The sequence below is a fragment of the Molossus molossus genome, unplaced genomic scaffold (assembly GCF_014108415.1).
Source record: "Molossus molossus isolate mMolMol1 unplaced genomic scaffold, mMolMol1.p scaffold_m16_p_16, whole genome shotgun sequence".
Taxonomy (NCBI): Eukaryota; Metazoa; Chordata; class Mammalia; order Chiroptera; family Molossidae; genus Molossus; species Molossus molossus.
The window spans coordinates 51,597,316-51,719,211 of NW_023425351.1; the positions used below are offsets into that span (position 1 = coordinate 51,597,316).

Below are 121,896 nucleotides of genomic sequence, written 5' to 3' on the forward strand. Positions count from 1 at the left end.
CTCCGGCCAAAAGTATGTCCCTCACTACAGTCGCTGTGAAGCAAACCTAGCTTTAGCTCCCATGGGCTCTGGTTACATGATTTCTTCTCATTTCTCCTTTAGGGCTCGGGGAGGCCTGAAGCTTTCAGTGGTTGCCAGTCTTTGGGTGCCTTAATATCTTTTGTGGGTTCTCCTAACCTACTACTCCTCTAGAGAACATGCCCTGGCCAGAATGGCCCAGTTAGTTGGAACATCATCCATCGTCCCATGCACTGAAAGGGTGCTGGTTTGATTCCTTGTCAGGGCACATACATAGGTTGCGAGTTCAGTTCCAGGTCAGGGAAGGCAACAGATCTCTCTCTCTCTCTCTCTCTCTCAGCATGTCCTCATGTAAGGAATTTTTAAAAAGAAGAAGAAAAGAAAATTCCTTTGTTAAAAGTTCTTAAACCTTCTGAGTAGAGATCATTGGGCTATGACCCTAATTCACATAGTCTCCTTGACTCCACTCTTTTTCCCCTTCAATCCATCCTCCACACAGCAATAGCCCAGGGAATAGTTCTTAAAATGTAAAGGTCATCACATCACTCTCCCACTTAAAGGCCTCCAGTGATTTCCCAGAACACTTAGAATAACTCCTAACCATAGCCTATAAAGTCATATAACCCTGCCCTCCCTACTGCTTCTTGTTTTTATGACCCTATTACTCTATCTTTGGACCCTCAAACATGCTGATCCCCCTCCTCATCTTGAGGCCCTTGAGGCCTACTTTCTCATCATGGAATGTTCTTCCTCATAATCTTCACATGGCTGGTTCCTTCTTATCTTTCAGATCATCTCATCTTAAATGTCATCTCTACACCAAGGTCTTTCCAGAACACCTGATATAAAACAACCCCTCAATAAACTTGTTTCAATATTCTATATATGTTTATCATATTTTGATATTTCTTTTGCTTTTTGTTTTGTTTTGTTTTGCTGACACTGCCCTACCACCCATTAGAATATAAGCTGTATCAGGCAGTCTAAAATAACAAAACATGGATTTATTGAATCCAATTTGAAAGCTATATAGTGGCTCAGAGAATTGATAGAATGCTGGAGGAACAGGTTGGGAAATTAGGCTGAAACCAAGGAAGCTCTGAGAGCTAAGCATCAGGAAGAATAATCCTCACCAACAGACACAGCTACCCACCAGTCGTGCCCTTGGATCCCATCACAGCACCTGAACTTCACGGCCACGGTATGCATCCACTGCTACTGGATGGACATGGCCACAGGACACCTCAGCTGCTCCACCACAGCTCATTTGGGTCTCTGGTTCTTGAGCTGAGAGAACAAAGACATCTTCAGAGAGAGGCAATTTTGTATGATATGGTGGGTAAAACAATGGTTTTACATTCTGTTACTTACTTCTGGCTGAGGATAAAATCTGGACAGGTCAGGTTCATTGGGGGCAGAAGAGTGTGGATTTGGAAGAACAAATAGATGATACCCATCAAAGTGCACTGCTTTTGCTCTTCATCTACCCATCCTTCATCCAGTTTAAAAGTTTGTTGACTAAACTCCCATCATAAGCTGATAATTCGGTTATGCTATCACTTGAAAGCTAAAACATTAGATATCACCAGTTATTCCATATTAGGTAATAGAATGAAATAGAGAGATTATAAAGTTATTAATTTAAAACTTAGCTGATTCAGTCCCCACACCTGTAGCTGGTTCAAGAGGCCTAAGTTGCCTTCTTTCACTACCCAGTTCAAGTTTTCTTTACAGTCTGCGAGCACTTCAATCACAAGGAATTTTTGAGTAAAGGGTCACCTGTAGGATCCAACTATTTGGTGGTCTTAATCATTTTGGAGTAGCTGCTATTTTTCATTGAGCAGAACTATTAGACAAGGGAGTGCTGACAGGCATCCAAGAGCACCACCTGGGTTCTAAACAAAGTCCTTCTGAAAGATAAGAAGTCATGTGAAGATTATGAGAAGAACATTCCAGAAAGAGGAAGAAGCCCTTCAAAAAGGCATATACATATCTTTCCTTATCTTTAGTTTTCCGGTTGTGTCACCAAGTACCTGATCACCTGGCCAGTCTATTAGCCCCTGCCCATAAATCTGATTAGACCTACAGCTAGCTTAGGCTCTCTCTTCCCATACAATTGAGCACACAATCTCCTTTAAAGTTCTGCCTCTTGGCATGATATGTACACTTTCACCACTGTCTTTTAGAACCTCCCTTAAGTGAGGCTGTTGTTAGTACAACAGCATCCACTCCTGCCTGGTGCAAGTATACTGCGGATACATCAGTCCAGGCCCACATATTTTTCCCCTCTTCCATGAATTAGTCACAGGAATTCTCTGAAAGAACAAAAGCATGAATTGAGAGAGAGGCAGCAAACCAGGAGAAGCAGATGTGTCTGAACCACGTGCTTATGCAATTTTCTTGTGCCTCTGGATCATCTGAGACCCAGTATAGATTAGCCATTCCCATTTTATAATAGACTATTGTCGTTCCTTTCTAATTTTATGCTTCATCAACCAAGATAGCATGCTGATCATTAATAATGTGCTTATGGGTTACATAGTCACCTTGTCAGTCTCCATAGTTCCACGGTCAGGATTCAGCCTCTATCAGAACCCAGCAACAAGCCTATTGTCATCACCATTGCAGAGCCAAAGAGATTTGCACAAAGTTACATGGGTAATTTAAGTGGGAGAGCTACAATGCAAATCCAGAGCCCAGGTTCTTAATCAGCACAGAGTATTATCTATTAATATTTGATTTGGACTTTGAAAGATAAGTGAAGTTTGGGTAATGGTATCAGCTTAACATTTCACATTATCACTAAGTCCCAAAAAGTGTACAAAATGCTTTTCATTTATTTTACTTAAACCATACAAAAACCCAGTGAAGTAGATACTATTATCAGTACTGTTTTGCGTGTGAGGAAATTACGGTTCAGACAGGTTAAGTAATGTTCTCACATCACACAGCTAGTTAATGGTAAAACAAAGATTTTAACCCATGCAGTCTGACTGCAGATCAACATGACGAACCTTGACCAAGTAGAGTAGGGAAGCATTTAGACAGAAAATCTAGCTAATAGTAGAAAAGATTTCATAACACGAGTCCAGGTGATTTTTTTTTTTTTTTAAATCCTCACTTGAGGATATTTTTCCATTTATCATCAGATAGAGTGGGAAGGAGGGAGGGAGAGGGAAATATATATATATATATATATATATATAGAGAGAGAGAGAGAGAGAGAGAGAGAGAGAGAAAGAGAGAGAGATAGATAAACATTGACATGAGAGAGACACATCAACTGGTTGCCTTCCCCCATGACCCAACCAGGGCCGGGGACAAACCACAACCAAGGTATGTGCCCTTGACCAGAATTGAACCCGTGACTCTTTGGTCCACGGGCCAACACTCTAACTGCTGAGCCAAAGTAGCCAGGGCCAGGTGATGTTGAGAGTATGTTTATTAAAGCTGAGGGCAGTGATACCAAGGAAGGGCTTAAGGTAGAAGAAGCAACAGGAGAGAGCCTAGATGAGGCTCTTTGGCTCTCTGAAAAATTAAAGTCACAGTGACAGAAGTGAGCTCACTGGGAGTTCAAAGCAAAAGGAGGCCCTGGAGATAGGTTTGGGGGTAATCCTGGAACAAGCTGCCACTGCCTGCTGCTCCCTTGTCTCATGTCTCTCTTAGACAAAGAGCCGAGGTACAAGGTGTGCGCGTGCTCTGGTGAGAACATGCCAGCACACCATGGATCCTTTGTCATATGGCTTTTCATCTTTCTTTGGCCATGGGAATTCTAGGGGAGTTCTCAGGGGAGGGTCTCAACAGAATATTCATTAGCTTTTCAGGTGTGTCCTTCAATATGTTGATTAATCAAAATGTGTGCCTAAAGGGACCAGGGTTATTTTCTGGTTAGTTCTATTTTTAAAGAATGTTATTGAAGAGGGACTGAGACCGAGGTTGGTCTGCCCCGGGACAGTGTGGAACGTGTAAACCAGAGTCCCATGTGTCTTCAATTAGGAAAGATAAAACCTTGTGATTTATTAGCTGACTATAAATTGCTCAAATTGTTTGACCTTGTATATTTATTGTATCTCAGTTTCCCATATTCCATTTGTCAAGGAATTTCCCTAGCTTCTTACTATCCTGTCACACTATAGGGGGATCTCTAGATAAAACTAGAAGAGTTAATCTGTTTAAAAACAAATTCATATTCAATTGTCTCTGGTAATGGTTTTCAACAGTAGGTCCAAGGTAATCCAGCAGCAGTGGGAGAAGTAAACAAGGCTGACACAAACACCTCCTGTTGTGGGATTACAGCTCTGTGTGCATGGAAGGCATGCTCTAGGTAAGAAGACAATGCTCTTTAGCAAATAGTTCCAGCCTTGAAGGAGCTAGCTATCTATCTGCGATACAATTCTTCCCTGTCACTTGTACTATTTTTGATATCAAGATTCAAAATTCTCCTTTCCTAGAATTTAATTGTGCCTGAATAGTTGTTCCTTTCTGCCTCAGCAGAATCTTTTGAGCTTCAAATTCTTTTCTGCTTAGCCTAAAAATGACAAAGATCTTCCTACTCGGTCCGTGTCACTTTGAACTTGACCTCTCACTGAGTATCCTATAACATTTATCAGCCAAACCCTTTCTGGTTGTAGTTTTTCCTGGATGGTCTCAAATTGCCTATATTCCCACTGATTATTTTAGGATAATTATGGTGAAGTAATAGAACAGACTGAAGAAGGAAAACACACAATGCATGGAGGTCAGATGGAAAATTATTGTGTTGTTCACATTGGAGATAAAAGCTTCAACTAGAATGAAGTCAGCATAAACAGGAAGCTGCTAAAGACTTTTCAAAGAAACAATAGGGCCAACTGGCTAATGGATAGAGGTGAGAAGGAAAATGAAGAATTCAGGGGTGTATTTCAGCTTCAAGTCAAGGTAAGCTGGAGAATGTTACCATTGAAATGTGTATTTGGAAGGATGGAAATGTAACTGTAGACATGCTTGACTTTAATGTGGCCATTGACTATGGAAATGCAAATGTCCATTGGTCAGTTGAGAATGGAGGACCTGAGCCCAGGAGAGAGATGAGAGCTAGGGATTGATTAGGCATTGTTTGCATAGTGAAGGTCAGAAAGGCAAGGCAAATGAAAAGGCTCTCCAATGGGAAAAAATGTGTTTTATTTTGTAGATTCATTTTGTATGTCAAGTAGATAAAATGTCAGAGCACAGTAGGCCTCATTATCCTCTTTATTTCAATTGGGTTTCTTTCACTTTTGAGGCTCAGATGAATGTGTGAGATAAAAGACTAAGTTGATAGATAATGAGTATAACAAAAAGAATGGTGTTTCCCCTAAAAATATTTTCTCCAAAAATCCTCAATTATAAATCTTATTGAAGCACCTTTTTACTTTGTTATAATAATGATAGTATGAAAAATATCTCATTTTTAGCCCTCTTATTTTCATAATAAACTGGCTTATATATTATGTTAACAGATTAGAATGATCTAGTTCAACTATTCATTCCAAAGAGAGAAAATTTGTACTAGATACATGGATTAATAACTTTTAAAGAATTATAAAATCTCAAACTCGTATAAGAAAACATAAGGCATACTTTAAATTTCCTTTTGATAATTCAAAAGGCACATTGGGATTTTGAATTCCTCCGGGTAATTACTGAGGCCATAAATTTTCATTAGTCTCAGAATGTGTCAAAGCATAGGATTCATTGTGGTTACTGATATAAACCATTCTGGCCATCGTTAATTATCTGAGCAAAGGAGACCAACAAGTTTGGCCACAAGAATTTCCTGAGCAGGTATAATAGTAAATTGTCTAGATATAAAATGCATTTAAATGGTTAACTTTTCTATATCAGGATATATTTAATATGATCATTAGAATCTATTACTTTGATTTCATCTTCTGGTAACCAATTAAACACAAAAACTCAGTAAAAGTCTCTTGTTGATTTGATTGATTGATGATGCATTATCTTTTAAAATATCTCTTAGGTATGACTGATTATAATCTATGTCATTTAAAATTTTATCTCAGGTATAAAAATGGAGATTTTTAAATTAGTTATAGCATCTGGTTTTCTCTGAGAAGAAAATGCCAAGCCTAAAGAGCAAATGAGACTCTCTACTACTAGTTGGGCAATTTTCTGCCATGTTCACCCTAGGAAAAAAGAGGCATTTCTTAAAACTTGGAGAAATTCACTGTTGTTTTGGGTTTGTTATAGTTGTTGTTTTTTGGGAATGGAATCCTTTTTTCTAGGGCTTCCCAGTCAGTACAAAATATAATAAACCAATATATGGGAACAAGATATTTTAAAACTGCACAGAAGCCTCAGGTCATAAATAATAAATACATAACTGAAATAATGCAGGCATTGTCTCTACACACTCACCACATAGGGACTACAGGAAGGTTGGTGTTTGCCTAAGAAATCAAAACCTTTAAAGCACTACAGACATCCCAGCTCAGTTACCAGAAGAATGTACAAAGTGAGTATACAATTCTGATATGCACATGTTTGAGTGACACAGAGCTGTGCAAATCAAAAACTGCCTGTATTTCAGAGAGAGGCTGGGATCTGAACTCAGGGCTAGAGGAGGCTGATATTTTTATGTAATCAGTGGATGAATTTGTTTCCATCTTATTTATTTCTCCTTTGTTCCTGGCAACAGAGAGGGGAGGGGAGGGGAGGAGAGGGGAGGAGCCAGATGTTAAGAGGCCAGATGTCCCACAGGATGCCAGGGCTTTTAAAAATTCCTGAGAAAAAACTTTGGAAATGAAAAGATCTAATAATTAAATATAACTCATCCAACACTTTAGACTTACCTTGTCCAATATAGCAGCCACTAGCTACAGGTGGCCATTAAGTACTTGAAATATGACCAGAAAGAATTGAGAGGTGCTCTAAGTGTAAAATATACACTGGATTTTATAAACTTTATATAACTAAGAAGTAAATATATACAATTAATACTTCTTTTGTTTATCACAATTAATATATTGGTATTTTGGATACACTGATTAGATGAAATACAGATTTAAATTAAGTTTATCTTTTAAAAAATATGACCACTATAAAATCAAAGTTATATATCTAGTTCACATTATATTTCTATTGAACAGTACTGCTCCAGTAAAGCCTGCCACATCTCAAAGACCTTGTGTGAGTGGATTTTGGTGAAAAACAAGAAAAGGGCATTAAACCAGGCACACATGAGATGGCGTCACAAACAGTGATAACATGCACCAAGTGCAGCTTTAAGAGTTCTACATACATTGATGCTTTTAGTCTTCATTGCAATCCTATGAGGACCTCTTTTTTGAAACAAGTATGAGGCACAGAGAAATGAAGTAATTTGCCCAAGGACACACAGTTAGTGGTAGATGAAGATTAGAACCTAGGTAGCCTGACTCCAGAGTCCATGCTCTCTTATGACTGCTTTATTGAATTGAACTGCTTCTTTAGTAGCAGCAAGAACTTAAAATCAAAGAGCATGATGAGAATGTAAGTGTCCTGAGAAACTGCAGAAATGTACATGGAGTGGTGAAAATTTCCACAGGTCCTGTGATGGGCATTTACTCTAATCTGTCTAGACCTGAATGGTATTCTCTAAGACATGAAAGACATAGAGGTTAGGTTTGCTAAAGACCTTGCATAATTCAATTAGCCTGAACACAAATTCATTCATGTACTTTCTGTGTCACTTCCTTCCATTGAGAAGGCCCCATCTTTGGACCCCACCCTTTGTGTAATCATACGTTCTTATTGGTTCTCTCTACTTTCAACCCCACACTGAGCTCTTTCTCAGCAAGGTAGGTCTTCAGAAAATTAGAGCTCTATCTTTTCTAAGCTCCAGATCTAGTATTTCCATTTAGCTATACCATCGCCTTATAGTCAAATGACCCACTACTTAATCCTGTGTCCTAGCCTCCAGCTCCTGAAATTCCCTGAATAGCCTTTCATCACATTTACATTCACTGTGCCTCAGTCTCATCTGTTCAGCTTCATTTTCTCTGACATATAGCTCCCAATTCTATATCCACAGATCTTCTCAAAGCTCTTCATTTCTTAGAACACTGACTGCCTCAAAGCATTTCGGTCGCGGTGTATAACTCTCATTCCCAAAGCAAAACATAAATAACCTCCAGGTAAAGGCAGGAATTCAGAGAACCATGTCTACAGGAAATAGGAATCCGAGGACCAGGAATGGACCAATGCTTATCAAATTTATTGGACATTTAAGCTTAGAGAAATTTCAAATATCCCCAGAATTCATATTAATCAGGCACAACAGGGAGTTCATGGTGAACAGAGAAGGGGTTCAGATATTGTTAAATAGGATCTGTTATAATAGGCCTTTGTCCTTAAAAATCTGGAAGAAACTTCTTGGGTGGAATTTACTGCATAGACTTGGGCTGCTTTCCAATGAATAAGTATTTGTGAATGAGGTAACTAAATTTCCTTAGAGTTATTTGTAGTATGAATAGAGGATGGCTTCATACTCCATATACTAAAGTAGGCAACTACTTTTTCATCTTTGTGTTCTATTGTTAGCATAGCCCTGTAACATTCTATAAACAGAATATATCCTAAGAGAACACTTGATCTGTCCACAAATCTCACTCCTCCCTGAGTTTTCCCCCATTTCAGTGAATAATGCCACCATTCACCATTATTAAGATCAAAACCTAGCAATCAGCTTTGAATCATGCTAATGCATGAGCAAGTCATGTCAGTTCTTCCTTCAAATATTTCCTAAATCTAACGTTTCTCATCACCTCCATCGCTCCCCTACTTAGTAGTATAAGCCAACATCCCCTCATCTCATTCAAGTCTCTATTCAAATGCGACCTCCTTAGAGATTAATTTCCTAATCATTCTATAAAAAAGAGCTGTTCTTTTACTGCCCTCCATTGCTCTCTAACTCCTTAATTTGCTTAATATTTTTTTCATATTTGGCATCTCTTGAAAATACATTATTTGTGTATGTTTATCTATCTTCTCATTCACCGTGTACATCCTCAGGAGATTATAAGCTATCTGCTTTGTTCATCACTATATCTCTACTAACTAGAAAAATCAATACTCAATAAATGCTGCTGAATGAGGGAAAAAATAAGTTTCCTTATCTAATAAAGCCAATTGGTGACAAACTGTAGTTGATTTTTTTCTTAAAACTTTTATTTTTACTTTTATGCCAATCGATACCTAGAATTTGTTTTATTTTTTTAAAAATTCTTCAAATAAATTTATGGTGGATATAGGGAAGTTCCAATGGGTCCTCAGTGCCCTCCCCCACCCCCCACCCCCCAAAAAATCAGGTAAAGTGAGACTTGTTCTGAAAACTCTTCATTTTTTATGGACTGGTGTTATATGTCATAAGATTTCAAACCATTACACATAAATTAAGGTGATATATATCTCCAAGGTTGAAATAAAGATGAAATTCATACTTCTCATCTCTTTTAACAATGAATCCTTTTTGGTATATAGCTTCTATGGTAACTGAAATAGTCAGTAGTTGAATGTTACAGTGGGATAAAGGTTTTATACCCTTAGTCATGCCGATGCCCTCTATCCAAAGACCACCAGGAATATACTGTAGCTGAGCAAAGTGGAGTTTATTGATTTTCTCTAAGAGGGTGATTATACACCATGGAGAAATACAGTGCAGCTCAGTAAGAAGACCCTACAAAGGATCTATAGAATTTGATCTTGTGTTAGATGTGTTCAAGCAAGTATTGGAAGCATATCTTGGGAATGTCCAAGTATGCATGGCTTTGCTCTAGATTAGATGCTATCTAAATGCAAAAGTAGCCCTGGCCGGTTTGGCTCAGCGGTTAAAGCATCGGCCTGCGGTCCTGAGAGACCCGGGTTCGGTTCCCGCTAGGGGCATGTACCTCGGTTGCAGTTTGTCCCCGGCTCTGGTCAGTCGTGCGGGTGGCAGCCACTCAATGTGTTCCTTTCACATCGATGTCTCTCTCTCTCTCTCTCTCTCTCTCTCCCTCCCATTCTACCTGAACAAAAGATGGAAAAATGTCCTCGGGTGAGGATTAAAAAATAAAAATAAAAAAATAAATGCAAAAGTAATTCTATGGTTGAATATCTGAATAAATCTTATCTGTAAGTGGGAAGGAGTGAAGCAAATCTAAATATATGCTTAGTAAAGTAATAGTAATTTGTATTAGCTAGGTGAAGGGAATGTTTAATCATTTTGCTTCAACAATGTTCATGTTTTGTCTATGTTTAGATATAGTGACAGAGTGGTCTTATTTTTATCTTGATCCATCCTGGTCACAAAGCAGTCTTGACTGATGTATCACCTGCTACTCCTAAGCGATGCATGTACCCAAGTCCAGTTACCCTCCCCCACCATCTAGTGAAAGCTTCAGCTCAGTGGTAACAAACTGAACGTCTATGGGACAAATCTGCTCTGAAATATATGTTTTGTCTGGGATATCTAGTATATTTGCAAAATTAAAATAGTTGCCAACATTTAAAATTGGGAAAATGTACATAAAGATCCAAATGTCTGGCTTGTCTGGAAAGAAAGATATACCCTGGCGATGCTGAGTCCACATTCCTGATGTGCAGCATTCAGCTGGAACTGAGGAACAGTTGGCTTTCATGTGGCGCTGCACTTCTGATGTGGGCTTGACAGACGTCTCAGTCTGAGCTTCTGATTCACTCTCTTCCCTTCGATCCCTACCCCACCGACACTTTCAGTGGTTTTAACGACCTCTGGGTGACCCATCTAACACTTTGGGTCCAAATTTCCTGACCTTCTCACAAAGCAGTCTTTGATGCCATCTTATCTCAGTTTCACACTTCTACATCGCCCCTGGCACGTTATGACAGTAAATGTATCACATTCAAAACCATCCAGTAGCCCCTTTAGACTACAATCTCCAATCCTCTGTCTGCCTCACTCTATAACTTCTATTAAAATGCTTCATTTACCTCACCTAGATTCTGAGTTTTAAAATGTCATCATTTTCCCCAGACCAATACTCTCTTCTTATTGTCACTGCTGCCTATCCAGCTTAGACTCCATGACCTATCATATAATTACTCCTGTGCAAGTCATCGATCGGCTCAAAACCCAACCAACCACTGCCTTGTCGGTGCCTGCACCAGATAGCTGAATGCCGCTAGAGCAATCACACAAGTGGACCAAATTAACTACACTTTAAATTCATTTAAAACTCACCTATATTCTCAACATAGCATCAGAATTCTATTTCCCTAAAAGTACCAATTTTTCCCAATTTTTACTCTCTCAATCCTTCCCCATCTCCTCCACTAGTCATCTGTCTCAGTTAATAGCCTCACCTCAGACTCCCTAGAATGAGACTTCAGGAGAACCTGGATTTTGTATGGTTTGGCGCTATTGTTTAGGCTACGTGTGCTCAATATGCCTGGCACAGAATAAGAACTTAATAGATGTTGGCTGAAAGATTATTTCAAAGTGAATATTTTCCCACCATCACATCCTGCTTATATATGTACCATTTTCTCTGCATTCTCTACTGTTTAGTGGAAGAAGTACCCCTGCTCACATTTGTGTGTTCTGCAATTTAGGCCCTCCACATTATTTTGAAATACTAATATAGGTTTGATTTAATTTGAAAATCCACCCATGTTATCCAAGAATATCCGAGAATATCCATGTTATTCCAAGAAAATTCAAGATAACCCAACATTACACTTGTCATAGAATGCTAATAGACTAGCCTTATATAGAACATCTTGTACTGATTATAACCATAACTAACAATTATTGAGATCCCACATTTGTTAAGCATTGTTCCAATGGTTTTTCATGTACCAACCCATTTAAGCTTCACAACAACACGAGATATTTTTTTCATCCCCATTTCACTGAAGTACAGAAGGGCCAAATAACCTGCCCACGTTCTCATAGCCTAAAACAGCAGAGCATCTTTCTGGTCCACTCTGCTCTACTGCCTCTTTTGTAAAAAATTAAGTTAAAAAGGTGAAAAATTGGCACAAACTGCCGTGGTGAGGTAAAGAATATTGCTGATGTGGACAAGAGAAAGTAGGAAATAAGGAAGCAAAGGGGATTTTGATGCTTCTTCCTCTAAAATGATCTCAGCTGTTCCCTTCTTTTCCTCTGTATTGCCATTGCTCTAATCCAAGCCACCACCGTTGTCCAACTGGGATATTGCAACAGCCCCCTAACTGTTTTCAGTGATCCTTTCTTCTCCTTGGAGCAGCCACAGTCATCTGTTAAAAATAAGCCAGATCATCATTTCCATTGCATTTAGCATAAAATCCAAACTCCTTGCTATGGTCCATTAAACGCTGCATACCCTGGCCCCAGCCTAACTTTTCAGCCAAATTCCCCACTGTCGTGCCAAGAAAGAGGAGTTTTCCTTCTTTCATTCCTGGAACACATTACATTCTTTCCTGACTCGGGGCCTTCGCCTGGAACGCCCTTCCTCCTGGCTCCCTATCCAGCTGGCTCTTTTGCACGTGATTCTTTATTGCCTCCAGAATATTTTGAATTATACGTCCTCAATATACTTTGTTTATTCACTTATTTTATTGTATGTCTTCGTAACTTGAATGTAAGCTTCCTGTTTTTCTGTCTCTATAGCCTAGGCATTCTGGACAGTGTCTAGAGTGTGGTTGGTACTCAATAAATATCCACTGAATAGAAAATGAAATTGCATATATACCTCTCAACACCGTTCCAATGTCCCTATGTGTACAACACGGGACAAAAATTAGCCAGTTATTAACTTCCTAAATTAAGTCCAGCTAATTTCTCAATATACTTTTTACCTAAAATAGTTCTAATTAAGCTGAAGTGTTGGAACCTCATTGCTCTTAATGTTTCGGTGGTTTATGAAAGGAAGCTGCCCAGTTTCCTTGTCTTCCCTAGCAGCACGTTGTTTTATATCATTGTTCTTGTTTTTCATTTACTAAAGTCCATTTTAGGAGATTAACTTTTCACATGAGCATCTCTGTAAATATCTATAAATGATGGCGAGAAATAAGGTCTCTTAGTTGGTCACTTTTAACCCAAGTACGTGCCCTTGACCTGGAATTGAAGCCATGACCCTTCGGTCCCTGGGCTGACCAGCCCACTGAGCAACACCAGCCAGGGCCATTTCTTTTTCTTTTTTTTTTTTTTAAATTATTTCCATAGCTCCCTTTTAGGCAACTGAGTGGTAGAGAGCTAGACAATACCAGAATCATGATGTCCATCCTTTCTATCCAATGACGATGTCTCTGATGGTATCATCAGGCAAAACCAAGACTCCAGGTTCAGTTATTTCCTCTATAGACAATTGCTGGCTTTTCGGCAATAGTCAATATTGGGAACACGCTATCACCCACTACCATGCTGAGTCAAAAGGTAAGTAAACTCTTTTTTTCTAAAATAAATGAATGAGACAGATAGAAAATGGAAATTTTTGTTTTGACTTTGACAGGCTGAATGCATCACTCTGCAAATAATAATAAAAACAATTGTCCGATGACATTGCAGCTTCTCTAAAACCAGAAAACTGATGGCACAAAAGAATTCTCTGAGTTGGAAACAATGTCTGGAAGATCTGGACTTCTGCTGCTACAATTCTATTTTTTGATAATCAGAATATTCTAGGCAAAACAACTTCCTCCTAGAAGGGTCAGGAAACAAATTGAACCCACATTATAAACAACACTGAGAGCAGCAGTAAAAAGAAACCAAGAAAACAAGCATAATGTGCAGTTGCTATTATTAATAGGTGGTAGGAGCAAAGAAGCTTCTGCTTAGTGGGAGGTCTATTTAGTGTTCTAAGCATGTGATGACCACCAGGGACATGGCAGGAGGTAAGGGCAGCAGTACTCTTTCAGTTAATGAGCTCAGACAGGGAAGCAATTTGTACCCATGTCCTGCAGTGTGTACAAGAGGAGATTCGGGGGGTTGCTTTTAATTTACAAAGACTTAGCTACCTCTGGGTCCTCTTGCAGGGCAACAGCGGTCAACATTAATGGAGGATTTCTGTTTGCCAGCAGCAGTTCTAGGGATTTGGGCTTCTCAAAGATCTACTTGTGGCTTTATATTACTTGGACTTTAGTTGCAAAATAGTTGCAGTCTAGTCTCATGTTGCAAGATGACACTATAGTCCCATGAGATAAAACAAATACAAATGATTACTTGAAAAAGTATTTTTGACAAAGTCTATGAATCATAGGCTTTTCTTCCATGCCCTTCTTCATACTCCTCATTCATTCATTCCTTTCTAAGCCAACATTCAAGAAACCCCACTGATGAACTCCATTTCCTTACTTCCTTTTTATTCCATAATCCATTGAGCATCTTCTGCTTTTACCAACACACTGAAACCGGCCTTATGTTACCAGTGACCAATACGCTTTTCAGTTCTTGTCATATGGGGCTATTCCACTGCTTCTGCTCATGTGAATTTCTCCTTTTCTTGAAACTGCTTCCTAGACTTCTGTCACATTCTGGATTTCCTCCTATGTCATCAGCTATTTCTTCATAGCGTTTATTAGTCCCCTATTTCTTTCTACTTCCTAAAATACTTCTGCTCTCATTCTTGTTTCTTTAACCAGCCATTCTAAACTATTTTTATTGCTATAAACACCACTTCTGAAATAACAATTTACAAGTTGTATTTCTGAGTCTTTCACTTTCCTCAAAGCTCAGACTTGACTACCCAAGTGCTTGCTGAGTATCTCTATGTGGTTGTCCCAGAGGCCTCTCAACCTCTGATAATAAAAAAAACAAATTCATCATCTTCTATTGTCTTTTACATCCAATCTCAATAAATACTACCAAAAGTCATCCAAGTCAGAGGCCTTGGATATTTGTTCAGGCTTCTTAGTACCTTCTTCCTCATCCTCTCCATCCTCACTCCATACACAACTCTAATGAAATGCAAACAAAACTACCTAGACTTGCTGATTCTACCTCCAATATAGTTCTACACTCTACTACATCCCTTAGGAAAAAGGTGATCAATAGATTCCCATGCAGAGATAATGCAGATGTTGGCAAGCAGCTATTATAAAAATGCTCCAATAAGCAATCCATACTAAGTTTTTTTTTTTATCTATCTATTGCTGAGAGATATGTTAAAATGTGCAATGATTGCGATTTGCCAAGACAAATAATTTCCAAGTGGATAAAAGACTTCAATATAAAGCACTGTAAAACTAAAATCTATGACAGCTTTCATTTCAGTCTTTCATTGTTATTAAGAACTTAGCACTTTTGAGGAATACTCATCAGTTGTTTTGTACAATATTCCTGAAATTTTCTGATGTTTTCTCATGATTAGATTGAGATGGTACATTTTTGGCAATGTCACAGAAATGGTATACCATTATTTTTCTCTTTGTAATTAATATCTGGGGGGGTTGTACTTTGAGACTGTGGAAATATCCTGTATTTCCTCAAACAAATATACCACAAATTTTAGCCCTAATTAATGGTCCTGTCTACAATAATTATTACTATGATTTCTCATGGTGATTTTCTATTCTTCTCAGTCCTTCAACATTTATTAATTAGAATTCTTCTGTAATAAAGAGCTGTTCCTTCTCCCTCATTTATTTCTTTGAGTAACATATTTTAGCACTATGAACACATGTATTTTTATTTATTAGTTAAATTGCAATATAATACTATTATTATTTTGTTTTTGCTCAAATTGTTCCAGCTTTGGCCATTAGGAGCTCTTTCAGCCTGGCTCCAGTGTTTTTCAATATGATTCTCCCTACTCTCTTTTTTAAGTATATCTTTCTGGCACCGTAAAATACTTCAGGCTATCTTGTATTCTCAATGTCCCAGTCCAGGAATCAAACACCTCTTCTAGGAGCCCAGGTCTTATGTTGGAGAGCGACATATAGAAACCAAGATCTGGTTGTAGCTATTATTACTGGGGTGTCATTTATTCTAGGTCTTCTCAGCAGACACAGCTTCTTTACACACACACACACACACACACACACACACACACACACAGAGCACATTAATTTCTGTATTTACCTATCTGAATACATATATTAAAAATAATAAATTCATACTAATGCCTCAGATGTCAAAATGTTTATTCAAGTCTTCCCCCTTTCTTTGTTAACTTCTCCAACAATGAGAAATCTGGTTTTCACTAGCTAAAACATATTTACTTACTTACTGAACCTTACTATATACATAAAGTGTTGGAATTGCCTATTTATAGCCCATAATAAACATTGACTAAGTGAAATATTGGATTTATATGCATTATTTTTGTTTTTATCCAGTCAAATACTGTTTTGCAAAGTAGTTTAGGTTAGTTTTTTTTTTTTACCTTCCACCTCTCTTAGTATGGTTACACTGATTTGCAATTCAGTTCGGTGTATTTGTTTCAGTTCACCTTTACTTTGCAGTTACTCTCACATTCTGGTGGGGTATTTTTTTCTGTTTGAAGTTTGTTTGTTTGTTTGTTTGTTTGTTTGTGTACAGTAGTTTACATTCAGTAAAGTTCGCTTTTTATACAGTTTTTGGATTTTGACAGTGCACAAACTTTTGAGTTCACCACCACAGTAATGGTATAATACATTTTATCCCTCCCTCCCAAAATTCCCTCATAAGGAAGCATTTAAAATTTTTTTTTCTTTGTTGATTTTAGAGAGAGAGATAGAAACATTGATGAGCAAGAACATCAGTTGGCCACCTCCTGAATGCCCCTCACTGGGGATCGGGCCCACAACCTGGGGCAGTGCCCTGACCGGGAATAGAACCAGCAACCTCTTGGTGCAGGGGTCGACGTTCAACCATTGAGCCACACCAACTATCTTATTTATTTGGTGCTGTTTCTTAACAGCACCAAATAAATAAGATAATTGAAAATTTTACCTCCAAAAACAGTTTTCAAGTTGTTGAATCTTTTTGTTAGGTTATTGCATCTTAATATTTTGTTCCTCAAATTATCATATTTGGTTTTATAGTTTCATAAGCCATTACTGGAATATGTTTTAAATTTTTATTGAGGCACAATTTATAAAAAATAAGCTGTACCTATTTAAAATATAACTTCTATAAGGAAAGGGCAGAAGAGATGAGGCCAAAGGAAGGTCAGAAAGATCTGAAGGGTGAGGATTCAGCCAGCCGCTGGCCCTGAAGATGGAGAGAGAGGGCTACAAGCCAAGGAATGTAGGGGCCTTTAGAAACTGAGAACAACCCCTGGTCAGAGCCAGCAAGGAAACAAGTCAACAGCTAACAGATAAAAAGGAAGGAAGGAAGGAAGGAAGGAAGGAAGGAAGGAAGGAAGGAAGGAAGGAAGGGAGGAAGGGGGGGAAGAAAGAAGAAAGAAAGAAAGAAAGAAAGAAAGAAAGAAAGAAAGAAAGAAAGAAAGAAAGAAAGAAAGAAAGAAAGAAAGAGGCTGGAGAGTGAGGGAGGGGACCTCAGTCTTACAGTTGCATTACTCATTACTTACCACTGAATTTGGTAAGAATGTAAATGAATTTGGGATTGAATTTATTCCCAGAACCTGAAAGGCACACCCCTTGCTAACACCTGGATTTGGCCTTGTGACAGAGAAACTAACTGAGCCCACCAGACTTCTGAGCAGTTTGTTTGGCCAATATTAGCTGCAATATACAGTATCAATTTTGAAAATTGACAACTGGTATAGCCACCATGGGAAACAGTGTGAAGGTTAAAAAAAAAAAAAAAAAAGAACTATCACCCTGGTTCTTTAGAGCATTGCATTGGCCCTCAGTCTGAAGAGTCATGGGTTCAATTCCCAGTCAAGGGCACAGGGTTGATCCCTCACCCTAGTCGGTGTCATGTGGGAGGCAACCAATAGATGTTTCTCTCTCTCTCTCTCTCTCCCTCCCTTCTACTCTATCTCTAAAAAAAAATCAATGAAAAAATATCCTCAGGCAAGGATTAACTAACTGAATAAATAAACAAACAAACAGAACTAACATAAGATCTAGCAATTTCACTTCGGGTATGTAACTGAAAAAAATGAAATCAGTATCTCAAAGGGATATCTGCACCTCATGTTCGTTATAGCATTATTCACAATAGCCAGATATGGAAACAACCTTCATGTTCAAGGATAGATGAATGAATAAAGAAGATGTGCTACATGCATACAATGGGATATTATTCAGCATGAGGAAGGACATCCTGCTTTTTGTGACAGCATGGATGGACCCTGAGGGCATTATGCTTCATGAAATAAGCCAGACAGATAAAACAAAATCTGCATGGTATTACTTACAGTGGAATCTTTTTTAAAAAGAAAAGTCATACTGATCGAAACAGAGCACACAAGTGGTTGCCAGGGTCTAGTCTAGAGGGAGAGCAGATTAGGGAGAGGTTGGTACAGTGGTACAAGGTTTCAGCTATCAGGCATCTAATGTAATGTATCTAATGTAATACATGGTGACTATAATTAATAGCACTGTATCGTATAACTGAAATCGGGGGAAAGAGCAGAACTTAAATGTTCTTACCAATAAATAAATAATGTGAGTAATGGATGTGTTAACTAGATGGAAAGAATTATTTCATGTTGTATACATATATCAAATCAACACTTTGCACACTTTAAATATCTTGCAGATCTATTTGTCAGTTATATTTCAACAAAGCTAAAACCTTTTAAAGTAAAGAGAAAGAAGTCACTTAAAAATGTCATGGTAAATAGAGGGCTGAACAAGAACTACTGCATTGGGAATTAGGATATAATTGGCTACTTAGTAAGGGGCTTTTCAGGGGATTGGAAAGAGTAGCTGCAGCCTAGTACATGAAGAGGAAAATGAAAAACAAGAAAGTAGAAATAGCAATAATGTTTTATTTCTTTTGGAACTTTTATTTGGTAAGAAAAGAAAGACACAGGAAGTTAGATTAGAAGGGGCCTAACATTTTATTGAAAAACTAGTTTTCTGGTCCAGCTTTAAAAATATTTCTTAAATTGTTTTACATATAATTTTTCAACCAATGAAATGATGAAAAAGACAACTATTATAATGGAGATAATTAAGATCTTTGAAAGGGAATATGTAATTTTTTTTTGGTATCACGTTACCCCTTACCTATCATTACTTAAAATCAGTCCAACGTGTATAATTGTTTCCCTATAATTAATGGGCTTTAAGCATAGTTCTACTTTATACTTGGCTCCCTACTGACATTGTTCTATTGCTTCATACTATCTTAGTTTTTCGATAATAGAAATATTTACTCAAAAATAGAGAATTAAGTAATGTACCACAGTGGTAATGTTAGGAGAAAGATATCAGTGCAGGAGGAATAGGGAAACTAAGGCAGGAAATTAAACAAAGCCAAACAGCTTTGCAGACAGCTTGCAGCAGGGCCTTATCCTGAGAACACAGTTAAAACCTCTCCTTCTCACAACACAGTGCAGGAGAGGAGGGAGAATAGAAGGGGAGAGGAGTAGGAGGAATCAGAGGCCACTTACTGCAAATCATCCTGAAGTTGTTAGGACCGGAGGGAGGAGGAGAAAAGAAGAAATGTATGAACAAAAAAGGGCTAGGAGTTGGGGTTTAATTGCCAGGTACCTCCCATAAATTGTGGGAAAGCCATAACATAAAAAGGGGGAGACTGTAAGAGTTAATCTGTACCAGGATATCTAGCAAAGGAACTTTAAAAAAAAAAACCTTATAGACAGTAGGGTATATAAACAAACTTATAGACAGAAGGGTATATAAAACAAGTGAACCTATACATCTGGTTTAGGAAGCACAGACAGGCTCTCAGCTAATCCCTTCAGATTCACTTGTTTTGTTTCATTAATAAATGTGCATGCATTAATGTTTTCATAAATTCACTGAATGCAACACAAGTGTTATCTAGAGAAGACCAGGATGGAGGTTGGGAACAGCCTGCTCCCTCTGATTCAGGGGGCTAGCCAGTAACACCTCTCTGGTGTCTGTGAGAGGTGCATGTTACGTTTTTGTCACAGTAATACATGTTTTCTTTCCCATTTACTGTCTTTTGAAAATGCCTACACATTGCTACTGGTTTATAATAAAAGGAAATAAGTAATGGCAAAAGAAATGGGCAATATGCCCGACCGGTGTGGCTTAGTGGATGAGCATTGATCCATGAACCAAGAAGTCACCAGTTTCATTCCCAGTCAGGGCACATGCCCAGGTTGTGGGCCCAGTCCCCATTGGGGGGCATGCAGGAGGTGGCCAATCAATGTTCTCTCTCATCAATGTTACGATCTCTCTCCCTCTCCCTTCCATATCCTCTAAAATCAATAAAGAAAAAGAGAACCGAAAAATGGCGGCGGAGTGAGCGGAGCTACACAGACCGTCTCCCAGAACCAAACTGGAATTACAACTATAACACAGACAAATCGACGGGAAAAAACAACAGAAAAGCAGCTTGGAGGACCATACAACGAGGGACACTGACTCCATCCCGGTAGGCTTGCGAAGGCGCGAGACGGGGCTGGGAGCCCACGGTCGGCAGCTCGGCAGCGGCCTCAGCTGGGAGCAGCGCCCTCGGGTCACACTCCCAGGCGGCCCCACAGCGCAGCCGGGACAGAGGCTGAAACAGCCACAGCCACTCACCTTGGGCTCCAGCAGAGGGGGGGCAGACTGGACTGGAACTGTGTCGGGACACTCGGGGTTTGGAGGGCGCTCAGAGCTTTGGCTGAGTGCAGCCACGCAGGACGGTGGCCCTATTGCTCCTTCCCAGGGCTCTGAGGAGAGGCAGCAGCCCCTCCCTCGGAGATCCAACCCCACCCTGTGGGCCATTGAAGTGCTAATTGAGGCTCAATAACAACCATCATCTGCCCCACCCTCGTGAAAGCCCCTTGGCTGAGCACCAGAGGGAGTTTTTCAATCAACTGACAACACAAAACTCATCAATTAACCTAGACTGCTAGCCTCCAGGCAAAAAGCTAGAGGATAACAGTACATTTCCTGGGCTGGCAACTTTAACCAGGAAAGTAAGACTTGACAGTGGTGTTCAACGTGGGTCCTCCTTCGCTCATCTAAACACAGGAGAGGGAGCCACAAACAGCAGAACACCAACACCCACAGGGAGAACTTGACAGGCTCCAAAGCCCACAGTGATAGCCAAAATGGTGAAACACAGAAACAGAAGCCAAATGAAAGAGCAAGACACCTCCACCGAAGATGAGATCAATGTGGAGCAATTAGGCATGTTACCAGAGCTAGAATTCAGAGCCATGATCTTGAGGAAGCTGAACAGCATGAGTAAGGACATAGAGACACTGAAAATAAACCAATTGGAAATTAAAAACCAACAAGAAGAGATAAAAAATGACATATCAGAAATGAAAAACACACTGGAAGGGTTAAAAAGCAGAGTAGGGGAAGCTGAGGACCGGATCAGTGAATTAGAAGACAGGGTAGAAAAAATCAACCAATCAGAAAAACAAAAGGAAAAAACTATTAAAAAACAGGAAGACAGCTTAAGAGACCTATGGGACACCTGGAAACGTAATAATATTCGCATCATAGGAGTCCCTGAAGAAGAAGAAAATGAGCAAGGGATAGAGAATATATTCAAAAAAATAGTGACAGAAAACTTCCCTAATTTGGTGAAGGAAGAAGGCATTCAAGTTCAAGAAGCACAGAGAGTCCCAAGTAAGAAGAACCCAAACAGGCCCACACCAAGACACATAGTAATTAAAATGCCACAAATTAAAGACAAAGAGAGAATCCTAAAAGCAGCAAGAGATAAGCAACAGGTTACCTACAAAGGGAACCCCATAAGGCTCTCAGCTGACTTCTCACAAGAAACACTACAGGCCAGAAGAGAATGGCACGAAGTAATCAAAGTCATGAAAAACAAGAATCTGAATCCAAGACTACTCTACCCAGCAAGGCTATCATTCAAAATAGAAGATCAAATAAAGAGCTTCCCAGACAAAAAAAGGCTAAGGGAATACATTACCACCAAACCAGCACTGCAAGAAATGTTAAAAGGACTGCTGTAATTAGCAGTAGAAATGGGAAGAAAAATAGAACCACACTAAACAAAAATGGCAATAAATAAGTACATATCAATAATCACCTTAAACGTAAATGGATTGAATGCTCCCATAAAGAGACACAGAGTAGCTGATTGGATAAGAAAGCATGACTCATCTATATGTTGTTTACAAGAGACCCACCTCTCAACAAAAGACTCACATAGGTTGAAAGTGAAGGGATGGAAAAAAATTTTCCAAGCAAATGGAAAGCAAAAAAAAGCTGGGGTAGCAATTCTCATATCTGATAAAATAGATTTCAAAATGAAGACCATAACTAGAGACAAAGACGGCCACTACATAATATTGAAAGGGTTTATCCAACAGGAAGATATAACCTTGATAAACATATATGCACCCAATATAGGAGCACCAAAATATATTAAAAATCTTCTGGAGGACTTCTAAGGAGAAATCGACAACAATACAATCATAGCAGGGGACTTCAACACCCTGTTAACAGCACTGGATAGATCCTCTAGGCAAAAAATTAGCAAGGAAACAGAGACTCTAAATGAAGCACTAGACCAAATGGATTTAATAGATATCTACAGAGAATTACACCCCAAAACTACAGAATACACATTCTTCTCAAGTGCACATGGGACATTCTCAAAGATAGACCACATGATAGGACACAAACTAAATCTCTACAAGTTCAAGAAGATTGAAATCACATCAAGCATCTTCTCAGATCACAATGGCATGAAACTAGAAATCAATTGCAACAAGAACATGCAAAGACATTTCAACACATGGAGGCTAAATAGCATGTTATTAAACAATGAATGGGTCACCAACGAGATCAAGGAAGAAATTAAAAACTTCCTGGAAACCAATGAAAATGAACACACAACAACACAAAATCTATGGGATGCAGCGAAAGCAGTTCTGAGAGGGAAGTTCATAGCACTACAGGCCTACCTCAAAAAACAAGAAAAATTTCTAATTGACTGTCTAACCTCACAACTTACAGAATTAGAAAGCAAACAAAAAGAAAACCCCAGAGCAAGTAGAAGGAAGGAAATAGTAAAGATCAGAGCAGAAATAAATGACATAGAGACCAAAAAAACAATTCAAAGGATCAATGAAACAAAGAGCTGGTTTTTCGAAAAGATAAACAAGATTGATGGACCCTTAGCTAGACTCACCAAGAAACAAAGAGAGAGAACCCAAATACACAAAATCAGAAATGAAAGAGGAGAAGTAACAACCAACACCACGGAAATACAAAAGATCGTTAACAACTACTATGAACAACTATATGGCAACAAATTCGACAATCTAAGCGAAATGGACAAATTTCTAGAAACACACAGTCTCCCAAAACTATTCCCGGAAGAGATAGCAAACTTGAACACACCAATAACAACTAAGGAAATTGAAGAGGTAATCAAGACTCTCCCAGCAAACAAAAGCCCAGGCCCAGATGGTTTCACAGGGGAGTTTTACCGAACATTCAAAAAGAACTAACACCCATTCTCCTCAAACTATTTCAAAAAATTTAAGAAGAAGGAAGACTTCCAAACACGTTCTATGAGGCCAGCATAATTCTAATTCCAAAACGAGAAAAAGACACTACGAAGAAAGAAAACTACAGGCCAATATCCCTGATGAACATAGACGCCAAAATCCTGAACAAAATATTAGCAAATCGGATCCAGAAATACATCAAAAAAATTATTCACCATGACCAAGTGGGATTCATTTCCAGGGATGCAAGGCTGGTACAATATTCGCAAATCAATAAACGTGATACACCACATAAACAAAATGAAGAATAAAAACCACATGATCATATCAATAGATGCTGAAAAAGCATTCGACAAAATCCAGCATCCATTTCTGATAAAAACGCTCAGCAATGTAGGAATAGAGGGATCATATCTCGACATAATAAAGGCCATATATGAAAGACCTACAGCCAATATCATACTCAATGGACAGAAACTAAAAACATTTCCATTAAGAACAGGAACAAGACAGGGATGTCCACTTTCGCCACTCTTATTTAACATTGTACTGGAAGTCTTAGCCACAGCAATCAGACATGAAGAAAAAATAAAAGGGATCCAAATTGGAAAGGAGGAAGTGAAACTGTCATTATTTGCAGATGACATGATATTGTACATAGAAAACCCTAAAGACTCCATCAAAAATCTATTAGACTTAATAAATGAATTTGGCAAAGTAGCAGGATACAAAATTAACGTCAAGAAATCGACGGCATTCTTGTACATCAATGATGAACTCACAGAAAGAGAAACTGAAAAAACAATCCCATTTACCATCGCGCCAAAAAAATTACGATACCTAGGAATAAACTTAACCAAAGAAGTAAAGGACCTATTTGCAGAAAACTACAGGTCATTGAAAAAAGAAATAGAGGAAGATATAAAAAAGTGGAAGCACATACCCTGTTCATGGATTGGAAGAATTAACATCATTAAAATGTCCATACTACCCAAAGCAATCTATAGATTCAATGCAATCCCCATCAAAATACCAACGACATATTTCATAGAACTAGAACAAATACTTCAAAAGTTCATATGGAACCAAAAAAGACCCCGAATAGCCACAGCAACCTTGAAAAAGAAGAACAAAGTAGGTGGGATCACAATACCAGAGATCAGGTTATACTACAAAGCGACTGTAACCAAAACAGCCTGGTACTGGCACAAGAACAGGCATATAGACCAGTGGAACAGAACTGAAAACCCAGAAATGGACCGTAGGCAATACGCTCAATTAATATTTGACAAAGGTGGCAAGAGCATACAGTGGAGTAAAGACAGCCTCTTTAATAAATGGTGTTGGGAAAATTGGACAGCTACATGCAAAAAAATGAAACTAGACCATCAACTTACACCATATACAAAAATAAACTCAAAATGGATAAAAGACTTAAATGTGACCCTTGAATCCATAAAAATTCTAGAAGAAAATGTAGGCAACAAAATTTCGGACATCATACGGAGCAGAATTTTCACTGATACATCACCTAAGGCAACAGAAATAAAGGAGAAAATGAACACATGGGACTACATCAAACTAAAAAGCTTCTGCACAGCAAAAGAAACAATCATCAAAATGGAAAGGCAACCCACTGTATGGGAGAACATCATTGCCAATGATGTATCAGATAAGAGGTTAATTTCCAATATGTATAGAGTGCTCATACAACTCCACAAAAGGAAGACAAAGAACCCAATTAAAAAATGGGCAGAGGAGCTGAATAGACACCTCTCCAAACAGGACATACAAATGGCTAAGAGACATATGAAGAAATGCTCAACATCACTAATCATCAGAGAGATGCAAATTAAAACAACAATGAGGTATCACCTCACACCTGTCAGAATGGCCGCCATCAACAAATCATCAAACAACAAGTGTTGGCGAGGGTGTGGAGAAAAGGGGACTCTAATACACTGCTGGTGGGAATGCAGACTGGTGCAGCCGCTATGGAAAACAATATGGTGCTACCTCAAAAAATTAAAAATTGAACTTCCATTTGACCCAGCTGATCCCACTGCTGGGAATATACCCTAAGAAGCCTGAAACACCAATCAGGAAGAATATATGTACCCCCATGTTCATAGCAGCACTATTTACAATAGCTAAGATCTGGAAACAGCCCAAGTGTCCACCAGTAGACGAATGGATCAAAAAGCTGTGGTACATATACACAATGGAATACTATGCAGCGGTAAGAAAGAAAGATCTCTTATCCTTTGAGACGACATGGAGGGACCTGGAAAGTATTATCCTAAGTGAAAGAAGCCAAGCAGAAAAAGACAAATACCACATGATCTCACTTATATATGGAATATAATGAACATAACAGTCTGAGGAATACAGTAGACCTAGACACATGGAAGTAGGGCACAGACTGACATCCCTCAGAAGAGGGGGTAGGGGGGTGGGAAGAGATAAACCACAGAACTTATATGCATGTATGCATGACCAATGGACATGGACAACTAAGCCGGGGACGGGGCGGAGGTGGGGTGGGGTGGGGGGTGCCAATGGGGTAAAAAGGCAAAATATCTGTAACAAAAAAATAAATAAAAATTCATAAAAAAAAAAAGAAAAGAAAAAAAGAAATGGGCACTATGACTTAAGTCAGTACCTACTTAAATTCTCTAAGTTTGGTTTTTTATATTTTCAGTAGAAAGTTCATTAAATTTGTTTTGTGTTTATATATATTTTTTATATTTACATTTCTTTATGGAGAATTTTTAAAAACTCAGAAATACTAACTAGAACCAAATATATGTGTGTGTATATGTATGTATGTATGTGTGTGGGGTGGGGGGGTGGGGGGGTGGGGGGTGGGGGGGTGTGTATATATATCTTAGTTTTAACCAAGACACAGAAATAAAACAGATGATAATTTCCAGAGCTAGATCACACATGCATTTCCTATCAGTCTGAATGCTCAGACAGATCAATTATATAAATGGTTATCAGAGTGCATACAAGAAGGTGTGTCTCCAGAAGATCTATTATAATGCTGGGAGTTTACCTTTACTCCTGGGGGATAGGTGGATTGCAGGGGTGTCCTGTCCTTCACCTTAAGCCTAGTGAGAAATTAGCTTTTAATGTGAACAGGCACAGACTCATCCAAGTGCCCTTTGTTCTGGCTTTTTCCCTCTGGGAATTTGATCTGGAGTTTAGAGTAGAGAAGACATTTTCATCTTAATTCATTTAATGGCACACACAACCTTAAGTACTAAAATTCTGCGGCACACGAAATAATATATTTTCTGACACTCTGACAAAAATTAAAAAAAAAAAAAAAGTTTGATTCATTCACACCAGGTGGCTATTGTGTTAGCTGTGGTCATTTTTTCATTTGACAATCTCAGGGAAAAGAGCTCAGTGTTTCTGACTAAATAGTTAGGTAAAATTTCTTGTGGCGCACGGGTTGAAAATCACTGGTAGAGGAATTTTTCTGTTTGACTTATTTCACTTAGCATAATGCCCTCAAGGTCCATCCATGTTGTTGTGAATAAAGGATTTCCTTTTTTTTATGACTGTATAATGTCCCATTATATGTCTATCCACCACAACCTCTTTAGCCATGATCCCTCAGTGGACCCTTACATGGTTTCCACGTCTTGGCTGGTGTAAATAATGTTGCTATGAACATGGAAGGGCAGACATCTCTTCTATATGGTGTTTTCATTTCCTTCATATAATTTCCCAGAAATGAAATTGCTGAATTAAATGGCACTTCTGTTTCTTATTTTTTCAGGAACCTTCATACTGTTTTTGGTAGTGGCTGCAGAGCAGAAGGGTTCCCAGTAGCCTGCATCCTCCTCACATGTTTTTAAGAATTTTCCCATGTCTTCCAGGTTGTTCAGTTTGATCGCATGTAGTTGTTCATAGAAGCCTCTTATGATTCTTTTTATTTCTGTGGTAGCAGTTGTAATGTCTCCATTTCCATGTATAATTTTGTGATTTGGGTCCTCTGTCTTTTTCTTGGGTAGTCTTGCTAAAGGTTTGTCAATTTTTTTAAATCTTTTCAACCAACTCTTAGTTTTGTTCACCTTTTCTATTGTTTTTCTGTTCCCTATTTGGTTTATTTCTGCTCTAGTCTTTATCATTTCCTTCTTTATGCTAACTTTGGGCTCATTTTTTTTTTTCTAACTCCTTGATATTTTTCTTGCTTTTTAATACAAGCATTTATCACTATTGTTGTAACCCAGGAGATCGACCAAACTCAGACGCCGAGATGGGGTTTAACAAAAGGAGTTTATTGAGCTAAGTCCGCAGGCCTGCAGTGTGTCCCACACAGGAGTAACTGCGGCGGCGGAGAGCTAAAATGGCTCCTTTTTATAGGATTTTGTGAGGGGGGTTGCTACGTGTAAGCAAGCATGTTACAGAAGCGGAATTTAGCAGTTAGTTAATTACCTGTTACTCAGTTTCCCAGACATCTCAAAGGTCAAGATGTTTTCAATAGATCATCCCTGGCGCCGACCCCAGGATTCCTCAAGGGTTAGTGTTTACTTAGGGATTAGCTAGTGAAGAATGTTCTTCAGTAAATGAGTAAACCGACAACCCCTTTGGTTGTCATGAAGGCCTCTGGGAGTTTGGGTCAATGGCACTGAGTTATAACACTATGACTTCCCTTTATAACTGCTTTTGCTGCATCCCACATGTTTTAGCGTGTTGCATTTTTATTTTGTTTGCTACAAGATACTTTTCTATGTTCCCTTCCAGGCTTTCTGCTCAGGCAGGAGAGGAGCTACACTCAAAGGTGGTGTGGCTGTGAATGAGCTTCCCTGCTTGGGTAAAGCAGGAGGTGCACACCAGGTGTTCCCAATCAGCCTTTCTGGTCAGGTGGGGCAAAAGCTGTAGTCAGAAGGGGGTACGGCTATAAATTAGCTATGAAATTAGCTTCCCTGCCTGGGTGGAGTCGGGGAAATTGATATGAAGCTGGGAAAGGCTCTTTGTGGTCTTGACTCAAGCTAACCTATTCCTTAAGGTCCCTGGCTGAAAGGTGCCACAGACTTTGCTCTGGGGATAACCAGCTCTGCCTGCTCAACTCTCTACTTGAGGCTTGCTAGGCTACACAGCTTCCAGGTGTTTCTACTAGGCTTTCTGGTCAGGCGTCCAGAGAGCTACACTCAGCTCTGGGCCAGACAGAGACCATGCAGTTGACTGTGCAGCTACATTCAGCAGTGGGACTAAGTCTAGAACTCTGCTCCCTGCTGAGGCAGGAGCATACCACGCTCCAGGCTCGTCAAGGCTCTTCATTTGAGGACCCAAATCAGGCAGATCTGCACCTGCCAAGTTCCCTGCACCACTATCTTGGCTCTGTAGATGAAGCTGCTGGTTGGGACTACTACCTGGACTCTGCAGGTAGGAGCTGAATCTACCAATATCCAAGTGCTGGTTGTTGCAAACTCCTCCCTTTCTCCATCACAATTAGATTCCCAGTGGTCAAGTACCACACATGCCCCCGCAATCCCTTTGTGGTGAAACTAGAGCGGCAGTTCCCAAGAAGTGACACACAATGCTTGGGGAGCTGGACGTCCCCCCTGGAATCCCTTTTCTCAGTGGAGAAAACGTGGACTACTCAAGGGGAGCTTCTTGTGTGGTGCTGTGTCGGCCTGGGGGGAGGAGCCATGTGCTTGGTGTGTGGTCGCTCCTCTCATTCTTCTGATACCCTCTGTCTGGGTCTCTGTAGTGCAGAGGCTACAGCCTCACCTTATGTTCTTCAACTTTCTCAGTGGTGCTTTATTTATGAATAATTGTTTTTCTTGTGAGGGGGAACAAAGTCAGGGACAACCTATGTCACCACAGGTAACGTCACTCTCCTAGACTGGACACTTCTTTGTTATGGGGGCTCCCACTGCTGTGAAGAGCAGGAGAACCCCACATTACAGAATGTTTAGCAGGATCCCTGGTCTCTGCCTCTAGATGCCAGTAGCATCCCCCAACCGCAGTGGAACAATCAAAAATGTCTCCAGGCATTGCGGTGTCTCTTGAGGAGCAAAATCACCCCCGGTTGGGAGACACGGCTGTAGGTAGACTGGAAAAAGGCACAGATCGAGAAGTACATCTGTACTTCGTTCCCCTTCCTTCGGCCTTGCTTCAGTAGTAGCAGTTATTCCCTTCCAGCTCCTTCTGGCCCAACCAGAATCAACCTCCTCATGGTCCCTCAGAGACATTAGTGGCTGCTACACCGGGTGGTGTCCCTCTTCAAAGCTCTGGTCATCAGCTTCTCACAGCTTCCGCTCTGAGCTGCAAGGTAACCCCAGCTGTGCCCCGTGCTCCCCAGATCTGGGGAGCCATGGTGGTGTGACTTCTTCCTGTTGCTTGCACCTGCCATCACTCCTGTAATGGCACAGACGTGTAGTCCCCGGCATTAAAGCCCCTGTGTTTGAACTGCCTAATATAGGTTCTGTTTTCTGAACTGGCCTCTGATTAATAAAGCCATAGTGACTGTAACGTTGACATAGGCCAAGAAGTAGAACTGGCAGGAGCCGAGGATATTTGTCTTCATTCAACATACATTTATTCAACACCTATGAGTGGACAGGCACTGCGCTGGGCTTTGAGAATTAAAGCCGAGCAATATGCAGCCCTGTTATCTGGGCAATAAAAAGCCAACTGCAGATGGATTAAATAGTGGCAAAATCGTTTTTTAATCCAGTGCCTCATTTGGCAACCCACAGATCAGTGTCAAGAGGTACATTGTATTATCTTTCTCTTGGCTGGTTTAATTAGTTTGGGCACATGTCCTATTTCTTTAGTTTGGTTTGAAATCGAAAATATACTTATCCCGACACACTTTTATCCTTCCCCAAAGTGCAAGCGATTAAAATATTTTACAGTTGCCATACAAAAGTGAAAGGAGGTTAGAAAATGTGTGTCCTATGTTCAAACATCTATCTCTGTTACAACTTTGGGAAACAGGCCAGGTTTATCTAGAGAAATAGATGGAGAGCAAGGGGGAAATAGAAGCTGGGTACCAGTCCCTGAGAAATGTTTACAATTTCACAAAATCCTTCCAAGATTAATTGGGGACTTCATAGGTTGAGTAGTGGAGAATTTGAAAACTTTTTTTAAGTCTCCTGGTTCTATAAAAATAGGAGTATTTAAAGTATAATTCTAAATCTCCTCCTCTGCCGGATCACTCCTGTGAGATAAGGAAAGGACCTTATTTAGTCACTGTCTTACATTCTGATCTTGTTTCTTTTGAGGTAAGTACCACATGGCCTGTCCTGGTGTATTCTTCTGTGACGGAGTGGCCCTAGTGCCTTAGGTCAGACACTTGCTAGCAAGTGCCTCAAGCTTAACAAAAGCAAAAAGGAGAATGCATTATAGGGAAGTTGGGGGATCTCACCAACACACTGCATTTCAGGAATATTAGAACCAGGGCCTTCAATTTCATTAGGACCCAATATTTTCTCTCCTTCCTGCACCTCTGTCATTTTTCTCCTCTCCCTTTAGATCAGCTTAGCTAACAAAATCCTCCACGTTTTACAGGGTCCAGCCTTAGCCACCAGAGAGAAACTGGTAAGATGTGTTTGGTTCCCAAGTCCAAAATTATGAGGGATGAATCTCAACTTTTAACCCAGCTTGTGACCCAAATGGAGATAGTCATTTAAGGATAATTACAGAGCTCAGTTAGTAGAGACAGTAATGCCTAGGGCATAATAAAGGGCTATTGCAATAGTCTCCAGCTTCTAGTCTAAGATAGTGATTCTTAACTGGGGGCAATTTTGTCCCTCAAGAGGACACTTGGTAATATCCTGGAAATGTCTGATTGCTGTACTTGGGGAGTGCTAACGGCACCAGTGGGTAGAGGTCAGGGCTGCTGCTAACCATCCTAGAATGCATAGGACGGCCCCCAACAAGGAGTTAGCCAGGCTCCGGCGTTAGCAGGGCTGAAGTTGAGAAACAATGGGCTGAGATCATGGCTGTGGGGTCTGGGGCTTTTGTGGAGATGCTTTGAAAGTGGGTTAGATGTAGGATTCAGAGAATGAGAAGGGTGCACAGTGACTCTGAGGTAGGTGTCTCAGGAGGTTGTGTGGTCAACGATGCCATCAGCTGAGGACAAGAGAAGTAGGGTTCGGGGCGATGATCAGGAAGCGGCAGGTTCCTGCCCCACTGCTGCGAAATTCCTGGCAGCAGAGCGAGGCGGAGGGTCAGCCAAAGGGGAGGCGGGGTGTGGTTTGATATACAAGGGTGAGCAAAAGGTTCACAGTTGTGAGTACACGAAACAGAGTTTATTTTTGTTAATTATTAATTTATTAATTATTATATTTTGGTAAGAATAACTGTAAACCTACTTCAGCCCACCCCTGTATATCTTTTGCTACAGTGATATAAGAAAACAGAAACCCTGTTAGCCCTATAGGTTCTACATCTCCATACGAGTAGCGAATGAACCCACCGAATATTGGCCACTACATGGCTAACTGAAATACTCTTCAGTGTTCCATTCAGGGAGGTGATATTTAATATCACTAATATATATTACAATTAATAGTGTTTATGCTATTTCTACTCATCTGGTTATTATTCCTTGGTCCCAAGACCCTTTAAATAAAGGTATACAAAGCAGGAATTGATATTAGTTTATTAACGTGTTACCATATCCTTTACAAGAATAGTCATATATATTCTTGTTTCTATTGATTAGTGAAATATACTTAGATATTGACAAACACTCTTGACTAAGCCTTAGGCTTTTCTAAGCCTCAAGGCTTTGACTTTGGCACCTGTCTTTGTCTGACCTGCATCACCAGTTATAGCAATAATCTTTTTTCTGCCAAAGGTCATTTGGATATTTATAACTTCATTTGTGGGCCATACAAAATTATCAACTTAAAAATTAGCCTGCTGTCTTGGGTCAGGCTTATTTGGTGAGGCGTGTGATGTTAGCTGGTATTGATTTCGTGGCTTTATGTGGCCTGCAATCCCCACCCCTCTAACACGCTCGGCATCTGATTAAATTCCTCATCGCCCACCCTTGATATCTGATCACCCTGGCCTGCCTTCAGCGAGAATCCTGCTAGGTCTGTTCAGTCAAGACCCCTTCACCCCTGATGCTTCCTTGTGATAACTTCCATCCTCTGAGCCCCGCTCTGTTCCTTGGCTGTGAATCCCCACTTGTGCAGGGTGTACAGTGATACCTCGGTTCTCGAACGCCTCGGATTTCGACCAAATCGGTATTCGACCAGGAGATTCGAGAAACTTTTGTCTTGGAATCCGAACAAATATTTGGAATTCGAACTTCCGAGATGAGCCGAGTTGAGCCGAATGGCGTTCATTCGGCCCAGCCGCCTTGCTTGCGCCATCAGTGTGAGTGCAGAGAGAGAGTCACGCTTTGTGGAAAGAGTCATGCTTTACACTGAATTTAACCCTTAGACATACTGTACACTTTTATTTCTTGTTGAGACTTATGTTTTTCTACATATTATATACAAATTAGGCCAGTAAATAGGCATTTTCTGGGGCTTGGAACGAATTAATCCAGTTTCCATTATTTCCTATTGGGTTTCATTGCTTCGGTTCTCGAACAATTTGGTTCTCGACCGTCCTCCTGGAACGAATTATGTTCGAGAACCGAGGTATCACTGTATTTGGAACTGAGCCCAGTTCTAGAATGGGGTCTCTTACCCTCTCTTGCAATAGCTCCCGAATGTGACCTGTCCGGTGTTTATCCTGGAGTATGGGTTTTAGCAATCTTGGCAAATCCAGACAAGTACCTACCAGGTACCATTACTATGCTAAGTGGTTAGGTCCTTCGGGACTAACCAGAAAACAGAGCCACTTAAACTGCTAAAACAGATTTAATTCGATGCAGGGGATTGGTCACACAGGTGATGGAAGAGCAGAGAAGCCAAACAGGGTGCACGGAGGCAAGGCAGAGATGCAGGAAGCTCATCATGAAGCCCCAGGGGCCAGCGTGGCAGAAGCTGACACACAGCACCACTGACCAGCAGGACAGGAGGACCACGAGGAGACACACCGCTGCCAGATACGTCACCCAAGACAGATGACAGAGGGAAAATACCTCGGCTCCTCCTGCTCCAAACACCTCTGATCCCAACCACAGGAAGTCATTTGGCTGACGCCAGGTGGGAGCCGGGAACCGGGGAATGCAGTCCTCAGGGGTGCACCATGTGTGACCCAGAGCAGGGAGAAGAGGTGTTAACCTGGAATCAAAGGGCCAAAGTGAGCGGCAACAAGTGTTTATTTGACACCCAAAGGAACAGCTATTCGGAGAGCACCTATTCGGGCGGGAACCCCGATAGTGTTCCAATTATGGGGTGACGGCAAGGCTCTTCATGAAGAGGGAAAGGAACTGATTACATGAATAGAAGGAAGGAATTTTTATTGGTGCTAATAAGCTAAGGAAGGAATTTCTATAGGTGCAAATAAGCCGAGTTATTTTTCAGCCATACATGGTGGTGCCAATTCTGAAGAATGTCTTTGATTTTCAGCCCTGTAGTCAGGATGTCTGCTCTTTTCTTAGCTTTAAAAAATACAGTTGTTTAATACAATGTTCGTTTGGCCCATTCCAAAGTTATTTTGCTCAGTTCCAACACGCCAGAGATTCAAGGATGAAGGTGTGCGAGACGGTTCCTCTGGCATGGCTGTCTTGGCTCTATTTTAAAATGGCTTCACTTAAGTCAGCTTTTTACAGGCCCAAAGAGGATCTGAGGCTGTCAAGTCCGCAGCCTGGCAGAGTAGTTCATTCAGTATTTATTTAATTTGTGCAATGCTCAATAAGGCATTATTACCTGCTTTTACAGCTTAGGATGCTTAAGCTCATTAAATGACTTGTCCAACGTCACAAGGCCCATAAGGGGCAGATCAGGAAGGATTACCAAGGTCTGTCCCCATCTGCAGCTCCTGCTGCTTTCTCCGCAGAGGCTTGAGTATCACAGCTGGCTTGCCAGGCTGTAAATCCGAAAGAACAATTTCCTGGAGGACCGATATCCTCCTGGGAAACAAAATGCGTGGAGATTGTCAAAGTCACGGGGAGACACTCTTGTAATGGACGGCAGGAGCTAAGAACCCAGCTGCAGACCTGAACCTTTTGATCGAACAGAACAAAGATCCTGGCCTAACTTCTTACATAAATCATTATTGTTCTGCTTAATGGGGCTGCCATAAACCTAATGACCTGAAGGATTTGCAAGCATTTTAATGAAAAAATACACTGGCATTTTAGAGGAAAGTAACTGGGCCCAGGGGGACACAGTTTGGATACAAGGGAGATTTATTCTGATAGCCAACAATAAGCTCTGTTACCCGGGCGATGTAACACATTAGCACAGATGAGTTTATGTGATAAGCTGCTGCCAGCAGCGGGCAGAACCGGAAGACAAGTAGAAGGGCACAGGAGAAGTGGCCTGTCTGGAGGATGACAGGAGGTGCCAGGCAGGAGGGAAGACGAGCAGTTTTGTGGAGCGAAGAAGGCAACCTCGAGAATCCTGGGATTACTAGGAAATTTATTGAGTTTGTCATATTTCTTCATTCGTTTGGAAGATTTCCTGTGTACTTATTAAATGCGTGTTGTGTGGTCCTCTGGTGGTCAGTCTGTATTAGAAAGCTGCCTTTCTAAGCTTAGGTAATGCTGCTGCCAGTCACATCACAGCGGACGGAGAGACCCAAAGAGCAGCAGACAAGAATGCAGCTCATTAGAAGGGGAGGAACCAAGAGGTCCTGTGTGTCATTGGTGTTTAAGTTCTAGTTAACTATCAGGTCCCACACAGCCTGGTTCACGCAGCTCAGACCCTCCAACAAGATCCTCCATCACTTGCAACCGAAGCAAGCCCTTGTTCAGATAGTGCGTGGTGTACACTGTGGTAAACAGGAATAATGCAGGTGATTCCAACATGGGTGCAATTCCCCAAACTCCCCCCGTGAACCCATCACCTGTGGAAATCAAAGCTGCACATCACCCCTCCAAAGACCTTCTCTAATCCCTGGGACGTTGATGTTGTTCCCTCCGCGCCAGGGGTGGGGACCCTGCATCACTGTGTATTACCTGGTAAAGTAAATACCGTGAACAAAGCACATGATATGACAGCCTCTCCTATGAACATCTTCACACAAACCACACAGGTGAGTTTAGGAAACTGTACTGAGGTTTGGGGGGCCATGTCCTGAGGCACAGCTGTCTGAGACCTCATGGCCTCTTGGCAGCTCCTCATTCTCTCTCTCTCCTGCCTCTTTCTCTCTCTTTGCCTATTCTCAGAAGCAATACAAAAAAAAAAAAAAAAAAAAAAAAGGTGAGCGGGGGGATTAATTTATTTTTTCCTGTATAGTTATTTACTGATCGTCATCTGCTACCTCTACATCTCAATATTTTAATCCCACTCTAAAAATCTTAGGATAATTTCCTAATAAAGGTCTCTTTCAAAGTCTGATGTCAGCTAGAATTTCACCCTATTACAGCAGGACCACAAATAACAGTGCTTTGCACAAGGCCATTTTGTCTTTCATTGATGGGGAGTGAGGGGGAGAATCAGTGTCCATCTAGGGCCAGTCTGTGTGGAGTTGGTCTGGTCTCCCCATGTTTGCGTGGGTTTTCTCCACGGATTCCGGTTTCTCCACATCCCAAAGATGTGCCCGAGGTGAACTGGTATGTCTAATTTGTCCCAGTCTGAGTGTGTGTGTGTGAGAGTGTGTGAGTGTGTGTGTGAGTGTGTGTGTGTGAGTGAGTGTATGTGTGTGTGTATGTGTGTGTGTGTATGTGTGTGAGTGTGTGTGTGAGTGTATGTGTGTGTGAGTGTATGTGTGTGTGTGAGTGTGTGTATGTGTGAGTGTATGTGTATGTGTGTGTGTGTGTATGTGTGTGTGTGTATGTGTGTGTGTATGTGAGTGTGTGTGAGTGTATGTGTGTGTGTGTGTATGTGTGTGTGTGAGTGTATGTGTGTGTGTGAGTGTGTGTGTGTGAGTGTGTGTGTGAGTGTATGTGTATGTGTGTGTGTGAGTGTGTGTGTGTGAGTGTATGTGTGTGTGTGTGTGTGTGTGTGTGAGTGCACCCTGCAGCAAAGGGTGTCCTGTCCAGGGTGGGTGCCCTGAGCTGCTGGGATAGGCTCCGGCCGCCTGTGACCCTGACCTGGAATAAACAAGTTGAAAAATGATTATCTTGTTTTTATTCATCTTCCTTAAATGTATGGATGGCTCACATTTATTTCAATGTTTAATATTAGAAATGTTTTTGGTTTGGTGATGTTTTTTCTGACCAGAAATATGCCATAGGAACTTGATTCATTTATATGAATTAGCCTATGGTAAAATTGGTTTCATTATATGTCACTTAGCTTGAAGTCGCCATTTCCAAGAACCGGTTGATGACATCAAATGAGGACTTGTACATAACATTTTTTGCTTATTGCATTTGTCTTTTTAAAAAGTAGATATATTTTTAAATATTTGAGATAGTAAATTGTATCTAATTTCATATTCTGCCTCTTCACCTCACTTTAAACCATAAATATTTTCTCATGTGAATAAAACTCTTCAAAACCATATTTCATGTCTTCATAGTATCTTATTGTATGCATATATGATAATTTACTTATAATTCCTCTAACTTTGAATATTTAGATTGTTTTTGCTATTGCAAATGACAATGCAGTGAACATCTTTATGGATAAATGTTTGTACTTTTGATTTATCTTCTGACATTGTTTCCAAGAAGTAAAATTGCAGGGTTAGAAGGTATGAAAAATACTAAGGCTTTTAATCAAATCACTAAATTGCTTTTTCAGGAAGAATGTTTAAGTTGAAACTCTCTGGTGATGTACGAAAAAGCACTTGTTTCATTTCACCTTTATACAAAGAGTGCTTGGTTCACTTCACCCCTTTTACCTGTACACTTGGTTACCAATTTTTAAAAAATTTTCTAAATGCAAAATGACTCATCATTATGTATCTTTAATTTCTGGGGAGGCTGAGAAATTTTTATACGCTTTTTCTTGTTTTGTAAATGGTCTATTCATGTCTTTTGCCACTTATGTAACAGGAAACATTCTCCCATACCACCTCTCCTTCCATCAGAGAAAAACTCTTTTAATGTTCCTCCTTGAATTTGTTCTAGTGGTTTTCACTATAACTGAGGAGTAATATGCTCCAACAACCATTTCTTATTTGATCAAATTTAGGCAATATGCATTAGCTCCTGGGTACAAAAATTTAAAAAAGGATTTGACTCACATTTTATAGCTTAGTTTGGTTGCCACTAAAAACAGAGCCTGAGACAAGGTTTATAACAAGTAGTTTATTGGGGAAGACAATTTGGGGAAGGACGTGAAGGCTTGAGTAATCGTAACACAGAATGAAGAACAGCCAATGAACGAGGGATTAATGGGTGAGTTGTCTCTGCAGGCAACTGGTTTAGTATCTCTGGGGACACTTAAAAGTGGAACAACCGGAAGTTGTCTCCCTGAGAGCAAACTCTCCTCCTCATTGGTTGAGGGTTATTCCTGGGCCGTCTTCCCAGCACTCCTGGTCTGCCCACACTGCAGGTCAAGCCCGTGATTGCAGAGAGTGAGAACGAGAAGGAACTGGCTGTGGTGGCCTCCGGGACGGGCTGGGGGATAAGGGTAGGGTGCCCACCAGATCTGTTAACACTGTTCTCCCCAAGTATAGTATCCATGTGTCTGTTATTTTTTAATTGTTTCTTGGTGACCTTGATAAATTAAAATAGTATACTCCAGCCTGGCTGGTGTGGCTCAGTGGACTGAGCATTGTCCCATGGACTGAGAGGTCCTGTTTGGATTCCTGACTAAGGCACATGCCCGGGTTGCGGACTTGATCGCCAGCAGGGGGCATGTAGGACGCAGCTGATCGATGTTTCTCTCACATCAATATTTTTCTATCTCTCCCTTTTGCTCTGTCTAAAAAAAAAATCAATAAAAACATATTTAAAAAAATAAAATAGTATACTCTAGATACTTTTGACATTCTCATATTGAGTCCTCACTTTGTGAGATAAGATTAGCACCCATGCTTTCTCGGCTTTTCCTCTCCTCTTTTTTTTAATCCTCACCTGAGGACATTTTTCCATTTTTGCTCAGATAGAATGGGAAGGGGAGAGAGAGAGAGAAAAACATCGACATGAAAGGGACACATCGAGTGGCTGCCTTCCGCATGACACCAACCAGGGCCAGGGACAAATTGCAACTGAGGTCCATGCCCTTGACCGGAATCAAACCTGCAACTCACTGGTCCGCGGGCTGACGCTCTAACCACCGAGCAAACCGGCCAGGGCTCCTCCTCTCTTCTATATCCCACCCTCTTTCAGTTACACCTTAACAAGGCGGTTAATATTTACATTATTTCTGGCAACCATAGTCAAGCCTTCTTTGTTTTTGTCTTTAGGTTGACTCTAAAAATTGAGATCCAATGAACATTTTAATATTGTTTTTTAATTTTTTTTCTTTATTGATTTTAGAGAGAGGAAAGGAGAGGGAGAGATTAAAAACATCGATGACAGAGAACATCAATTGGCCACCTCCTGCATGCCCCCCACTGGTGATCGGGCCCACAACCTGGGCATGTGCCCTGACCGGGAATCAAACCAGTGACCTCTTGGTGCATGAGTCAAAGTTCAATCACTGAGCCACACCAGCCAGGCCATTTTAATATTTTGACACTACAAACGTTGTTCATTAAAAACCTAAGCAATTTGTTTGGCTTGCATTTCCTCATCTGTGAGTACAATAGCTTGACCCAATGCCCTTGGAAGAGAAAACTGGGGTTAACATGCTTAACTTTGTGCGGTGTCACTTACCATCACATTTGAACCATGGCTTTCCTCTCTAATTTTTTATTTTGCTCAGGAATTCTATTTGCATTTTTCTCTCTTGCATTATTTGTATTCAGCAAACTGTGAGTTTTTTCTAAGCCCATGGACTTTAGTCAATGGAACTCTCTTCTCAGGCCCTCTGTCCTATCCTCCCAGCCGGACTGGGAGCTAACTCACTGCCAAGTCCACCACACAGCTGCCTCGTGAGCCCCTTACCACCTTATTTGTTGGGGTCACTGCTTTTAGTGTGTCATCTGCTTCCCTCCCTTGATTTATTCTCTCATTTTGTTGGGCTGTGTCCTAAGGAAATACTTAACTTCCTAAGAAATTACATGCAGGAAAATATATATATTCTGCCCTCACACAAAATTGATAATTTGTTGGATATAAATTTCTAGGTTGAAAATAACTTTATGACCAAGTTTTGAATTTATTGTATTATTTTATACTCTCTAGTACAATTAGAAACACACAAAAAATCTGATGTCACTATGACTTGTAATTCCTTGTGATGTGTGTGTGTGTGTGTGTGTGTGTCTTTGAGGTTTCTAGGATCATCATTCGATCTTGGCTTTGTGAAAGTTCCCGACACTATCTAGGTGTGGGTCTTTCCATACTTATTTTCCTGGACGCTACTTGGATCCTTTTAGCCTGAAATTCTTTCTTCTTCAGTTCTGGGAAATTCTCTCTATAACTGTTCAGTGAGTCCCTACAACTTCTGCCATCACAAGTTAGCCGTTTTTGTTTAAAACACAGGGACAGGTTGACACTGTGACTATTGTATAATACTCGGTATCTTGGTCTCTTTTTTGACTAGGTCTCCCTCTAGCATAAAAATTTTGACTGAGAACTCCAGTGAGGAAATTTGGGGCATATCAACTAGTATGATTTACCTCATTGTGAGCCAACAGAAGCCAGTTGTGACGCTACCAATCTACCTAGATTCTAGAATGAGAAATACTTTTTTCTGAAAGCTCCCAAAATCACCAGAAGACTTAGTCTCCAGACAATTAGTTCTGGCTTGGTTTTTATCTTTCCCCTAAAAAGAGGCAACAGATGTTTGCCTTGGAAAGTGCCATCTGCTTCTGCTCCATGAGCGGGGTAGAGGAGAATAAGGAAGCCCACAGGTACAGCTGGCCCACATGGAGATATTTAATTAATCCCTCTGATTTCAGCCTCATTCACTTTCCCAGTGAGCGGATCTGAGCCCAGAGCCTCCTTGGGGTTCTATTTTGGTAAACTGACTCCTCTGTGTTCAGTAGCCTCTTCACTGTTTTCTCTCCAATTTAAAAATGTGATTAATCTTCATTTTTCCTATTTGAGGGTTGTCTTTAGGTTTTTATTATCCATTTATATGGATTTCAATATGTTACTTTTTAAAATCACAATTGTAGCAAATATTTCTACCAGTATTATATTTTTTATTTTTTGTTTTTGTTTTTAGACATGTTATTTTGAGCAGAATAACAAAAATAAATAATAAAAAATAATTTGAAAGCTTCAACCTATACTATTGATATAAGAATTTAAATACTGCAGATGGCAGGCTGTGGACAGCTGTAATAGGTAGGATAATGTCCACCCCCCTCCAAGATGTCCACATCCTAATCCCAAGAACCTGTGAAATTGTTACATTATAAAGCAAAGAAACATTATGGTTGCAGGTGGAGATAGGGTTACTATATCACTGACTTTACAATAGGGAGATTATCTTGGATTATCTGGGTGGACCTAGTGTAATCAGAAGGGTCCCTAAGAGTGGCCAAGGGTGGCAGAAGGATCCGTGTCACAGTAACGCAGCACAAGGAAAACCGGGCCACCAGAGCTGGCTGTGAAGAGGGACAAGGGCGTGAGCCAACGGATGCAGGCAGCCTCTAGAAGCCGGAAAAGTCAAGGAAACAAATCCTTTCCTACACCCTGATTTTAGCCCAGTGAGACTCATTTGGGAATTCTGACCTCCAGAACTGTTAAGCTTGTGTTGTACTAGGAAACTAATACAACACTGACTCTATCAAGTTAAAGAATATCTCTAGGATTCCTATTGCAATTGAGATTCTGTAGTCCAGAATGGGCAAAACCAGCTTGGCAGTGCCATCTAGAGAATGCTATCACTTAGCACATCACTTCTGTCCGGGGGAAAGCAGAATAATGGTGTCACTGTAACAGTTTTACAAGCGGTTTTAAATACAACTGTTGGAGAAAATTAGGGAGTACACTGGCAAGAGCTTCTCTTTAAACAACTTTAAATGCTTATGGCAATGTTGAGTTCTCTTATTTATTAAACAGCAACGTTTCTGACTCAACATCTTGTGCATGATGATCAAAAACTGACAGTAGTTTTTTTGAATTACACATTTGTTTAAAAAATTGCCATTCTGGCCTTCAGAATTCTGTCAGACTTGGGATCCATATTTGTTACCACCAACGTGAGAGCATTTGCTAAGGGACAGATCGCTAGCACCACCATTTTCTTGAACTCTCTACAATGAGTCAGTTCTATGGATCATCATTCTAGAGTCCTACCAGGAACGTGTGGAAACCACTAGTGAAATCCCTACCAGAGAAGTTCGCTCATCTCAGAAATCTGTCATTACAACTGGCTCCACAGTGGGCAGGCTTGGCGAAGAGGTCAACACTCTTTCCTGCTTTGGTAATGACTCGTGGACACGGGGTGGATCAGGGAGCTTAACCAGCTGCTGTCTTTGTAAAACAAGGTCTTTGGGTAAGTAAACATGTACTTTCAACCCAGGACTCAACACAGGTTGAAATGATACCTTGAGAACTCAAACACATCAAGGGAGGTTAAAAAGGGGGTGAGGGGCAAGACTTGGAGAAAAGGGAGTCGGAAAGTTATGAAGGAAGCATTGCTAGATGGCAGTTGTTCAGAAACAGATGGATAGCATTTTTTTTCTCATTGTACCAAACTAGGTAACTCCTTTAGGCCTAATTAGAAATTATCATACAACTGAGGTAGGTCACTCATCAGGACATTGGGGAAACCATTACAAAGTGTGCATTTGGAAGGAATTCATAATCAGTGCAGTGGACATCACAGTGGGATTTCTCTAGACCCACCCGACCAAGCATAAGATGATTATGAATATCTAAAATCATAAATCAAGCTTTCCCATTGATTTTTCACCATTCACTTTTCCCAAAGTCTCTGTCTCTGAAGATACTGAATACTGACAACAAGAAAAGTTAACCAAGCAGCAAAGAAATACAATTGTGCCCAGAAGTTCATCTGTGTAAAATCCTAGGCTTGGGACACACATGATTTAGGACATCATCACCACCACAGTCATGAAAAAGTATGTGGACAAACCACTACCTGTGTGTGCAAAGCAGGTTTCAAAAAGTCCACTAGCGTCTATACTGCCTTCGTTCTCATCTAGGCTCTGCCACTTACTGGCTGTTTAACGAATGTTATCACTCAGGCAGGTTACCTTTCCGTGTCCATTTTCTCTTCTGTAAGATGATAGGGTTATTAGAAGAAAAAGTTATGGAAAGTGTTAGAACAGTGGCTGGTATGTGGTATGAGCTATATATGTATTACTTGTAATTGTTATTACCTTTAAGAAATAAAATTTAGAAATACCTGTGGCGCCTATGTACTTTAAGGCAAAGATTTCAACCTATCATTTAGGTAAGTGGGTGAAGATAATACTAGCAGTCTATCTTCTATTACAAGACTCCCAACAGGTGGCGTTTGTGTTTTGCTTTTGTTAATTTTTTTCTTCTTTTTTTTTTTTTTTTTTTTGGATACGTGCCCCTAGCTGGAACTGTACCCAGGACTCTCTGGTACGCAGGCCGATGCTCCAACCGCTGAACCAAACTGGCCAGGGCTCTTCATTGATTTTAAAGAGAGAGGAAGGGAGAGGAAGAGATAGAAACATCGATAAGAGAGAACATCGATTGGCCACCTCCTGCATGCCCCTCACTTGGGATTTGGCCCACAACCTGGACATGTGCCCTGACTGGGAATTGAACTGGCAACCTCTTGGTGCATGGGTGACACTCAACCACTGAGCCACACCGGCTGGGCTGTGTTTTGCTTTTGAAAGTAAAAATCTCTCTGTCCTCAACTTGTAGAAAATTTTTATAGAAATTTAAAAGACAACCTTTCAACACAGGATTCCCCAAACTAAAGACAGTATATTTCTTCTACAAGTTGTTCCTAATCCTGATTGTATGATAAAAGAAGCACTTGTACTATTTCTTCTTCCGTTGTCCTCTAACATTGTCTATCTGTCCCCTCTCCTTGATTGCTGCTGTCGCTACTCCAGCTCCGTTTCTCATGAGCTCTTGCAAGGACTATTCGATGGCTGTCTTGCTGGTGTCATGTCTCGTTTCTCCACTGTCTACATACTGTTACAGATGAACACTTCTAAGCACCATTTTAATCTCACTACTCGTCAATCCAAAACTTCCTTTAGTTCCCTGTTTTCAAAATAAACTCCAAGATCTTTAATCTGACATTTAAGGATTTACCAATCCGGCCTCAACTTTATCTTCCAACCTCATTTCTACCTCCTCCTCTCTCATAAATTCAAAACTATCACAGTGGTTGTCAACCACGAAAGATTTGTCCCCCAGGGGACAAATGGCATGCTACTGGAATAGGGCAGGCAGAGGTCAGGATGCTGCTAAACATCCTACAATGCACAGAACAACTCTTCACTTATTTGGAAGAGAGGGTATGACTACTTTATCTAATCAGTTTTCCCCAGTAAAACTATATGAACAGCTTGATTTTTAACAATTTCCCTACCCAAATTTTAATTTCTTTAAAAATAGGACAGTTCAGTGAGCTGAAGGTAAAAATACCAATCGTTTTTACAATCCGTACATAGTTAGCATGGACGATGACGTCAGGAACCTTCTTTTAGCCCTTCTTTCAGGTTGTTGTTTCTATAATGGCTTTATTTAGTTCTACTACTCCATCCTTATTTAAAGTATGTCAGTCAGTATTTTCAGTGTAATCTCAGAGTTGTGCAGCCATCACCACAATCAATTTTAGAACATTTTTTATCATCACTCCCCCAAGCTGTATACCCACTAGCAGTGACTGTATTTCCCCCCAGCCCTTGGTAAATCATCTTTCCTTTTCTATAGATCTACCTATTCATATATATGAAATCATGTACTACACAGCCTACTGTACAGGCTTTTTTTTCTCACTTAGTATGTTTCCAAGGTTCATACACGTTATAGCATGTATCGGTACTTCATTCCTTTTTATTACTGAATAATATTCTATTGTATGGATATACCATATATTATTTATCCATTCATCCACATTGGGTTGTTTATACTTTTGGCTATTAGGAAGAAGGCTGTGTGAACATTGATGTACATGTTTTTCTTTCTCTTGAGTATATATGTAGGCCTGGAATTTCTGGATCATATGTTTATGGATGATCTAGTGTTTAACCTTTTCAGGAAGTGCCAGGCTCTCCCACAGAAGCTGCCCATGTTGTTTGGTGTTCTTGATTTCCCAGCTGTTTTTCTCATATCTGATTCCAGCTGGGCTCCTGAAGGACCAGTAATGAACCTCCCAGCAGAACCAACGATACCAACATTATAGAATACACTTCATACTTTTATGACTTTGTACCTCCACTAAGATCATCCTTCTTTTTCTTTATTGATTTTGAGAGAGAGGGGGAGATGGAGAAACATCGATAAGAGAGAACATTTATTGGCCGCCTCCTGCATGCTCCCCACTGGGGATTGGGGCTACAACCTGGGCATGTGCCCTGACCAGGAATCGAACCAAAAACCTCTTGGTGCATGGGTCGATGCTCAACCACTGAGCCACACCAGCAGGGCCCATCCTTCTTTTTTTATCCTCTAGTGATGTGTATATTTGCAGACAGAAAAACACTGAATATATATCTGCTATTTAGTAAAGGACCTGAGAAGAATATAATTTCTTTGAGATAATGTGTATATTTGCAGACAGAAAAACACTGAATACATATTTGCTATTTAGTAAAGGACCTGAGAAGAATATAATTTCTTTGATAGGTCTTCATTTCATGATTTCAGGACTGAATTCGTGTTATATGCTGAACAACATTTTCCTGGGAAAGATGCAGGTGGCAGACGAGGGGGTAATATTTGTTTCAATGTTAAGAACGCTCTCAATCATCTTCAGCATCCACCTGGAACCATTATTCCACGAGTAAGAGATGCATGCTGGATACTTGGCAAGCATTAAACGTGCATCTCAAATACTTAAAGAAAGTAAGCTGTAGAAGTAGAATAAATGTAAATGGCTAAAAATGTAATCTAATCATTTAGAGTAGAAGATTTGAAGTGTGGGCATATGGAGAATGTCAGAGTCAGAAAATACAGTTTCAGGATTTTAAAAAATCCCATAAATCTTTTATCCCCTCTCCCTGGCACCACAGAAGTCAGTTTCTAAATTTATTTTCATAGGTATATTTTAAGATAATATACTTACATTTTCATAGATGTACATATATTTTTGAAGAGAGGAGCAAAACTATTTTGAAGTGGATATAAATGTCCCCTTTTAAGAAGCATTTGTAATTTATTAAACCCCTATTTACTGCTACTATAAATAAAAACATCATCCTTAAACTCAGATATAAAATAACCTAAAATAAAGTTTCAATGTGAACAGTATAGTGTCACATTAAAATAATTTTCACCATGGAATCAGGCCTCAACTGACTTAGGCAAAAAGAGAACTAATGATTCATATTACCTACAAGTCCAAGAACAGACCTAGATTTAAGCACTTCTAGGTAGGACTAGATGATATAATCAAGGTCCATCCCTCTGCTGGTTCCATATTTTGAGAGGTCCTCACCTTGCCATAGTGACAAATGAAGGGATATAGTTTATAACATCCAGTGGAAAGTCTTTGTCTCAGAAATGACAGCAAATGCTCATTGTGAACTATGGGTTCTAAATGGGCCAAGGGCCCACTTGAACCAATCAGCATAACCAGGAAAATGTGAAGCACCGACTGGCTTACTTTCAGTGATGGTGCCAAGAATGGAGCCAGTAACACAGAAATATATGGTCTTAGAAAGAAATTATGGTATAGCTACCAAAATGAAGAGGAATAGATGCTTATTCCCAAAATATAGGAAATGTGTCCTAAAATGCTATTTCAAAAACATTTTGAAAAACATCTGAAAAACATTTGTTTATACCAGTAGAAGAAATGGATAAAACTCAATACCTAATCTTTAAAATTTTTAACAGCATTATCACTGACAAAAAAATAAACTGCAGGTTTAAAATGTACTGTTTAATAAAGCTTGACTTGTGCATACACTAGTGAAATTTGCACTGCAATTAAGATAATAAACATATCCTTTACCCCAAAATGCTTCCTTTGACCCCTCCCTCTCAGGCAATCACTGATCTGTTACTATCAATATAAATTTGTTGCTACTTTCTAGAATTTCATATGAATTGGATCATACAGTATATACTTTGGTCTCTTCCACTTAGCATTATTATTTTTGATTCATCCATGTTGATAGTATCAACACTTTATTACTTTCATTGCCAAGTAGCTGTCCATTGCATAGATATGTTACAATGTATTTATCCATTCACTAACTGTTGAAGGGCATATGGCTTGCTCTCAGGTTTGACTATTACACATAATGCTGCTATATTCATGGACTAGGTAAGTGGAATGGCTGGGGCATATGGTAGAAGTTCAATCAGTATAATTAACATTTTAGAAAACTATCACACTGTTTTCTAAAGTAGTTCTGTTACATCCCCATGAGCACGGTATGAAAATTCCAACTGCCCCACAACTTTCTCAACACTTGGTACGGTCAGTCTTAAATTTGTGGCATTTAAGAGCTATGCAGTAATATCTTACTGTGCTTTCATTTTGCAATTTCCTAATGACTAATCATGCTGAACATCTTTTCATGTTCTTACTACCATTCATATATCTTATTTAATGTGATGTTTCAATAATTTAGCTCATTAAAATTATTCATTTGATTATTTTCTTATTAAGCTTTGAGGAGTCTTTATATATTATGGATACTAACTCTTTATCCGATGTGTATTTGCAAGTTTCTCCCAGTCGGTGGCTTGTCTTTCTTTCTCCTAAACTGTCTTTCCAAAAACATGATTTCTTAATTCTGAAGTTCAACTTTTCAATTTTGTCATTAATGGATCTCACTTTTGGTCTCATCTGCAAGAAATCTTTGCCTAGCCCAGTGCTATAAACATTTGCTTTTGTGATCTTTTAGAAGTTTCATAGTTTCAGGTTGTGACCCATTTTGAGTTAATTTTGGTATAAAGCTATTTCCTGTGGCTGCTCTAACAAATCACCACAAATTTAGTGACTTACAACAACAGAAATATATTCTAATATTTCTAAGGTCTGAAGTTCAAGATCAAGATGTCAGCAGGCCATACTCTCCCTGCGTATTCTGGGGAAGTCAATCCTCGCATCTTCTAGCTTCCGGTGGCTACCAGCATACTTGGCTTTGGGCATATCCCTCCAATCTCTGTTTCCTTCTCCAAACAGCTTTTTCTTTCTTTCTTTTTATTATCTTTATTGTTGAGAGTATTATAGATTGTCCCTCCTTTTCTCCCTTTGACAACCCTCTTCACCTTCACCACTTTTTGTGTTTATAATCTCCTGTTTCTCTCATATAAGCATACCTTAATTGGATTTAGGGTCCATAGTCTCTCCATGTAAATAAAGATCCTTAACATAATTCTACAAAGACCTTTTATTATTATAAGCTAACATTTACGGGTCACAGGGATTAGGACCTATTGTCTTTGGATAACCATTATTTAATCTACCACAAAGGTCAAGAATGGATATGCAATTGTTCCAACATTATTTGTTGAAAAGATTATCTGTTCTCTACTGAATTACCTTCACATTGTTGTCTAAAATCAGTTAATCATATACGTCCATATATGCATCTATATCTGGATGCTCTAGTCTGTTCTATGGATCAGTTTCTGTAACTTAATGCCAATACCACATTGTCCATTGTCTTCATTAACTGTAGCTTTATGATAAGCCTTACAGTCTGGTGGTATAAGACCTCTTTGTTGTCTTTGGTGTTCTAGGTCCTGTGCAATAGCACATTCTATCTCTGCCCCTCCCTCCTCCCCCACACACAAAAGCCTGCTAGGATTGACTGGTTTCATTAAAACTATAGATAAACTTGGGGAGACATCTTACCAATACTAACTCTTCCAATTTATGAACACAGTGATACTGTAAATGCTATTGTTTTTATATCAGTTTGATTATTCATTGCTAGTACGTACATAGAAATACAATTTAATTTTGTATGTTGATCTTGTTTCCTATAACTTGATAAACTCAATTAGTTCTAGTAGTTTGTATTTAATTTTAAATAAATTCCAACGGATTTTCTACATAATGGTCTGTTGCCTGTGAATAAAGACAGCTGCACTACTTTTCTAATCTGGATTCCTTTTATTTTTCTTGCTTAACTTCACTGGTTAGAACCTCAAGTACAATTTTGAATAGAAGTGGTGAGAGCAGACATTTTTGAAATACCCTTGATTTTATTGGGAAGTGGGGGAAAGTTCAGTTTAGTCTTTCATTATTGAGTATGATGTTACCTATAGTTTTCTGTAGAGGCCTTTTATCAGGTTGAGCAAGTTCCCTTTCACTTCTAGTAGCTGTGAGTTTTCAGTAAGAATGCTGGACTTTGTCCAATGCTTTTTCCCCATCTACTGATAAGATCTTATGTTTGTTTGTTTTTTCCTTTTAGTGTGCTGATATGGATGGTATATTTTATTGAGATGTATTTTAAATATTAAACCAAACTTGCATTGCTAAGTAATTAGCACCTGGTTATGATATATTTTCCTTTTAATTTTCTTTATAGTATCTTTTAATTTTCTAAAAGTGTAGTAAGAATTGTTGCATCCATTGTTGCAGCTGAACTGGTTTCATTATCTTTTTCACCCTCATTTCTTTTTATAAATGACATATACATTATATTAGTTTCAGGTGTATAACATAATAATCCAATATTAATATATATTGCACAATGACTGCCAAAGTCTAGTTAACATCTGTCATCATACATAGTTATATATTTTTTTCTTGTGATAAGAACTTTTAGTATCTTTCAAATACTTTCAACTACACAATGCAGTATTAACTATAGACACCATGCAGTTCATTACATCCCACAGGACTTGTTTTATAACTGAAAGGTTGTACCTTTTGACCCTCTTCCCCCATTTTGACCATTCCCCACCCTCTGCCTCTGACCACCACTATACTGTTATGTATTAGCTCCATTTTTGTTTTTAGATTCCACAAGTGAAATCATGACTGACTTATTTGTCTGATTTATTTCACTTAGCATTATGCCCTCAAAGTCCATTCATTTTGTTGCGAATGGTACAATTTCCTCCTTTTTATGGCTAATAATCTATTCTATATATATATATATATACACAATATCTTTATCCATTCTGTATCTCAACATTGTAAATCGTGTTGCAATAAACATGGTAAAGCATGTATCTTTTTTAATTACTGTTTTCATTTTCTTCAGATAAATATCCAGAAGTAGAACTGATGGATATTATGGTAGTTCTAGTGATAATTTTTGAGGAACCCCGACTTTTACGTAGCATCCCCATAATCCTCATTAGGAAATTAAAGTCTGACAGAGTGTTTAGAACATGCAAGTCATCCCCATCTTTTTCTATCTCTCAAGCTTATTTCTTCTTTCACTACAATTTAATTCAGTCAAGCACTCACAAAGATAGGTAAGAGGTACATTAGGAACAAATATTTTTCTACCTTATATCTCTTTTCTTCATTTTCTGCCTCTTATATTAAGGTCTCAACTCCCCTACTGAAATACAAAATTCAACTTGTGCCCTGGCCAGTTTGGCTCAGCAGTTGAGCGTCGGCCTGTGGACCAGAGAGTCCCGGGTTCAGTTCCCGCTAGGGGCACATACCACAAAATAAATATATAAATTAATAAATAAATTAATTAATTAATTTAAAAATTTCAAATTGTGGTTTATATAAGAGTACCTAAAAATGTTATAAAAGGTGAACAATGTTCTGGGAAATCACACCAAAAAAAACCACAAAAATCCAGAGAAATAATATAAGAAGCTAAAATTTATGGCAAAAAATATTTAATGTATAAACAAAATTCTTTTTTATAACTGTAGAAATATAAGAACTATAAGGGCAAATTATAATTTGTGTAGTAGACTGTTATAGTAATGGTCCCCAATGACTCATACCTCCTCTATCTGTATCCTATGTATCCCCTTTCACACTGACACTAGACTTGGCCATGTGCCTTGCTTTTTCGTTCAATGGAAGATGAATGTATGTGACGGAAGTACAGGCTTGGTGAGGACTTGTGCACTAGGGCTTGCCCTCTGGGAATGTTTTCTCTCCCATGGGAAGAAGCACAGTCTAGTCAACTGGAGGATGAGAGGCCATGTAGATCAGACCGTCAAGTCATTTAATCCTGAGAAATTGTAAAACTTCATTGTTGTAAACCACTGAGTTTTGGGTGGTTTGTTATGCAGTAAGGTTAAGAACTACTCTTTGTAGAACCTTATCATCTCTCTGCCTATGTCTATGAAAGAGAAAATGGATAAAAATGGAATAAACTATACTTAATTTGAAAACACACTTAAGATCTCTCAGCAAACTTGAACAATATTACACCTGCTTTACTCCTGTTATATTTCCCCTCTACCTCAGCTATTCAGTTCATTTAATTATTTATAATAATCAACATTTTACTATTATCCTATACAATCCATAAGTATAGCATGTAGAAACTATATCAATGAACAAAGAGTACGCGATAAATATTTTTATTTTTAAACACTGGATTGTATATTTTTTCATATAAAAGATTCTAGTCTCTGTTTTTTAAAAATAATTACACTGCTAATAGTATCTTTACGCTTTTACAGAAGCCAACTTTCTCTACATTTTCAGCTTCACTCCATAGCTTTTATAGAATCATTATCTTTTGAATATATTTCCATTATCCTTTAAAAAATAAAATCATACAAGATAATTTTATTTAACACATTAAAACTTAACAGGTTATGGTATAACTGCCCAGCCTTCCAGCTACCACTGACACTGTTCCTAGCACAGAGAAGCCAACATGCTGGAGTAACTAATTCTCTGTTTTTACCTTTATTAAAAAGAGGTTTCTGGTAGTCAGAACAAATAATCTCTCGTTTGTTGCTTGAAAGCCTAAAATAGGATCATTGGTTTCTAGGCTTGCTACTTGCTGCTTAGCAACCTGCCCTACTTGCCTGCCTTCCTTTCTGTTGTAAAGCACCGTGCACACGGGAGCCGGCTGGCGGTAGATGAACACCCGGCGAAGGCACTCGCAAAGGGCTGCATAGGAGTGATTTGGAGCACAGGCAAAAAATTTTTTGTCTCTCTTTGATGCTTGGACGTAGCCTGCCAAGAAATATGAGACAAACAAAAGAAAAACTATATATTAAACAGAAAGAGACAAGCTGTGATTCATTACTAATTAAAATGCCTAAATTAAAGATATACCATAAATACTGAACAATGATTAGCCATAATCAATCTCTCCCAACTGGTGCAAAAATACAGCTTTAATAGCTAAGAACAAAATAGACAGGGTTTCATCTCTTCAAGAAAGGAACTATATAGCACCATACAATTTCCATGAATAATTAAAACACTAAAAATCAAAACAGTAAATGCTAAAAACATGCCAAGATATCTTTAAATGCCAATTTAATAACTAGGTTCATCAATCACAGATGGGTCATTACACAATCTTTTCCCTTTTTCTTAACAAATAAATAGGAAAATGCTTATAGGATACCACTGTAAAGTTATTTCAAGAGAGTGTTTATTATTCTGGCCCCAGTCCTGAAGGTACTAATATGCACAATATGTTCTCATTATTTTTATGCTTGTATTTTTATATACCAATACCACCACTATAACAGAATTAGAATCTTGAGACCACTTTAAGTTTGAAAGAAAATTCAAGTATCTAATTTTAAAGGCTTCATTAGGACATCCATTGAAAACTCATTAAACTTTGAGGAAAAAACAAACAAACAGTATTACTCTTTTTAAAGCTGAAAAAAATCAGGATGTGGGATAAAAGATATAACACTAATGTAAATTAAGTTCATCAAACAATAAAAGAGCAAAGGAACCACTGAGCATAGGCCGTTGAATACTGTTTTTTTAAATATTAAGCAAGCAGGAAAAACAGAATGTAGTTTCCTATTTGAGTAGCTTAGAATTAGATCTTTGGGCTAACCCTGACAAAATGAATAATGTAAACAATATCTGTAGACTATATATCTACTATAATGTTGATTTAACTTAAACTCAAGCATAACACAATTATTCTTTCTATATGAAGGGATCTGAGGATACAAATGGAAGATCTGAGAATATGAAAATTATGATAGTTTCCTCTTCTAAAAAAGAGAGAAAAATATAAAAATTATAGTGGAAAGTCTAAAAATATACTGTTAAATTACTTAATCAAACTTTATTTCAGGTCATAAAAATCCACCTGAAGTCTGCATTAAGCAGTTTAGCAGCTACATTATTAAGTCTGAGGGATAACTGACAAACCTCCTCTACAGTTAGGGCTGTGCACATACAGCAATCACAATGCGTAATTTTACTTCCTGCTTCGAGTTTAAAATAACCTCTCAATAAAGCAATAACTGTGGCTAATTCAAGTAAAAAATTTCTCCTACACAGTACTGATGTATTTTGATATAAAAATCAATTGTTGCATAAGTCTACAATTATTTGGTTTAAAATTTTTCCAGCCCTAGTTTTAAAACTAGTACTTTCCCTTTTACAGAATGAAGTTTATTTCTGGTTATCACCATTTTCCCTAAGTGTTTTCATTCAGAATAGTGCTCTTTGCACTCACTTACGTCCTGTGAAAGATGTCTCCTAATGTGCATTACCTTACAGCAATTCTATGTTTTTGAAGATTACTCTGAAGAAATGTGAATAAAAGTTCCATGTGGGGTATTGTCAAGCTCCTTGTTCATATCCTAATAGTGTACAGCTTAATTGGAATAAACAAATTATTGATTACAACATTTCAAGTGTTTCGATAACCACTTTGATTTCTATTCTGCATTGATCTTCTGTACAAGCATAAAAACAGATTAGTCGTACTGTTCCAAAAGTACTGACATTCATCAACACAGTACAAGCAACCAAATTATAGCAGAAATCAATCCCAATGAAATTATGCCAGCTCGAATTTTTCAAAAAGGAAAAAGTGTGCTTTATACCTAAAGCATTGAAAGTTGCAATGTGCTCCCACATTTCGCCTTGTTTGCTGGAGTGTGGCTGCCACAGCAGGGCATCCACATCATGGCGCAAACAGAAGCAGGGCATTTCTTTCGGATCTACGATGACAGAGAAAAGGTACTGGTTGCTTCCAAGATTCACCTAAAATAGAAAGTGACAAAAATAATATTTTACTCAACAAATTATTAAAATGATGGATGACGAAAACACCTGATGTCAGCAACTATCCTAAATTTCTCATATACGTAACCAGATTAACTCTTCGAAATGCCCTGGGAGAAATGTTCTATTGTCACCTACATTTTAAAGCTGAGGAAAGTGATGCCAAGGGCACTTAAGTAACTTGCCCAAGAATAGTCTGGTAATAAGTTGTGGAGCTGAGATTTGAACCAAGCGTCTATGTTCTAACCATTCTGATAAACTGTCTCTGAACTGTTAATAACTAGTATAAAACCTGATAAAACACCAATCTATAAGCAGAATAACTTTTAAATCACAGTATACAAAGTTTACAAACGCTAACTTGTAATAATAATTACCAAGAACAATGATAACTACTAGGATATACAAGCACAATCTGTGTCAGACAATTTATAAATATGAATCTCAACAACTCACAAGGCTGTTATTATCTTCATTTAATAGATGAAAGAACATACTTAGAGAGCTTAACTTGTTCTAGGCTACACAGAAAAATTATAATGCTGAGATTCAAACTCAGATCTGTCTGTTTACAAATTATTTACTTTGGTGTACTAATTACAGTATCGATGTCAAGTGTTTATTATGTTAAAAATTTTTATTGCAATATTGATGGCTAAAGAAATTCATTTTAATATAAAATAATCAAGTTGAGACTCAACTGGATTCCATCTACAGGAATACTTCTTTTAAAGAAGTAGGTTGTAATGAGTATTCTTTATTAGAAATGTTATCTGTTTAAAATGCCTAAATACTAACAGAATCATGGCAAATGTAGAAAACATAAAATATGCACACTTGATAAATATTGAATTGCTTCCACAAGTTTTAGAGCAGATTGGAGAATAAATGGTTAAAATTAGAGGTAGAGACCTGACCTACATAACGCGTATGTTTCAGTACATAGTTTTTGGATCTACCCTTCAAAAAATGAGTAAGTTATTCTTCAAATAAGATTTGGATGCTTTTAATATATTCAAAGGCAAGTTTCTAGAAGTTTAAAAAACAAATTATAATAAACTAGTCTGATAGTAAAGTTACTGTGGGACAAAACATTCTCTTTAAAACATTTTTTTTTTCTTTACTGGTTTTAGAGAGAGGAAGAAAGAGGGAGAGATAGAAACATCGATGAGATAGAATACTGACTGGCCACCTCCTGCATGCCCCTCACTGGGGATTTGGCCCACAACCTGCGCATGTGCCCTGACCGGGAATCAAACCGGCAACCTCTTGGTGCATGGGTAGATGCTCAACCATTGAGCCGCACCATCCAGGCACAAAACATTCTCTTTAAATGAGCTAGGTAAATAATTTGTAATTCTTTTTTCTTTTTTTATGTAATAAGAGACTGTGACATTCATTTTACATAATAAATTCTAGCCTTCCTAATCTTAATTTTAAAACCAAGTATTCCATGTAGCTAAATAAAAAAGGTGAAGCCATTACAAAATATTTGCTACTGCTTAGGTTGGTCAGCAGCCATAAGAGGAGAAGAAACTCATAATTCCATTCAAAGGTTCCAAGCTAAAAGTGGATAAATGAACTATGTGTAAATACTGCTTTTAGGGTAACAGCTAAAAAGTGTTTGGTTTCATTTTTCTCACGATAATACTAGAGTCTCTTGACAATTATTTATGCCTTTACTACTTTCTTACCTCACTGCATTATGCTGAGGAGTAATGGGGACAAACGGCCTTGCCTATTACCAATCTTAGGGGAAGCATTTGGCCTTTTATTTATTTATTTATTTATTTACTTACTTAATTAATTTTTTTGTTACAGATGTTTCTCCTTTTTTACCCCATTGGCACCCCCCTTCCCACCCCACACCCGCCCCATCCCCGGCTTAGTTGTCCATGTCTATTGGTCATGCACACATGCATATAAGTTCTGTGGTTTATCTCTTCCCACCCCCCCACTCCCTCTTCTGAGGGATGTCAGTCTGTGCCCTACTTCCATGTTTCTGGGTCTACTGTATTCCTCAGACTGTTATGTTCCTTATATTCTGTATGTAAGTGAGATCATGTGGTATTTGTCTTTTTCTGCTTGGCTTATTTCACTTAGGATAATACTTTCCAGGTCCCTCCACGTCACCTCAAAGGATAAGAGATCTTTCTTTCTTACAGCTGCATAGTACTCCATTGTGTATATGTACCACCGCTTTTTTATCCATTCTTCTACTGATGGACACTTGGGCTGTTTCCAGATTTTAGCTATTGTAAATAGTGCTGCTATGAATATGGGGGTACATGTATTCTTTCTGATTGGTTTTTCAGGCTTCTTAGGGTATATTCCTAGAAGCGGGATCACTGAGTCAAATGGAAGTTCAATTTTTAATTTTTTGAGGTAACACCATATTGTTTTCCACAGTGGCTGCACCAGTCTGCATTCCCACCAGCAGTGTACTACAGTCCCCTTTTCTCCACACCCTCGCCAACACTTGTTGTTTGATGATTTGTTGATGGCGGCCATTCTGACAGGTGTGAGGTGATACCTCATTGTTGTTTTAATTTGCATCTCTCTGATGATTAGTGATGTTGAGCATTTCTTCATATGTCTTTTGGCCATTTGTATGTCCTGTTTGGAGAGGTGTCTATTCAGCTCCTCTGTCCATTTTTTAATTGGTTCTTTGTCTTTTACCATGAAGTACGATGTTAACTCCAGGTTTTTTGAAAAGGCAATTACCATTAAGTCCTAGTTTGCTGAGTACTTTTATCATAAATGGATGCTAAATTTTGTCAAATTATTTCTCGCATCTACTAGGATGGTCAAATATCTTTCTTCTTTAGTCTGTTGATATGGTAAATTACATTAATATCTGAATGTTGAATCAATCTTGAATCCCCAGGATCAACTCTACTCGGTCATGATGTATTATCCTTTTTACTTACTGAATCAGATTTCCTAATATTTTACTGGGGACTTTTGTGTCTATATTCATGAGGGATATAAGTTTTTTTTCTTTTATCCCGTTTTCTTTCTTGTCATGTTTTTGTCACCAGGGTAATGCTGGCCTCATAAAATAAGTAGGCAGTGTTCCCTTCTCTTTTATTTTTGGGAACAGTCCGTAAAAAATTGGTACTTTCTTCATTTGTTAGCATGTACCATTGAGGCAACCTAGTTCTGGAGACTTGTCAGAAGGTTAATAATAAATTCAAACAAATATGGAACTATGAAGATTACCTATTTCCTCTTGAGTGAATTATGGTAATGCTTGTCTTTCAAGGAATTTGTCTGTTTTCACTTATATTGTCAAATATATAAAAATAGTTGTTCATTCTATTAGTGTCTTTTAGACCTGTAATGATATGTCTGTTTTTATTCCTCATATTGGTCATTTCTGTCTTTTTTCCTTGGTTATACTCTCTGGACTTAGCAATTTTGATCTTTTCCAAGGACCGGCTTTTGGTTTCATTGGTTTTCTTTATTTCTGGTTTTCAATTTCACTGATGTCTGCTCTTATCTTTGTAGTTTCTGTCCTCTTGCTTGCTTTAGATTTGGTTTTCTGTTCTTTTCCTAGGTTAAAGTGGAAGCTTGAACTATGAAACTGAAACACATTTTTCTATGTAACGCATGCTATACATTTTTCTCCAAGCATTGCTTTAACTGCATCCTACAATACCCTGTTTCATTTTCACTCAATCAAAATATTTCCTAACTTCTCTTGTTACTTCCACTATGACTTATGAGTATTCAGAAATGTCTTGTTTAATTTACAAATATTGTGAATTTTGTTTTCTGTTATGAATTTCTAATTTAATTTTATTATGTTCAGAGAACATTCTACTTATGATCCTATTCTTTTAAATTTGTTGAGGTTTATTTGATGACCAAAAATATGTTCTAATTTGGTCAATGTGCCACCTGCCTTCTGGGATTCCATTTAAATGAATGTTAAGACTCTCTGGTATTGCTTCACAGCTCCCAGATGCTCTTTTTGTTTTTTTTTAATCCTCACCCGAGGACATTTTTGCATTGATCTTCAGATAGAGCAGGAGGGAGAGAGGAAGAGAGAGAGAGAGAGAGAGAGACATCGATGTGAGACACATCAACTGGTTGCCACCTACATGATCCTAACCAGGGCCGGGGACAAACTGTAACTGAGGTATGTACCCTTAGCGGGAACTGAACCTGGGACTCTCCAGTCCACAAGCCGACGCTCTAACCACTGAGCAAAACTGGCCAGGGCTGTTTTTGATTTTAATCCCCACACCCTCTACTTTGCTCTAACCAACTGAGCTTTCCAGCCCAGGCCAGAGATTGTGTTTTAAAAAATTATTTTTATTTACCCCCAGCTGCATTGGGTCTTCTTTTGAGCCCTTGGGATGCTAAGATTTAGTGCTCTTCACTCAGCAACATAAGGCTTTTGTTACTTAAGGAAAATAATACAGGCAGGACCTCATGCTTCTTCAATAGAATTAGATACTTACCTCCTTCAACCCTACACCACCAAAGCAGTTTTTCTCTTATTTCCTACCCTACTTGCAGTCTCTCTTGTTACGCCCTGGTCAAGGTCCACAGAGAGGATCTGTGAATCCCAAGGGTTCTATACTTTCTTGCTAGCCAACACTAGGCCTTTAGCAATCTGTTAGTTGAATTCTTATTATATGGTAGTTCTTTCCTCTTCCCATGCTCAAATGGACTACTTCACCTATCCCATCTCTCCTTGGTGGCTCCTGTTTCTCCTTAGATTTCAAGCTTATTTGTTGCCCTGTAACCTCAGTTCTCAGATGAAATTTTAAAAAGTTTTCTACCTCCTAGGCAGAATGTCACACTGATGACATTCAACCATCAAAAAATATTATTTTCTCTTCATAATGCTCTACATAAGATGTCGGGCAATTAAGATTCCATTGAAAAAAAAAGTTTTAAATATAGTTTTAGCAATTAAAATAATTAATTTACATTAGGCAATTTACTTATTCAGAAAACTCATTCTTTGTTAATGCCAAATAAATATCTTATTGCCTTAGGGGGAAACAAAACCTCTTCAATCCATAAACCTTTAGCCAATAAAATGTAACTCCACATTTCTTTTATTCTCATGTTTATTATAGAGAAGGTTATATTTACTTTTGAAGTACCAGTGAAGACTACAATTGAATAAAATATTCTCTGGAGAAAAATCTGAAACATGAATTTCAAGTAGTCAGTTGACTGTCTTGTTCTTTTCTTCATAGGACACCTAGCAATGAAAGACTTCTAAAGATCAGATGTCAAAGTGGAGACATTTAAACAGCTCTCCATCACTCACTAAATTAAACTAAGAAGCTTCCATGCCCTCGTCAAACACACCGCCCTTCTCGTACCTCCATGTCTGTGCTCAGCAATACAGAAGCTCTATGAACCCTGTGCTTTGGGATTTTTATGAAGGTTTCATCACACAGGAATGTCCAATCATTAACTCAGTCAGTCCCTCGCCCTTTCTGGAGGATGAGAGGCGGACCTGAAAGTTCCAAGCTCCTAATCACGGCTTGGTCTTTCTGATGATCAGCCTCCATCCTGAAGTTATGTAGGAGCCCACCACGAGTTGCTCCATTAGAACAAAAGACACTCCTATCATTAGGATCAAATTCTAGGGGATCTAGTAGTTCTGTGTTAGGAGCCAGATCAAAGACCAAATATTAGAACAAAAGATGCTCCTAGTGCTCTTTTCAGGAAATTACAAGGGTTTTAGGAGCTCTGTACCAGGAACTGGGGACAGAGGCCAATATATACATATTTTCTACTCTTTCACAACTTTATTTAATCTCTACTTCTTGAGAATAAGGACTATAATCTCGTTTTATAGAAGAGATTAAACTCAAGAGGTTAAGAGATTTAAGCTTGATATGCTTCCAAGCCCATGTTCTTAATCACAATCACTGCATGCTCTCCCAGAGCATACTTTACAGTAGTGATTAAGCAACCATCAAAGTATGTCCCTGGCTGGCTCCTGTTTCAGATTTGGTAATACACATACTATAAAATACGTGTATATTCTGCTTCGTCAGTTGAGTCGATAAGTTGTCTTTGTGTGGCATGTCTAAAATTGGTGTTTATAAACACTGACAAAGAAGTTTTATAATAAAATCCTGAGTTGTGATTTTGTTTGCACAACCATTCATAAAGTAAATTATATAATCAAAGATGTTTATACTTTGACTTGAGAATTCAGCATAGGAAGATGCCGGATCTAAGCTAAGTGTTGTAAAATGCAATCAGGGGAAATGCACTTACATTTTTACTTTACTAAAAACCGTAAGAAAGAAAATATTAGTGCGTAGAAATATAAGGAAAACTTGACAATTTTTTTAATTTTGAAAATTATCAAAATGGATCTTTAGCTGTATATATCATAATTAATATTAAATTTCACTTAGTATTCTAATGGAGGACATAAATAAAAATATAATGGAGGACATATCAGACAACAGCAATATATAAATATAAAAAACAAACTGCCATAAGAAAAAAAAAAGAGAAAGCAAGGTGAGGAGACAATGTGGTTGTTTGATGTCAGTTAGTAAGGAATGGAAGGCAGCATGTGAACAGAGGTCTCAATGAGTACGGGAACAAATGAGGAAAGGCAGAACACTTCAGGCAGAGAGAATAACAAATACAAAGGCCCTAAGGGAGAAGAAGCATGTTTAATATCAGGAACGGCATAAAGGCCAGACTGGCTAAAGAAAAGCGAGTGAGGTAGAAAATGACAACCAGAACTGGATTTTAAACTATGGGTCTCAGCACTGGTAGCAAAATCAATTTAGTAGACCAGAAGAGAATTTTTATTTTATTTCATTAGAAATAGTAGGACCCTGGCCCTGGCCAGTTTTGCTCAGTGGTTAGATCGTTGGCCTACGGTCCAGAGAGACCCGGGTTCGGTTCCCGCTAAGGGCACGTGCCTCGGTTACAGTTTGTCCCCGGCCCTGGTTGGTGGTGCGGGTGGCAGCCACTCGATGTGTTCCTTTCACATCGATGTTTCTCTCTCTCTCTCTCTCTGTTCTTCTCTCTCCCTCCCACTCTACCTGAACAAAAAATGGAAAAATGTCCTCGGGTGAGGATAAAAAAAAAAAGAAATAGTAGGACTCTGGCAGGTGGCTCAGTTGGTTGGAGCCTTCATGCTGTACACCAAAAAGCGGCAGGTTCGATCCCCTCTCAGATCACATACCTCAGTCACAGGTTTGATCTCTAGTCATGACATATATGGGAGGCAACCGGTCAATGTTTCTCTCTCACAATGATGTCTTTCTCTCTCGCTCCCTTCCCCCTTTCTCTCTTTCTATAATTAATGAAAACATATGCCTGGGTAAGGATTAAAAAATATATTTAAAAACAGTATGAAATGGAGTATTGGAATATGTCCTATACAATACAAATAGTACTGCTTTGTGAAATTTTTGTTTCAGAAGTGTGTGTGTATGTTGTTTCAATTTAAAATACATAGTGAGTTATGGCCCTGGCCGGTTTGGCTCAGCGGTTAGAGCGTCGGCCTGTGGTCTAGAGAGATCCAGGTTCTTCGGTTCCCACTAAGGGCACGTACCTTGGTTGCAGTTTGTCCCCAGCCCCAGTTGGAGTTGTGCGGGAGGCAGCCACTCGATGCGTCCCTTTCACGTCAATGTTTCTCTCTCTCCCTCCCTCCCTCCTACTCTATCTGAACAAAAATGGAAAAATGTCCTTGGGTGAGGATAAAAAAATAAATAAATATACAGTAAAAAAAAAAAAAGACTAAATTAAGATTCAATATCTTGCATACCAATTAAAATAAAGTGAAGGGTAAGGTAAAAATGAAGTAAAACAGGCAATAACTGCAAACATTACTAATGAGAATATAAAGTGGAAATTAATTTCTCCTAACAGTCTTTGACTTATTAATTTGACTCTTTATTAGATAAATATCCCTGAACATAGATATAGCTTCATGTAAAAAGAGCATCGCCCTGGCCAGTGTGGTTGTTGGTTAGGCGTTGTCCGGTGCGCCAAGGGTTTGCCAATTCAATTCCCAGTCGGGTCACATGCCTGGGTTGTGGCTCAATCCCCAGGGGGATCATGTAGGAGGCAGCTAATTGATGTTTCACTCTCACATCAATTTCTCTCTCTCTTACCTTTCTCTCCCCGCTCTCTTCCTCTCTCTGTAAAAATCAATTAAAAAATTTAAAAAAACGCCATCATCATGAATAATTCAATTCAATATTATTAAAGATGTGAATTTTGACCTATAGGATGACCACTACACACACACACACACACACACACACACACACACTCACACACTCACACACGAATACCAATAATAACATTATAGTATAATCCAACCATTAAACTAGAGATTCAAATAACATGAGCACAGAAGGAAACGCTATGTCATAATGTTGAATGAAAAAACATGAAATTATTATACATTATAGGGATAACTATATGTAAAAACCCGCACACACACAAAAAAGACAATTGAAAGATATCAAATATGGAATAGTGCCAAAACAATACATTTTTAAATTGAGGGTGGTACTATGGTAAGTTGTCACTTTATGGAGTGATGATATTTATAACACAGCCAGTAACTGCTAATCAAGCCATCTTTGCAAAATAGACACACACACACACACACTCTCTCAATTATCATTTCATCTGAGTAACTTTTATTTCTTCACAAATTTTTAGAAAAATCATTATCAAGAACTTACCACATGAGTAGTTTTTAACGTACTGCCATCAAATCTGCATAAACTGGAACTCTCTTCAAAGAAAATATCACATTCTTCTAACTCTTGAGCATTACAAGGAGGTTTTTCTTTATCCGGATTTGGATTCTTAGACCAGAAAATAAGTATAGAAACAAACAATAAGAGATGGATTTCTTCATACTTAAAAATGTTAGTATTACAGCAATAATTAAAAACTAAATTCAGAACTATGACCAATAAAATTTAATCAACAAACACAGAAATGATGGAATCAGTAAAAAGTATAGTGTAACAGCTATTATAAACAAGTCCTATATAATCAAAAATGTAAAAATTGCAAACATGTTGAGAGATATGGAAAATATAAAATGGAACCAAATTTACCTTCTAGATATGAAAATATATCTAAACTAGAAAACAGAATAGACAGAATTGACAGATGATTAGACATTGCAGAAGAAAAGATCAGCGAGTTTGAGATACAGTCTATCTAAACACAGAGAAGACAAAAAAATAAAAACACAGAACCCTGGTGACCTATGGAACAGTATCGAATGGTCTAATTAATATATGGGTAATTGGAAGAGGGCAGGAAGAATGAAAAAATTTTAAAGAAATAATGGCCAAAAATTGTTTCATTTGATGAAAACTTTAATCCTACAGATTCGAGGTCAAGCTGAGATATTGAGCCACCTAACTGTGGCTGTCTGCTTCAGCCTAAATATCAATGTAAACAATTCTGGTTGTTGTGGCTGGCTGAGAAGGCAGTTAGCTGGGGCCACTGTTACAGTGACTCAAGAAAATATATAAGTCCAGTCAAAACTGGATTTAAAAAAAAAACACAGGCCCTGGCCGGTTTGGCTCAGCGGTTAGAGCGTTGGCCTGCGGTCCGGAGAGACCCGGGTTCGGTTCCCGCTAAGGGCACGTACTTCGGTTGCAGTTTGTCCCCGGCCCTGGTCGGTCGTGTGGGTGGCAGCCACTCGATGTGTCCCTTTCACGTTGATGTTTCTCTCTCTCTCTCTCTCCCTCCCACTCTATCTGTACAAAAATTGCAAAAATGTCCTCGGGTGAGGATTAAAAAAAAAAAACAAAAAAAAAACAAAAAAAAAAACACAGTAAAAAGGTAACACAAAACAAAACAAAACAAAAAACTAGACAATATTCCTCAAAACACAGATGCAAAACCCCTCAATAACATATTAGCAAACCGAAATCAATCATATTTAAAAAGGATAATATACCATAACCAAGTGGGGTTTATCTCACAAACAGAGAATGCATTTGACAAAATTCTACAGCTTTTCATGATAAAAATTATCAATATACCAGGAATAGAGGAAATTTATTCAATATGATGAAAAGAATCATCATACTTAATGGGGAAATATTCTTCTCCCTGAGATCATGAATAAGGCACAAATATTGATTTTCACTATGCACCATTTCTATTTTACAGTGGATCAGAGGTTCTAACCAATGCAGTTAGGCAAGAAAAAGTATAAGGATTTGAAAAACACAAAACCAACTTCAGTTGCAGATGACAAGATTCTATGTTCTATTTTTTTCCCCCCAAAATGTAACAAACACACTGGGATTCAGGCATAAATACCTTACTCGTATATAATATTCACTTGCAATTAAGTGTGAAGAGGCAGTAGCAACTATCTACAACCTCGAAACAAGCCTTCACTACTATCACTATTATATCCCCAGAGCCCTATCACAAAAAAAAAAAAAACTTGTTGAATGAATGGAGGGCAATGCAGTCTGCATGGCTTATTTATTGTAACAGATCTATGAAATGATGTAACTAACTGTATACTCTAAGTACGTCATCATACAGTTTTCTTCACCGCTATAATTTCTGATGGCAATAAGTCAGAAATTTACACGTGCTGATATAATTTTTTAATGAATAAACATATAACTGAAATTCTGGTATAATGCTATATAGTACTTGTTCAAATTCTTAACATTATCTTAAAAGTTATTAGGATGGGAATATAGTCAACAAAATGGGAATATAGTCAACAAAATAGATAAATGAGTAGTGTATTGCCATCATTACAATGACTTACTTTGTCCATTAAAACCAAATGTACTGTATGAGATATATATTCCCCTTGAGATATTCTAAGATCACCTAGAAAATTTCAATGATATTAAGGAGGTTATTAGCAAATTAGACAGTAAATCATGATCTTTGTTCCCGTCAGCACTGGTCAGTCTGTTCTTCTAAAGGAGACTATATATACTGGCATGTGTTGCATAACGACATTTCAGTCAACAATGGACTGCATATACAATGGTGGTCCTATAAGATTATAATGGATCTGAAAAATTCCTATTGCCCAGTGATATAGCTGACATAAAGTCACAGTGGAATGCATTACTTGTGTTTGTGGTGATGCTGGTATAAAAAAACTTACTGCACTGCCAGGAGTATAAAAGTATAGCACATGCAATCATGTACAATAGTTAACGCTTGACAATGATAATAAACAACTATGTTACTAGTTTACGAGTTTACTATACTATACCTTTAATTATTTTATACTGTGCTCTTTCTACCTACAAAAAGTTTGCTATAAAACAGTATGCTGTTACACCAGGGCAGCCTTATGTATCTCGTGATTGCATCATTATGTCTTGTGCTTTACTCTCATGTTGTTTTGTACAGGGACATGCTATAGAGGTTTATAGCCTAGGAGCAACAGGATATACCATATAACCAAGGTGTAGTAGGCTATACCATCTAGGCTTGTGTAAGTGCACTCTATAATGTTTGCATAATGACAAAGTCACCTAACAAGGCATTTCTCAGAATGTATCTCTGTCAGTAAGCACACAAAAGCACTGTGAGTGTGTGTGTGTGTGTAAGTAGAGATACATACATACATGCACATCCACCCTCCACATGTTCCCATACACACACATATATGTATTTAAACAGTGTAAAAAATGGGTATTAGAATTTTAAGCCATATTCAAACACCATTCAGCAGTACTTATCTGTGTCTTTTATCTTAGAAAAGCAAAATAATGTTGGAAACATGGCATATTCCTCATATTGTTGATCCCTACAAAGTCAGACTACTGTTGCAATTCTTACCAGTTCTTCAGAGGTCAAATGCATTAAACGTTCAGCTATTGCAGCGCATTGGGCTGAGTCTCTTATGAATTCCCCTTGTTTATCACCGACTACTAGCTCTGGCCAAGTCAGTCCTTCATTCTTCTTAATCAAGGAAATCTCCAAACTAGAAGTTTAGATAAGAAAAATAATGTTATATTAAGCAACTATGCAAATTACACAATCAATACCAAACAGAAGACTCTTCCATAGAAATTAACCCTGTTGTCCAGAAGATGTCTTACCAAATACTGTGTTAATTTTTATTTTGGCTATGATGAAAACTCTATAACTGAAGGGTAATTTAGATTTAATAAACAAACAAGAAATGGTATGTCAAATGGCTTGATGAGAGGAGTTAATTGGAAAGGGTAAGACAATCCAGAAAGTATTATTGCAGTCCAGGTATGAGATGTGTTACCAAACTTAATAGAAATGCAAGTAGCACATATCTGAGATATTTCATTGGGGAATGGTAGGGGTGGGTACATAAAGTTAATTGGGAAGGGTCTATAATAAAATGTACCTCTGTGTGTATGGAACCAATTAACTTTACTTTCACAAACTAGTAGCCCTTATATATAATTATTAATCTAAAGATCAGGCAAGTTAAATCAATACAAATGTTAATTTTTAAAATACAGATTTTAAAGAATGAAAAGAATGTAGAAATTAGAAAAATAACAACTTTGGTAAAACAGGAAAAAATAGTTGTTAATGTGGTCTCTATCAACTTAAAATTTAATTCTGTACATTTAAGCCACTGAACACAAATTCCAAATGCAATAAGAAAGGCCTATCAAGGAATCTTGAGATTAAGTTCTGATGCAGCAGTAAAGGGAGAGAGAGCTGAGTCAGAGCAAACAGTGGACATAGGAAGATCAGGAGTTGCCATGTGCCTCTTGAATAGGAAAGGAAATTCCAAGCAAGCTGTTTTGGGAGCAGTGCTTCTGTAATACAGAGAAAAGTGGGGTGGTGGTAGCTGTTCCACAGCAAAGCAACTTTTTCCATGTGCCATCGTTGGTACACGTGTGCCATACTAATCCGTGCCCTGGAACACAATTGCAAGCAAACAATTGCAAGAACACAATAATAACTATTATCATAATTATCCAACAGAACATGCAAAGTTATCAACTATTCTTTTTCAAGGCTGTTATTATCACTACCTCATGAATTAATTACAGCACTTTAAATTTTCTGAAACTACTTATTTTAGGAGACTATACAAAATATCTTATGTAATATGAGTTCCTATCATTAACATTAAAAATTACCCTACAAAAAAGAATGCCTAGGTTTAGTTGTATTTTCTAAAAAGAAAGCCAATCATGATAATGATGATGATGATGACAATAATGACAGCAGCTGATACTGACCAAGTGTTTACCATATTCCAGGTGCTGTCTTAAGCACTTTACATGTTTTAACCCATTTACTGCTCACCACAACCAAATAAAGTAAGGACTATTAACATCTCCATTATACAAGTAAGAAGAAAAAGCACTGAGAGGTTAAGAACTTGCCAAGGTCAAAAGCTAGTAAAGCAGTCTGGTTCCAAGTCCATGTCCTGCACTACTGCACTATTCTGCCTCCCTGCAAAAGTATATGTAAATAACTACTGAAGAACTTCATCCAGTAACTAGAATGTATAAATACTGTTCTTAGTCCCTTGCTATCTACAGAAAGTTCATACAATCTCAGTTGTAAAAAAATTCTGATCCACCATTAAATTTGTGTAACTATTTCTACATTTTAATACTAGTAATCAAATCCTGCCATCCAAGCCAAAAGGAACATAAACCGCCAAACATAATAAACCGTAGACCAGTTATTCTTCCAATGTGAGAAAAAAATTATTTGAAAATGAGAAATGAATAATTTAATAAAGTACAGAAAAGGGTGTTTTTAAGCCAATGATCCCACCTACACATCATTATAACTACCTTTCGTAACATAAAATAGCAATCAAGCATGTCAAATTTAATGGAAAAACAATACTGGTCTATGTTCATGTATTAAATGCTTGAAACTATCTGCATGAGGTTCAGCTACTCTTGTAGACCTTTGGTGGGTTACCACTTAATGACTTATTATTTAACAATATTTTCTATCTGGTTTGCCATGTTATGTTACCCTCAAATATCTCTCTCACACACAAATATGTTTAAATACAATATGTGGAAGTATAAAATATTTTTAAAAGAATCTTTCAGATAACTGAGTTTTTTAAATAGTATATTAAAAAGTGTAACCAAGTCATCAAATTTCTCCATTAGTAAAATGAATTCAGGATACATGCTTTTAAAGGTTAAAAAATGTTTAGATATATATTTCTTACACTCCCAGGATTTACACTCATACCAAAGACTCACATGGGTCATATATTACTAATCAAGAATTATATATTAGGGTAAAAATATCTAACTTATACCCACTTCTGACCAAATTTGACCATTTTAAAAATTAAGTTCACAAGACTACTTATTAATCCATCACTGAATTCAATAATTACTAGGACTTGATATATAATGAAAGAGAATAAATTTACTAATCCAAATGACTAGAGCATGAAGTACCTGGGACAACAGATTCGCAAAGAGGCATAATAGTAGGGGTAGAAGTTTATAGTTTTATGAGACCTTTAATGTTTGCTTACCTTTTTTTATACTCGTTTTATGAAGGTATAATTTATAGACAAAATTCACAGGTTTTAAGTGTAGAATTCATTGATTTGATGAATGCATACACCTGTATAACCCAAGGAAGATACTAAACCATCCAGAGAGTTCTCTTTTCCAGCCAATGCCTTAATACTTTAGAGGTAACCACTGTTCTGATTTGAATCACCATAGATTAGTTTCGCCAATTCTACAACACTACATAGGTAGAATCAAACAGTATGTACTCTTTTGTCTTGGGCTTCTTTCACTCCACAATGTTTCTGAGATTCACTGATAATGTTGTGTTTATCCATAGTTCATCCTTTTTTAATTGCAGAGTAGTGTTCAATTATATAAATATACCACCACATGTGTTTATACATTCACCTTTTCATGAACAATGAGCTATTTCCAATTTTTGGCTTTTATAAATATGGCTGCTATGAATATACTTTTAGAAAGTTGAGGAAGGGTTTGTGTTATTTTTTAACATGCATTTCATTTCTCTTGAGTAAATATCTAGGAGATTTTCTGGATTATAAACTATATATTTCATTTAAAAAATGCTAAACAGTTTGTCAAAGTCATTGTATGATTTCCACTTCCATCAGCAATGTACGACTTGCTGGTGCTCCCCATCCTTGCCAACATTTGATACTGTCAGTCTCCTTAGTTAATTGCTATATGATGGTGTCTCATCTGGCTTTAATTTGTGTTTCACTAATGACTAAAAATAATTATTTTTCCATGTACTTACTAGGTATTCATATATCTTCTATTGTGATGTGTCTCTTTAATTCATTTGACAAATTTTAAAATTGAGTTGTCCTTTTTTTTTTGGTTAATCCTCACCCGAGGATATTTTTTCCATTGATTTTTAGAAAGAATGGAAGAGAGGGAGTGGGAGGGAGTAAGAGGGAGGGAGAGAGAGAGAGAGAGAGAGAGAGAGAGAGAGAGAGAGAGAAACATCAAATGTGAGAGAGACACATTGACTGGCTGCCTCCCACATGCACCCTGACTGTAGCCGGGGATCGAACATGCAACCCAGGTATGTGCCCTTGATCAGGAATCAAACTGACAACCCTTCGGTGCAAGGGCTGATACTCTAACCATTGAACTACACTGGCCAGGGCAAAACTGAGTTGCCTTTTATTATAAATCTGTAGTAGGGTTTCTTTATATATTAAGAACCTAAGTCCTATGTTTGATATGAGTACTGGGAATACCATTTCCCAGTCCATGGTTTACCTCTTTCTTCTCTTAATGGTGTCTGTACAAGAAAAGGAGTCTTAGTTTTGATGTACAGAAGAATATTATTTTGATGAAGTTAATTTATCATTTACTTTTTGTGTATGTGTCCTGAACACATAATTCACAAAAGAAATGCAAATGGATAATTTACATAGAAAAATATTTATTATCCACAATTTTCAAAGAAATATGAACCATTCCACTTGAACGGTATTTATTCTCCATATATATTCCCGCACATGTGAAATTGTGCGTGTGTGTGTGTGTGTGTACAGTTATATACATATATATGCTAGTTACTACTGCAGCAAAAGACTAGAAACAATGTAAATGTCCAACAATAGTCAGTTTTTAAAAATGATTACAGTTGACAGTAGAATTCTATGAAGCCATAAAATAGGATAAATAATAATTGTACATTCTATAATAAAAAGCTCTCAAGATTTATTGTTTAAGTCAACAAAAGCAACCTATGTATAACTGTGTGCAGTATGTGTTGAAAATGTTTTTGTTAAAAAAAGAAAATTATATACTTCTTGAATATATATAAAAATAAACTAACAGTGTTGAGGGAGTTAGGGATGGCTGACTGGAGAGCCTGGTTTGGAGAGACTTATTGTACAGCCTTACGTTTTAAAGAATGGGAATGTATTATCTAGTCAACAAGTTAAAAGTTGTAGAAAAAATTATTTCTATTAAAAGTTTAAAAAGTACAAATTAAAATAGCCATTTCACCTATTATTATTGTTGTTATTGTTATTATTGTATCTAAAGCTGGTAATAAAAAGCACTACTTACTGTGTAATGTAAGCAATAACTATAACAAGTATCTTTAATCTTAACTATAATTATGTACTTTGACATAGCAATTCCAATTTTAATCTACCTTAAAAATAATCAGCAACACAGACAGATCAATTAGAGTATTGACCTCTGAGCTAACTGCTTTGGAAAGAATAAAAAATAAAGTAATAAAAATAAAATTGTAAATATAAATAAAACTATAAAAAATACCTATTATTCTCTTTAATTATCCATGTACTGCTTTCATGATCAATAGATGAATAGAGGTTTCCTTCCAAAAACCTCTGACCCTTCAGCACAATGTTAACATGTTCAGGTAAAAATTGTACTTGAATGTCCTCCTTAGTACTGTCTTCTGGAAGCCGTATTGTGACTGTCAAATCATCTTCAGTCTGTTGCCAGTAATACAGAGGCTCTATTGGGAAAATGCATTATATAATTAAAAAGTTAGAGAACAGAACATACAAAATTAGAGACTAGAAGATATGAAAGAATGCCTATCTAAAAGAAACTTGGCATATTTTCTAGTGATCGTCTCACAAAAAAAAAGGTAATTATAAACAAACACATACAGATCTCTTTGGAGGCTTTTCACCCAGAGTTATAGCAATTGCACTTCAAATTTTTCTTTTCCAGGCTTACCTAAGTATTCCTAAAATAGTAATGGCAGCATTCGTTCACTCCCTGCCTCCCAGTCCCTCTCTTTTTCTCCTCCTTCTTCTCCTTACACACACACACACACACACACACACACACACACACACAGTGGAGTCCGAGTTCAAAAGAATACCAAATATGTCATAAACCGCTGTCTGAAACTTTCACCTTGATTTGCCCATGTTAGAGCAAGGCAAGGCAACTCTTCTGTGATGCAGAAGACCACTATTATTTGATGGGACATCCACATCCACACAAGAAACAGAAGATATATTTTGCTTATAAAAAGTATTGGCTATTCTACCCCACAACTTTGTTGCATGAAAGCAATTTCACAGTAAATTCAAAGGCTGTCAGCATATTTTGTCAAAGTTCCCAGTAAAAGAATCCTCTTTTCACCTCCTACTCTATCTCCTTGGCCTATTTCCTAAAAAGCCAACTAGTAAAGAAACACCTTTAGACCTATCATAGTATCATCACAGAACTAAGAAAATATGACTTAAATGCACAGTGAATAAATATTCGTCTAATGGTATCCATAAGCATTAATCTGTCCACCCACTCATCAGAAAGAAATATTACATAGCCTTTAGGAGCCAGTGCTCCAGAGTTAACTAGTCCTGGGTCATAATCCTCGGTCAACCAGTTACTAATTTTGGTATGCAATTTTATCTCAGCTTCATTTTCCTAATCTGTATATTAAGTAACAGGATATTACACACCTCTAGGACTGTTGACATTTAAATGAGTTAACATATATAAAACATTTAATATCAATCCTGTTATCTAAATGTATTATAAATTCTCATTCAATGTGCGTTATTGTGTGGGTTTTTGGTGCTGTTGTATGTAAAAACTTTGGGGGTATTAAATATGCTCAGAGATATAGCATAAGTATGGTGTATATTTTAATAGGTCACCTTCACTTGATGTTAAAAAATTTAACAAACTTGATACTGTAGAAACAGATATAAAATATCATGAATTTTCAGGATAAAATTGTTACTTTGGGGTAATTTCTGAACTGCACCACATTCCTTTAAAAAGTCTCAGATCCTCTCTTTTGCCTTTAGTAGTACTTTTAATTTAAACTCACTGAAAAACTTTCAACTATTGCTTAAAAGATTAATAACTATAAGTTCCTTAAGGCAAGTAATTTGTTTCATTCATATTTCTGTCTACTGGAATACATGGATAACTTCTGCCAGATACGGGATGAAAGGAATTTGCAAAATCATGTGAGCTATTAGTATAAATTAAAAATCATGGAAACAGACAAAAGGGAAAGTCAGAATTTTTAAATCCGCTTTCCATTCAACATATACAAATACCTAAATGCTTTTCTTAGCTGTTGGTTGCTTAGAGTGCCTTTGTATCTTTTTAGAAATCGTGTTTTAGATCCTTCAAAGCAAATACTATTATTTAAATTACTGTAACAATACAAAATGGGCAATAAACAATGTATTCTTGAGGTTTACAGAAAATGAGACCAGTATCTACACACACACACACACACACACACACACACACACACACACATATGTATATATCGGAAGACTGTTTAAAAGAACACAGGCTATAATCAACAAGCTATCCATAATTTGGTTTAAATTACATTTTCCCCTTATCATTATGGAAATCCTATGACAAAATATAGAATAAATTTCCCAAGAGAAATTGAAAACAAAAAATTAAGTATAGACTGTTTATTAGAAGGGAAACAAAAAATTGGAAGAGATTTGAGGTTTATATTTAAAGGGAAGGACAGACATAATAATAAACTCAGGAAGAATGCAAAATACAATGTGAATTGTCAACAAGAAAAAAAAAATCTAACCTGATAGGAGTTTAAACACCTGTCCCACCTACCTGCAATCTGTCTTGGACCACATGATCCTAGCTTCTAGTCAAAATGGTTACAAAGATTAAGGCCTTCTTTCCCTTTGTCACAACTGCTCACGTAAGGAGTTAAGTTCTAAAGGCCCTATGGTTTAGAAATATGAATAGCTGTTCTGGCTAAGCTCTAGGAGAGTTTAATATTACAATTAAGACAGAACTGTAGAATTTATTCCAAAAGGGATCTTAGAAGTAATCTAAAATATCACATATGTGGAAACCAAGTTTGTTAAGAGGCTAAATAAAAGGCCACCAAGCACAGCCGTTGTATTCTGAAGTGATATTTAAAAGCCTGGGGAAAATATTTTTCAAATATTTATTAATTTACTGTTTTCAAATACTTTTCCAAAAAATCATTTTTAGAATGATATAAATATATAAAAATAGTAAAACTAAATTTTATTTAAATAAGTAACACAAAAGTTACAGTCAGAGTAATATGTGTATTGGTTAAATATTGTGAAAATCTCTATTAAAAATATGCTATTCTCTGGCTATAAACATCAGAAGCATAAACAGTTGTGATTATAGAGGGACTATTTTTATACTGGTATATATTTATATATCTCTGGAATATTTTTAAAGGAATATGGATTCTTTGTGTATAAATGTAAACTTCTTCTGACAGACCTTGTTCCTCTCTTCACTCTAAAAACATTACAAACCTTCATTCAGTCCCTCAGTTTCCACAGAAAACAGTCAGTGATTATATGCCCTCAAGGAACTTTCCTTCAATTTAGTAGAAAAGGTAAAAACATGTACATTAGTATACACTTAAAATGAACAGAATTGAGTTTATTTTAAAAGATTAATATCCTTAATATGAATGCCAGCTTCACAAATGCCAATAGGCATTATTTATTTTGAAGTTAGACCAATACATTTTTTATTATTTTTTAAATTTATCTTTATTGTTGAAAGTATTACATATGCCTCCCCCCCACACTGACACCCTCCTCCCTGCTCTCGACCCCCCCTTACTATACTATTGTCTGTGTCCACTGGTTATGCATATATGCATGTAAGTTCTTTGGCTTATCTCTCCTGAGGTTCATTAGTCTGTTCCCTGCTTCACTGTCTCTGGATCTATTTTGTTTGTCAGTTTATTTTGTTCATTAGATTCTACATATAAGTGAAATCATGTGATACTTGTTTTTCACTGACTGGCTTATTTTACTTAGCTTAATACTGTCCAGGTCCCTCTATGCTTCTCAAAGGGTAAGAGATCCTTCTTTTATGCAGCTACACGGTATTCCATTGTGTAAACATACTGAAGCTTTTTTTATCCACTCATCTACTGATGGACACTTGGGCTGTGTCAAGATCTTAGCTATTGTAAATAGCACTATAAACAAATGAGACTACATCAAAATAAAAAGCTTCTGCACAGTAAAAGAAACCATCAATGAAATGAAAAGGGGTCCCACTGTATGGGACAACATATTTTCCAATGATACATCTGATAAGGGGTTAATTTCCAAAATATATAGAGGGCTCATACAACTCAACAAAAGAAGACAAATAATCCAATTAAAATGGGCAGAGGACCTACACAGACACTTCTCCAAAGAGGACATACAAATGGCCAAGAGACATATGAAAAAATATTCAGCGTCAGTAATCATTAGAGAGATGCTATTAAAACGACAATGTGGTATTACCTCATACCTGTCAGAATGGCTGCCATCAACAAATCATCAAACAGCAAGTGCTGGTAAGAATGTGAAGAAAAGGGAACCCTAATACACTACTGGTAAGAATGCACACTGGTGCAGCCACTACGGAAAACAGTATGGATTTTCCTCAAAAAATTTTAAATGGAACTGCCATTTGACCCAGTGCCCCCTCTTCTAGGTATATATCTCAAGAATCCTCAAACACCAATCAGAAAGAATAATATGCACCCCTGTGTTCATAGCAGTGCTATTTACAATAGCTAAAATATATATTTATTCTTTCACCAAGTATTGATTAAACATTTGATCAGATAAGCAAATATATATATATTTTAAACTATTTTGGTAATTATAAAATTATTAAATTAAACTAGTTTCCACTATTTAGGTGGTATATTTTACAAAGATTATTCTGGAAAATATAAAAGAAAATAAAAAAATAATAAAGCACCTATCTTGACCTGGTAAAACCTGTTACCTAACTGGGCAGAAAAACCAGACATAAATATATATACATATAAATACATATGAATTCTATAAAGATGAAAAGTAAAATTACCTTTGATTTTATCTGACATGTCTTCATCCTTATTTTCTGCAATATCCTGACCAACGGGAACAAACGCGAAGGACTTGTAGGAGATGATCATTAGACCATTCCCATCAGGCTCAATGGCAGCATAATTTGGCACTGACTTTCCACGGAGAATATCACGTTTAATAATTTCATATTTTTCATTATCTGAAAGAATATCAAGTATCTTTGAACAAAAATTACAAATAAAGACTATATTATGAAAATATCTGTATGTTCATTTCAATTCAAATTAAATATTTTAAATGTACTATTAAAAGGCATACTATTGGGTGTCTTTCTTTAAAATATATTTTGAAATTTTTTTAGAGAGCCCTGGCTGGTTTGGCTCAGTGGTTAGAGCGTTGGCCTGCAGTCCAGAGAGACCCAGGTCGGTTTCCACTAAGGGAACGTACCTCGGATGCAGTTCGTCCCCGGCCCTGGTTGGGTTGTGCGGGTGGCAACCACTCGATGTGTCCCTTTCACATTGATGTTTCTCTCTCTCTCTCTCTCCCTCCCACTCTATCTGAACAAAAAATGGAAAAAATATCCCCAGGTGAGGATAAAAAAAAATTTTTTTTGAGAGAGACAGGAAGGGAGAGAAAGAAATATCAGTGTGAGAGAGAAACATCAATCAGTTGCCTCCTGTATTCCACCCACTGGGGATCGGCCTGCAACACGGGCATGTGCCCTGACCAGGAATCAAACCAGGACCTCTCAGTCCACGCGATGACACTCAATCCACTAAGCCACATTGGACAGGCTATTGGGTGTCTTTACAGATAAAAAGGATTAAAGAAACTGACCACCTAATATTCTGTAAATAAATCCCTATTTTAAAATACTGGATTTGATAAAAATTGTTCTAACCCAATGTGGTAGCCACTAGTCACAAGTGGCTATTTAATTAAAATTAAGTAAAATTGAAATTCATTTCCTTAATCACACTAGCCACATTTCAAGTACTCAATAGCCACACAATGAATGGCACACACAAAACATGTCCATCCTGCAGAAATTTCTATAGGACAGAAGTGCTCTAGATCATGAAAGTGACTGACTTACCTGAAATATCAGCCTCTGAAGGATCTACCTTTTCCTTGACTAAAGCCTGTCTACTTTCCCAGCAAGTATATGATTGCATCTTCTGAAAAGAGCCACAAATTGAGGATAAGGGAAAAAGTGTGATGTGGACTATTTTTTTTTTTTTTGCCCTCTCTAGCTATTGATAAGGGGTTTTATTAAAATAAAATATGGCCCTGGCCGGTTTGGCTCAGCGGTTGGAGCGTCGGCCTGCGGTACAGAGAGACCCGGGTTCGGTTCCCGCTAAGGGCACGTACCTCGGTTGCAGTGTGTCCCCAGCCCTGGTTGGTCGTGTGGGTGGCAGCCACTCGATGTGTCCCTTCACATCGATGTTTCTCTTTGTCTCTCTTCCTCTCTCTCCCTCCCGCTCTATCTGTACAAAAAATGGAAAAATGTCCTCGGGTGAGGATAAAAAATAAATAAATAAATAAATAAAATATGTTTAAGGTAGAAATGATTTTTATACATACCCATAAACAGATCTATTTGCCTAATTCATCAAACATAAATAATTGTACTTAGAATGTTTAAGGTATAAATAACTATATTCTGAAAGTGTCTGATAAATTAACTGAATTTATTCTCCTATAAAAATACATTATTTTTTGCTTTAAAAAGTACCCAAACATTTCAGTTAAGTCCACACCTTTACATATACTATTACTCTATTAAAGTGGTTTCTACTTGTAAGCTTCACATTGAGTAGTCAAAATCATAACTCAGTATCATCTGAGTTATACACAATAACAGAATCTATTCTAAAATATCAATTATTGTTTTTGCTCTAAAACCCTCACCTACTTTCACACATTTATTTATACATATGTAAAAACAGACTTTTCATTTCATGAATAAATTAAAAACTCCTATTTTTCCTACACAGGTACATGCAAGACAGAGTCCTACCTGCCACTACAGACCCAAAGTTAGATATTGTGTATTTTACAGTGTAGCTTTACCCAACATGTATGGGACAGAAAATTAATAAATACGTTTCAAGTAAGTTCCATGGTTAAGTTGGGAGAGTCTGGATTAAAATCAAATTTTCTTTTTTATTTAAAATGTTTAGAAACTTTAATATGCTTAATGTGTAATGGGGATACTGCATGCCCACATTTTAAAACTAACTTGACCACGCCCTGGCCGGTTTGGCTCAGCGGTTAGAACGTCGGCCTGCGGTCCGGAGAGACCCGGGTTCGGTTCCCGCTAAGGGCACGTACGGTTGCAGTTTGTCCCCGGCCCTGGTTGGTCGTGCGGGTGGCAGCCACTCGATGTGTCCCTTCACGTCGATGTTTCTCTCTCTCTCTCCCTTCCTCTCTCTCCCTCCCACTCTATCTGTACAAAATATGGAAAAATGTCCTCGGGTGAGGAGAAAAAAATAAATAAATAAAATGTTTAGAAACTTTAATATGCTTAATGTGTAATGGGGATACTGCATGCCCACATTTTAAAACTAAGTTGACCACAAAATATAATTCATAAAATATTCCACTCAACACAGATAAAAACACTACTCTGTTATTTTCATTTAAAAATAAAATGAAAAAGTAGCACAATTATATTAGTAATAGGAGGAAAAAGGAAATGAGACAGTAAGAAAAGAAAAAGATAAAGTGAACCACAGAAAAAATATTTCTACAATAACAATAATTAAAATTAGCTTTGGGGAAAAATAAAAGAACGGTGAGTCTAAATATATCTGTCTGGTTGAGGCAAGGAAACAAAGATGACGGGAACAGAAGTGATGGAGGGAGAGCGAGTGCCGCTGTGTCCCGAGGCATTCTGATGCGAGTTCCTGTGCGTGAAGCCAAAGTCGTCACAAAACCAAGTGTCTTAGAGAAAAGGAGAAGGAACATGCATGACAATTTCTCCTATAAGATGTTAAGCAATTTAATTAAAAAATAAAGATTTTATTACCTAAAGCAGGGATTTTGCACATTACAGCCTATATGCCAAACAATACATTATCTATTTTTAAATGATTTTAAAAATCAAAATAATATTTAAGTACATGTAAAAATTACATAAAATCCAAATGTCGGTGTCCATAAATAAAGTATTGTTAGAATAAAACTATACTCATTCATGTATTGTCTAGCTGCTTTTGCACCAAGTGATACAGATCACATGGATACCATCTAGCCCTTTACAGAAAAAAATTTCCAACACCTAATCTAAAGATTTAACACACCATGTTCCTCCAGAGAGGAAACTACAATACTGGGTAGAAAAACAAATTATATGAAACATTTCAAAAAAAAATCTAGGAAATTTATTCAGCCTACTTATAAACTATTCTGATTTTATATATATATTATGATAATATACACATACATTATATATATCTACATACATATGCCTAGGTGCATCTACGCAGTTATATTTAATTTATATTTCAATTACACTGCGACTTATAATTAATTTACATTTAGTTTTATATTTGGGGGGGTCAAAAGTACGTTTACAGTTGTTGAGTATGTGAAATAGTTTATTCTTATATTACTTATTAATTATTGCATTATTTCCTGTATGAACTGTAAGCCTATATTTGCCCCATCCTGTATATATGAATTCTTTTGTACACATGTATATGTGTACATATATCCACATATATTATTGTATATAGTAAAATACACACTTTAAATTCTTCAAAAATTATGTAATAATGTTTTCTCTTATAAAAAAGGCATAATTGATTGGGGAAACACATTTTTTTTTTTTTAATAATCCATACCTAAGGAGAAATCTAGATAATATTCATTCCACTGGAGGACAAGTACTAGAACCATAATTCAGTACTCAAGGAAAAGTAAACAGCATTTATAGGAACAGATTTGTACTTTAAACCTACTAAATCATGAAGAGATTCAGAATATATTATGTTTTACCTTTATTTTTCTTACTGATTGTGACCCACTCCAAGGAAACAAAGAAACCACTTCCTTTCCTGTCCAGGTCTTCCTTCTCTATTCTAAGAAGTAGGGTAGCTACTGAATGTTCTTCAGCTTTCAGCAGTGAGATACTGTGAATTATGATAAAAGGATTCCCTAGCTCTTCATTAAACATAATCTAGAAAAGAAAAGAAGATGACGCACACAAAATTGTATATATTACATGAGTACAGATAGCAGAGAAAATACACATAATTCTGACAATCCAACAATTAATCTCGACATTATTTATGAAAGGAATACAAAATTTTAAAACCCTTTAAATAAAGGTTGCAACTTAAAATATGACTCCTTGAAGAACTTTTAAAAAAATATTGTTTTGTTTAACAAAGAAAACAGATCAGTACTCTTGGCTTAAAAACAAAGATAAAAACAGGCCATTCAAACAGCATCTAAAGGAGAAAGAGAACTAAAAGCAATCTCCTAGAAGTGAATTATCAAGGGAAAACAGTGCTCTACACAAAGAGAGAGGACTTGAGCAGGTTAATACGATTAATTCCTCCATTTCTTCCCGTCTCATATTTGATTTCTTTTTCCTCTTAGTTTCTGGATATCATGCATGCATGTGTGTGTTCACCTGTGTGTATGTGCGCATGTGTACTTTTGTCCTATTTTTACTTCTGGTTTGTCTTTCTGTATTTTCTGAAAGTTTACAAAGAGTCAAAGGCCCATCATTCTCCAAACTCCTTCCAACTGTTTCAGGTAGTTGTGTTATATACCATATTGCCTCAGTAAAAAAAGGAAAAAAAGTTATGTCACAATGTCCAATGAATATTTGAAATTGTGACTGCAAAGGCCAGCAAAGGCCTCTGGAAAACAAGACATTATTGTTCTGGTCATATATTTTGTGTTTTGTTTAGTTTGGTTTTTTTTAAAACATAATACAATTTGGTATTAGACCATTTAGTATAACTTAGTAAGAAAAGTAAACCATTTTGTTCTAAAGCTTTCTTGATTTTTCTCAAATAATTAAAACCTTGATAAGTATCTGTCAGTCTGATAAAAACATTTTATAAGATGTTAAATATATTAAGTTCATATCTTTATCTACCTAGACTGAAAGACCACCTGCTGAAATTTGGACACTTGCAGTATCATGATACTTTTCGTATAACTCAGTATCAATCTTTTCCACTTTCAAAACCTGTGCCTCTAGAGAAGTTAATTCTTTATTACTATTAAAACCCTAACCTGCTCCTCAGATTTAAATCTGTTACACTGTGTTAAGAAAACTGAAGTAAAAATGGCATGTTAGAGATCGGCACATTCCTGTATTTGTGTTGTAGTGCATTTTCCTAAGCAGGGAATGCTTTCATAGCAGACAGCTAGCAGAGGGCTGCAATGGAAGCATGCTGGACTCATAAACACACCAGCAAATATAACATGAGGAGAGGAGAAAAGCTATGCCAGTGTAATTTTTTGGCTAATTCTTCTTCAATAAGAAGTCAATGTCAATGTTTAGTGTACTGTTTTACATATATAAAACACTCAAATATTTGTTGAAAAAAAATCAATGCAATTCTTGACAACTGCGTTGATCCCAAATTAAAACAGGAATGGTTAACATATCAGTTTTGTAAAAGACATACATTTTATAATTTAATTAAATAGATGATATTCAAAACATTATATATAATAAAAACCAAGAAGTCACACACAAACTATCCCTAAAGTGTTATTCCAAAATCATTAAGGTCCTTAATTTATATATACTTTCCAGCCTTTGCGTAAATCTAAAGAAAAAACACCTCACCTCCCATTTTTCAGAAGCACTATTTCCACGTTCATCTGTTCCAATGATATATAATCGTCCAGTTCCATCTGACAAGGTGACCCAGGTAGAAGAGGTGAAATGGATAGATGCACAAAGGCGATTGTCATACGCTGTCAAATCTGTAGGAAGTCGAAATACCTCTCGTGGTTTTCCTAAGGCAGTGTCCTAAAAAGCAGACAAATATTATAAATGAATCCCGTTATCTCTTTGGTCCATACACAAACAGAATAAATATCTGCAGTACAGTAGTTACTCTCCTCCTCAAGAGAAGGTATCTAATTGCCCTCCCTTGGAGTATGAGCTGTACTACCGACTCACTTCTAATAAAATATGGCAGAAGTGAAGATTATGTGACTTCCCAGACTAGGTCATAAAAGACTTCACATCTACCTGTCTCTCTTTCTAGGACAGCACATGGTAGACCCACGTGGGTAAGAATTGAGGGCTCTTGACAATACCCAGCGTTCTGTGAGTGAATCATCCTGGGAGTGTATCCTTCTGCCTTAGTTGAGCCTTCAAATCATGGCAGTCCTGGCTGACATTTTCCTGACTACAATTCCACAAGAAACTGTCACTCTCTAATTTCTGACCCACAGAAATGTGAGATGACAAATGTTTATTATTTCAAGTCACTAAGTTATTTTTAATTAAAATATAGTTAGCATACAATATTATATTAATTACAGCATAGTTATTCAACATTTATATATACCTAACAACATGATCACCACAAGTCACTACGTTTTGAAGAAGGCTGTTACACAGAAATATGTAGACAATGTAGTATTCCAGTCTTTATTCTGCTCTTAAGTTTAATGATCAGCATTTTTAACTAATTAGAAATACCACATCCCATTCTAAATGCCTACTTAGACATCAGCCTGTGATATGAAAACACCACATGGAGACTATGAACTTAGGCTTTTGTCAATACTTCTTTATTGTGTCCAGGTGCTCCTACATGGATTGCACCATTAATGTTCTACAAATACACACACACACAGACCTACAATTCAGAAAATAAACTTTCCCTCATACACTGTACTCAAATTTGTTCTTGTTTTATTTTTCAGTTAACAGTTTTTCTACAGGAAAAGAATAATCTTTGATTCACACATTTCATTCCCCGCTCCTAGAACTGTTTAGATCAGTATATCAGATTTAAGTAAACTATATTCAATATTCTTACTAGCCTCAAGTTTTTGTTACCCATTGTTTGTTTCTAAAGCATAGAATATAGTTTTTTCAAACAGCACCTTTCCTTCTTTTCGTACTCATATTTTAGTGATTTACATAACATTAATTAACTAATTCGATAACAAACACAGCCTGCATGAAGTTTTTAGAATGACCAAATCCTCCCCTCAAGTCACCTAGTACAAACCCAATCTTAAAATAAGTCCTTTGTTGCCCTGGCCGGTTTGGCTCAGCGGTTAGAGCATCGGCCTGCGGTCTGGAGAGACCCGGGTTCGGTTCCCGTAAGGGCACATGTCTCGGTTGCAGTTTGTCCCCGGCCCTGGTTGGGTCGTGCGGGTGGCAGCCACTCGATGTGTCCCTTTCACGTCGATGTTTCTCTCTCTCTCTCTCTCCCTCCCACTCTATCTGAACAAAATATCGAAAAATGTCTTCAGGTGAGGATAAAAAAAATAATAATAATAAAATAAGTCCTTTCTTACATCCTCTTACTGAGCTATTCTCTAGTTCCCCTGGGTATACATTCTCCTTTGAGGCAAAAAGTAATAAATCCTAATAAGTGTTAAGTATACTGAAGTGAATTTATATACTGACATAAAAAGATCTCCAAGTTAATAACTGAAAAAAAAAAAGATGTAGAATATGTATAGTACAAATCCAAATATGTTGAAGTAAACAAATGTTTTAATTTGACAGCACAGAGTAAGGTGTAAGACAGATATATGCTAGTCTGTTAATAAGTGTTTACCATTAGAAAACAAGTAAGATTGGATTGAGACTGGTGATAGGAGGAGAAATGGGGAGGACAAGTTTCCTTTATTGCTTTAAATACCATTGCTTGACTATTTTTATCCACAGAGCAATTTATGTATTATACATATAATTTAAAAGTACTAATAAAATAAAATGTTATGACTTCTTCAAAACAGTTATTTCAAAGGAAAGCTTTCTAGTGATCTCCACACATGCCCTTCACTGCATCTAACCTAGAGAGCCCTTAATTACAAGGCAGGGCTAACTTTAAGTCACTATTGCACACAATAAGATATTTCCTTCTGTAAATCTTAAATTACAATATTAAATCATTTTTAATAATCTCCATTGACAGTTTTACAAAGTGTTCATTATATAATAACACTTTATGTAATTTGCATTTATAATGTCCTGGTCCCACCTGATCATTTTCTTCTTCTGGACAAAAAAAAAAAAAAAAAATGCTAATGTAACTATGTTCAAGGCTGCTGGAAATAATTCTGAGGAAACACTTCACAGCTGAATTGCAAAGAGTTAAAATTTCATTGATAAATAAAACACTTACTGAATGACTATAATGTAAAAGCACTATACTAAGTAAGTGCTTTGACTTTTTGCCACCTTATTTGTTACCAAATCTGACAAAGTTGAAATGATTACCCCCATTTTAAGAAGATAAAGAGCTCTGTTTCAAAAAGATTAAATAATATGTGTGGGTCTCACTCCTAGAAAATGGCAGGGCCACAATTCAAATCCTGATCCACTCCACTCCAAAGGTTGATGTTCCTCCTTGAATACACCACACTTTCTTGAAAAGAACCACTTCCCAGGTTTTTCTAAACAAATGATATCTCAGATCTCACTGTAATGTCTAGAATACTCCCCCTCCAAAAACCCCACTATGAATACACCTACTTATACTCAGTTTTACTTCACACTATCCCCAGTAATTTTTATTAGATTTCTTTTTTTATCCTCACCTGAGGACATTTTTTGATACCTTGTTCAGATAAAGTGGGAGGGAAAGAGAGAGAGAGAGGAACATCGACGTGAAAGGGATACATCGAGTGGCTGCCACCCACACGATCCAAACAGGGCCGGGGACAAACTGCAACCGAGGTACATGCCCTTAGCAGGAACCGAACCCGGGTCTCTCAGGACCACAGGCCGACGCTCTAACTGCTGAGCCAAACCGGCCAGGGCTTTATTAGATTTCTTAATAAAACATAATACAAATTATAATGTCTACACATCACATATAAATGGCATTATAAATAGTAAATACTAATATATAAACCATATATATTTATTTTTAAAAATCTATGAATAGGAGTTTAAGAGCCTCTTAATTTCATCTACAAGGAGATAAACTTTGAAGGAACAAAACATTTTCCTAACATATAGTCAAGCAAAATTAGATAAGAATACCATTTACTAGTATTATTAGACACTGGCATTTAAAATTTTGCCCTTTTAAAAAGAAGTGATCTTTTTCTGGAGAAAGGCTATCATTACTAATAATTTTTAACTTTATTTGGAAAAAATCTTCCTCTTTACTTTTTTTTTGTTAAAGCTTTAAGAAAAGGTATTCTTAATTCATTGCTATTTGAGTAATGTCTCTATGCAACATTAAGCTTTCAAGAATGCATTACGCACACAGTTCTAAGAGTTTACTCCTTTTATTTTTTCTTTAACTAGGAAAACTAATGGCTCCATAATAATAAACTCAACCATAGCAAATAAGTGGAGATTCAGGTCTAGAGAGGAACATGTTGGCATACATTTGAGCTGGACTAACTGGTGTGACCTGTCACTCCAAGACACAGCCTCACAAACACGCATGCTTACAAATGTAATCCAGTAACTCTCCCTGAAACTTCAAGTGAAATTTAAAGATGCACCACAAGATGACACTCTTGTAGTAGCAGAAACTAGTTTTTCAGGTAAATGGGAAAAAAATTATGACAATTAATTTCCTAAATATTAAGAAAATGAATCCATTACTTAAAAATAATCCATAATACCATAATAAAATGAAAAAAAAATTTAAACACAAGTTTTTACTTTCCTAAGGCATTTTCTACTTCCTAAGTATACTTCCTCCCAATTGACATTTCTCTATAACTGTAAGCCCACGAATTAAACTGACTAGGAAGTATAATGCCTCTATAAATCTGTGTGTTGAACTGCTGCCACCTGCTGGCTCCTGACAAAATCTAAAGTCCACACAATGGGTGAATTTCCCTTCTGGGGCCCCACTGCCTTCACTTTGACCACGATGATGTTCTGCCTAGACTTAACAAGGGTGGTCATTTGGACACTAGCCACAGGAAAAGAGCCTCTCTGGGATATGAACATGTGAGACTTTGACTTAAAAAAAAAAATCACAGGTGCAAGTTTCTTAAAACATGTCCCTGAAACACAAGCAATATCATCTGAGATACTTGATAAAATGCAGATTCCTAGGCATGACCAACCCTGACATACTGAATCAGAATCTTTAGAAACAGTAACCTGAAATTATCTTTTTTTAAATCAGTTGCTCCCAGTGATTATGATGTATAATACGGTTTAGAAAACAAAGACAAAATTGAATTAATTAAATAGAAAACAAACTAAAACAACCCCAAACGTGGTTCTTTAAAACTTTCTAAAGTTTGATGAATAAATAGAGGGGAAAAAGACAACAATCTTAAGAGCATAATATATGCAACTTTACAGGAACAAAACTGGAAACTTAAGAGGAAACAAATAATTTGCCTAGCTAAAAAAAAAACATAACCCCTAAATTACTTAAGAAACACAGCATAAATAAACCAATAACCATACAATAAACTGCATAGGTAATTAGACAATTACCATCGAAAAGGTAACAGGATATATAAGAGGTCCAAAGAGGAACTTTAAAATAAAAAAAAAAAAACAGATCTTTTTTTGTTTTTTCTTTATCCTCACTGAGGGCATTTTTGCATTTATCTTCAGACAGAGCGGGAGGAAGAGAGGGGGGAAGAGAGAGAGATACATTGACTGGCTGCTACCAACATAGCTCCAGCCAGGGCCAGGGACAAACTGCAACGGAGGTACGTGCCCTTAGCGCGAACCGAACCTGGGACTCTCTGGTCCACAGGCTGATGCTCTAACTGCTGAGCCAAACCGGCCAGGGCTAAAAAACAGATCTTTTGGGTTTTAAACTATTCCAGTGCCAAAAAGCTCTCCAATTTATTTAAGAAAGCCAGAAAAACTTTAATCAAAATATAACTGAGCCCTGGCCAGGTGGCTTAGTTGGTTGGAGTGTTGTCCCAAACACCAAAAAGCTTGTGCGTTCGATCCCCAGTCAGGGCATTTACGGGAGGCAACAGATCTGTTTCTCTCTCACATTGATGTCTCTCCCTCTCTCTCTTCATTCTCAAATCAATAAATATATCCTTGGGTGAAGATAAAAAAAAATCTAATAGAAAAAAACTTGTGAAAATTAATACAAATATTCTAAGTAAAATGTCAGCAAATAGAAACCTAACAATGTATCCAAAAAATAATACACTCTTACCCAAAAAGATTTATTCTAGGAAATTAAGGAAGTTAACAAGCTTATCAGTCTAAATCACTACATTGATAAATTTTAAAAAGCACACAATCACTAACAATAGGTGAGTGCTGAAAAGGCATGTGATAAAATTTAGCAGCCATTCTTAATAAAAAATATTAAATCGAAACAAAAAGTGAAGGCAACAACCTGAAAACAATAAAAGCTTTTTATCAAAACCAACAGTAAATATTTTCCTAAATACATTTAAAATCCACCACAATTAAAAACAAGATCTAAACAGCTATACTTGCAATCCCCATTATTATTCAGCATTTTCTCGAGGTTCTATCTAGTGACAGCAATAAGGTAAAAATGAAATCACATGGAAATGTTATTTCGATTTTCATAAACATTGAAAAAGGAGAGAGAAAGCCATTTCCTTTTGTTGATGATATAACTGTATACTCTAAAAACTTAAATGGGAGTAGGTAAAAAAATTACTGAATTATGAAATAAGATGGCTGCTTATAAAACAAATAAGCACCTAGAAAATAGAAAATTCTATTTTCTATTGATAGATAAAGAAACTGTAAAATACTTAATAAAATGAGCATAAGGGAAAACTATAAAAATCTTACTAAAAGACATGAAAGAAGAGCTAAATAAATGGAAAGACATACCATGTTCTGGGGTGGAAAAACTAAAGGCATAAAAATACCAATTCTTCCAAAATCAATTTAAACTTCCCACCCTAGTAATAGATTTCCCTATTAAAAGTTAAAACTAGACTGACTCTGGCCAGTAGGACCAGTTAAGCACATGGTTAATAAGGACACTACTTAAAGAAAATAGGTTATTTAGTGAATTCCCACATATTAAAAGATTAAAAACTACAAAATCTTTTCTTTTGCTTGGATACCAGAAAACCAGGATCAAGCCTTACACTTCTTAGACAAGAAAGCAGAGGACTCCTTTGTTGGGACACCTGCTAGCTCAGGAGCTGTGACTTAAAAAAACTAACATTCAGGGTATGGGATCCTCACTCAGACACATAATGATCCCTACTAGTGGGAAAAAAGATACATGGTATGTCTTTTATACAGAGGGTCTAATAAACTATTTTTAGAATGTATTATGTCTCTTCAATTAAATAATTCAAGAATTTTATAATCCAATTGCTAAACAGAGAATACATATGAAATGCAAAAGAGTTCAAGGATGAAAATAATTAAAAACGAAGAAAGAAGACAACTTGTAGAAACTTTCCCAGAAGTCATCCATTCTAAATTATGGTTTCCTTATTGCTTACTAGTGAAACTTTATTATTTTTGTGTTTTTTAATCTTCACCCGAGGATATTTTTACCTTTATCTTCAGAGTGGGAGGAAGAGAGAGAAACATCAATGTGAGAGAGACACATCGATTGGTTGCCACCTGCATGACCCCAATCCAGGGCTGGGGATCAACTGCAACTGAGGTATGTGCCGTGCCCTCGGCTAGAATCAAACCTGGAACTCTTTGGTCTGCAGGTCAAGGCTCTAACTACTGAGCCAAACTGGCCAAGGCTAGTGAAACTTTATTTTAAAAAAAACCTTTCAAAGTTATCAAGATGCTAAACAAATTCAAATGTAACTACACACACACACACACACACACACACACACACACACACACACGGACAGGCGTAGACTGCTTTGAACATGTATGCATATGTACCAAAAGAGGTTGTTCTTTCAATGTCAAGTTCAAACTGGAGAAGAGAAGGAAAGAAGCAGTTCAAATTCTACTGTAAATTAATAAACTGGAAGGGACTTTATTTTGAACACTGCAACACTGCCAGTGTTTACAGCAATGCATAATATATAAGTAGGCATGCAATAAATATTTTGAATGTCAAGTGAATACTATATATCAGACTATGTATACAGAGTTAGGCTTATAAAAGTCAATATTCTTAAAATAATTTTGAGATTTTAGATTTGTTTTCCTAAACAAATAAAACATAACAGAATTTTAAAAATATAAAAGCCCTTAAGTTTAAAAGACAATAAAATGCAAACTATGCACAGACAGCGTATGGATACGTATGATCATGTGTGCACAATAAAGTGCACATGCATGTTTTGGGCAACTAGCTTGTGTGTACACACATCCAAATATATAATGCATATACACTATGTAGGTATACAGTATCTTAAATGAGTCCATGGACAGGCAAAGTTGGACTAAACAAAATAAGGAACTATAACAAGTTATTCTGAAGTGTCCATAGAAGCTAGAGAATAGGTCAGAAAAAGGAATCGGACATCTTAGTCTTTACTCTGACTCCACATCAAATAAGCTATTTTAATAAAACTCAGTACATCTGACCCATGAACAACACTTTGAACTGCCTGGGTCCACTTATACACAAATCTATTTCAATAAATCCCTGTACTATTTTTTATCTGCTTGGGAGTCTTCAGATGTGGAGGGCCAACTGTATGCATTAATCTACACCATTTTATATATACTTGAGCATCTGGGAGTTTTTCCTGGAACGAATCCCTTCCAGATACTAAGGGATAACCAAGTTTTGGGGGAGTCAAAAGTTAAATGCAGATTTTCAGCTGCAGGAAGTTGGCGTCCCTAATACCCAAGTTGTTCAATAGTCAGCTGTATTTGATTTCCTATAGAAACTTTCCAACAGAAGAAAAATATACTAACCAGTCCACACTGCTTATCTATAGTATTTCAAATGCAATCATTAAACTTTCATTCCAGATTTCCAGTCTTGTGATTTATGTTGGGATTAGCATCCCAAAGTGTGATTATTAATGGATGAACTGATAAAAATCAAGCTTTTGGCTCTGACCTGTGTGATCCTATCCCCACTCCTCTTCCAGCCAAGCACACTACTAAACTGTTTACTTCTCCATACTATTTCTGCATTTTATCCCTACTTCCACTGTACATGTTATCAATTTATATGTTTGTGTGGGTACTAGGCACAAAGTAGCATTCAATAAATGTTTGTTGAATAAATATAAATATTTCTCATTCAGTAAAATGATTTATTTCAACAAACCAAAGACTCATATATGTACCTGGATAATAAGAGGAAACATCTATCAAGAATGCAAAGCAGCCCTGGCCAGTTTGGCTCAGCAGTTAGAGCATTGGCCTGCGGTCTGGGGAAACCTGGTTCGGTTCCTGCTAAGGGCACATACCTTGGTTGCAATTTGTCCCTGGCCCTGGTTAGGTCGTGTGGGTGGCAGCCACTCAATGTGTCCCTTTCACGTCAATGTTTCTCTCTCTCTCTCTCTCCCTCCCACTCTATCTGAACAAAATATCAAAAAAAATGTCCTCGGGTGAGGATAAAAAAAAAAAAAAAGAATGCAAAGCCAACTCCAAAGAGTAAGAACAAACCTGGAACAGCTGCTATCCATTCAACAACACTGACCAACCTTTCTGCTGGGTGCTAGAATTACAGAAATGTAAGACCCACAGTCTAGACCAAGGGTCACCAAACTGTAGTCCATGAGCCAAATCTGGCCTATTGTCTGTTTTGGTAAATAAAGTTTTATTGGAATGAAGCCACGCTCATTCATTTTCATGCTGTCTATTACTGTTTTCACACTACTACAGCAAAACTGAGCAAATATGACATAAGACTGGCCCACAAACCCTAAAAGATTTATTATCTGGCCTCATTCACAAAAAATTTGCTAACCTCTGGTGTATAACAAATTCATAGTCCACGTAGACCTGAGAACTAATGGTTTAAAATGTTCCCTCGGGGAGCAAAAGGACTTATCAGGGCAAGCTTCCTAGATGAAATGATTACCTGGGGCTTAAGTGGAGATTGGGAAGCAGTGTAACAGAACTATGAGAGAATGTTCCAAGTAGAGTTAATCACATGGGAAAAGGGCTGGAGGCAACAGGCTATAGGGCATGTCTCAGGAATTGAACTGTAAGAATGTGAGATTACTAGAGTAATAGATTACTAGAGTGTAGTCTATATAAAGTGGTGAAAGTCAAAGTTGGAGAGAGGACATTATAAACTTCATATGCCAAGAAAAAGAGTTTGTATATTTTATCCATGTACACAGGCTTAAAAATAAGAACAAGATCACTTGCACAGTTTCTTAAAAAATCAGCCGGCACACACCAGAAAACAGAACATGCTCTGTTTCTCGCTTCTATTTCACTCTCTACTTAGTTTTCATGGGAACCTCTGTTTCCTTCAGTTAAGTGCTTCCGTTCTCTGAACCAAACGCTGTGGGGACATGAAAGGGGGAGAAGGGATCATGCTAGGAAGAAGATACTTATGAGAGTAAATTCAGCTAGACCTCATGGAAAATTCTGAACATGACATGAAAAGATTATGTTCTTAGTGATATGGTTTTCCTAAATCCAAGAAACTCTTCACACTCTTATAGTTGTGATTCATGATTTCAGATTATTTGCAGAAGTTGTACCAGAATAGTTCTTTTAGGTCACGTGCATGTTTTTACAGTGTTGTCCTGGGGGATCATGGAAGAAAGGGAGCAGGCTCAGCCTGGCCTCCGAGGGGAAGAGAAAGGGCCGAGATTCCCTATTGTTGCCTCTTCCACGTCCGACAACTTGGAGGTTAATGGGTATTAACTCATGCTCGTAAATACCCTCTGAGATCATTTAATCTATCTTGAAGCTATAACTTCTGTTGAATTATTTTTATCAGACTGAAACACAAATGCACTGGGTAATACGAGCTGTTTTGTTATGGTTTGAGGAACATGACATAAATTTGACACTTAGAATCATATAAAGAATAGAACAAGAGAATAGGAAAAGTAGTACGTGGCAGGTAGACATGGGACTTCTGAGGGTAATGAAGAGGGGAGGAGTGGAGAGAGAGTACAAAAATAAACTTTGCCTACTTTGCTATTAAAAAAAGTATAACACTTTGTGCTTATACTTGTTGAAAAAATAAAAAACAGACTTCCGGTCCAGATGGCGGGTAGGTAAACGCGGTATCGCGTCCTCCCACAACCACATCAAAGTTACAACTAAACTACAGAACAACCATCATTCAACACTGCCTGAAATCCAGCTGAATGGAAGTCCCACAACTACGGAATTACAGCAGCAGCCACACCGAGACTGGTAGGAGGGGCGGCGACGGCCCTTGAAGGGCTGGTCCCACACCCACGTGTGGCGGATAAAAATCAGGAGGCTCCCGCGGCTGGGAAGGTCCTCCCTGAGGACTGAGGGGTCCTCGTCCCACACCAGGTGCCCCGCTCAGGGTTCCAGTGCCAGGAAGAAAATCTCCATCACTTCTGGCTGGAAAAACCAGCGGGAATTGAGGCTCAGGGAGGCTGAGGCGGCTGGAGCCCCAGGCAGCTCCTTAAAGGGCCCGCGCACGGACTTATCGGACTCTCTCCCTCTAAGCTCGGAGGGGAGGCAGCTCGAGGGGCGCCAGAGACACACAGGGAAGAACTGAGCTGTTTGGCACTGGAGCGAGGGCTGGAGAGGGGGCTTTCTCCTGGACAAACGTGCTGGTGAGCCCTTCCCGGGGGCGACAGTCACCATATCTGGGACTCCAGCAACCTGGCTCACACTGGTAGCCCCGCCCTGCTGACTCCCTGAGGCCCCGCCCCGCCCCACCCCGCCCCACACAACTTTCAAGCCCACCCAAGCTGTTGCCACTTGCTTAACCATAGGATTGGCCTGTCTTGGATCCTGCTTCAGGTTTTTCCTAAATTCTTTCAAACGAGCAGCATCTGGTCTCAGCGAGCCCCATACCTCTCATTAAGTAATATACTGAAACAAACACAGGGAGGCAGCCAAAATGAGGAGACAAAGAAACAGGTCCCAAATGAAAGAACAGAACAAAACCCCAATAAAAGAACTAAGCAAAATGGAGATAAGCAACCTGACAGATACTGAGTTCAAAATACTGCTTATAAGGATGCTCAATGAACTTAGTGAGGGCCTCAGTGAACTTAGGGAGGGCCTCAAGAGCATAAAAAAGGACCAGTTAGAAATCATGGATACACAGTTAGAATTGAAGGAGGCATTAACTGAAATAAAGAATAATTTACACAGCTTCAATAATAGAGTACGTAAATCCAAGGAGCAAACCATTGATTTGGAATATAAGGAAGCAAAAAATGCCCAATCAGAATAGCAAAAAGAAAAAAGAATCCAAAATAATGAGGATAGTGTAAGGAGCCTCTGGGACAACTTCAAGCGTGCCAACATTCGCATCTTGGGGGTGCCAGAAGGAGAAGAGCGAGAACAAGAAATCGAAAACCTGTTTGAAACAATAATGGCAGAAAACGTTCCTAACTTGGTGAAGGAAACAGACATACAAGTCCAGGAAGCACAGAGAGTCCCAAACAAGATGAACCCCAAGAGGCCCACACCAAGACACATCATCATCAAAATGCAAAAGGTTCAAGACAAAGAGAGAATCTTAAAAGCAGCAAGAGAAAGGCAGCTAGTTACCTACAAGGGAGTTCCCATTAGGCTGTCAGCTGATTTCTCAAAAGAAACTTTGCAGGCCAGAAGGGAGTGGCAAGAAATATTCAGAGTGATGAAAACCAAGAACCTACAACCAAGATTACTCTATCCTGCAAAGCTGTCATTTAGAATCGATGGACATATAAAAACTTTCCCAGACAAGAAAAAGTTAAGGAGTTCACCAAACCGTTATTATATGAAATGATGAAGGGTCTTTTTGAAGAAAAAGATAAAATATATGAACAAACAAAATGGCAATGAATACATATCTATCAACAATGGAATCTACAAACAAAATGAACAGGTAGAACAGAAACATTCTCATAGATACAGAGAACATTTTGTTGGTTGCCAGTTGGGAGGGAGGTTGGGGGAATGGGTAGAAAAGGTGAAGGGATTAAGAAGTACAAATTAATTGCTAGACTGACAAACCTCAAAGGGAAAGGGGTTGGGGAGGTGGGAAGAAATAAACCAAAGAACTTATATGCATAACCAATGGACACAGACAATAGTGTGAGACGGGGGGCAGGAGTGGGGAGGAGGGGGTCAATGGGGGAAAAATGTGGAACATCTGTAATACATTTTACATCCAACAATAAATATTTAAAAAATAAAAAATAAAAAACAGAAACATAAAAAACAAATCACGTCTAGAAGAACAGATAATAAACTAATAAAAAAAATGTTGAAGAGAAAATATGAATATTAAACACAGGAGAGATAAAAATGAGATCAGAAAGACTTCACTAAATACTTTTTCAAATTTCTTATTTTTTAAAATCACATGAACACATTGCCTATTCTGAAATTACATATTAAAAAGTGTGAATTTTTCAAAGCAATAAAGAGGAAATCACCAAGCTGAAAAATAATTTTTTTAAGAAAAAAATATAAAGTGTGGATTTTGTCATAAAGGAAATATTAAAGGGATTTAAGTGAGAGGCAATAACATTAGACAAGCAATTTAGATTACTTGTAGATACAATGCACAGGATGGCTAGAAGGAGCAGAGAATAGTTAGGAAACTATTAACTGACCATTGACTGATTAAAGCAAATATATTAACAGTGTACTGTGGAGTTCACAACATATAACGAAGCAAAACATATGACAAAAATAGCTCAAAGATGGTAAAGAAGTAAAATAAATATTCTTTTAAGATTTATATGTTGTTTTTTAAGTGGAATAATATTAATTAAAGGCAGACTATGATAAGTTAAAGAGGAATATTATAATCTCTACAATAACCATTAAAAATAATAGTAATACAAACAGGTTTAGATAAAAAGCCAAAAGAGAAAAATAAATGGAATTTTAATTAAAAAAGACAGACTTGATTAATCCAAAGGTGGGAACACAGGCACAAAGGAACAAAGAATAGATGAAACAAACTGAAAAGATGGTTCTATCAACCCATCCATATCAGTAATTACATTAAATATAAATGTGCTAAGCCCTCCTATTAAAGGACAGAGATTCTCATACTAGATATAAACAACAAGACCTTACTAAATGCTCTTTGTAAGAGATACACTTCAAATATAAGAACACTGCCCTGGCCAGTTTGGCTCATTGGTTAGAGTGTGGGCCCATGGAGTAAAGAATCTCGGGTTTGATTCCATTCAAGGCCACATGCCTGAGTTGAAGGTTCAATCCCTGGCCACATTTGGGGTCCGGCAGGAGGCAACCAATCGATGTGTCTGTCTCACATTGATGTTTCTCTCTGTCTCTGTCTCTCCTCATCACTCCCTTTCCAGACTATCTAAAAATCAATGGAAAAATGCCCTCAGGTGAGGATTAACATATAACTAAATAAAAATAAAAACATGACAAACTGACCCTGGCTGGTTTTGCTCAGCAGTTAGAACGTTGGCCTGCAGTCCAGAGAGATCTGGGTTCGGTTCCCGCTAAGGGCACACACCTTGGTTGCAGTTTGTCCCCAGCCCTGGTTGGGTCGTGTGGGAGGCAGCCACACAATGTGTCCCTGTCACGTCAATGTTTCTCTCTCCCTCCCACTCTATCTGAACAAAAAATGGAAAAATGTCCTCAAAGAGGATAAAAAAACAAAACAAAACAAAACATGACAAACTGAAATTAAAAGGATAAAAAAGATAAATACTATTTTTTTAAAAAAGCTAGCATGACTATATTAACATAAGAAGATTTCAAGACAAAATTATTCCCAAAGCCTAGAAATAAAGGACATTTCATGATCCTAAAAGGACCAATCCATAGCAGACAAAACAATCCTAAATGTTTATACCCAATTAATATTGTTAAAAATATATAAAGCAAAAATTAATTAAAAGGAAAAATAGATTCCCCTATCACAGTTAGAGATAACACATCTCACATTAAAAAATGAGAAATGAACAGTTACATCAACATTAATAAACTCATTAGAATAGGTACCTCCTGGTGGGAGTGGAGGGGAATAAATACATGCAGTAATAGGAACTTAGGGAAAAATTAAAATTGAATTAAACAGAAATGGAGCCTAATAAACTGCTGACAGAATTCCTTATATTAAAGGTGACAGAATTCCTTATATTAAAGGTATGTGCACATCTATTCCCTGAATATCAGATTCAAAGTGAAAATTAAGGATCAAATTTATTTTAAAAATCTTAATATAGTATTGTATATTTTTTCCTTACCAGCATCACTGTTAAATTCATAATTCTTCCAAGGTTATCAATGTAGTAGACACTGTCTTGATACCATGAATCACAGTGTAGGTAATTATACATTCCAAAAGCATGCATGTGTTCCAGTGTGTACTGATCATCTCGCAGTTTTACTTCTGCCACAGCTGAAATGTTAAGAAAAGTAAACACACATATCAAGAGTTTTGCCTCAGATTGTTCCTTTCCACACAATGCCTACATGGCAAAGAAATCACCAAAGGCTATTCACAGAAGCCTTCAGGACAATTCACTATGTTAGTCATTCAAAAACAATACCAGAAACAATGTGCAGAGGATATACACAGTGAGTAGAACAGATAAGGTCCTTGCCTTTGCAGAACTTAGAATATGGTGATCACAGGAGATAGGGCTTCTTGTGCCATAATCCTCTCTCTTTTAGCACCTCCTTCTTGTAATGATAAGTAAAAAGAACAAATTCTAAAACTGAAGGATTTCCTGTCTCCTTGACAAATATTAAGTCCATAAAGTGTTTTTATACTTCTTAAAATGTGTTTACCTCTACTGTCTCACTGATTTTTTTGTTGTTGTTGTTCAGGTAGAGTGGGAGGGAGAGAGAGGAACAGAGAAAGAGAGAGAAACATCGATGTGAAAGGAACACATCGAGTGGCTGCCACCCGCACAACCAACCAGGGCCGGGGACAAACTGCAACCTAGGTACGTGCCCTTAGCGGGAACAGAACCCGGGTCTCTCAGGACCGCAGGCCGACGCTCTAACCGCTGAACCAAACCGGCCAGGGCTGTCTCACTGATTTTTACCAAACATTAATGGAGTGTTTTTATTATCTCATTACACACTTATGGAAATAAAAGTAAGCACAAATAGTGACGTCTCCAATGGTATACCACATTTTCCCCAAGGGTACAGAACAAAACAATATTAACCTGGAACAGACACAAGGTTTCCTACCAAAAAACAGAGCTTTTTCCACTAAAGTATTAGCTGCTTCCATAATTTTATTTTACTTTTCTCCAGCTTTATTGAGATATAATTGGCATATAACATTGTATAAGTTTAAGGTGGACAACGATTTAATATATGTATATATTACAAAATAATCACAATAAGTTTACTTAACACAGCCATCACCTCACATAGTTACTTTTTTTTTTCTTGTAATGAGAACTTTTAAGATCTACTCTCTTCGCTGCTTCCATAAGTTTAAATCTGCCAAATGTGGTCTCTGCCTCTCACTCCTCCTTCCTTCCATAGAGATAGGAACCCTTATAGTTCAGGGCTGCCGTGCCCTAGAATTAATTTCTGCTACAATAGGAAATAAGTGTATCAAGCTGAGCCAATACCTTATCTTAATATAAAACTCACCTTACTATATCCTAATTGGAAGTTTTATTCCACAATGCTCACCTGTTCCTAAATCTATTACCTACTTTGAATCCTGGATGACTTATACCATTCACTCATTTATTCAACAAATATTTTAATAGGCACCAATGATACAATGATGAGCATGGAATCTATTTAAAAATTTTTTTTTTTTTAAATATGTTTTTATTGATATTTTAGAGAGATAGGAGCATCGATGTGACACAGAAACGCCAATGGGCTGCCTCCTGCATGCCCTCTACTGGGGATCGAGCCCAAAACCCGGACATGTGCCCTGACTGGGAATCAAACTGGCACATCTCAGTCCATGGGATGATGCTTAATCCACTGAGCCACACTGGCCAGGCAACTCTATCTTCTTAAAACTTATGATCGAGTGGGGAAACAGGCATCAGTCAAATAACTGCATAGGTAAATATATGATTAAATGCTATTAAGAAAAATTACTGCGTACCATGATAACAAATGGAAACAATCTACTTGGGGAGATTAACAGAAGCTTCCATAAATTTAAGCCAAGCTACAAAGGATAAGGTAGAGTTAGCTTAAAAAGTATATCTATAGACACACAGACACACACAGAAGAAAAAGCAGGCAAGAGGAGGAAGAAAAACTTGTATTCAAAGACCTAAATGATGGCCAAATGGGCAAAAATAACAGAGCAATAGAACTATACAAGGAAAGGTTTACAGATGAATGAAGTTAGAGAATTTGGCAGGAGTTGAATCATGAAAGGCCTTGTCTTTATTTATATTTGTTGATAAACTCAATGTAATAAGGATGTTTTTAAGCAGCATAATCAAGTCCAGATTCAAATTTGTAAAAGGATCACTTATAACTACAACATGGAAAACATTCCAGAGTAGAGCAAGGGTAAATCCAGGAAGATCCATTAGGAAGCCACTGCAGTCAGTCGGGTAAGGACAACTGAAGTTTAGAGGCATTTTAGAAGTAACATCATTATAACTTAAAGTTGGATTTGATAGAGGATGAGGAAATGGTTACTATATAACTTGAGGAAATGTTTATTTTATAAGGAATAGTTCAAAATACATATTCCACTGGTTAGGAGGGGAGCAAACACCAATTCTTGGTTTTCCAGCACCACTGTGTGGATGAAACTCGATACTGCAGGAAATGTGCATGGCACCATATGGCCCAAACAGTATATTAGACAATATGATGACAGATACATTTTCTTCATAACTGTCCTGTTAGTGCATAGAAAAAAGCTGCCTCTGGCCCCACGTGAGAAAGACAAACATCACGTTAATCACCCTAATATACAAGGGGAGGCAGGACAACTGAAGGACAGACAGTGCTGAGAACGGGAGACTGGCAGAGCTTTCACAAAGCCGCCTACGAGAGGGAGCGGAGGGCAGGGAGTCTCAGATCTCTGCTGGGACCTTTGAAATGGCTGAAGAAGACGAATGTCTTTGACACAGAGCTAAGAAGCCCGTGTAGCAAATATTTTATTTAACATTATCTTGCATTGGAAATAAAGGAGCTTTGCTGAAAAATCCTTCTCTCTTGGTCTTTAAAAAAACAAAACAAAACAAAACAAAACCTTAGGGCCCTAACACAAAGGGAATCTCCTCTAATCTTTACCCAAATTCCTTACAAAACATACATATAACCTAGAAAACCTATAGTTTTTCACTCAAAAATCATTTATTGAATGACCACTGTGTGTCAGATACTGTGTATTGGGCAAACACTAGTAAATAAAACAGACTTGAGCCTTTTAATGGTGCTAACAATAGTTACAATGACTGCTTCTTGTTTATAATATACTATTACATTGAACCACATTAAACTGTCAATATTCAACTCTTTTTTTTTCTTTTTTTTTTGTGGCTAATCCTCACCTGAGGATGTTTTTTTCCGTTAAATTTTAGACAGAGTAGAAGGGAGGGAGGAGGAGAGAGACAGAGAGAAACATTAATGTGAGAAAGACACATTGATTGGTTGTCTCGAATGTGCCCCAACCAGGCCGGGGGATCAAAACCTGGAACTCAGGTACACGTCCTTAGCCAGGAATCAAACCCATGACCCTTCGGTGCACAGGCTGACACTCTATCCCCTGAGACACACTGGCCAGGACTATTCAGCTCTTCTGACACCAGCTAAATATGATTCAATCTGATATTTAGATAAGCATAATATTTTTTTTAAACGGAAGACAGAGTCAAAGAATATTAAAACACTAACAAAGGTCACTTCTTAGACCACTTATCATCTAATCGTATCCAATGAGTTAAGTCTTCTTTTCTCTTGAATTTATTAGCTGTGTATAAAGATGCAAAAAAGTAGAGCACAAGTTGTGCTATAAATTCTGAAGCAAGATTTATGGAATAAGGCAGGGCTAGAATTAGGAGCATTGCTCTTTAAATTAAACTGTTATATAATGCTTATGCACATTAACATATTCCCCTCCTTTCTTCCTCATATTTTCCTCCATAAAAGTAGATACAAATTTTATAGTAAAGTCTACATAAATACAATGGTTACATGGCTCTTCTCTCCCTTTACTTCAACTACTGCCATAATCTTCACCAGCTTTTATTCTCCCTGCCCTGAAGAAAAAGCCCAGAGAGACTACAAAATACATTAGAAACAGTCCTGAGCAGGTAGCTCAGTTGGTTGGAGTGGCACCCTGATGCACCAGGGTTGTGGGTTCAGATCCCTGGTCAGGGCACTTATGAGAATCAACCAGTGAATGCATAAATAAGTGGGACAACAAACTGATGGTTCTCTCTCCTTCTCAAATAAATAAATAAGAAACAGCATGAGCTCTAGGTACAGCTTTCCCACTGCAAGTAGCCTCGTTAAAGTTACCGACCTTCCTACCTTGTCTCACCTGCAATAAAGGGTAATATTTGTCTTATAAAATTCTTGACAAACTTAACCTTAAAACACATAAAGTGTTGGCCACATGGCAAATAAGTGTTAATTTCCCTGTTTCTCCTCTCCCTTCAAAGGCAAATTCTCACAAAGGTGCCTATGATTCCATTCTCTCCTCCCTCTTCTAGGCCCGTCCTCTGGCAGTAATCTCCTCTCTGCTGGTCTCTTCTCCTCCTCTTAAATATGCCATAAACTTCCCCCCTTGCAAAACAAACAAATGAAAAAGGTTTCCTCCTCTCTGCCCTGCCCTCAAAGCAGAGCTGTCTCTTACCCTGTACTTCTCAAACTTCTTTAAAAAGAGCCCATTTTCTCATTATCCTGATGAACCAATTGCAATTTTGTTTGTACTCTTCTATTCTCCAGAAATCATTTTTTTTCCACTTAAAAATAAATACTGAACAATTTTTTTTTCTTGCAGCCAAGATGGAATAATAGTAACCAGATCTATCTTTCCATCAGAAAGAGTCAATAAGATAAAATTAAATAAACCCGACAAAATTACATGAAACAACAGTTTTCAAGACACTAGACATCAGGCAACATAGGATAGTGTTCCTTAAGAAATGAGAAATAAAAGAGGTGAGCTGGCCAGCCAGTGTGGCTCAGTGGTTGAGCATTGACCCATGCACCAAGAGGTCACCGGTTCGATTCCTGGTCAGGGAACATGACCAGGTTGTGGGCCCGATCCCCAGTGGGGGGCATGCAGGAGGCGGTCAATTGATGTTCTCTCTCATCAATGTTTCTATCTCTCTCTCCCTCTCCCTTCCTCTCTCTCTCAAATCAATAAAGAAAAAATATTAAAAATAAAAAAAGAGGTGAGCTGTACCACTGCTTCAGCTTACTACTGTCTTGAATGAGTTTCCAGACCATGACACAAAGAGGAAAAAGTGAGGAAGAACTTTTTCCCTTGTTGTGGAAACTGAGTGAAACTCTGGGGATATGACCAAGGCAGCTACAGTTCATTAAACAGAGTACCAGAGAGGAGAGCCACAGAGAGAGAGAGAAATTCAGAGGGTCTCTCTCAAATAATGGCATATGTTTGAGGAAACTACCCCAGGTCAGGGGAAAAGCCAGTTGAGAGGATTAGAGAAAACTCTTTTAGGCACTCACACGAGGCTGAGAACTCTGACTGTTCCCCCAACCAGGCAGAATGGGGAAAACTCAGAGTTCATGGGATAATGGATAGAGAACACAGAAAAGTCTTCTCTCAAATAATTAGCTCTAGACTGAGCATTTCTTGAATCATAAGTTCAAGATTTATACAAATACAAGTACACTCTGCTGCAAACAAGTTAAAAGTCACAATTTCTGGCATCTAGTTAAATATAACCAGACATACAAAGAGAAAAGAAAATGAAACCCAAAATATAAAGAATAAACAATCAACAGAAGTTCAAGATATAATTGACATAGAAGTTATAATTAGTTGTTCCATATGATCAAAATGATACAGACATGAAAGATGTAAAAATGATTTAAATCAAACTTATAGAGATGAAAACTAAAGTATCTAAGATGAAAATACATTGGATTGGATTAATGAAAGATTAGTAAAATTAAAGGCACAAAAATAGAAATTATCAAAAATAAAATAGAAAAAAATGAATGAAAAAAATGAAAATGACATTGATGCACTGGGGTCAACTTCCAGTAATCTAAAATTGGGCAACTGATTTCTTAAAGAAAAGAAGAGAGAAGGGAAAAAAATGGAAGAAACAATGCCGGGAAACTTTCCACATCTGATGAAAACTATAAATCCACAGATTTGGGAAGATCAACAAACTCTAAGCACAAGATTCATGAGAAAGCCATGCCAAGGAACAACATAATCAAATTGCTCATAACACATGTAAAGGAAAAAAAGTCAAAAAAGAGAAAAGGTAAGTTATGCATAAAGAGACAAACATGTATAACATCAGATTTCTCATCAATACAAGGCAAAAGACACTGGGGTAACATCTTTAAAGTACTGAAATAAAAAAATTGTCAACCTAGACTTCTACTTGTGGCAAAAACATCTTTTGAAAACCAAGGCAAAATAAAAGTGTTTTCAGACATACAAAAGCTAGAAGATTCATCACCAAGACCCACAGAGAGAAGGAAAATTATACAGATAAAAATATGGATCTACAGGAGTGAAGAGCACCAAAAATAGCTACTTAGGAGAAATATATAAGATTTTTTCTTATCATTTAGATCTCTTAGAGATAATTAACTATTTAAACAAAAATAACAACGTGCTGTGAATTTATAATAATATATCAAAGTAAAATGCATGACAACAACAGCATAAAGGCCAGCAGGGGAGAAATGGAAGTATACTATTGTAAGAGTCCTACACTACATGTGAAGTAGTGTAATATCATTTGAATGTATTATGTAATAAGTTAAAGCTGTATACTTAAACCCCAAAGCAACTACTAAAATAAAACAAAAGCAAATGCCAAAAAGCCAACAAAGGTGATAAAATGTATTCAAAGAAGACTATTCAATCCAGCCCAGCCAGAGTAGCTCAGTTGGTTGAGCATTGTTCTAGGCACCAAAAGGTTGCCGGTTCGATCCCTGGTCAAGACACATGCCTGGGTTGTGGGTTTGATTCCTGGTAAAGGCACCTATGAAGGGCCAGTGTTTTTTTTCCTCTTTTTTTCTCTCTTTCTTCCTTCCTCTCTCTAAGCATGTCCTCTGGTGAGGATAAAAAAGCAAACAAACAAAAAACATTCAATCCAAAAGGAGGCAGACAGTAAGAAAATTCCATTTTCCCAAAGACTAGATGGGACAAACAGAATACCAATAGCTAGATAAAAGACTCAAATCTAACAAAATCAATAATCACATCAAACATAAACAATTGAATTATAAGAGATTTGTCAGATTAAATGAATAAACAAGCTCCAACTATTTCTGCCAATAAGAAATGCATGCTAAATACTAAGGCGCAAAGACGTTAAAAACTATCACCAAGGTTAAAGAAGGCTATTTCATAATGATAAAAGGGTCAAATTATCAAGAGAACACAATAATCAATGTTTATACAACATAATAGAGCTTCAAAATATATGAAGCAAAAACTGACAGAACTGCAAGGAAAATTAGAAAAATCCACAATTATAGTCAGATTACAATATCCCTCTCTCAATCCAATAAGGATGAATTCAAAGTAATTATGCTGGGTAAAAGACTACAGACAAAAAAAAAAAATACACACTGTATAATTCCATGAATATAAATTCTAGAAAATGCAAAAAAGTAACCTATAGTGACAGAAAGTACATCCGTAGTTGCTTAGGGATTGAAGGGGAATGGGAAGGAATAGAGGACTGGTTACAGAAAGGCACACAGAACTCTGGGAAATGACAGCTAAGTTTACTATCTTGATTGTGATGAGTTCATGAATGTATACATATGTCAAAATTTGCCAAACTATACACTTAAATATATGGAATTTATTGCCAATTTTATCCCAATAAAGCTGTGTAATGTGTGTGATATAAAACAATCCATTATTCATCAGGCATGCTCCAGCCCTAGAGATAAAGCACTGAGGAAAATGGACACAGGACTCATCAATACAGAACTAACAGTCAGCATAGAAAAGACATTGAATGTTACTAAATGAGACAAAGTCTATGAAGTACTCAGTACGATGTGATAGTACAGATTCTAAAACGTACAGATTCTGTAGTATAGATTTTAACTAGGTAGTAGAGAAAGCAATCTAACACATGGATGAAGACGGAAAAATGGAGTATGAGTTAGCAAGGTGAAATATAAGGAAAAAATATATACAAAGATATTTACTGAATAAAGATTCTAGGTTCTGGCCATGTGGCTCAGAAGATTCAGCGTCGTCCCATGGACTCAGAGGTCCTGGTTCAATTCGCTGTCAGGGCACATGCCGGAGCTACAGGCTCGATCCCCAGTAGGGAGCATGCAGGAGGCAGCCGATCCATGTTTCTCTCTCACATCGATGTTTCTATCTCTTTCTCCCTTCCTCTCTCTCTAAAAAAAAATCAATAAAAACATAGTAAAAAAAATATTCCAGGGCAAAAACGTCTATAAGATAAATGCCCAGAAATGGAATTGCTGGGTCAAAGGGCAATTACAATTTATAAAGAAGGTTTTTTGCTTACTTCTTTAAAATAGATAAATATAGTGACATGTACTGTTTACACAGCAGAGGGAATTTTAGAACAATTTAATAACACTATTTAAGACAACGGAATAAACCTCCAACCTCTTTGAGACCAGGGACCACATCTTCATCCTCATGTCCTAAACACAGACCTCCCCAAGCCAGAGGCGCTGAGTAACAGTTTGCTGAATAACTCCTTGGGTTAGTGTATAAGAAGTCAAGCCGTCAGGAACATCTCCTGAATCATACCTCACTATTTCTAGAAATGACAGATTTTAAAGGAATTAACCTCTTTTTCATCATCACCCTCAAGTACATCTTAATGTTAAGCCCCTCAACGTGAACCACCTCAAAGCATTAAGCTGATCTCCCTGTCTCCAAATTCAACCTCCACAGAGCCCAAGAACAAACCATTCAAATCCCAAATCGACTTTCCTTCTATACTTAAAACCCTAAATGGCACCTCATCAGCTCCAGTTGTGCATGCCAAACAGAGAATCTAAGACCAATACTGGTGAAATGAGGGGAGAAAAAGGGCAGCTTAGTAGAGTTTTTAATAAAAACTAATGTATTTGATTTAGAGAGCTATATATTGTGAGGTTTTGCTTCCTGCTTTTTTGGTGTTAAAATATCCTTTTATTTATGAAAGGATGGGTGAGCATGTGACAGTTGTTTTTGTTTGTTTTATTAAATATGTTTTTAATTGATTTCAGAGAGAAGGGAGAGGGAGAGAGAACTATAGATGAGAGAGAAACATGGACTGGATGCCTCCTACATGCCCCCTACTAGGGATTAAGCCCACAACGGGGGCCCTGACCAGGAATCTAACCAGTGACCTCCTAATATATGGGACGATGCTCAACCAACTGAGCCACACGTCAGGCAAGTACATGACAGTTTTTAAGAAACATCTCCATTTGGCACATTAAAAAGTTGGTAAATCTATGACAAATGAGCTTTATGTTTTATTGTAAGGCCCCTGCAGAAGTCTGGGAAACACTGACAAGGTAAAGTCCGAAAGATAAACAGTGCCCTCACCTATCTTTCTAAGTCCTGTCTCACTTTCCCAGATTTTTTTCCCCCTTCTCTCCTTCATTCACTCAATTTATTGAGCACCCACTATTCCAATAGCAATGACAGAGTAGAAAGTAAGGAGAAACATCACTGTCTTCATGGAGCTCACAGTCTAGTGAAGGAAACAGATATAAAATAAATATAGAATTACAAACTATAACTGGACTGCCTAATGGAGAATGGAGTGAAGGAGCCCGAAAGTGAAGAAAGGAAGGACAGTCGGGAAGCTACTATAGTTCAGGTAAGAGATAACTGTGACTTGGACAAAGGCAGAGGCATGAAGAAGCCAAAATCTTGAGTGGACTGGATTTGCTGACAGATTGAATAGGGGGACTTAAGAACAAATAACTCCATAACTTCAGTATACACAATTATACAGACCTGCACTAATAGTCCCAATTTTTTATGACTCCCTGGATCTATGCCATTTGGTGTGAGATTGTTTTACGTAATTACTCTAGGCGTGATTATATGACTTGCTTAGGTAAAAGGATAACAGCAAACTTATTCCAAGCAGTAGCTTCAAAAAGTGCTTTTGCACTACTACTTGTCTCTTGAAATAAGCCTGGACTAGCAGGCTAAAGAGAGACCACATGGAGCAGAGCTCAACAGGGACCATCTGAAATATTCTTAAGCCAGTTTATAGCCAGAGAACCCCTAAACACACGAGGAAGTCCAGCCAAGATGAGCAGAGACACCTAGCAGACCCATAACTGAATAAAAATGCACAAATGCGCCCAAGCCACACTTAGAACCACCTACCTCCTATAGACTTGTGAGCAACAATAACTGCTTATTGTTTTAGGCCACTGAGTTTTAGGGTACTTTCTTTTTTTTAATTTGGTGCATTTTTTTTCTTTATTGATTTTTTTTTTTTTCCTAAGAGGAAGGGAGAGGGAGGGAGAGAAAGAAACATCGATGACAGAGAACATCGACTGGCCACCTCCTGCATGCCCCCACTGAGGATTGGGCCCACAACCTGGGCATGTGCCCTGACAGGTAATTGAACCGGCAACCTCCTGGTGTATGGGTTGATGCTCAACCACTGAGCCACATCAGCTGGGTTTGGGTGATTTTTTTTTTTAATGCATAACCTAACTAACCATGGTAGTACCATTTACTGATATGGAGTGGGACAGGAATGGAATAAAAAGGAAAATTAAACTCATTTTATCCTACCATGACCAACTCTTACCTATTCTCCAAAGCTCAACTTAGATATGGACTCCAGGAAGCTTTCCCCAGGCTGGCTTGGAAATACACTTAAGTACTACCATTATGGTTTGTACATATCCTAATCACTGCCTTACCACATCGTTCTGCAATTATTTACTTTTCTTCTCTAGACAATTGCACCTTTATGTTACAGACTGTCACACTCACCTTGATACTAGCATGTAACATAAAACGGGTCCCAATAGATATTTCTGAATTTTATAAATGAATCGAGCACTTATTCCTTATTTGACACTATACAATTAAATTAACTCTAGATCAGTATTTCTCAAGGTGTGATCTATTGACAACATGCATCAGAATCAGCATGGGTGTGTATTAAAAAACGCAGATCTTTGGGCTCTCTACCATCAATGAGAATGCCATTCTTCACCTTGTTTTAAAAAAAAAAAGAATTTATTTTGGCCAGCTACAAATGAACAAGTAATTAGATGTATAGGTACGAAAATCAACTTATTCAAATTTCCTAGAGATGTTCAAGACTAAGGACTAGTCTAATATCACCCAGGTAATTGAAAATGCTCTGAACTGCCACGGAGTTTTTCTTTCTCTTTTAAGAAATGGGTCGGTCTCCGCCAGAGGAAACGAGCCGGGGTCCTCCAAGGAGGTGTGGCCTCAACGCACACGTTCACAGAGGATGCTCCATGGGGAAAGCAAGTTCTGGGCTTTCTCCGCAGCAGGGACCAAGCAGGGACCGACAGGCGGCCTGAGCCCAAGCAGCACCCCGTGCCAGCCCTCGGAACCCCAGCGGCCGAGCCGAGTGCCGGCCGGTGGCCCCGCTACAGAAGAGCCGCAAGAAGGTGGCTCCCGGGGAGTTCCGGGATGGACGTCCTTCTCCAGAAACCGCCACCCTCTGCTCCCCTCGAGCCCGACGGGCCGTAAGGAAGGCCCCGGTCGCCTTGCCAGCCCGAGTGAGAAAGGAAGAAAATGCGGGAAGGGTCTGGCCCCGGGCATCCGAAAGGGAAATGGAAAAGTGCCGCCGCTTCCCACCTGCGTCAAGTTCTAGCTGGTAACAGGGCAGCGGCTCGAGGGAGAGTTTGTAACCCTCGAATCGGGGATCCAGCAGAGGTCTCTTCACCCGCAGGGAGCAATTAGCGGCCACCTCCATCGCCTTCCAGGATCCTAGCGTGAGAATTAATAAAGCTCTTGTTGAAAGGTCCGCGCTTCAATCGCAGCACGGAGGCTGGGAGGCTGCGTGGGTCCCATCCCAGAAAACCCTGCGTTTCAGAATGCCTTCTGGGAAATGTAGTGCCCGTGAGAAAGTTGACTATTGCATGCTGGGCCACGTAGTTTTCGGAAGACGCACGGCCCTCGCGACAGCAGGAGCTGGACTCCCTTACCCAGAGGGCTAAGCGACCAGGAGGCGGCCCGCGCTGGTTAAATTCTCACATTATAGGCAGGGTGGCGAGGCCCCGCCCCGGAAATGCGTGTTCTAGCTTTCTGTGAGCTTAGGCGCCCGAGCTACTGAGGGTCTAAGTCTGGGCAGCCGAAGAGTGTGGTAGGTAACGGTCGTCAGCGCAAGGGTCATTTCGTCGCTGGGAAGGGACGGCCCTCGCCCGCGGTGATGGTGGTGAGCTATGCCCGTGGTCCTCAGGGCCGGGACCCGGGCCCAGCCCAGGCTCCTTTCGATGTGCTGTCTTTCGTTAGCTTCCCCGACCCGCGCTCGCGGGCCTGTAGGGCTCTCCGACACGGCGTGCTACCGGAGTTGGCCTGAAGCCAGTCCTCGCTTTGTTTTCTGGCTCCTCCCCTCCCGCCTCTCCCGCTGTCTCCGCCCTATTCTGTTTTCCCAAAGAATGACTGAACTGGGAGGGATCCCCTAGCGCCCTGGTTTTACCAGTGAGAAAACTGAGGTCTTTAAGAATTGACTTGTCCAAGGTCACTATCTGTATTTTAGGGGCCAAGGCGAGATTTAAGTTCAATATTCTGGGAATGGTCCGGACTAGACCTTAGAATTATTTTGAAGATGTTCGCCTCCGACTACAAAAGCACACATTTCCTCATCCTTTCTCAGCCTCTCTTTTTTCCTGTTGCACTGGGGGAAGAACGCAACTCTGAAAACTCACTGCCAGTCTGCGTGTTCCTACAGACCAGCTGGGAGACGACCACAGTGGTCTGAAGTCAGCGGCAGAGTCAGTGAAGTCATGCTAGGAAACAAGTAAAACTTGTTCCAAGTTTTACAGCCTAACCTTCCTCTTCTTTCTACACTGCTTTGGCGTTGGTGGTTCATTTTTTTTCCCCGAAAATCGTGAATTTTCTAAGTTAAGAATTAGTTTGGGACATGTTTCCCCCTTATCTAACCAGCAAGCTTCCACAACGAGCAAACAAATTTACTTAGAGCTAGTTTGGTAGTTGTGAGTCTGGACACATCCTAGTGAAAAGTAAAGCAATTTAAAACCTTATTTGGTAGTTTCATTTTTCACCAACATTGCTTAATCTTTTATTGCTACTTAGCTCATATTACGGCTTTCCCAAAATGTTGAACGCAATTAAGGTACAGAAATGATTAGCGATCAGTTATAATGTGCTGTTGAAGTGTTTGGGGGGGGCGAGGGGTTCTGGGGTCAGAGCACCTGAGTTCAAAACCTGCTTTCACCATTTTCTATCTCAGTGCCTCAGTTTCCTCATCTGTAAAATACAGATTATGTTAATAATACTTACATAAAAGAATAAGATATGGGAATTAAATAAAAAAAAAACTAATGTGTTAGCCCAGTACCAGGCACGTTAAGTGTTTAGTAAATGTTATAATAACTACTAAAGTCTCATTTTAATAAAGGGTATATGGGGGAAGGAAACTGAAGTGAATTTATCAGTGTGACTTCTTGGGATGCAGTAAATATTAAGAGTAATGATGTTAACACATTGTTGAAAATTATTACCCCTTTGGTAGGTAGAATGAATGTTAAATGTGTTGAGATGCTTGCCTAGAGGATTTAGAAGAAAAATGCTTTATAAATGTTCTATATCTGAAAACACATGTTGATGTTCAGGTTAGCAAGATGAACAAAGATGCGCAGATGAGAGCAGCGATTAACCAAAAGTTGATAGAAACTGGAGAAAGAGAACGGTAAGTAATAGACTGTTAATAAGTTACGTTAAACACCTTTAAATTATAGTTATGTTGTGTATAGAAAATAAAAATATCAAGAAACAAAACTGATGTCGGTGGAAAGAATTACAGAAAGTAGAGATTGTCCAAAGCTTTCATTCCTCACATCTGTAAAAAACATGTCTATTCAGTATTGCAAGACTTAGCGGGAAGTGGATAATATAGAAAAATGAACAAGAAATGACTCTCAAAGATTGTATAATAGTGAAGAAAATTTCCAGTAACTACAATTGGAGACATAATGTTAACCAGTTTTTAACAGGGAGACAGCATAATAAAACCAGTTTTAGTTACCAAGCTCTCTTTTTTTTTTTAATCCTCACCCAAGGATATGTGTTGTTGTTTTTTTTTATCCTAACCTGAGGATATTTTTCCATTTTTTGTACAGGTAGAGTGGGAGGGAGAGAAAGGAAGGGAGAGAGAGAGAGAAACATCGACGTGAAGGGACACATCGAGTGGCTGCCACCCGCACGACCAACCAGGGCCGGAGACAAACTGCAACCGAAGTACGTGCCCTTAGCGGGAACCGAACCCAGGTCTCTCCGGACCGCAGGCCGACACTCTAACCGCTGAGCCAAACTGGCCAGGGCCCAAGGATATGTTTTTATTGATTTTAGAGAGGAGCAGGGGAGGGAGGGAGGGAGAAAGAGTGAGAGAGAGAGAGAGAAAGAAAGAAACACAATGTGGGAAAAACATAGATTGGTCTCTTCCTGTAAGCACCCCGACTGGGGATGGAACCCAAGATCTTTGGGTGTATGGGACGACACTCCAACCAAGCCACAATGACCAGGGCATTACCAAACTCTCTTAACCCGAGAGTAGCATGTACTATTTGTACTCTGAAACATTCCTCTTTTTTCTCCAAGTAGCTCATCTTTCAGGTCTTAATTTAAATATCTCTTCTGAGAGTCTGTTAACTCCCAAATACCTTGTTCTATTGGAGCATTTAACCACATTATATTGGGACTACCTACTTTGCTAGTTGGTATCCTTCAATATAATCTAAGTTACTTGACAACAAAATACCACTGTATATCCTGTATCATGCCCAGCTCGTAAATGGCTAAGTAAATATTTGGAAAAGGAACAAAAGAGTTTGAAAGTACAAAGAAGAGGGTGAGGAATCAAAAAAGACTTTCAGAAGCAGGGTGATTAATTGTGAGAGAAATATATATATGGAACAGGAGGGATCTTTCAACTTTACCTGTAGGTTATGGTGATCAGTTAAGGTCTCATAGTAAAAGAGGTACTTCAACTGGGGAAGAAGGATTAGCAGTTATCCACACCAATAGAGAAGACAATCTAGGCAGATAGAACGATGTGCAGAATCACAGCTTTGTTACAATATGATGATCTGGGGAAGTGCAGAATTAAAGCCAGAGGATAAAGAGTAAAAACTGTGTGGCTGCAACAGTGGACAGGAGGAATAGATTTTGTATGAATCAGAATTATTTTAGTTGAAAATGACAGAAACTGGCTTAACCAATGGAAATATATAAGTTCTAACTAAAAAGTCTAGAGCTTGAAATTTCTTTAGGCAATCAAAATTATTGTCAATGATATGTCTTTCTTTTCTTTCAGTTCTGCTTTCCTCTGTGTTGGTTTTATTCTCAAACAGTCTCTACCACAGAGATTAGTAGTTCAAAATGTATATACCTCTGGCTCAGACTACATTCCTCCTAGTATTTTCAGTATAGACCTAGCTTGATTACCATCTTACTTAGGTAATAGGCCAGTTATGATACTCTTGCCTAGGTCACATTTCCATCACTGGAACCTTACTCAAATTTCTTACACAGAGTGGTAGAGGGTTTTTGTTTTGTGGGGGTTTTTTTTGTATCTGTGTGTGTGTGTGTGTGTGTGTGTGTGTTTAAGGCAGAAAAATAGGTGGTGGGTTTGCAAAAACATCTGTTCTTGATCTTATCCTTGGATGATGGGAGTCATTAGAAGATTTTTAAAAAGGGAATGACTAGATCACATTTGCACTTTAGGAATGTTATTCTGGCAGTGTGGGGGAGAGACTGAATGCATTAGAGACAGAGTGCAGGAGAATGTGTTGAGACGATTATACCAGGTTAAAAATGAAAAACAGTAAAATGGAAAGGAGAACTTAGGTTTTGGTGGGGAGTTTTTAGTTTTTTGGGTTTTTTTGTTTTGTTTTGTTTTGTTTTTTAAGTAAAATCAGAAATGAGGAAGAAGGTAGAAACTAGAAAGGTGCCTTGGGAAGCAGAGAAGATAGTATTGCCAGTAATGAGTATAGGGGATTATGTTTATTTTTATTTTTTATTTGTTTCTGTTTTTATTTATGCAGCCTAGTTACTGAGTTTCTACCACATGCCATGTCCTGTTAAGGTGCTGAAGTTATAGTAGTGAACAAAATGAAGTCTGTCCTTTCATGGAGCTTACATTCTAATGGGAGAAAACAGACACAAGAAATGTCTAAAATGTCAGGTAATGATGAGTTCTAGAGGAAAACAAAGCAGAGAATAATGGGGTATGTTATTTTGAATAGAGAAAAACAAGGATTCACTGATAAGAGATCAGAAGGATCTGAGGGAGATGCGGGAACTCCAAGAGCTAAGGTCCTGAGACAAGCTTTTTGGCATTTTGAGGCGTGAGTACATGGAAGCTAATGAGACTGAATAAATTGGGAGGAGGAAAAGAAGAGATAAAGTCAGGGCATAGCTGGGGTGGGGCAGATCATGGAGGGTCATTTAGGCTATAATAAGACTTGAAGTTTATTCTGAGTAAATTAGCAAGCCTCTGGAAAGTTTTGAGCAGTGGGAGGAGAATGGAAGTGTACAAGGGGGAAAAGCAGGGGAAACAAGTTGGGAGTCTTTGGTAACAGTCCAGTCAAAACAAGGTGGTAGCTTACACAATGGTAGTAATGGCAGAGATGATGAAAAACATCTGGATTGCAGATATATATTTTAAAACGAAACAGTGGGATTTGCTCATAGATTGGATGTGTAGTGTTAACAGAGTTGCAGTGAAGGACGCTGCCAAGGTTTCTAGCCTGAGGAACTGGAGTAATTGCCATTGTGACAAGGAGAACAGGTTGAGGTGGATAGAAGCATGAGGCATGAGTTGGGTTTGGATTTGAAAGACCTGATTAAATCTTGAGATGAAAATGTCACATAGTGGAGGCATAGAAATACTGAAAGAAGATGTTTGGTTTGATAGGTAACATTTTTGAGCTGAAAAATTAGATGATTTAGGTTGAAGATTGAAGATTTATTAAAGTGGGTATGGCAAAAGGATCAGAAAATACTGATAAGAAAATATTTTATTACATCCATGACGCCATTAATTGCAATATACACTTTTTTTTTTTAAGCTAGTAAGAAAAAAGAAAACCCTGCCAATTAAATTATGATAGGTCCCTGGCCAGGTAACCAAGGTTGTGGGTCCCATCCAAGTGAGGGCACATAAAGGAATCAACCAATGAATACATAAAATAAGTGAAACAACTAATTAATCTATCTCCTCCCTCTCTCTCTCTCTCCTCTTCTTCTCTCTCTCTCCTCTTCTTCTCTCTCTCTCTCAAAATCAATACATAAAACATTTTTTAAATTATGCTAGGCATACCAGTTACTGAATTGTAAAAAGGGGGGAGGGAGTATCAGAGTCAATGAAATACATAGTTGATATATAATTTAGAAGGTTAATGGAAAAAGGGAGGAGGAAGCCTTTGAGGTTAGAGAGAGAAATAATGGAGAAGTAAGAGAGCTGAAGGATAAGAATTTGTAGTCAGAGAAGGGATTTTGGAATTTGAAGTTTTCAGAGATGCAGCTTTTCCAAGGTCAACAAATACCCTCCAGAAGTACAGCTCCACAGTGTTCTTGGTGGTGGAGGGGGAAAGACAGCGTGTTAGAAGGCCAGAGTAGTTTCTTGAGAAGTATTTTGCCCATCCACTTCATTTTATTTTACTGATAATGAAAATGAGACCATGATTCGCAGAAGATCAAAGAACTATCTAAACTATTTTGTGATAGAACCAAGAATTGAACATTTTGTGACTGGAAGGGAGGGGATTTTTAATTGAAGAGTTGAACCTTTGATTCAAACATTCCTATCTAAGATATTGTACATTGTTGTAGTTTTAATTTGAAAACACTTTTATTTCAACAGCCTCAAAGAGTTGCTGAGAGCTAAATTAATTGAATGTGGCTGGAAGGATCAATTGAAGGCACACTGTAAAGGTAATCAGTTTCATTTAGCAGATAAGCTAATTCCATTGCTCTCAACTGTTGGTTTGGGGTTCACTAGAAAAATTAGTCAGTATTTTAAAGGTATATTAAGTGTTCAGACATAATTTTAAACAACTGGAAAATTGACTCTTGTAATAATTTCCTCCTCTCTGATAATATTTAGACCTAATTTCTAAATTTTTAGATATTTTTTTTGTTTCTCTTAAAATGACGGAGGCATGATTTTTTCTGGCTTCAAAATGTGGAATCCCACCTTTTGCAGTGTGCCTGTTCAAAGTGAAACATTACTTATTCATAATGTGTTTTAATTGAACAGATAGGAATTATATCTTGTCATTAACAGTGTTTTGAAAAATTCATCTTAAAATCTCCTAGAGAATTATACTTATTTTTTTAAATGTAGAATGGGAACTTGTTAAATTGCTTACTGTTGATGATGATACCGCCAGATAGATTACACGTGTCACTATGATGAACCTTCTTTCTGACTCAGCTTTTAGTATAATAGCATTTTGGTTATTTTTAATGATTTACCATTGTATTGTAATGTTTTCTACAAGTAGTAATGATAGTAGCAGTTATTTATTACATTAACCCTGAGAAGGCAATGTAACAAATTAGTAGTAAAAGCATAGAGTTGGAGGTCATACAGATCTTCACTGAAAAGACTAGAGCTGAATTTGAATTCATGTTTGGATGAGTTATTTAATCTTTATGCTTCAGTTGCCTCACCTGTGAAATGGGAAAAATGCCCAGCCCATTACATTATTGCGAATATTAAATGATGCAAAGCATCCAGCACATAATAGGGTTCAGTAAATGTGAACTCCTTTCCCTCCTCTGTTTCTTTTGGCCCAGTCTAGAGAAGAGAAAGGAGCAAAGGAGTTCTGTATTTTCATTTTGGGCTATGAAATTTTAAGCTGGACACAAATAATAGCTTTTCCCCCTCCATACACTTAAGAGCTAATATGATTACAGTGAAATGAGATCTGTGCAGTTATAATTTACTGGGTTTTTACAAATGTTAGATTTGACCTTACAGTTCAGATTCATTCTGTGTTTTATTTGTTAAAATATAAGTTATTTAGCCGAAAGATGAATAGGCTTTTATGATTTATCTGGTGAATATTTAATGTATCTAAAAAGAAGTGTCCTCTCTCTTTTTTTTTTTTAAAGACCAATCTGCACTCTAAAAACATGATCTTAATCCTTCCTCTATGAAAATCTTTCTTACAGATAATGATTTTAAATGATATGATTTGTTTTTTGCTTTTGCATAAGAGGTAATTAAAGAAAAAGGACTAGAACACGTTACTGTTGATGACTTGGTGGCTGAAATCACACCAAAAGGCAGAGGTAAGGACTACAAACTGTGTGAAAGGAAACCTGTGCTAAAGACATGATTTTTTTCTGTCATACTGACTCAGCTTTTCTTTCTACAAAGAAAAACAACCTTTCCAAAATTATTTGGGCACTTGGTGTTTTCTCATTGGGAAGAAGTATAATTGCCTACCTGCCTCTCAGCATGGTTTTGAGTAACAGATGAGATAAGAGGTGCAAAATGTTTTTACACTTTGAAATAGTATACAAATAAGTTGATATGATTGTTAAGATAGATAATTTTTAAAATATGAAATCTTGTAGAGGCAAATATTAATAAACTATTAAATATGGCCTGGCTTCACTTAAATATTTATTTATTTTTAAATATGTTTTTGATTTTTTTAGAGAGACTGTGCACCCCGTACTGGGGATTGAGCCCAAAACCAGGCATGTGCCCTGACCAGGAGTGGACCCGGACCTCTCAGTCCATGGGACAGTAGCTCAGTCTACTGAGCCACACTGGCTAGGCTCACTTAAATATTTAATAATTCAAAGTTTTACTCTTGTCCCTGAATTATTGGTCTGCTCTCTCTTTGCTTATTAAAAAGAAACAAAGCTCTGTCTTCTTGAATGACTGGTTAAGAATTTGATAGTGCTGTAACTTCATGTTTAGGGTAATCTGTATTTAAGAGTCACACTATAACCACCTTCATTTCTCCTTTGAATTCCTTGTTTACAGAAGGCAAATGAAAGAAAGGAAATGTATTAACAGTGATGCTATGTAACAAATATTGTCAGAAACTACATTATATTGTTATCTTAGATGGAGCCATATTTTTTATTTTTTTTATTTTGAGAAAGTCTGTTTAAATGGTACTAGGTAAATTAGATGGCTTATTGTTTTCTCACACAAAAAAATAGTAAAAAGAATTTAGGTGTAAAAATAAATAAGTTTGAAAATCCTAAGTAGAGACTACTAGTTCCCTGAACTGCTTATCTGCTGGGAGGGAACTAGGGAATCCCATGAACCTTTCCACCATATCTTGGCCTAGTTACAGCTACAAAAATCTGACATTTTCTTTACCCATATCTCAGGGAAAGAAAAATAAAACCAATAGTAGTATTTATTGTTCCCTCATAAATTTATATTTTAAAATAATGTTCCCTAATTTTGTTTTCTGTTTTACTTCAGTAATATATGTTTAATATGTTAACATTATTTAGGAACTGGTTATACAGGGTAGAAATTGTCCTTTGCTCCTCCTTCAACACTGGTATCTTGGACATATCAGTCCCTTGTAGCTCCTTTGCTAGAGAAGGAGCAAATAAGCAAAGAGAAGTGAAAATAAATCTGTTCTTTTATGCTTAGTCTTCTTTATTGTTAAGAGTAGAAGCATTTTCTTTTTTTAAATATATAGTAAAATTTACTTTTTTACTGTATGATTTTTGTACACGTATGAATTCATACAACCACCATTCCCATAAAACTCCTTCAAGCCTCCTTTTGTTTCACACCCTATCCCCAACCCAAAGTAACTGATCTCTTCTCCAGCACCATAATGTTGATTAAAAGACTTTAATATACATATTGATCACATTTCCAGTGGACTTGAATTATGTAGTCTCTATTTCTAGGCGGGCTTAAGCTAAACAATTTATACAAAGGAGTATCTGTCTCATTTGATTTGTGTACTTATTTCTGGAATTCTTTATAGAAATACTGAACTATATTTGAAGTTTTCCATTTTCTCTGGACACAAGCCAAATAACAGAAGTGTTCATTAATTCTCTGTTGTCCTTATTTATTAATAGCCAGAGGAGGAACAACAATAATGTAGATTTGTTTATGGACACTATTAACATTTCAAAGAGCAGGGTTTTATTTTCGTTTTTAGCTTAATACTCTGAATAGATAATACAGTCACGTCACATGGTTCAAATTCAAAAAGTTAAAAATATAGGAAATATAACCACAGTTGTGGTTTTTGCATCTGTGCTGAGTCCAAGAGTATGTGCATTTATTTCTATAAAATATTGCCAAATTACCTTCCCCAAAATGTTGTACCAGTTTATACTCCCAGCAGCTATTATGAGTGTCCATCTTTTCTTCAGTCTTACCAACACACTATATTTTTGACCTTTGGATTTTAGCCAGTCTGATTGGTAAAATATGTGATCTGAATGTGGTTTTAATTTTCATTTCTCTTGTAAGGTTTATCCCCTCTTGTGTTCAAGAATTGTGTGTTTCTCCTTTTCTTCATTTTCAGTGCTCATTTTTCTATTAGCCTGCTGATCTTTTTCTTATCAAATCGAAGAAATTGTAGAGTAGAGGGATTGGCCCTTTTCTGTAGAAGTGTTTTCCCAGTTTTTTGTCTTTTGCCTTTGTTTACAGCGATTTTTGACCAACCTTATTAAGTTGCTGTTGCGTTTGAATTAAATTTATCAATCTGTTATAGCCTCTGTATTTAAAAAAGACTTTTTTTCACTCCTAATTTAAAGAATTTTCCCTTGTTTTCTTTCCAACGTGCAGTGTATTTCCGTATTAGTTCATTCAAAAAATGAATTGCAAATATACCTTTTTTCAGATGTTTACCTATTTTTTCTATTAAAGTTCATGAGAATTATTTGTAAAATAAATTAAATCAATGTATGCATTTGTCATTCTGAATAAAACATCGGATCTCATCGGACATGTATTTATTGGAATATTCTTACTCTTATATTTTTATTTTTATATTTCAGCCCTGGTACCTGACAGTGTAAAGAAGGAGCTTCTACAAAGAATAAGAACATTCCTTGCTCAGCATGCCAGCCTTTAAGATTGAATTAGATTGTGTTGTTTTGTGGTCTTATTTCTGAAAGTAAAACTTGCCATAAATTAGGAATCGCTTTCCCAAAATAAAATCCTTTTTTGTATGATGGTATTCAATTTTCGGTAATGATGTATACATTGTATTGATTTTTTTCCCTAAATGTGTTATTTTAATAAATATCTCATGAATGATTTTGCAGTTTCCTTGGATCTTGGAATAAATGGAACTTTTCAACAATCCACCAGATTTGTTGAGAGAAAAAGTCATCAAGTAATGTAGTTTATTAAGTATGTGCATATTTCTGTGCTAACAACTGAGGAGAAGTAAGCAGCCTCTTCTGATTGTCTAGATATGGTGTATTTCTCTTTTGAATCCCTATAATATTTTATAATACATGCCCCATCTTGTACTACAGTTGTCTTATTTCTTATTTGTTATAAACTCTGAGAGTTAGGACTGGGTCTTACTCATCTTTATGTGCCTTCCTTATTCCTCAAAGAATTTACCATCCTATTTGAAGAGAGAACATTTGCAAACTGGCTCCATACCAAGCTCCTCTCACATATCTACTCATCTGAACTTTGAAAGCAGAAACTCTAAATTACATCCCCACATACTAAGGTCAAGAAAGAACTTAATGGGAAATAATCTCCACCCATAGCTTTACTCTGACATCAAGATTGCCAAATCCAATGGACTCTTGTCTGTGCTTACGTGACCTCTGCTGGAAACTGAGAATGTTGAGCATCCTGCCACTGGAACTTTCCTCCCACTCCTCACATTGTTTATTCCTACCACTGGAAGTTCCTTCTGTGTCTTGTGGAGAACCTTTTGCCGTGTGGGACTTGAAATAACGGTGTTTCTTAGGGCTTGCTCCTGGGCCCTCTGCCTGACTAATGATATGCTTTTCCTGGGACAATCCCAGGAAACGGGTCGGACTATGACTTCAAATACTAACAGGTTAATAAATGATAAATTGCATCACCAAACCAGACTTCAACCCAGCCTCCATACCCGTATACCTATCTGCTATCAGCTTCCTTGGATGTTCCATGAACACTTCAAACTGACCACCCTTAAGATAGTGATTTCCCCTCTACTGACTATCCCTTCTGTATTCCTTATCAATGTGAGTATTACCTCCCAGACATATATTATCTGAGGAGCTTGTGAAAATACTGATTTAGAAAGTAAGTGTTGCACAAAATTCTTTATCTATGACAAACTCCCAGTCAATGTTTATGCTGCTGATCAAGGGCCATTTTTGAGTGTAGCAAGGTTGTCAACTGTCCACTCCCTTCCCTTGTTTTTTCTTTATTGATTTTAGAGGAAAGGAGAGGGGGAGAGAGAGAGAGAAACATTGAAGAGAGAGAACATTGATTGACCACCTCCTGCATGCCCCCCACTGGGGATTTGGTCCACAACCTGCTCCTGTGCCCTGATCATGAATTGAACCAGCGACCTCTTGGTACATGAGTCCACACTCAACCACTGAGCCACACCAGCCGGGCCACTCCCTGCCCTTTAACTGCCTTTGTTCGACACCAGATTAGTACAGTAGGTGCCTAATATTTCCTTGCTGTAGTTGCTCCATGCATCCTCCAGTTTCTCTTCTACACTTGCCCAAGTGATCTTACTAAAATTCAAGTTTAGTCAGTTTATTCCCCTTGAAACATAAATGGTTCTTTCTGGTTTGCAGGGTAAAATTCACACTCAGCCATAGCATCTAGGCCCTCTTGATCTGACATTTACTTATTGCTCTATTTAAAGAGTTCCCAAGAGTATCAAGCTGTTCATCCCTAAATACCTTTTTGAAAGTCCATCAAGCTAGAAAGACCTTTCACTTATCTCTTGGCCTTCAGAATTCTGCCCTTTATCAAAATAGTCTGGCATTTCTATTTGGTTTAGGTTTCCCACTGCTGTTTTTCTGTGCATAATTTCTCTTCAACACAATAGTTCTAGAACTTTTGATCTGGAGGGGAGGGAACATGATTATTTTTTCTATATATGATACTTGTGGGCAAATGGGCAAAATAATTAAATGAGTGAACAAACATAGAAGCCCAAAAGAAGGTAAAAATGCAATTGGATGTGTTGGAGGAAAGGTCTCACATTAATTTTTGGTTCACATTCCAGAGAATTTTACTTTCTGATGAATTTATATTTTAAGTGTAGTCTTGGAACCAACTGGGCTTAATTATGTAAAATGTTGAACCTAAGACATACATACACGTAATCACCAAACCTACCCCAGAGTTTTTATGTTTCATTTCATAAAACAATAATCTAAAGTTAAATGATAGTTATAGGCATCATTCTGCTACCCATTATCAAAAAAGAAACAAATGGTACAGAGGAAATGTTAAAAACAACAGGTAGTTCATATTTCATAGTACTGTATACAAAAGCAAACCAAAATTTCTCATAGAGATACTATTTTAATAGTTCAGAACAAAATATGAAAAGAAAAAGATGAAAATATTTTGAGATGGAACAAAAATAATTAAATTAAAAATACTTTATAGCAATTGAAAATACTAAAGAGCATAGCTTTAAAATGTTAGTGCTGAGAACTAACTCCACCATCTCTAAGTCTTTTTGACGTCTTTGAAATGTCACGTATTTTGCATCTAAAACCATTGATATCTTTCAAATAAAGCAACTTGTGGACATCTTGACTCACATCATTGAGTCATGTTAACCATTCTTTAAAGATCTTGCACCTTTTCATTCTCAGTGTTGGAAATTCAAAAGGATATTACTGTTACATGACTGCATTGGGTGAGTAAAATACTAATTAGAATTACTAGAAGCTTTTTTTGTATAGGATTAGAAGACCCAACTAAATTATTTAGGTAATCACTTTGCTTTGGCATTACAAGTGTATCATTTGGTTGGGCAGTGCCAAGCTAGGACCTGGATGATGCTGGGGACTGGTAATTGAATATGAGACTTTTCATAACTTGATAAAAGACTCCATCCAACTCAAGAGAATTGTGACAGCTGCTCAGTAGCTAATGTTGGAAGTGATCCAATGTGTGCATTTGTGTTTTAACCCTTCTTGTAAATTGCTATCTCATGTTACTCAGTGACTTTATAAAACCCCACATATTTACTATTAGAAACCACACATTCAATGAATCCACCAAGAAAACTAACAGGCACAGTCAAACCAAGTTCTAGTCTCAGCTATGACACTGAATTATCAGGTAAGACTGTTTCTTCTGCCTCAGTTTTCTCATCTGAATAATAGATCTGATACTACTGACCTGGCAAGAATTAAAATAACTTAAAAACTATAAATACGATTAATAGAATAATCATAAAAAGTAACATGGATATTCATAAGAAGCAATATGGACTCATTTTAGTCCTAGGAAGAACTCTAAAAATATGCAGTTACTATGTTTTTCTTTTTTGCTGGTGTTTGTTTGTTTGTTTGTTTTTGTTCATGCCCCTAGCGGAACCCAAACCCGGGACTCTCTGGTCCGCAGGCCAGTGCTCCAACTGCTAAGCCAAACTGGCCAGGGCATGTTTTGTAGATAGATGTAGATAAATAGATTACATGTATGTGGAAAATAGCTGCTTTTATTTTTCAGGAATTTGTAGATCATATTAATTGCCATAAGAATTAATACAAAAATAAATGTGACCGACATTACTTGATTGGAATAGAATAAATACCACTATAAGAGCACTTAGCAGGGAGAATTGTAATTGTCTAGTCATTTTCACCCACATTCTACTATAAACAGTTCCTGTCATAGAGGAGTTTATCTTTTGACCCTATTGTCTTTTTGATACATTTGAATTTGATTCTAAGTTCATAACAGAGTTAGTTCTTGATAAATCCTTTTAAATAAATGAATGATAAATAAATGAGAGGAGGGAAAGAAATTCGGCATGTACCTGTTTATTTCAGACTTCAAATTACAGGCACTTGGTTATTCTGCCTGTCAGCCACCAGGGAGCACTTGAAGTCTGTATTTTGATCCTCTCTGGGGCTCACCATTAATAAAATGCGTCATCTCAACAGGCCCAATTTCAGCTCAGGTCAGGCAGCTTTTTAAAGATAAA

General features: G+C 37.6%; 2 protein-coding genes across 4 annotated transcripts; one reads left to right on the forward strand and one right to left on the reverse strand.

The window, feature by feature from the left end:
• Positions 1–51,185: 51,185 nt before the first annotated feature.
• On the reverse strand, positions 51,186–107,697 carry NUDCD1 (NudC domain containing 1). Its single transcript, XM_036263952.1, has 10 exons — positions 107,354–107,697; positions 95,625–95,779; positions 80,989–81,174; positions 79,173–79,353; positions 75,187–75,369; positions 70,609–70,813; positions 65,663–65,807; positions 62,551–62,676; positions 53,665–53,824; positions 51,186–51,808 (listed from the first exon to the last, which is right to left on the reverse strand). The coding sequence occupies exons 1-10, from the start codon at positions 107,469–107,471 to the stop codon at positions 51,516–51,518; spliced, it is 1,752 nt and encodes a 583-aa protein (XP_036119845.1). The 5' UTR covers positions 107,472–107,697; the 3' UTR covers positions 51,186–51,515.
• Positions 107,698–107,779: 82 nt separating this feature from the next.
• ENY2 (ENY2 transcription and export complex 2 subunit) lies at positions 107,780–118,471 on the forward strand. 3 transcript variants are annotated; one of them, XM_036263977.1, is made up of 5 exons: positions 107,780–107,861; positions 109,354–109,430; positions 113,604–113,674; positions 114,965–115,039; positions 117,749–118,010. In XM_036263977.1, exons 2-5 carry the CDS (start codon positions 109,363–109,365, stop codon positions 117,823–117,825), a joined length of 291 nt encoding a protein of 96 aa, XP_036119870.1. In that variant the 5' UTR covers positions 107,780–107,861; positions 109,354–109,362; the 3' UTR covers positions 117,826–118,010. The 3 variants fall into 3 exon arrangements, with proteins under 3 accessions (XP_036119870.1, XP_036119869.1, XP_036119871.1); XM_036263976.1 differs by having other exon boundaries at positions 107,787–107,933; positions 117,749–118,028; XM_036263978.1 differs by having other exon boundaries at positions 107,802–107,865; positions 117,749–118,471.
• The last annotated feature ends 3,425 nt before the right edge of the window (positions 118,472–121,896 follow it).

Excerpts from the sequence above, each read along its gene's own strand:
- ENY2 (XM_036263976.1), top strand. Across the intron at positions 113,675-114,964 it reads ATTGAAGGCACACTGTAAAG|AGGTAATTAAAGAAAAAGGA; the intron begins GTAATCAGTTTC and ends CTTTTGCATAAG. Across the intron at positions 115,040-117,748 it reads AATCACACCAAAAGGCAGAG|CCCTGGTACCTGACAGTGTA; the intron begins GTAAGGACTACA and ends TTTATATTTCAG.
- NUDCD1 (XM_036263952.1), bottom strand. The coding sequence starts at position 107,471 with ATGGAGGTGGCCGCTAATTGCTCCCTGCGGGTGAAGAGACCTCTGCTG. Across the intron at positions 65,808-70,608 it reads ATAATTAAAGAGAATAATAG|TTTGGAGATTTCCTTGATTA; the intron begins GTATTTTTTATA and ends CTAAACTTCTAG. Across the intron at positions 51,809-53,664 it reads TGCAACTTTCAATGCTTTAG|GCTACGTCCAAGCATCAAAG; the intron begins GTATAAAGCACA and ends ATTTCTTGGCAG.